This window comes from Mixophyes fleayi, chromosome 5 (assembly GCF_038048845.1).
Source record: "Mixophyes fleayi isolate aMixFle1 chromosome 5, aMixFle1.hap1, whole genome shotgun sequence".
Classification (NCBI taxonomy): domain Eukaryota; kingdom Metazoa; phylum Chordata; class Amphibia; order Anura; family Limnodynastidae; genus Mixophyes; species Mixophyes fleayi.
In genome coordinates this window covers 240,588,420-240,732,598 of record NC_134406.1, presented here as the reverse complement: position 1 = coordinate 240,732,598, position 144,179 = coordinate 240,588,420, and the positions used below count along the sequence as shown (strand labels likewise).

The window sequence follows — 144,179 nt, the reverse complement described above, 5'->3', positions numbered from 1 at the left end:
ATCCTGTTACCTATAAACTCCAATTACCAGCCTCTGTTCAGATACACAACACGTTCCATATTTCTCTATTGAAACCACTTATTCTCAATGAGTTCTCCAATAAAACTCCTCCACCACCTCCGGTTAAGACTATCCAAGGTGAAAAATTTGTGGTGGAACATATTTTAAGGTCCCATACTTGAGGAGGATATTCATGCCCAACGCCTTTTGGCTACATTTCTGATGGGTCCTGGTATTGCACACAAGAGAGAGGGGGATAATACTTTTAAGCGCCGCCTCCGCACCCCCCATAGGTGCCGGAGATGGTCGCCTTGTGGTGCTTTCTCTCGTCCCATTGCCTAGCAATGAGACGTCCTTCCGGGGTGCTGTCAGCGCTGTTTACTGCGTTCCGTTGCTGGGCAAAGGGACGCCAGCTCCTTCTGCCGTCGGCGATCAGCTGCGTCTGATCGCCGGATACCATCCCTCCTATCAGTGTGCACCTGCAGGTATTTAAACCTCACTCTGGCGCCATTAGGATGCCAGAGTATTGGTTCTCACTACTCCGGCGTTCCTGTGTTATTCCTCTGCTTTATGGTTCCTGACTCGGCTTGCCTTTGACTCTTCTTGTAGATTTCTGTTTTGTACTGCACTGCCCATTATGGTTTTGACCCTCGAGCCGTTCCTGACTACCCTACTGTTTTCCTTTGTTGTACCGCACAACTATTTGGCTCTGATCCGGACTGTCTGAGAACTCTTACTCCATCCAACAAAATGGAGACCACCTCTGACATCCTCCATTATTACTACCTCTTACTCAGGAGCGGAACTGTGGCCCCATAGAAAAATATGTGAAAAGTGGATGGGAAAGAGTTTAGGGTGACAAGATTTGTGTCACTATAGGCTCCATTATGTAAATCTAGCCCTGATTATAATACACCTTTATAATATAATACACCTGATTATAATACATAATAATTTTCCCATACTGCACTTGTTTTTTTTTTTATAAAAACCACTTATACTAAGCTCTGTATTTTAAATATTTCAAGTCACTGTAACACCTATATACTAATCACATAGAATTGATCCATAATCCACACATTTTTTGCAGCAAATTTTCTTATTTGTCACCAAGCTTTTGATTTATGTAATATTTCTTTCTTATAATTGCATTTGCTGCTCGCTTAGACGCTAAGGGGCATATTCAATTGTGCCGTTTCCGCGGCACGTTAAAACTACTACCGTTATTACGGTAGTAGTTAGCTGTATTTCAGCTCGCAGCTCCCTGAGCCGTGAGCTGAAATCCAGCGAGAAAACTACCGTAATAACTGTTTTTACGCACACCATTACCGTAGTAGTGGTAATAGTGCAACGAGCGCGAGATTTTCGGTGGCAATTGAATATGCCCCTAAAGCTCACTTTCCCAGGAATCATTTTGTTAAGGTGTAGGATTACGTTCTGTGTCAGCTGCTGATGTCATCACACAAACAAGGACAAAAAAAATAAGTTATATAAGTTACTGGTTGTGTGTTAGTTTTGTTTATTCTTAGGCTTGTGCCTCAGACTTTTTGATAGCAATAACAATTAATGTCTTTGTATAGAAAATGTTTGATTGAGTAATGCAATACAAATAATTATGCGTGCCTCAAATTTTATTCCTTCTGCCTTCTTTTTATAAATTGTTTGTTTTGTTTTTCACTGTATTGTTTCATTTTATGATGTTGTATGATGGTGGGCCTAATTTAGTTGGAACATGGTAAGCTCCTAGCCATCTAAGAACAATTACATTTGTGAGATGGGGTTTCTTGGACAGAGCCATAAGTGGTTTAATAGAATTTGGATTGAAACATAGCTCCCAATAAAAAAAAAACAGACGAAAACGTGACTGCAAATCTTCTACCTGTTAGATTATGCAACATTTTGGCCCATAACTGGTCAAGTGAAACAGAATAACACTAAACATGCTTAAACTTGTTAAAAACACACCCATATTACATCATAACTTAAAGACACTGGCACATTATAACAAATATATATTACAGGATGAATTTAAAAAAAAAGCCATATAGGGTAATAGGACAGTCACTAACTAACAAATGGGGATTGCACTGCTACACATGTTTTTAATATCCCCTGCAATACGTATATGTAATACTCTAACCGCCTGTATATGTGATGCCGTATTGTGGGCGTGTTTTCAATCAATTTAAAAATGTTAATTTTGAGTTTATTGTTGGGACTACACTAAAGTGAAACTAAAGCCAAATATTTAAATAGAAGGGAGCTACTTTATTACACCATATGAAAAAACATTCCATCCTGTACGTGACACGGGGAGCATAATCTAGGAAGAGTAGTATTTATTACATGTAAGCACACCAGTGGGAATTAAACTCTGTGGATAAATCTCAATTGAACTATTTGGTATATTTGGTATGTAGCTGAGATAACTGTGTGTGGAAAGTGTTCTAGGGCCTCATCCAGTATGTAATAAGGGGGTATCTGCTTATCATTTATTAAACCAGTTTGTGATATCTACTAGTCTCCAAGGCTTTACAATATGCCCTAGAAAGTCTTTCTTTTCTTCATTATCCCTCCTTCATTCATCCTACTGCACCCACATACCTACAACTCGTAACTCATCCCTAACAGCTCCCCTCACATACTCACCCACCTATTGTCACCCTCTTTGCGTCTGCCCCTCCCCTTTAGAATGTAACCTATCACAGACGGGGCCCTCTTTCTTTGTGTTTTCTCCTATCCTTGTGTTTATCCTCTCCGCCTTTGAGCCCATGTCAGGCACCTTCTGTCTGGTCTCTTAGGGCATGCGTTATTAAGGAGAGCAAAGCATAAAAAAGGAGTAACTTTGCACCTGGACAAAACCATGTTGCCTTAGAGGGGAGGTACATTTACATTGTGGGGACAGATTTATAGTTGGGGAAGGGCATGTTCTAGATCAACTTTAAATTTCAGTGTAAAAATAAAGCTATCAAGTATTTGCCTGCTACATGAAAAAACAGGCAGCAATTAACTTAATAATAAACTAATTTGCACCCCTTGCATGGTAACATGGTTTGTTCCGTAGAACATTTACTTTTTTTTTGCCTTAGTTTCCTTAATGACTTAGTCTCTTCCTACAGCATATTGTCCTGTTTGTTGTGCCCATGCTCCTAGGCACAGGCTTTCATCATTCTGGTATGCTCCCTGTGTTGTCCGCATTCCCGCTTCTGAATTACCCACTTTACTATACAACTCGTTACTGTTTGTATATTGTGTAAGTTGTAGTTGGTTTGCTTTACTGTGTAACATATTGCTGTTTGTTCACTGTTTAATTTGTAGATTGTCTACCGCCATTGTGGACCCTTTGTGGCACTTTATTAATAAATAATAATAAGTAACTCCTTTTTGGTCATTAGTATAACATAATGGGTTGACTTTTGGGGAACCTGACAAATGCAACTCCACAACAGGCATAAAGTGACCTCAGGGACAAAGTTGGGCTGCATGGCAGGGGTATATTAAAAACATACTTTAAATTATCCTTTAGGAGCTGAAAAAAGACAAGAGATTATGTCCACACCCTTACAAGGAGACAAGTTGTCTCAGTCAGCCCCTCATTTCTCACATAATATGAAAAAGAAATTGGTACTTTCTAGCCCTTTTGATGTTCCCCAGCACCCTCGGGCACTGGGAAGGGGACAATATCTCACTACTTGAGAGTTGAGTTTACCCTAACTCATAAAAGGTGATATATTGTTATTTAATGTGGGGTTTATATGTTACAATGTTGAGATTCCCTGTTAATTATATATTCCACTCTGTATCAAAACAAGATGAACATGAAAGTGTTTCTATGTGAGCCAGTCTGTGAAAAGGTGTTACATTGTGTAAACTTGTGGTATGTTAATGATCTGTATCCATTGCGTTTAAATAGATGTCGTATCTGTAAGTGACGTATTTTGTAAATTTTTATTAGAAAGGGGCAGCACGATGGCTTAGTGGTTAGCACTTCTGCCTCATAGCACTGGGGTCATGAGTTTGATTTCCGACCACGGTCTGTGTGGAGTTTGTATGTTCTCCCCGTGTTTGCATGAGTTTTCTCCGGGCACTCAGGTTTCTTCCCACACCACAAAAACATACCAGTAGGTTAATTGGCCTCTATCACAAAATGACCCCAGTCTCGTTTTCTCTCGGTGTATGTGTAAGTAGATTTAAACTATAAGCTCCAGTGGGGCAGGGACTGATGTGAATGAGTTCTTTGTACAGCGCTGCGGAATTAGTGGTGCTTTATAAATAGCTGATGATGATGAATGCAGGTAGGTCGCTCATGTATAGTCTCAATTTTTTTTAAGCTTAGCAGTGTTTTTAGTTTCCTTCTAACTCAGTGACAACAATAATGTTCTCTCACTAATCTTGGTAGCATATTTTGATATATTTTTATATCCTGTAATATTGCAAGCTGATCTTTCAACAGTATCTGTTACATGTGTTTTTAGTGATGTCCTCTTTATTAGTCTCTCTCCACAGCTAATTGTTGAATAGCTAGAAACCTTTATGGCCTTATACATGCATTTACACTATCTGCACTTCATGTATCTGTGCCAAGTATATATGATGTTACTCATTCGATCCGGCTCCTATCCATATATAGGAGCGGGCGCTCATCTTTTTCCTTTTTTTTGTACATGTGGTCAATCTGGTGCTGGTATTTAAGGAAAACACTGAGCACTTCTAAGTGCTAAAGTATAAGCTTCATCCTTGCTCCAGTATTCTGTTATATTACTATGATTCCATGTGTTTCAGACTTCCGCTGGTTAGATCATCCTTCTTCTGTGCTTCCTGTGTTCTGGCTCCGGCTTGTTTGACTTCTCTCTTTTTTCTTGACCATGCATCTCACCTCCTTACCATCCTGACTGCTATTATCAGGCTGTTACATTAAGCGACAGTTCTTAGGGCCAAACGTTCAAACCTTCTTGTGATGGTCCTTGGTAAATACCAAGAGGTTCTTTAGACCTGCACCTCTATTCTGCCACATTTAGAATCCACCATTCTTTGACGCAAGTTTGTGATACATGACTTCTGTTACTTACACTCCCAATACCTGTTAGGGACCCCCTCTAGCAGGTACAACACAACCCGGAGTCTACTCTGCCAGTCTGCTGTTCACTGGAGCCCCTAGTGGTGGGGACAGACTTGGCCGCAGACTAGCAGAGGGTCGTTAAGTGTGTACCAGCTGGGGAGAACCCAGGAAAGCGGAGTGAAGTCCAGGCAAGAGTCGAGGGCCAGCAGCAGACAGCAAGTCCAATAAACAAGCCGAGGTCAAGGGTCACGAGCAAACAGGAAAGTCGGTAAACACTCCAGAGGTCGGGGTCACAAGAAACACAGGCAGGGTCCAAATCCAGGCAAAGGGTCATACACAGGCAATCCAGCAGAGTATCCACAGTACAAGGACAAAGGGCAGAGCAGGTCAGCAAACTGATACCTGGAAGCTATAACCGGCAGTGAGGCTGCAGACCTCACTGCCTTAAATACATAGTTGGACCAATCAGAGCCTAGCTCTGTAATTACACCCAGGGCCCGGCTCACTAATAAATTAAAGCTTAATAGCCTCCAGGCTATTAAGACCCTCTGCACACGCGCCTGGCTGTCCCCTGTTGCCGGGACGCGGCGCTACAGTGAGAAGCGTCTGGCCGTTGCCTTGGCAATGGTCAGGACCCCGGCGGAAATGAGGTCCCGGTCATCAAGGTGACGGCCGGGACGCCAGGGGGCACCAGAAGAGAGCCGCGGCGGCTGTGAGTACCACCGCGGCTCGTGACAATACCTCCTAAACTGTCTCACAGTCTGATGATAGTTTATCATCAGATTTTGTATTATATTATAATTCTAGAAATTATTTTTATTATTAGTAATCAATATTGCTAGGTATTATTCATGCTAAATGATTAATGGCATCATATTTCTTAAATCAGTATAATATTATAGTGCTTCGTTTCTATAGATTTGAGCTGTGTATGTTGAAATCTTATAATTTTTCTAATACATTTTTTATTTTTTTTTCCCTGTGAACAGAAATATACAGTAACAAATCACCTGTATTATATCCCTCTGAGAGCATAGTGGTGAATAATTTCAGAAAGCAAAATGCACTGCCTACAGTATTTTAATACATACATTTGCATAGCAAAGATAATGAACATCCCAAAAGATTTTCAGAATACTCAAGTGCAATAGAAAGCAACAAAAAAGTTTTCCAGGATACAATTGACTGTGTTTAAAACTCAACGGAGGTCATGATGACAGGATGGTGCAGTACATTTCGCCCCTGTAATGTGTTTGTCTCTGTGTAAGATGGCTAGTAACAGGTGCAACGTGACTTCTTTAACAAAGGAATATTTTTTACTCTAGATAAAAGGCATTAGGACAGATTGGATGTAAGCATAACAATCTAGCAACAAGCACACAGCAGTAAGCAAACTTCAATCACAAAACTAAGATTTGTCTGCAGTTAGCCTAGAATAAATTTAATTCACAGAGAGGGGAGAATACAGCCTTTATGATCAGTGTATAGGTCAGCTGCTCCTTCCAGTGAGGAACCAGTCACTGCCACAGTGAAGATTAGTAATTTAGTAAATTAGTAATTGAAACTACAATAAATTTTCTTGACAAGCACTGATTGGACCTTTTCTTTCTTCATGTTACAGTGATACCATGGATTCATATTTCTATGGTCCGTATTACTGATGATCCACTATCTGGATTATAGTAGATCACTTCTCGAATTTCTCATTTTGTTATTCTCAAGGGTCTACAATTTGCCCCTATTCTCGCAACGTTCTTTGTCTAGGAAATGTTCTGCCTCCATGGTTTGCCACTTCATATAATTTCTGTCATTGGTGTGCAATTTATGGCTATGTTTTTAAAGGATTTCTGCAATCAATTACATTTTAAACTGGACTTAAACTGGAGAGTGTCAATCATATCCATAAACATTACCTTCAACCTTATCTACCTGCACATCAAGACAACTGAGCAGATTCGATACCTTGTGCAGTATTTACACACAATAATCATGTCCTTGCATCTATTAATAAAACTCTATTATTTGCATAGATGATGTATTTATATAGTATCATTATATATATAGAAATCCAGGTTGCAACTGTTTTTGGTAGTATTAATTGTTAATATATGTATTAATAACAGTAAGAGTTTTCTTCACTAAATATAGCTTATATATACATGCAGATATTGGTAAGTCACACTGATATATTGTATAATGTGTGGCTTTGCCATTTGTATATTAGCATATATGCATTTTCCTTTTCTTTTTAAATGTTTTCATTTAGTGTACTTTTAAATGGTTATTGCACTTTAGGTGGTTATCCACCGATCAGTGGGTAAATAGAGGCTGGCTTAATATTTTTGCATTAGAATATTTGTGATTTTTTGCATGTTTACAATTCGGGTTGCCATGGTGACGCTTGTTAGCCATGCCCCTTATGATGATGTTGCTCTGCATTGTTCATTATTGCCAGTTTTGATCTAGTGAGAGTGCTATTCCCTTGCAATGCATGCTTTGATGGAAGAGCTAACATAGCTCATTTCACATTGCAGCAGGTGTTAGGTATATTAATTATGCTGTGCACTATATGTATTGAGTATGTTTGTCAGACTCACATGATGTCCCTGAGGAAAGTACTATACTGAAACGTTGGAATGGATTAAATAGACCCTTTTGGTACAAACTACAATTTGTGTTAAATCCTTGGGTGCCGCCTCACCTGGAATCTATTTGTTGTACAATCCATACAAGTGAAGTACCAAGGAAGGCAACAGGGTAATGTACATATGTTATTTATGAGTGTCAAGCACCTGGATACTATATATATATATATATATATATATATATATATATATATATATATATATAAATATATATAGCGCGCACTAGATGTGACAGCAAAACGCAATGGTTCATATTCTTAGATGGACAATCCAGTGTACATCAAGGAACCCGCTTATTCTCCCCTCTTATAAGATGAGCTCTCTAAACTAGAAGTGTGTCTACATATGCATGGAAGTGGAAACGCCTGAAATACTGCAAAAGTGTACGTGTCACGTTAGGTCCTTTAAGACGACTACCCCTTTCATTAAATTAAACTTTCTCCTGCAATCTCCCTTGGTTTAGCCTTATTTATGGCTTAGATTAATAATGATCGATAAGGGGACATTGGAATTGTTTTCATTAAAAGTGTCACTTTTTTGGGCTATGCAGTTTGCTATACAGCAAAAGCGTCCTTAAAATGCACTAATTTTAACTCATTTACCCCATTTCAAAATCTTTCTCTGCAAAAACAACATCTCATTCTGCAAAAGTAGACACACTGGTGTGGTCTCACTCCTCCCAAACGCTCCGCTCAACCTATGCAAACTTCTGATCCTCTGTAAATGCTATCATCTTGCTCCGTAAACCTTGTGTTTTAGCAGAAATCTAGGATCACTTGTGCAAATGGGATGGCACCAAAGCTGATTCTACACCTTGGCCATTTAGCGCTGTGTAAATGACTTTTAAACATTTTTTGATGGTTGAGGGCAGTAGACAACTTCTACACATGATTCCAATGTCGGTGTCATCCTTGAGGTTTTGAATACTTTTCAATACAAATAATGTCTATCTTTGATACTCACTTTAAACATCTGTTCTTTTCAAGTCACACCCCAGTGGATAGCTGATTAAATGGACTGGAAAGATTTTACTGAACTGTAACTAACATACCATGTATCCATTATGTCGGAAAGGATGTTCATTTAAACGTATTGTTTTGTTTTAAATTTAGAACTGCATTCAATAGAAGTCTGTACATATACCTTATATTTTTTATGTTTTTATCCATATTATATTTGCTATTGTCTCTAGATTATCTCACTGCAATAGGCTTCAGCACTTACTCTTTTGCTTCTTATATAACATATGCAAATACATTTTTTCATGAATTAACACAAGCAATTGAGCAATTCACATTTACTTGTAAATAGCATCATATTGAGAGTGGAGTTCAAAAAGCTGTATGTTTTTAAAATATTAAAAATGCACAGAGAAAAAAATAAATTTGATCACTTCACAACAGCTTTCAATTGAGGTGTAGAGGCTTTGTGAAAAGCTATACACTGGAGTGTAAGCACGTACAATTATTTTTGTTGCATTTATATTCGACAGAATTATTCTCATCTAAACAACAATGCTTAAAATAATTATGAATCATGCTGAGAATAAATTAGCATAGCATGAATAATGTAACTATTTGATCTGCAGAATATGTATCACAATAACCTCTAATAATATCACCCTATTGTACGCATTTTATTGTGTAGTATTTTATGTACTTATTTATTTGCTTGCTTGTATATTTATCACTTTTTAGTTTACTACAGACACTGGGGGCCTCCTGCAGTGTGGGACACGAGTCCATTTTATTTGTGTAAAATACACATATCCCTACTACACATGTGCACAAAAAATGTGTAAATCTAAGTCCCTATGCTTAGAGTGGATGAACAGGGTAGGGAAGGGGCGTTTAAACGTAGGTACGGTAAAAGCATGTTGGTATACTTGCTGCCCAGTTGAGACATTTTCACACGGAGCAGTTCTTCAGCGTCCGAATGTTGTTTTTTCCTTCCAAATGGATTTCAAGCTTGCAGACAGTATAGGCCCACCCAATGGAATTATAAACAGTAAATGGTAAAAAGTGGGTTCATATAAGGGTGTATTTTTTTTAATAAATTACTTTATCGAGGTGTCTGTGTTTTTATTTTAATCATTTATATTTAAAAGGTGAACTGCAGGTCTCAGCGGGCCATGAAAACTTTTATCTAATTTTCAACACTTTTTACATCTGCGTTTTTTATTTTGTTAACTGAGTCCAACTATACATCAGATCCTAGAGGGCAATATATAATCTAGTTACTCAATGTTTATGATTATCTTTGACAGTCTCAAGATTATTTTGAGACTGGAACATAAACAATATATATTGATAGCCAGGAAATCAATCATGGGAAGGCTGGATAGGTTCAATTATTCTCTTGCGTTCTCTTGGTTTGGGATTTCCTTCAGTTCTGCAATTAGTTTCTCAGCACTGTCACTGTACGTAATATATGTTAGGGGCTGTGTGACTTTCCTGGACCTCATATGAGTAATCATATTGATGGAACAGTTTTCATTTAGGTTAACCACAACATCCAGCAGTTGATTAACTTAAACACTTGCTCCATTGCCTACAGCTACCCTAGTGCAGACGATGGGAAATTTTACCTATAACATTTCTACCTATATGTTCTAGAGGGGTGTGGTAGGTTTTTGCATCATTGAAGCTGGAGACATTTGAGAAAGTTGCAATTTACATCGGGCACCAATTAAGCATGTGGGGAATCTGGTATGTCTGCTATAAGGTAAGTCACTATTATCTCCTTGTAGGTCTTATAGTACTCAGAATTTGTACGTCAGCCTAACTGTTTTCAGAAATATAGAAGCCGAAATAATGACTCCCACTGGTTCTAGAGGAGGTGCCGCAAAGAAACAGGGAACCCATTAATAGCAAGGTACCATTTTCGGTGGAGAAGACGTCCGCACAGGCAGAGGGGAGATGTTGGATAGAGTGAAGGTGTTAATTTCAGTGCAGGAACAAGTGCAGAAAATAAGTTTCCTTTCACAGAGTGAGAATATTGAAATTAAATAGGTGACTGTTCATTGATGTGCACAGGGAGGGGTGGACAGCAATTTGGTCTCTGCAAAACAACTTAAAATATACTTGTTTGTCTTCATCAGAGCTAGTGGACTTGCCCTATGCTTTTAGTTAGATTGTATCTATATGTTATTTTTTATATGTTATTTTTTCAGAGAAGCGCAATTCAAGGGACTTGAGGGAGCTTGATGTTTCTGGGATGGTCCTGTTTAAATTAATAGTCTATTTGTCCCACCCTGTGTTGTGTTTGGCCCTTAGGAAATCTCTATAAATAACCTGTGAACAGCTCCCACAGTTAGTGCAAAATGAAGGTCAGTTTGTGCAAGGGCTGTACATAGTTGCAGTCACAGACTATAGGCACAGGAGGATTTCTAGGGAGGAAATGCAGAAAGAGTCTCACTTCCCCTAGAGCAAACTCCTGCCAAATGCTGCTACTACACTGACTATGGTTCAACTGGCAACCTGGAGAGACTTTGGGGCTCATGAAGAGTTGAAAGCATTTGTGCCTCCAAACGTAAGCTGCAAAAGAGGCATGCATGAAAAATATGTTCAGTTGGAGACATTTCAAGATATGCCCATCTGCACATCAGTAGCATATTTGAGTATGTCAGGTTTCTGTCAGGAGTAACAAATGTGTATACTTTTGCCTCGCTATGGTGTAGAAATAGTGTAGGGATAAAGATGAGTGTTGGGAAAATGTAAAAGTTGCATTAACCTATTTGTACAAAATATAGTAATGTAATAAAGTGTCATATACACAAGAAAGAATAGTGTCTGGACAGTGTTATTAATAAATGCAAAAGTTGCTGTCACATACAACACTCACCTCTACCTGCGTAACATGTGCGACAAAGGGTTAATGACAGCACACCCCTGAGGGCTAGATTTATTAAAACTTCTAAAAAGGAAAAGTGTGGGTGTTTTTTTACTTCACAATCAATCAGATTCTGATTATTATTTTCTAGAATATACTAGACAAATGATAGCTAGAATCTGTTTGATTGCTAAATTAATCAGAGTTAACATTAATCAAATAATACCCTGTATTTCACTTATATAGCTTTATAAATGACCATGCTTAACAGGCACATGAATTTGTTAAGAACACAGAGACAGAACGTTATTACGTGGCATTTAACATGGCAAAAAAACACAATGTTTAAGGTATACAAAATAATACAACAAAATGACATACAGTACTATAATGCAAAACAGTTTCTTTAAAAATAGAAAGGAGTAATATAGAAAAAACATATGCAATTTCCTATCTGTGGGTGGGAGGATGCAGAAACATGGACCATTTCCCCAACATGGTTTGCCTCCAGGAATATCATTTTTTTTTGTAACATATAGTGGGGGGATCCTATAACAGCATGGCTGAATTGAATCAGCACCAGTGAATTTATAAACCTGCTTCTTCAGATTAGCTCTCTTATACTGCGGGCGAACTAGAAGAGGTCTGTATATGCTAATGGAGTTTTATGACAGCCTTATATGACTGCCACTGCTAACACAATTTCAGCATGGAAGTCTTAAAAATTAAATACTCCAATTGCCCAGTCACAAATTTACACACAGATACATATTAAATATGACAGTATTAGTTATATTACTGAGGGCAATATGTTATTACCATATCTTCACTAAGGAGATAGTATGAATTATGAACATAATTTCTTTGATGTATCTTTTTTCCTTTATTTAACATACATGACATGCTGGACTTTATAGCTAATTTCCCATTTGGGACTTCAAAAGGACTTTACATCTGTTGAACCCTATGGAGTGGTTGACTATAAGTGACAAGACTGACACCTTTGTATAACATCCAGCTTAAGTGAAGCATGGTAAATACATAGGGAAAAGGTAGACTAAACCCTTGTGTACATAATAAGTTCAAAATGTACATCTGGATGAGAGAGAGAGCAAGTATTAATCTCTATTTTCACTTTTTTAACTCATGGTTGCGCCCTAACCACGGCAGTTGTATTTACAATAAAAAATCTAAGTAAATACAAAAATCCGTTGTTTTCCCGTTTAAGATCTTCTTTCTCGCTGCAGTCCAAATGGAAATATGAATTAAGTAATGCCAGCCAGAAGCAGTTTGCCAGTGCTGTCAAACACATCATCATTGCATATTGCACCAGCTCTCCAGAACCTGCAAGAGATACTTCCTGAAAGGTGTATATACGCCTGCATCCAGGTATATCTCAGTTGCAGTTATATGTACACACCCCGACTGTAATCGGCCTATAATTGCCCATCCCTTACCTCCCACATTCTGCCTCTCCAAGCATAAGGACTCTTAAGTGTAACATGTGACCAAGTCTACATACAAACGTGTACATGCAATTTTGGTACACATATACAGAACAGAAATGTGTATTTTATGCAAAAAAAAATCCAGATGTAACTCTCCATGAGCCCCCTTGTCTGCTCCTAATGCACTCCCCTGTAGTTGTTCCAGTAACTGAGGCCATTTCTTTCACACTCCATCATCTGCCAATACAATTCCAAGAACAATCATAAGAAAGAGCCTTAAGAACAATACTTTAGCCCTTCCAACATCTTTTTAAGGGGGATTTACAACAACTGAAGAGCCTTAGGCCAGTAAGAAGAGGGAGGGGGGCACATTTAATTTCTTTTCAAATGCCAAATTGTCCAAGGGAATTCAGCCCCACACTTAACAGGCTACAGCTGATTGACATTATGACAGAGGGACTCTGTTATTGTGTCCCCAGTACAACCTGTCAGAGAATAGTGCTCATGGGGACTCTATGCTGTTTGTTCCTCCTAATTTGACGATACCAGCCTAGGCTGTGAGTTCTGGTGCTGGGAACACTATCTTTGGGCAGGGAAGACAATCCATTTTTTCATTTGATTGATTTGTAATCTTTACACTAGCAAGATCTGTGCTTTTCATCACTTTTAGCGGCATGGAGCTTGCACCTGTCTTTCAGCAGCTGCAATAGATATAGCTTCAGATAGGCATATATGCGGCTATGTCCAGGTCAGACTCATTTGTATGAATGCGCCTTTACTCTACTTGGCCAATGATTGCTTGCCACTTCCCTCTCTGTTCCTCATTTGTAAACAGGTGCAGGTGCCAGATACATATGGATGTGCTGTGCAAATTTGCATATTTTATGCTGCGCTCACTGGCGTAGTTCCCTCTCTGCATCAGCCTCTATATGTTGAAGTGAGATTGTAAAATTTTAAATAAAAAAGTGAAAAGACAAATCTGTCAGGAAATTAAATAACACTATTTCCACAGTACTAAATGCAGTGTGGCTTACTTATAGTTACACAGGCATCCACTGACATTACAATCCAGGAAAAATGGTTGTCTGAGGGGCTAAGGCTATTGAATAGCTGCCTACCCTCCCGGGAGAGCAGGGCAACCTCCCGATTCCTAACCACCTCAATAGTAAAACGGCGGGGGGTGGGGGGGGGTGAAGCTTAGGACGCAAATCGCACATCATCGTGGCCCCACCTCCTGTTGTAATAGGTCAGAAAATGTGACAAATGTTTCCGGGCTCCTCCCAAACACGCCCACCTCCCCCAGATCTCCCGGAGCACTCCTTGTCAACGTTAGCAGGTGTAACCCCTGGGGATGCTGCAGTTGGACTTGAGCACCCAGGGGCTAATAATCACAATTGCATCAGTAAAAAAAGAGATGGCTATAGCTATTTACCAGCCCAGGAAAAAAAAACTACATTTCCCACAAGGCTATTGTGGAGAGGGGGCTAAACCTAAGAAGACTGAGAAACCAGGGGGTGGAGAGAGAGAGAGAGAGAGGAGCATCCTGGGAGAGACTGAGCTGTGTGAACAGTCCAGATAGGTGGCCCAAGGCAGAGGGGCACTGAATTGGTGGTCTGAGGAGAGAGAGCAGACAGTCTGTAGAGATATCAGAGCTCAGTGCAGTCCTGAACAGAACCTGCTGGAAGTCACAGTTTGAAGCTGTAGGAGGAGGTTTGCATGCACCTCTGAAGAAGGACATTTTACAAGTCAGCCATTTTGTAAATAATCAAGTTCAGACCTGTGACACACACTGGTGCAGATAAGTAACTGGTTATTTTTACCTATCTGTTATTATTCAAGTGGGGTTTGGACTATATCTGGCCACAAGGGCTGAAGAGTTAGGGATAGATGGGTGGGCAGGTAAAATTGCAACAAGTGTTTGTCTAATCAGCATTTGTGGAACTACAAGTCCCAGAATACAAATAAGAAATGATTTTACAGTTGTTGCTACAGGAGGGTTTGCATACTGTGACTGCTGTACCTCACTGCAAGTGATTTAAAGACATCTAAAAGCTGCAATCTGGACACATGATGCTTCCATGCCATGCTGCATCCATACAGAAGGGCTCCAACTTGCAGTGCACTGCTCCATTTGTGTGGCATGTTTGAATACTGTTGATGTGTGTGTTTGGCAGTACATTGTAGAGCTATAAGGAAAATATATATACATTCACCCTGCAAGATATTCCCAGTATCAGGAGCAAGTAAGGTATCTGATATATTTTTGTATAAGGCTGTGACAGTTAATGTTCATATTGTATGCTGTTAATGTTATTGATTTATTGCGAGTTATTGTGTTAACTTGGTGTTCATAGTAAGAAGTGGTGCTCCACTTTTATCCACACTGTCTTATTACTGTATTGTATTGTTTGCACTATTATTTCAAATTATACCAAAGTATATTTTTCTATAAAATTACAAAGCTGCATTTAGGGTTTCCATTTCAATAAATGTGCCTGGCTGGCTTTTGCAGCACACAGTTTGTCACAGAGTCTTAATACTGGGCAGGGGGTTTCCCGAATCTCCCCCTGGTGTATCTTTTCAGCACCCCCCAGAAGAGAAAGCAGCGATTCGGGTGGAGGCACTGAAAATCAAGTACCGAGGTGAGAAGCATCTGCATTGTTCAATATATATATATATATATATATATATATATATATATATATATATATATACCCTCACAATGCATAATACAGAAGGGGGTGTTACACAGGTATGGGCTATTGACATGTGATATTTGCTGATTCTTTGCCTTATTCTCCAGATTCTGATTGGCCAATTTTTGGCCACTGGAAGGATCCAGATATTTATCGGAATTTCAATCACCAATCTGTAACACTGAGAAAGATAGTGAAATGATTCATATCATGTGTTGTATGGCCTGATCCTCAGTAATATTATTCTATCTCTCTGAGTAAAAGAAGCTTCTCCTCCCATGTGCCTCTGGCAGCTGTAAATGTTGAGCCATCTGATGGTGTTATTAGAATTCTTATTCATGTTGCATCTGTACTAAAATGAATTATGCAAATATACCTATGCAGCATTACTACACATAGAGTCCTAGAAAAAGGATAAGGATATCAAAGGTAGAAGGTATCTAACATGAGTGTCACATTGTTTTTTATGCTAGCAAAGTCTGTGAATGCTATCAATGTTTGATCTGAAAAAGAGCCCCGCACATTTTCATATATCATCTTCAATATGTAAAACAAATTAGTTTGAAGCATGGAAGCTGCCTCATGTGTCGAATTGTTGTCTGCAGTTGCACTGAAGGCCCAGAGAGATTGTCACACCAAGCCTGGAGAGGAAGGACTTTCAAACACCATAATTTAATTATAATACAGGATGTAGTTGGTGGCTACAATTTTTTTTAACAGGGTAGTAATCTTTTACAACTAGTCATATACATTAATATTATTATTATTATTATTATTATTATTATTATTATTATTATTATTATCTGTCTACTGTATTTATATTGCACCAACAAATTATGCAGCACTTTACAATCCAGATATGATGTAACGGATTCCTGACAATAATGTAACAACCAGTCGGTAGAGAGGGCATTTTCTAAGCCCATAGTAGCATACTTGCCAACTCTCCCGGAATGTCCAGGAGACTCCCGCATTTTGCGAGAGTCTCCCGGACTCCCGGGCGAGTGTGGCAATATCCCGGATCTCCCCACTTCACTAGGAATTAGCTCCCAAACGACGCGATTCCCAGTGAATCGCTGCGTTTGGCCCCACCCCCCGCTGTCAAATGACCTCTCCCGAAAAGTTGGTAAGTATGCATAGTAGTGGTTGGGACAGTTCTGTGGTGAATGAAAATGTCTGCAATTTTCCACTTGATTATGGTGTCTGTTGGCTGCAACTTGAGGATAAGTACTAGATAGAAGCGGATACACCCTGGGTGCACCCTGTAGTGTTTCAGATACAATCAAAGGGACTATTTTAGCTCCTATATGAAGATTTTACATATTACCAGGGCTGGCTGGCAACTTTTATCACAGGGAGAGAGTATGTTCAAGTGGTCCAGTATGTGCCTCTGCCACAGAGTATATCTAGTATTAGCCCTCAATGCTGTACCTTCCCTCTTCATTCCCCCTGGAAATTCTGTGCACATCTATGTTTGTAGCAGTGGGAAGAGCTGCATGAAGAAAGAGTTGGCTGCCTATCTGTTATGTAGTAAGGCTTCCTCTATTAAACTGTGGATCCATAGAATTTCGAAATCTAGAGTCTGCTGATCCAGCTGCAAACAGTATCTATATATTGCATGTTACATACAGTTATCTTTAAAACATTTATAATAACTTTTAAAAACATGTATACATGGGTGTCACAAGTCATCGGCAGTATCCATTTTCTATTTACCGGTCTCAGCTCTGGGTGTTTTCCATGCAGGTCTGCATCCTCTGCTTCTAGCACTTCTTACTTCTCTGAGTTTGCAGTCATGTGATCTCTTGCATGACTTTCTGGTTCATTAAAACTGTACTCATGTAATCTCTCACATCATTTCCTGGTTTCAGTCATGTGATTCCTGACACATGACAAACCCTCTCAGCAACTTAAACCCTACTCTGTGTAGTAATCACTGCCATCGTGTCAGGTCTTACCTGCTCTAGCTTCCTCTGCTGTTTTCTGCAGTTTAATAATTTATGTGAATTGGCTTTGTTTTGCCTCTAGATTTAAACCTGTGGCTATGACCCAGACTTCGGCTCATCTCGTATTTGAATCTCTTATCTCTTATTTGCATCTGAAAAGATGCTAGGTGGCCTCCTGAAAAGTCCCGGTAGGTTATATGGCTAATCTGCCCCTGGATGCATGTAACTCAAAAATAGCAGCATTTTTGTCAGGGACAAGTCACATGGAACATATGCGTACACTTATGTGATAGAAGAGTGGATAATGGAAGCTGAATGAAAATTAAAGATAGATATCAGGGTAGATAATGGTTAGAACAATATTTTATATTATACTCTTATTCAAATGTATTGTAGGCACCATGAACTTATGACTGAAATTGTCCTTTCTTGGAGTTAAATGCTGTCAGACATAAGCTTCTTCCTGTGTAATGCCTGTATGTGTTGTAATGTAATTCATGCTTGAAGGGAAGAACTCTGACCATGAAGGGCCTAAACAATAAACCACTTAGCTACCTCAAAGATGTCTAAGTATAAGGCATATTAATTTGAATAAGCTAGCCTTATAGGAAGTTCATGGTCATATTCATGTAATGGATAGGACTCTAGATATGATGTCTAGAGTAGCTAACAGTTGTTCTATGTCCGGGGATATGTATTTCTGCATAGGCAATAAAAATCAAACCATTTGTTGTCGTATGATTTCTGAGTTCACGGTCACAAGTTCACAGTCTTGTACTAATGCATGCTTTGTTATAACCAATAAAATTTGGATAAGTGCCAGCCAATGAGATATATAACATGAAGGTACGCTCCCAGTTGCATGTCTATTCCTGTATGAGCTAGACATCCGTGTTTACACGCTATAAAGAAGGATTTGCTTTTCATCTGACTCTGCTTCTAGAGTTATTATTTTCTATAGCACTTATGTCCCACGATAGTGTTGGGATGGCATAGAGAAAGCCTAGAGATAGCTTAAAGATGTGGCATGACCGTGTTAGTAGTAATTGCTAAAGTCACAATACCCTATTTGTAAACAATAGAATAATAAAACAAAGCACCATATATGCAAGAAAGAATATTGTCAATATAATTAATGTAGCCCCTGTCCACTGGGTGCCTCAGTGGACCTGGAGTGAAGAGGTATGGTACACTTCATTGTTAAGGTTGTCATACCTTTTCCTGATTTTCTTCTTAGCCCAATGCCTCAACACAAGTTGATCTCTTTCTAGAGGTTGTGGGTCCTTGCAGGGTCCACCAAGTGTTAATTTGTGAAATCCCTACTTGACTCCCTAAACCACTTGTAGAAACACACACACATACACTCACTGGTAAAGGGAATAACCCATTTTATACATTTATAAGGAAAAATGCATGGTAACCTATATCTGGCAAGTGGTGGTTGGTGTATCTTAAATGGTTTAATCTCTGCACACCAGTGATAGAAAAGGTGCAGAGTAATATAACTGCAAGATGATAAGTGGAAAACAATAGCTAAATATGAAAACAGGTAGAATAATATTAACTGACAAATGTTACTATCAAAGACGATTATAACAAAGTTAGATTAGGCAATATCATACACAATGAAATAAAAGAAAAATGCCAACACACATGCAATATTAGAACAGTGCAAAATCAAGACAACAGCTATGCTGTGTGATTAAGATACTGTAATTAACACTTTTAGCATGGTAGTAAAATCATGTCGCTGTAAGACTCTCTGCAGGAATTTGTAACATGTAGTATAAAAACATAATTTGTACCCTGAATCAAAGAAATTGGATACAAGTGTCATTATCGAGATGAAGAGGAAGACAAAAATGGGCCAATATTCTAGGCCAGAAATGTGCTCCATTCTCAAAGAATGCAAGACAGTAATAATAATATCACAACCAAAATAAGTTGAGTAGCCTTAAGAGAGTCTAGACAATTGTAGATACCTTGAAAACAATGATAATGAATGACTTAGTCCCTATTCCTATTCAGTATGAGGGAATATCTTCTAGTGGCAGGCAGTATGCTTAATGTGTGGTGCAACTGGATATTCAGCACTCAAAATAAATATACTGTTATACTCAACAGATATAGACTTCTCAGTTACACACATTTACAAATGTATGATAAGCCACCCGCCCCGTCAAGGCGCTTCTGCCAATAGGGTGGTCCTAACTTTGGTGGTCCTAAAGAATGAGAGTCCGTTTTTTTGGGTCACACATATATGTGTTTTTAACTGTGAATTCTACATTTTTATGTAAAAGTAGAAATAGCAGCTCTTTTACTGGTTAAAGCAGTGTGCTGAGGGATTTTTCTTTGTAGGTGTTCCTTTCTGGATAACCCCACGTTTTCAAGCACCTTCTGTGAACCTATAAATTGATTGCGCAGCTTCCACTTCTGTATTAAATGTTGCAGCTCTGTCTGTCAATATGGTAGCCTGCTCTACGAGACTGGTGACTCTGTCTCTAGAGTGTAATGTCATTATCATCTACAGTCTCTATGAGTGGTCTCTCTGCTCTCCTGTGTGACTCACACATACACCATATACCGTACCAGACTGACTGTGTGTTCTTCCTTCCCTAACAGCTCGAATTGTTAAGTGTTGTGCAGTTGCTTTGCTCTGCTAACTGGTTTCAAGAGAAGAACACTTTACAGAGGGCTAATGCTCAATGTAGTAACATTGAGTACTATTAGCTAGACAGATCAATATACAATGAGTCAAGCATCTAGCAAGTTTAGCTGATAGTCATCATCATCATTTCATATCATTGCCCTTGCACTCCAGCACCCACAAGAGAAGCACCTTCAAAAATACATATCTGTAAATGCTTCTACGTGACCATGCACTTACTGTACACCACTCCATGCATAAGTAGACACAAGTCAACGATACACATAAGTCTACATACAGACAATTGGCCTCATTCATTAAGGAGTGTAAGGCAAAAAAGAAGTAAGTTTTCTCCTGGACAAACCATGTTACAATACAAGGGGTGCAAATTAGTTTATTACATTGCACTTAAGTTAAATACTGGCTATTTTTTCATGTAGCAAACAAATACTTGATAGCTTTATCTGTACACTGAAATTTAAAGTTGATCTAGGACATGCCCTACCCCAACTATAAATATGTCCCCACATTTTAAATTTACCTCCCCTCCAATGCAACATGGTTTTGCTAAGGTGCAAAGTTAGTCCTTTTTTTTTGCTTTTCTTTCTTTCCTTAATAAGTCAGACCAAATGTGTATGCATTCTTAGTGCACATGAGCAGTTTATAAATGCTAATCCCTCACACAGAGACACACATATCCACAAGATTTCAAACACCCAGACACACAAGACTACAGACACAAAGACGTACAGGATCACATAAACATAGAAGCAGAGGATCAAATACAGAGATGCACAAAAGTATTTGTATGTGACACTTATATAAGGTTATGGGATTTAAAAGTCAATCTCTAAATCATTCCTTTAATTCCAATTTTGAGCAGTTAATTGCTGTTAGAAAAACTGCCTGTGACGTTTATCCAATAAATGTACATTCATTTTGTCAGACGGTGTAAATGGTCCAGCCCCCCTGCTAATGCACGCACTTGAGATCCTTGGTTAAAAGGTCTTTTTGGATATTGAATCCTCTCTTGTTGTTCTGTCCAGGTGTTCTTCCCCTGTTCACTGGTTATGACATCATTTTCTTTACTGACTGTAGATCAATTGTCTCTCTTTATTAATGATGTAAAATGAAATGAGAACAAAAAAGATGAACCAGTGTGGATCTGGTGCATTATCCTTAATTTATGAGATAGAATTGACTAGCAATGTCACTTACACAGTAAAAATGATCATAAATCACATTAAAAAACCTTCTCTCCATCATAAGATATCTATTGTCATGTGTACCAGATGTTCAGCAGAACACAGTCAGTAAAAGCAATGCACATGTCTGCAGCAGCCCGGGAAAAGTTGTGCGGGAAGTTTAGGAGACTTTCCTACTTTTTGGACCTAAGTGCAGGGTGCATAACAATGCGATATGCAACTCCGCACCCTGCTGCACAAAATAGCTGTTCACAGAAGCAGATATATATCTGTAAAAAAAAAAATATATATATATATATATATATATATATATATATATATAACAGCAAACCTGTCAAACAATAAAAATAATGCTATTTGTTTTTCTTTGGCACGTTTTCAGGTTATGTATTTCAAACCTACAACAATTAGAACAATTTTAAATCTCGTTTTTTGCAGAGGAAATGATCAAAGACCACGTATGGGGAAAAAAAGGTTTTATAATTGAAATGTGCAAACATTCAACTATTCATAAACAACAAAACCATGAGAATTTGCTAATCCGGTAGTTTGCATACTTCTAAACACTCCTTTGTGGTATTGATGATGGGGAATGAGAAGTTCAAAAACTCTGTACTTTTATATTAATTATTTCAAAGCGACCTGTCCATCTGGTGAAATATTAGCCTAAAATACAGAACCTGCTCTCTGTCTCCACATCTTAAATAATCATGGATATAATAACTATCTATGATGAGGTGAAATTCATAAAATACTCTAAATAAGCTAAAAACTTTGCAAAAGCAATGATAAACATTTGCATAAACAACATTTTGAACAAATAGATGTCACGGTAAGGATGGAAGACATGTTTGGAGGTGTTTGATAGTTGGAATAGTGTTGATATGATTGTTGTTAACGTGGCATCATTGAGGTTGGGTCATAATGACCGGGGCATTTTAAATTACATGTATAATTTTACTTAGTTATGTGACATTGTCAAATCTCTCAGTGGCTGGAGTTAAGACTCCTCCCCTCTCTGTTTCCCAATACCACTCAGCCATCGTTAGCGCAAGGAACTAGATGGCCGCAAACTCCAAAAAGGATATTATGACCCAACATCAATGTCGGTGTAACAATTTTGTGCCATTTTAGTATGTGATGTTTTGCATAAAAATGAAAGACAAATGCCTCCAGAGTTCACTAAATCCTGTGGAGGAGATGTTTATTCATCTAGATTTGGCTTTCAAAAAGATGTTATGATTCTGTCCCATATTCCTAAGAAGAATAATGTGGTTTTGCTTATGTCAAGTCTACTCCATAATGAACAAATTGACGAGTTAACTGGAGAACAGAAGAAACCGAAAATAAATAAATTTTGTTACCTGACAAAAGGTGGAGTAGATGTTGCAGATGAGCTTTGTACGACATATGATGTGAGCCGCAATTCGAGAAAATGGTCCCTGACTATTTTTTATGCCATGCTAAATATGGCTGGAAACACTGCGATCTCAATATATATCGTTGTAATAATAAAACTGTGTCATAAAACAACGTAAATTCATCAAGACCTTGGGTCTTGCTCTCATAAATGAACACTTGAGCATCGGCAAAGATGTATTTAATTTAGCAAGAGAAATGCACAAAAGAATTTGTGATTTCACTGGAGAATCTTCAGAGGAGCCCCCAGCAAAAGTACCAGGCGGTAAAAGTATCAAAGTCCGGTTTTTTCATCTCGCGGGAGATTGGCGACTTTGCAGCTAAAATTTAAAGCGACGATGGCTTGTAAAGGCAAGTTTGCCTTTACAAGCCATCGCGCTTTAAATTTTAGCTGCAAAGTCGCCGAACTCCCGCGAGATGAAAAAACTGGACTTTGATACATTTACCCCCAGAAGTTTGAAAAAGACGTGTCCTCCTAAAAGGAGACCACAAGACCACTCACACATGTCAAGCGAGTTGCAAGTTTATATGCCTGGAACACCAGATTTTATATTGCAGCAATCAGGGCCGCCATCAGGGGGGGTACGGAGGGTACTGTTGTACCGGCACAGGCTCACCAGGGGGCCCGACAGTGGCGCAACACCTATTTACCAGGGGGCCCGCTGTCTTCTAGTCTCCGCTGGTCTGTGCTGCTGTCCATAGCTGTCTTCAGCCTGGCTGTCAGCGTGACAGCAAGGCAGCAGAATGCAATCGCAGGGGTGGAGGAATCATTCCCCTGCGATCATGTGATCTGCCTGTGACAGCCAGGCAGCTGCCAATCATGATCGCAGGGGAATCATTGCTCTGCCCCTGCGATCATGTGATCCTCCCTTCACACTGATTGTGTGGTGTGACCTGACGTCACACCACTGTTCCCGCCGCCGCAGAAGAAGAGGGAGCAGCTGCAACCTCTCTGTAGTTGTAAGTATATTTTACATTTTTTTTCAGGTTTTTCTGTTGGGGTTGGGGGGGCGCTCATCGGGGGGGGGGGGGCCCGGCCCGCTCCGCTCTGCTCCGCTTCATTTGTACCAGGCCCCATGATATCTGATGGCGGCCCTGGCAGCAATTGTAGTGATAAGCTGGATGAGACTGACTTTGTTTTTGTATTGTTTTAATTTTCATATTAAGTCAATGAAAAAGTTTGATTTAAGGTGAAAAGTTTATGTTTTGGGAAGGTATTAGCAATAACACAGAAGTCGGCAATCTTGCTGATTTTTTTTTTTGAAGACTACTTAGAAATTTTTTAAAAAAGTTAATTCTCTGTTCTCTGTGACTTTATTTTTAATCAAAATACCTTATTCCATAGATCATTATTCCAAATATACTAATAATCTTCTAAAACAATCCTTAAAATTTCAAAATCAGGCATAAAACATACCCTGGTCATAATGACCCACCTCAGTGTCCGTGTAACAACTTTCCACCACAGTGACACCAGGCTAAGGTTTGGAACACTCTTGCGGTATATGGTACGTGTAGCTGGTTCTGGAGGGTGTGAAGATGGTAGTGCACAAACAAAGTGCATGTGTGCACCTTGATTGTAAGAACAATAGATGTTCTGGGGGGTTTGGTTGTGTCCAGGAACATGTAAATATATTGCATCCATGATAGCAATTTGCATTGGTATCATCTGTTTTACTGGGATTAAACTAGCATAAAAAAAAAAACAGCTGGTCTCTTTTCTCCTCATGTGTTTTAACCAGATTTCCTACACCATCCATTAAATCATTAAATCATTGTACTCTCTCTGATATTTAAATTTTTTCAAACTCTTTTGTCTTGAGAAGAAATGGTGTGCAGTCTTCTGAAAGCTGCAACTACTGTAGTACTTGATGCCAGAGATATTTTCAATAATTGGTTATTCGACTTAGACATAGAGATGTCCTCAAGTCGATATCTTAAAAATAATCCTGGACTGTATTTTATGTGGTTAAACATTTGTTTAAGTAAACTGAGAAGAATAAATACTAAACATATGGTATTGTCACATTTTAATATTAAACTAACTATCTCATATCCATAAACTGTTTAAGATAAATAGATCCTTGTAGCAGCCAATTCTGTTGCCTATGCAGATCCACTCTTGTTGTTTTTGATCTTTAACTCTCACCTGAAATCATCTATCATTGTGTACCATCATATCATGCACAAAACTGTACATTTAAATACAAATATTATTAAACCAAAGGTGCCTGGATATGGGAAATTGCTACACTTCCAAACATTTAGAATTTCAGACAGATAAATTTACTAGCAGATTGATCATTTAACAAACATGCGAGGCCATTTGGAAGAAGCTGCCCTATCGATCTTTTCTGGAAATACTGTAATTTACCAAAGTGCTTAGGTGCAATTGATGAAAAGCACATAATAATTGTCATGCAACCATGTATTGGAAATAAATGTTATAATCATAAGAAATATGTCTCACATTTATAGCTAGTGGTTTTGGATGCCACGTAATCTTATTATTTTTATGGCTACTGGTCCATTTTGTAGCAGTGCTGATTCCATGTTGCATCATCTCACATTTTCTCAACAACTGAGAAGTGACTCCCTTGATCCCCCACATAACTGACCTATACCAGGAAGAATCAGCCACCCACTCCCTTCTGTGTTTGTTACAGATAATGTCCTTGAAATGATCAAATACCTTACGAGGCCATGTTTCCAAAGAGGGAAGGTGACACAAGAAAAAGATTAAAAACAAACAGCAGAAGGCAGAACAATACAGAGTCATTTTATACGGTCTCTGTAGTAGGAATGCTGAATTGAGTGAATGAGGCTTCCAACTATATAGTATTGTGTGCTAAAGCTTTTGATAATTAATAAATAAATAAGGCATTTTGAAAAAAAAAAGCCTATCGGTAAATATATGTAAATATAAACATATCTAGTTGTTATATATGTTGATCGCAGTTAGTCATTTTTTCAAGGGTAATTTTCATCATATTCAAACATTTTGCACATTTCACATAATAAAGACACAACTCCAAAAAAGTGTATTTCATTAAGTGTATTATAATAACGACCTTTGCTATGCTTATTATTAGCAGTAATCTTATGCCAGATGTTGGTACTTTTGTCTCTGTCCTTGTACTGCTCACTGCACTAGATGGACCCCTCAACTGTGGGTGCCAAAGTGGCTGCACCCCTGTACCTAGTGGTAGTTATACCCTTAAATAAAGTAATGCAAAACAATATATGTAAAATCTGAAACTTTACACCAATGTAATGTATGAAATAAATGTAGCTACTTGGCCCACCTTATTTGTTGATGTTATATAATAGCTAAGTGATGGTCAAGTGAGAAGTGTGTAACTGGAAGAACATAGCTGTGTTTCAGGCAGGGCTGCCAAGAGGAATTCAGGGCCCAGGTACAACAAATTCATGGGTCCCCCCTCATAGTCGAGTAAGCCCTAAAAAAAATTTGCGCCCACTTACGGTCATACATTCAGGGGCGTAGCTAGCTTAACGCCGGTGCAAAAATGTTTGGGGGTGTGGTCATACATTTGGGGCGTGGCTAGCACATCAAAATCACTAGGTCCTGAATTCACCAGAACATCACACAGTGTAGTATACAAAGAATGCAGTGTGTACACAAACAGTTCACTCTTGGCCTGCACCTTACATTGGGCACAACACTCACCAAAAATTGCCATTGTCCCTACTAGAATCACAACATTTCACACACTGTGCTGCTCTCTCCTACCTGTTCTTCTCACTTTCTCCACCTGTGACTGCTGCTTTCTTTAGTTGTGGCTTGTCCGGATCCTGGAATGTTGGAGGACCTATTTGGGAACAAAAATGCCTACATTTAGAAAATTACAGTCAGCCCCGGCGTTAAATCAATAGCACCCACGATTAATAATTAGGCCTTCCTCCAGCCCCAACAATAATAGTATTTACATTTAATAAAAAAAACTATTTCCCTTCCTGCAAACAGCCTACCAATACCTATTTCCCGCAACCCTCACTGCCATTAATAAATTCATAGTCACATTTAATAAATAGACCTCATTCTCCCTAAACTTACCCCCATATTCAATAGCCCCCAAACCACCCCATCTTAAATTAATAGTCCCCACTATTAAATGTGCCTCTCCCCTTTTTTTTTAACTCTGTGTTTCTCTCCCCTATTTTATTTATTCTGTTTCTCTCCACTTTTTATTTTAACTCTGTGCTTCTCTCCCCTTTTTTATTTATACTGTTTCTCTCCCCTTTTTTATTTATTCTGTGCTTCTCTCTACTTTTTTATTTATTCTATGTTTCTCTCCCCTTTTTTTATTTATTTTATGTTTCGCTCCACTTTTTTATTTATTCTGTTTCTCTCCCCTTTTTATTTTAACTCTGTGTTTCTCTCCCCTTTTTTATTTATTTTATTTTATATTTCGCTCCACTTTTTTATTTATTCTGTTTCTCTCCCCTTTTTATTTATTCTGTGCTTCTCTCCACTGTTCTCTCCACTTTTTTATTTATTCTATGTTTCTCTCCCCTTTTTTATTTATTTTATGTTTCGCTCCACTTTTTTATTTGTTCTGTTTCTCTCCCCCTTTTTTTTTAACTCTGTGCTTCTCTCCCCTTTTTTATTTATACTGTTTCTCTCCCCTTTTTTTATTTATTCTATGTTTCTCTCCCCTTTTTTATTCTATGTTTCTCTCCCCTTTTTTATTTATTGTTTCTCTCCCCTTTTTTATTCTATGTTTCTCTCCCCTTTGTTATTTATTGTTTTTCTCCCCTTTGTTATTTATTCTCAGCCTCTCTCCCCTGTTGTTTTACTCCCCCTTCTTTATAGCACTGTCCCTTTCCTCCCCTTGCCTCTCTGTTTCTTTACTTACCTCCTGTCAGCTTCTTTCTTTTTCTCTTCTGTCTTCTCTTCTTTCTTCTAGCTTTGTCTTGTCCGGCGCTCCTCACTGACTGACGGGCGAAAAAAACCCAAAAAACATTAAAAAAACGCAAGATTGAAAAAAAAAAAAGAAAAGAAAAATTAAAAATTAGAACCGAGGGCCCAGCCCGTGCCCCCTGGCAAGCCCGGGCCCGGGCCTGGGCCTGGGTAAAATGTACCCACTCCCCCCCCCTCTCAGCGGCCCTGGTTTCAGGAGGAATGAAATTATATTGAAAATCGTTCCCTGAAAACCATCTCTTTAGACAGTTTTATCAAATTCCTGAGCAACTTTCTTAACCTTCCTAGGTTATTTCATACTTGCCCACACTTCCGGAATGTCCGGGAGACTCACAAATTCTGTGTAGGTATTCCGGACCCCCATTGAGAGTAGGGCATTCTCCGGCATCTGCCCACTTCATAGTGAAGTGAACTCTCCATGAGGCTATTCTAAGAGAAAAGCATCATCTGGCCCACCTCCAGCAGTAAAATTACATCATTGCGTCGGCTAAAAAGACATGATTCGCCGACCCTATCCCCACACACCCACCTTTCCCCCTTGGATCTCCCGGAGGCCAACTTTCTAAATTTGTCAAGTATAGGCTATTCTAGCCAATCCCTCTAAACAGTTGACTTTCTTTCCATACTCAAAATACCCTATCATCCCAAAACCCAACAATGCTATGTGACTGCCTCACATAGACCCTAAAATCACTTTTCCCGATTGCAATCTAGTTGGACCAATATGCAATATGTGGTACTTAAATATATTAAATTTCCATTTTCCTACATACTGTAATCTTGCCAGCCGGGCCCTCTTTATCTGTTAATACCCATTCTTGTTTATTCTGTTTCTTTCCAATTGTAAAGTACTGTAGAATATGGTGGCACTATATAAATAAATGATAATAAATAAATAAATAAATAAATAGTTGCCCAGGAAGAATAAATAGTTGGTACTACTTTGCTTTGAAAGTAACTCCCAATAAACAGACGTAACCCTCTTGCAAGGTATCACTCTGAAAATGCATAATGGGACTGAACACATAGTTGAATGGATAAAAGCAGAAAATGCATCATTATATTATTATTATTATTATTATTATTATTATTAACTCTGCTGAAAACAGTGCACGCACTTTATGGACCTCACCATATTGTACTTGATTCTTATTGTATCACGCATTTTTATTGTTTGTATTATACTTTGCTGGCATAGATATATTTAATGTCTTAAAGGACTGACCTTGAATGTACACTACACAGCAGTAAAACATAACTGACAAGCACAATGAATCCTAGCTACCAAAATATTATTTATATCCTGCTTATAACAATACTGTGCTGATATTTGTTTTTTGTCACTAGGCCATACTAGACCATAAAACAAACCATTAATTACATAAACAAGTGTTTAACCCATGCCACTTACTTTCTAAGTTCCAATATTTTTACTTTTGACATTCTATTCTAAATATCTTGAGAATCCTACAGTTGTACTTGACTTTTTGCTTTATTATAGATGGTACATGGGGTAAACTGTTGTTTAGGAATAAATTCTTCACTGCATATGAAGCCTCTCTTGCAACTCATTTAAAGTTGTACACAATTTTGGACTCAAACACACATAAAGAGATAAAGAGTATAAAGAGAGTATGGTAGGTGTGCACTGGTCCACATAAAACCTGTATAACCAACAGCTAATTATCTTACAGGTGATCCTCACCTGTCAGTATTATAGGAGATTAGAGAGGTTGATCCTGTGCTAATGTTATATGGAGAGGGTATGGAATATGGGTTATTTTTTATGTTTGTATTTACATGTGTATAATAAGTGAAGAATATGTGTCTAAAATACTAAGGTTTATCTTACCATGTGCCATTTGGCTAAAAAGCAGCTAATTCAATACAATATATTTTAACATCATTCATCAATAATACGATCCTGCTCTTAAAACATATGAATAGGATATTTGGATTTCATGGATAATAAATAAAAACTAAAATTCAGAGTCCATGGATAATGACATCCAATTGTACATAAACAGTTCATCCAATAGGAGTTGGTAAATACCAATTGGGTGTACTATAGGGATCCCTGCAGATCGCTGCCCTCTAGATCAGTCACATGGAGAAACTTGTAGGTGAAAGTAGCGTGGTCAGACAATCCTAGGTCAAGCCGGGCTGAGGTGCTGTGCCGAGTCAGAATACAGAGCATGGTCAGGGACGCCAAAAGTTAGAGCCGGTCAGGATACACAGACAAAATCAAGATCCAGGAGAGAAGTCAGGAGCTGATCCAAGGTCTCAATGGGATAGTCAAGCCAATGGGAACAGGAGCAGGACACGGAAACTGGAACAGAAAGTAGCGCTGGAGCTAGGATGGACCTAATACTCTGTCACCCTAGTGGTGTTAGAGTCATCTTTATGTAAGTTCTTTAATTAGGCACCAGGCGGTCAGTGACGGCTCTGAACACCACCGAGGACTGGAGAATCGCGTCCCATCGCCTTTCATCAGAGCGTGCATGCACAGAAGTCTCCAGGATGGCTGGAGAAGGAAGGCAAATTCCCCGCACAACAGGGAGAGAGCGGCAAAGGCACCTGACAATTGCACTGTGTAATATGTATTTATCCATATAGCTTACTATAAAAAAATTAATGAATGGCTTTTTGTTTATTTTACAGAACAGATTTATTTTAGCATTATGAATTCAAATTTCAAATGTACTATTTTAGGCAGTACAATTCAGCATAGCTCAAATCAGTAAAGCATCCATGCATTCCTGACTTTATTCTATCACTCATATTTCTGGTTTGTTTCTGAAATGTGAGCCAAGAAATACATTAACCGTGCTTTGTAATAATTAGGCAAGATTGAGTGCACCATACATGAATGAGCATTTGAGCCGGCTTGCCTTCATTAGGACATTCAGAATCATAAAGTATAATCTATCCCCCATGTCAAAATGAAATCAACCACCCAATAAGATTATTTTACTAGATTTCTGTGCATAAATTATGCTTCACAGTATTTTACTTATATTCCGAACAAAAGTGTGATTTTCCACTTTGTCTACTATTTCCATGTGTTTGCTATTTAGGCTATTGTACTTAATGGACCTGAGTCATTAAACAGAGCAAAGTGAAAAAAACGTAGTAAATTTGCTCCTGGACAAACCATGTTACAATGCAAGGGTGCAAATTAGTTTATTATTTTGCACATAAGTTAAATACTGGCTGCACACAAATACTTGATAGCTTTATTTTTACACTGAAATTGAAAAATTGTTTTTTTTATCTAGCACACAAATATTTGATAGCTTTATTTTAAATTTAAAATTGATCTAGGACATGCCCTTCCACAATTATAAATTACAAACAGAGTGTGTATTCCATAGGGATTTATTAATTGAGCTCAAGTGGAGTGTGTATCTCAGCACGGTACATTTGCGTGTTTGTATATTGTGCTAATTGTTCAGCTGATAAGAGAAAAAAATAATAATTATTGGTCTTATTCAGGCTCGATGAGCGCCAGGCCAGTGTCATAAACTATGCTTCACTGATCAACAGACCAACACAGGTTATATAGCAATAGATAACAAATTCCTGTTACACACTTTTAAAAAACACAGTTGCATAGATGATAAGTACAATGAGATAAGGTTCAGATAATAGTATTATTACTACTAATAATAATAATAGTAATAGTAGTAATTCCAGAAATGTTTATTTTTGTGTGATTTTGCCCTAAAATTAAAACATTTAAATGTATTTAATTTTCTCAATGAAAGCCATATCTACTAGTTAAATCTTGTAATGAAGGTGTTAAGAAGAACTACCACGAAAGCTAGGTACACACTACAGAAATTTCAACCAACTTTTTATGTCGAGCGATTTTACATGCGATCGATGGTCCGATCGCTCGGTCCATGGGCTGCATACACACTAGCCTTGTTTAGGACGATAAAGTATCGGAGGATTGTCGTGGATCAGTCGGAAGTTTATACACACTACACAACGGAAACGGGATTGGAACAAAAATATTAAACGGTACGAACGACCAAATTAGGCGTCAATCGTCCATTTGGGCAGACTTTCGACCATCGTGTCACTGCACACACTGACCCGACTTTTGAACGAGCGGTCGTATGTCGGCTGATTGAGCCGATTATTGGACGAAAACCGTGTAGTGTGTACCCAGCTTTACAAAGAATAGCATATTGCTGTCTCTCACCACTGAATATATTAGAAGGTACAGTATGTACAAAATTATTTAACATTCTACATCCTTTATATTATGGAATATAGATCTTCTTAAAACATGGTATTTATTTTATTTCTGTACCAGTTTTGTTTTCTAGTTCTCTGTAAACTCTTCACAATATTGAGATAGATATTGTTAAATTGTAGAATGATACTTTAGTATATACATTTTAAATTTACATATTCAAGTGTGTCTGACATTACTTGTATGCTCTTTGGTGCTGTTTTTTTTTATTTCCTATTGTACAACCCACAGTATTTTATAAGAACATTCATTGTACTTTAAATAGTGAATATAATGTATCTTTATTGTATTTATCGGCAAATGCTTAATCCTGGTGTATTAACTGAAAACATAAAATAAGATGATCTTTACTGAAATTATGGTTGATCCAATAATCCCTTTGTTTCAAGGAACTAATCTTAAATGAAGTCATAATACACTGATAATCACTGTATAGCTTTGGTGCAATGCCTTGCAATCTTTTACATATTACAGTCCAGAAAATATATTTGCTTTTTTCAGTGTTAAATAATGATTTATGAGGCTTTATATATCACTTAATTCCCTCATTGTGCTTGCTAGGATTATTGTACAGTGCCCCCTCTATACATTCCCATTGCCAGCTTTCTACCACCCCCTTTGCTTAACCTCAAGTATATACTCTTGCATAGATGTAACAAGTTGTATTATTTGCAATCCTAAAAGCTGTTGTGTTGCTATCCATGCTGTATATTGAAATTGGTGGATTATATTTTATTTTAATGAATACATAATTGCATTAGATTTATTTATTTATTGAACACGTGGGACCATCAGTGTTTCAAAGGGTGACCTCTTTTCGATGAGCTTATTATACTAAGTACAGGCTAATAAGAAGATGCTGTACAATATTTGAATGTTAATTCACTGTGACAGGTTCAGTTTAAATAAGACTCTAAATTTCCTTGTGAGCATGTGTAAAGCGGGGCAAGGAGCACGATTTTATTTTGTTTGTCGAGTGGAAAATAAGCGTCCTGATTTTTTTTTATATTAGCTATTTTTATTATGTGTTTGTTATTATATTAAATATTTAGTTACATCCTTCTTTTCATTAATATGCATGATTGCTTTATTTGCTCTTGGAATGTGATATGTGTTTTATGTTATTTTATTATTTTGTGGTGTGTGCAGTGACTATGCTATGCTCTTTCATTTGATAAAAATAATTTGCTTGAATCTTAACAATTCTTAAAGCGTCGGTATTCTTAACCACATGATACAGGTGGCATATGCTTATTATATTCATCTTATTTTTGCCTGCATATTTTAGTTTTGAAACCTATTGCCTAAGTTTACGCATGTTCATATCACCGCTGGCAGCTAGGCAATAGCTTCCCATTGAGCCAATAGTTCCCACTGTGCTAAATCAGAACATCAGCAGGCAGCCAGACCTCACTCTGCATGAGTGATGGCCGAGTGTGTTACAACATAGTTGAATTAATGAAGTCATGTAAAAGTAGCCTATTGCTTACAAGCTTGACAAGCATTTTATTATATTTATGACAAAAGTTATATTATGATTTAATATAATTTCCATATTGTAACCTGAGAAACATTGTACTAACAGCTTGATCAGCATCCATCTCCTGCACACAGTCAAAGTGCTGGCTTAAAATATGCTTATAATTTGCAATGCTAAATTTCAAGAAAATCACTAAGAAACTGTATAGGAAATCACAGCTAAGATATTCTCTCTGTATTAAATTTATTAATGCCAGACAGAGCGAAAAAATTAGGAATTAATGAATTACAGGTGGAGAAAACCAAATATGTATTTATTTGTCCCATCAGCTACATATTGAATAGATACAGCCAGATATCAAGCCATATATTAAATTTGTAAACAGCTGTTTTGATGTTGTTATAGCTCCTCAGTGCAAGATATGGAATTCTAAATGCTACTGTGTACTGGTTTCCTCCCACACTCCAAAAACATACCAGTAGGTATCAAGCTGCAGATTTGAAAAAGTGGAGATGTTGCCTATAGCAACCAATCAGATTCTAGTTATCAGTTATTTAGTACATTCTACAAAATGACAGTTAGAATCTGATTGGTTGCTGTAGGCAACATCTTCACTTTTTCAAACCTGCAGTTTAGTAAATATACCCTTGTGTTGCTAGGAGACACTGTTTCAATGGAACAGAGCATTACATTGGTGTACCTGTACAGAACGATCAGTAACGAAAAGCAGTGGATGGACTAAAAAAAGAGCCGAAAAGCCCTTTATTGTAAATATAATTTTAACACTTTACCACATTACCCCAATTTTAGTAGATCTGTATAAAGAAAAAGGAGGACATAATTGTCTCTGCCAAATTTATAAATGTTACCTTCTAATATTTTACTTTCCAACTAGCTAACTTGTAAATGGTTATTTTGGAAATGGCATCAAAAACAACTATCCAAACACACTGCCAACCAGATTTTTGTGATATTTTAGGCTGCCTGTAGGGGATCTTGTGTTAGCTGCGTTGCAGTGTTATTTTGTGCATATACAGTATATATGAGTATAGGGCTAGGTGTGAAAAATGAAGAGCCCAGTAGACTTGCAAGCTACTAAAATCTCCCAAATCTATTGTACTAAATATATGTGCTCGGTACAGTAACATTAGTAAGGAGAAGCTGTGACGACAATTTTCGAGTTGTCTATAATTAATGCTAAAATTGCAGCTAATGAGAACCCACCGTATTCTTCTTGCAATTTCGCAATACCTTGGTCATACCAAGAATATTTTTTTTTTCCATTTTTTAATTTGCGTAAGTAAATTCTAGTGTATTATGTGGACAGACTGGACTACTGTTTGATACCAAATTTGACTAAACATACTTTTAATTTATGGTCATTACATGGGGTAAAAAAGAATAACCTAAAAAAATGCCATTTTGGTTATTTTTTTAGCTACATTCACAAAACGTTTTGAATGCATAAAATATACCACTTGTTTTATTATGTAATTTTAACCATTTACAGGGATATCAAATATGTGTACTTCATTCAAAGTTTGGTTTATGTTAAAGGAATGGGGTATAATTAGAAATGACTGGGCCCCATAGCAAAAGTTTGATAAGCTTTGTATCCAAAACATCTATTCTGCTGCTTCCGTAATGCTTCACTTATTCTGCAACCGTCACCTACACCTGATATTTTGCTCCCAGACAGTTTTGAAATCAATGGATGTGTTGAAGTTTGATGTCTGTGTTTAATTTAAATAAAAATTCCATAAAACAATCTTCCTTACTATCCCATAGATTTTATTAATATTAGCTCCCAGAGCAGATCTAATGTCAACCTTCTATTGTTATTTTTTTAAAAAATAACTACTTTTAATTACTTCTTTTTACCTATTTATTTTAGCTTCTCTTCATCGGTTTCACTGTTTTAGTAGTTTTGTGGAGAACCTCTGTGATATGTATAGTGTCTATAACGACTACATTCTGTTGCATATTTGATGCATTGAACAGGTGCACCACCTGGACCGGGTACATTAGTTGCCTTTGCACCTTTCCTTCCTTTTATCACATCAAACTCTACAGTCTCTCCATCTCCCACACTGCGATCTTCCTCTGAAACAACCTCAACCTTCTATCAACTATAGAAACATAACTCACGTAATCAGACTTTTCCTCACCTACAGCCCTTGTACATGGTGGTCTCCATTTCACCCACACCCCAAACCTGGAGGCAAAGGAGGTGGGGTTGGACTACTTCTCTCCCCACAGTGCGAGTTCACAGTTCTACCAAAGTCCCATCACTCATGTACATAGTGTTAGGATTTTTAACTCATTCTCTATGCGTGTCACTGTCATCTATCGCCCCCCTGGACCACACCAACAATTTCTTGAACACTTCTCTGCAAGGCTCCCTCACTTCTTATCCTCTGACATTCCCACCATCATCATTAGTGATTTCAGCATCCCTTTTACTAATCCACATTCCAATGCTGCTTCCAAACTACTCTCTCTAATATCCTCACTTGACCTCTCCCAGTGGATTGAATCCGCTACTCATCAGAATGGCCACTGTCTTGATCTTGCTTACTCTAGACTATGCTCAGTTTCTGATTTCCTTAACACTCCTTTCCCCCTCTCGGATCATCACCTTATTAGCTACTCGCTCACCACCAGTTCTTTACCCTCCTTAGAGTCAAACTCTTCCAAGCCTCCTCACACCCACAGGAATATTAATTCTATTGATTTACATCAGTATTTCACCTCTCAACACCTTCTCTCCCCAAATACTATATTATCCTCCCCTGATAGGGCAGTACCTCATTTTCACCAAACCATAGAAAGGGCCCTTGATCAAGTGGCTCCAGCAACTATACATACTCCACATAGACTTTGTTGCCAACCGTTGCACACTAAAGTAAACACTACAAAAACTTTCTCGTAAAGCAAAACGTCACTGGCGTAAATCTTGTACCTCTAATGATTTCATCATATATACTGATATCTACCACTCCTACAGAAATGCTCTGGACACCGCAAAATAAACATACTTCCACTCTCATCTATGCTCAGGCTTCCCAAACACCTTTTTAACACGTTTAAATCTCTTCTCAATCCTCCCACCCCAAACCCTTCGACTACCATCAGTACCCAGGATCTTGCTTCCTATTTCAAGGACAAAATAGAAAAGATCAGACTTGAAATGGTATCATCTCCCTCGACAAGCAATCAGCTCAATTCCTTTGTAGCACCATCTGACACTCTCTCTTCATTTGATCCCACAAATGAAGAGGAAATTTCTACTCGCTTTTCATCTTCCTACTCTACCTCCTGTCCTCTTGATCCCATACCTTCACAAATTGGTAGGTCCATGTCTCTTGTGCTCATTCAACCTCTAAGTAAAATCTGTAATCTATCTCTCTCTACTAGTATTTCTCCATCAATATTCAAGCATGCAGTGATTACTCCTATTTTGAAAAAACAAAATTCTGACCCAAACTCTCTCTCAAATTACTGCCCCATCTATGAGCTCCCATGCCCCTCCAAGCTTCTCGAGAGAATTGCCTACACTGGCCTCACACACTTTCTTACAGCAAACAACTTATTGGATCCTCTTCAGTCAGGCTTTCGCTCTCAACACTCCACAGAGACTGCGCTGACCAAGGTTGTCAATGATTTGATCACAGCAAAAACTGAAGGCCATTACTCTCTTCTAATTCTCCTGGATCTCTCTGGTGCATTTGACACTGTTAAGCTCTCTCCTCATACAAATGCTATAACCCTTAAGTCTTGAATGCATTGTCCTATCCTGGTTCACATCCTACCTATGTAATCGCTCTTTCAGTGTTCATTTCTCTGGATCCACCTCTACTCCACTTCCTTTATCAGTTGGAGTACCACAAGGCTCAGTCCTAGGTCCTCTGCAATTCTCTATCTACACCACTTCTCTTGGAAAACTAATAAGCTCCTTTGGATTTCAGTATCATCTCTATGCGGATGATACACAAATTTATCTATCCTCTCCTGATCTCTCACCATCTGTGTTGTCTCGGGCTACTGACTGTCTTTCTGCCATTTTATCTTGGATGTCTTCTCGTCAACTCAAACTTAATCTTTCAAAAACTGAATTAATAATATTACCACACAAAAACAGAAGCTTTCTGTCTGACATTTCTATTTCTGTTGATAACATGACCTTAAATCCCACCCCGCAAGCCCGCCCCTTGACTCACAACTATCCTTTATTCACCAAATCAACTTTATATCTAAATCATGTTACATACATCTTAAGAACATTTCCAGAATACGCACATATCTCACACAAGACACGTCAAAAAACTTTAATTCATTCACGCATCATCTCCCGCATTGACTATTGCAATTCCCTCCTTACTTAAATCAGACCTCAACCCCTGCAATCTATTTTGCATGCAGCAGCTAGATTGATTCTCCTTGCAAACCATTCTTGCTCTGCTGAGCCATTCTGTCATTCTCTACATTGGTTGCCTGTTGTTCAACAATCCAATATAAAATTCTTCTACTAACATTCAAGGCCATCAGCAAAATTGCACCGACATACATCTCCTCACTTGTCTCAAAATATCTCCCAACTCGACATCTCCGTTCTGCACAAGATCTGCGTCTCTCTTCCACTCTCATTACATTCTCCCATTCCAGGTTACAGGACTTTTTTCGGGCTGCACCCACTTTGTCTAATTCCCTCTCTCGCACAGTAAGACTTTCCTCTAGTCTTCAAACATTCAAGCGTTCTCTGAAATCCCACCTCTTCAGACAAGCTTATGATATTTCTCAACCAGCATCTTAATCTCCCTTGGTTACCCTATTACCACCCTCTACACAGCTAACACAAGACAACAACCCTCTGACCAACATTGCTGTTTGTCTGATCACACAGCCCACTCAATATTTTTTACATTTGCATTCTAGCTGGTCCAATGCACAATATGATGTAGCATGTGCCCTTGTGTTTCAAACTCCCATTGTCCCATAGATTGTAAGCTTGCAGTGCAGTGTTGCAGAGGACTGTAGTACCTTACAAATCATTGATAATAATAATAATGGAACTTTTCTATGTACTGTAGCGGTCATGAAGCTGGTACACTGGTCACAGGTCGGTGTCAGATCTCAAGGGGCGGATTCTGCCATACCCCAAATGGATGAACCAAGACACTCCCGTATTAAAGTCTATGCATTACTGGGCTTATAGAAGACTGCTACCACTGTCCCTTATTTACCACGCTATGGCATATAATTTCTAAAAATAACCAAAACATTATTTAAACCTGTGCAACATAACAGAACACAGATGCATCACCATTATTATTGGGCTATTATTTACAATCCTACTGTTCCAATAGTATACTAAACTGTAATAACAGAGTCCCTGATTGAAGCCTGCTAGATAGGATGGAGAGCCATAGTAGAGCCTCAGAAGCACCCAGAATGCATCTGCCATTTCTCAGTGTAGTGGTAGTTGCAACCGTGTTTGCATTGGTTTCGGCTGCAAATTATACAATGCTCATCCATTGCAAGGTGGTGGCCTCACCTGTGTTTCCACTTTTGGGGAGCACACACCATGCGACAGGCACAGGTACATCACTCTGGCGGTGCTGCTGATGAATGCGTTGGGTTCTTCCTTTCTGCAGACAAGAAGGAGTAAACTCGGTCCCGTCAGAGCTAACACTCTGACTCTCTCCACTTCTAGCACCTTGGTCGAGGAGAAAGAAGACCATGAGGTATCTTCTATCTTGGGACCCTGAGGCAGTAGTCATTAAGCATCAGTCACTGACGTCAATGTTAAAGTAGCATGCAAACGGTAGTTAGAGATGACTGCAGATTAATACATTAATGCACAAATATACTGGAAACACAGTTACTTCTAGCTGGCAGGAAAATGCAAAAGTGGCCATGCAGCACAAAAGTGAGAGGTTTCTTTGCAACCAGAATAGGAAGGAGGTTCATTTAATGTAAATGGGAAAGTGAAAGTAAGATTTCTACAAAGACTTCATCTTTAGGTCTCAATTTTCCAATGTTTCTCCTCATCTTGCTTCTGGCATGCAAATGCCACATAGACTTTCCCCACCAGCTACAACTGTTTTTTTCACTAACTGATGTATAATTTTTCCCCCACAACTCTTAGCTTGTAAGTTGGTAAAGGCTGGGCCATCTTTACATTCTGTTTCTTTTTGTATTGTGATATCCTCAATAAACAGCTCATTATGTAGAATAATAATAATAATAATAATAATAATAATAATAATAATAATCTTCAGCTATCCTGTCCCATACCAGCAGCCTTTATATGGGTTCCCATGATCATTGCAGACAGTTAAAGTATTCTTACAACAACTAGTTCAGGAAGGGTTTGCTACTGTTAAAAATCTCATACATCATTTGGACACATATTGCACAGAAATGTTCAATCCTTTGTCCCACACCTTACATGTTATTATGAGACCACAATATTGAACTATTTTAATGTGGAACATCTATATACCTGGAACACACTTAAGTCACCTAGTGGGGACAGCAGACAAGTCCATTCAATGGTCTAATTGGATGGGGGAGGCAGAGTGAGAATAGGCATTAATTAGGCCATACTTTGTAATAATAAATAGGTTTTATGGACATTTGGGGCTTTAGAACAATTCCCTAAATTTGTATGAGGGAGTCCCAGGCATGCTTAGCCCTTAATAGAGATGCCCTGTACCTCATGCGATGGCCATAAAGCTGTTAGTGTGCCTAGGGTTTTGTAAGGTGGCTATAAGTCTATATATGTGGTGGGTATGAGGCAATTAATCTGGACACAGGGACTTAATGATGGACATAGAACTGCCTTGTGCATTAGGGTGAGTTCAGTGCTGTATATGGGATGCATGAGGCTCTATAATACAGTATAAACACTAGGCTGTTATGCTCCCAGTGGGCTTTATGTGTTCATCATCATCATCATCAACATTTATTTTTATAGCGCCAGCAAATTCCGTAGCGCTTTACAATTGGGAACAAACACTGATAAGAAATGCTGGGTAATACATACAGACAGAGAGGTAAGAGAAGCCTGCTCGCAAGCTTACAATCTATAGGACAATGGGAGTTAGAAACACAAGGGCATGTGCTACATCATATGGCACAATGGACCAGCTAGAACGCAAAGGTAAAAGTATTGAGTGGGCTGTGTGTGTTGCAATGTTGGTCAGAGGGTTGTTGTCTTGCGTTAGCAGTGTAGAGGATGGTAATAGGGTAATTTAGGGAAATTAAGATGGTGGTTGAGGAATATCATAACCTTGTCTGAAGAGGTGGGTTTTCAGTGAACGCTTGAAGGTTTGAAGACTAGAGGAAAGTCTTATTGTGCGTGGGAGAGAATTCCACAAATTGGGTGCAGCCCGGAAAAAATCCTGTAACCGAGAATGGGAGGATGTGATGAGAATGAAGGAGAGACATAGATCTTTATCAGAACTGAGGTGTCGAGTAGGGAGATATTTTGAGGTAAGTGAGGAGATGTATGTCGGTGCAATTTTGTTGATGGCCTTGTATGTTAGTAGAAGAATTTTATATTGGATTCGTTGATATACAGGCAGCCAATGTAGAGACTGACAGAGTGGCTCAGCAGAGGAATAACGGTTTGTAAGAAAAATCAATCTAGCCGCTGCATGCAAAATAGATTGTAGGGGTTCAAGTCTGACTTTGGGAAGACCAGTTAGGAGGGAATTGCAATAGTCGATGCGGGAGATGATGAGTGCATGAATTAATGTTTTTGCAGTGTCTTGTGTCAGATATGTGCGTATTCTGGAAATGTTCTTTAGGTGTATGTAACATGATTTAGATATAGAGTTGATGTGGGGAATAAATGACAGTTGTGATTTAAGGATTACACCTAGGCAACGAGCTTGCGGGGTGGGATTTATAGTTTTTGAAAAATTGAGTTTGAGTTGGCGAGAAGACATCCAAGATGAAATGGCAGAAAGACAGTCAGTAACGCGAGACAACACAGATGGTGAAAGATCAGGAGAGGATAGATAAATTTGTGTATCATCCGCATAGAGATGATACTGAAATCCAAAGGAGCTTATTAGTTTTCCAAGAGAAGTGGTGTAGATAGAGAATTGCAGAGGACCTAGGAATGAGCCTTGTGGTACTCCCACTAATGAAGGAAGCGGAGCAGAGGTGGATCCAGAGAAATTAACACTGAAAGAGTGATTAGATAGGTAGGATAAGAACCAGGATAGGACAGTGCCTTCAAGACCTAGGGATTGTAGTGTTTGTATGAGGAGAGAGTGGTCAACAGTGTCAAATGCAGCCGAGAGATCCAGGAGAATTAGAAGAGAGTAATGGTTGTTATTTTTTTGCTGTGATCAAATCATTGACAACCTTGGTCAGCGCAGACTCTGTGGAGTGTTGAGAGCGAAAGCCTGACTGAAGAGGATCCAATAGTTGTTTGCTGTAAGAAAGTGTGTGAGGCGATTGTAGGCAATTCTCTCAAGAAGCTTGGAGGGGCATGGGAGAGATGGGGGATGGGGCGGTAATTTACGAGAGAGTAAGGGTCAGAATTTTCTTTTTTTAAAATGGGAGTAATCACTGCATGCTTGAATAGTGATGGAGAAATACCAGTAGAAAGAGATAGATTACAGATTTTAGTTAGAGGGGGAATGAGAACAGGAGACAGGGACATACCAATTTGTGAGGGAATGGTATCAAGAGGACAGGAGGTAGAGTAGGAAGATGAGAAAAGAGTAGAAACTTACACTTCATTTGTGGGATCAAATGAAGAGAGAGTGTCAGAGGGAATGTGTTGGGGATGTGTTTGTATGTCATCCATACCAACTCCTGTTCATAAACACCAGTGACCACACTAGAATTGGCTTAACCTATACTATTCTCCTTTCCCTTAAAGCAAGTTGTGCAGATTATTATTGGCAAGTGCCAGGCCTAAGAGAGCACATGGATAAACCAGAATCCAACTTCAGAGACACAGACCACATGGTCCATGCAAGGTCAGCTTCAGCAACAGTAAGACAGATGCAGCGCCAACTATCTGTAAGAATAGTCAAAATCCAAAGCCAGTGTAAGCATATAGCAGACAAGAACAAAATATGGAGTGAAACAGGACCAAAACCCTGGGCAACCACAAATAACATAGCACTCAGGAACAGAATAGCATGTGCCCTAGACGTATAAAGGTGCATAGTGTCTACCTATCACTTACAGCCACTATCACATTGGTGTGTCCATGTACAAGAGGATGAACTAACATGAGCACACCTGCCCATCACTCACAGATGTCCATGCAGGCGCAGCAGCAGACAGTCTGCTATGAACAATAATTACCTTTTTGTTATACCATTCACACTTTTTATTTTTTTGCCATGCTATAAGAAGCATATTAAGTATACATATTTTTCTTTTTCTCACTGTACCTGGCTCACTTTCTATTTTGATTTTGAAAATACGAGAAATTCTGTTTATTTTTTGTTATGTACTATGCTGTTTAGTTGTTCACTCTCTAGGGGCTAGATTTACTAAACTACGGGTTTGAAAAAGTGGAGATGTTGCCTGTAGCAACCAATCAGATTCTAGTTATCATTTATTTAGTGCATTCTACAAAATGAAAGCTATAATCTGATTGGTTGCTATAGGCACCATCTCCACTTTTTCAAACCCACAGTTTAGTAAATATACCCCTAGGTCCCAACAAATGTGGCCATCCATACTCAAGAAGTTATCACTGTAGTAGTTAACTTTTTAAAGCAATGATCTTAATAGAGCAGTAATGGACTTGTTCATATATGTAAATTGAACTATTGAGTTATTAGTGAAAAATAAAATCATTTACACAATCACAATTTTGCAGCCACTCACTGAGAAACAGAAGTTGTCTCCAAATGCTGTGCAACAAGATTCAGGAGAAGAGTATAGCTAGGATAGAGATGAGTGAATTTTCAGGCAAATTTTGTGTTGATTGAATATCACAGTGAAACAATCCATTTCTTATAGTAAAGTTTCGTTAATCTAATGTTTGAGTTCTTGTTTGCTTTGCCTTTCCGTGGTATGGCCATTATGTGCTGTATTTCTAAATTCTGCACTTTCCAAAATTTATCATCTATAAATAGAGATGGGACAACAGAGTCAATTTATTTTTCTTTGCAGTATGGTTGGGGGGATTCTGCACAGAACACTTAAAGCCAAATTCTACAGGAGAAATGTATACAATTCAATGCCAAATTGTGCAATGAGGCGCATATTCCACACAATATTTCCGAAAATGTCATTCATGTGTAAACTAGGGCCTCCAATTAAACTGAGCAATGTAAAATAGGAGTAAAAAATTTAAGTCAGTTTTAAAAAGGAAACATACAGTATTTCGCTTATCGAAGACCTTAACATGCTTTAAATACATAATGATTACTATACATTCATATTATTTTTTTAAAATTCTCTGCTTAAAATTTAGCTCATAGAGGTAATAAAATAATAATTGAAATTGACATTAAATTGTGATCATTAAAATGACATATTTTTAGGATCTTGTTGGCCATTAGTTTTTATAAGACCTACGAGGAGTTATTAACATTAAAGAAAAAATGTGCAGGGTGGAAGTAATATTTTATGCTTTTAATGCACTGTAAAAGTAATGAACTTTATAAAACAGGGAGTGTCATTAGGATTTATTAGTAAAAAAATTATATATTTTAAAGGGCAGATCTCAATAAAACTGTAATTTGCATGAAGGCTGAATGATAGAATATGATAAATATAGAAAAGCTGTAATATACAGACTTTGGGTGATATTCTATGCTGAATAGTTTTTTTGTGAATAATTTACAATTGTATTATCTTGACTGATTATAAACCCTAAGAAGTTTGTGTCAATGTCTGCCATTAGAGGTAATCAATCAAGATGTAAAAAAGAACATCATCGCACGGTATACAGCGTTTGTCACTTCGAACGTTCAAGCCTCATCAGTGAGAACAAATATCTAAGAGCTCTATCAAGTTTGCATAAACTACTGAAATTTTTAGGGAAGTTTGAAAAAAGTTACTGTACATCAATACTGAGATGTAGTCATTACACTTCATTTTAACTTATTCCATGTGGTTACATATTGATGATAACATGCATTTGGAATGAGTATGGCCATAAAATCTGTACCGATTACTCTTTTTTTATTTATTTTTAATATATACCAGTATGTTCCTTATTTAGCATTCTGGTCGTCAACAGGAAAAAGTGATGCAGTAAAGTGTAATTGACACTTAATAAAACACATAAATCCAATGAATAGTTATGTACAAAAGTCCAATCAAGAATGACGTAAAACACCAGAACATTTTTGTGTTCTATATAAACGTGGAAAAAGAAAAAAAATGGGGGGGGGGGGGGGAGAGGGGAGGAGAGCCAAGGGTGAAAAACAAAGAACACCAAATTCAAAAAATGAGAAGAAACTCCATAAGATAATATCATCCTTCGACATGTAAAATTCTATCGATGGAACCGTTCAGTAATTGGCGGAGGAGATGAAGAGTGCCAGCGCACTGGGATAACGGGTCTAGCTACATTATTTAAATGCTTATCAAAGTCTTTTTATACTTGGAAATAGGGACACTAGTGTGAAAGAGCAGCCAAAAGCCGGTACTTCATATCCAACTATCTTTCTCGACAACTGGAATACCTCCCTCCAAAATGGTATAATATCTATGCATTTCCATCAAATATGGTAAAGTGATCCAGGAGCTCTGTTACATCTTCAGCAGGTCGAGGAAACTGTGTTGCTCAATTTATGTAAAGAGGATGGGCTTCTTTACCACCTGGATTATAGTTTATATTATGTTTTCACAACCGATATATTGAGAGAGCACTAAGGTGTAGTTTGAAATATCTTGGGTCAAATCACTTGGACTGTGAATGAAGTTAAGTCTCTATCCCAGGACATCGCAAATGGAGCTGTAGGGACAAGAGTTAGTCAAAGAGAATTTTATAAATATGGGAAATGGTATGTGGGAGAGGTCCCTATGAAAAGTCTTAACACCTCCCTCAGACAAAAAGAAATGCTGTAATTGCAATTAACCCCAGAGCACTTTATTCTTAAGAGAATCTTTAGCCTGCAATTCTGTGAAAGAGCAGAGGTGGCCAATCCTGATAACACCCGCGGAAGCCTACATTCTGAATGTCCCCTGGAGTATACCAGAAGAAAAATCTGGATTAAATAGTATAGGATACAATGGAACACAAGTATGTGTTTAAAATGTTTTCCAAATGACAAGTGTGAGACCCACTGTGGGATGGGACAGTCTAGGTAATTTGGAGAGCCAGGGTAAAATATGTGGGAGTCCATAGTGGCATTCTCCACCTCCACATACTGTTTTTTCACATCTCCCCTAGTCCACTCCATAACTCTACTAAGGACTATTGCGTGATGGTAACTCGTGAACATAGGCAGCTGTACACTACCCTGGTATTTATGTCTAAAGAGAATAGCATGTTTAAACCATGGCACCCCCCCTGCACAAAATCCTGAACAGCCTTCTGGAGATTGTTGAGAAGGAGAATGTTTATCGTAACAAAATATATATTTTTTTAGGCAGTATATTCATTTTTATGAAATTGATTCTTCCGAATTTGTTCAATTCTTCGCAAATTTTAGCCAGAATTGGAGTGTAATTAAAATTAAATAGATTAGCATTGTCCTAGGCAATGGTGACACCAAGATAGCAGATGTGGGTGAACTAATATTTTAAGGCCGGCTATCACATGACCTGGGGCTGAAATGTTAAGAATTGGGGAACATTGTTAATTTGAAGTTTGATAAGTGAGCAGATTTCCAAAATGCCGCCATTAAGTTGGGCAAGGGCATGGTCGGGTTGATGACTATGGCTAGTAAATCATCTGCAAGCAAAGCTAGATGGTAGTCCTTAACCCGTAAACGGAGGCTGAAGACATTAGGATTTTAATTGATAGCCCTAGTCACACAATTATCTTAGATGCCTTTCCATTTTAGTCATCAAGTACAACCCCTAATTGTGATTTGCAATAAGAATCTTGTAAGAACTGTTCATTAACTCCATTGTCTAGGACGGGAGTCAGCCAAGGCCAGAGACAGGTAAATGGGTGCATGATCAGATTCACTGATCAGGCCTATCCAGGAGTCAACCACTAAATCCATGGCTAAGAAATAAGTAATCAATTCATGAGTAGCTGGAGTGAAGATGGGAATAAAAGGTGAGAGCACACACATTTCCATGGGGGGGACCTTTTCTGTAATACTTCTAGTTCTAAGATTGTTTCAGTATCTTTTTACGGACCTCTGACAGCTTTTTTGCTGGACAATGATATCTTGATGTTTGTCCAAACAGGAGTTGGCAGTATCCTTGTGGTCCTCCAGGGTGTGAATTCGGTCAGAAACCTAAGTCAGGTCTGAATGGATCATTGAGCTTAAGATTCAAGAGACCCCACAATCGCATGTGACAAAGACTTGGGAGTCCTATTTAGTTGTGAATGTTTTAAAGTAGCTTAGGATTTCCCCAAATCAATGCAATCTTGCTGAATAGACTCAGAGGTATGAGCCATGGCGGAGGCTCCCTCGTTCAGTCCTTGTGAGGGCGTAAAAGGTGAGCTTGAGTAAGGATTTAGTGCAGGTAGCAAACAACTGTTGGAATACCAGTTGTGTGGTTGACTCTCTCGGGTTTCCAATGTCCCTCTTGGATGCTCCCTTCTTATCTTTCCCCATTTAAAACCACTAGACAGTAGGTGTGAACAGTGAACTAGTATACAGCATCACTAGCATAGCCAGCTTCGGGTTACTCCAAACATTATTCCCCTACGAGAACATTAGAAGGGTGCCATTACAGAGTCAGAAGGTGCTAGACATAGCGACTATTGCAAGCCATAAGTCATGTAATGGAAAAAAATCTCTGAGGCAGACAACAGCTTGCAGCCTCAAGTATGACCACTATATGGCAGTATAACGCCCCTTGAGCCTGGTGTCAGTGGAATTATATCAGTGTAGCTCAATCAGGTATTCATGTAGGGGGTGATTTAAACACCATCTAGTTTTAAAGGCAGAAGAGACACTGGAGACCAGTCATAGTATGAAAGCATTATCCTTAGTGATATTTCTAGGGATATTCTTAGTTTGATTGAAATGCACATTAGGCACTTCCTCAACCACAATTGGTGCAGTCTCCATGGGACTATTGGTTAAACTATCACTTCCTTAAATTAGGAGGAAGGATCCCCTGCTCTGATCATTTCAGAATTGGGGGAATTGGTGAATTTCTGAATCCACCCAGTTCAAGGTAGTAAAACATATTTTGTTTTAGGTCATCTAATTCCAACCAAAACTACAAATTTAATTTTGGGCGGAATCAACATAAGGTTACAAGAAATGATAATTGCTGCAATTAAGATGTGAAACACAGGCATAATAATTAGTATACAATAATACCCCCTTCTTACATTACATTTTAAATGTACTTAAATATATTTCATTCTTGTAATATTTTATTTTATATTTAAACAGAGCACAATTATAGTGCAATTATCAATTATCCCTAGTATTTTCTTTTGTATGCACTCTTTTATGTACTCTAGAATAAGACGCAATGTTGATATTTTAAACTTGACTTAATTGTGTGACTGTATGTCACATACAGTATATTGTGCATTTCTCTGCTCTGTCAGCAGTGGTGAGGCAAATTTTATTCCTGAAAAGGATAGCCTATGTATACAAGTGTAACTGCATGCCAAGGAATGCATACATATGTAATTTTACTTTCCAGTGCTAGCCCAACTAAACTGACATTCTCTGAACATGCTCACTGCAACTTTAATATGGACTTAATAGATTGGTCTTCTATTGTAGCAATTGAAATCATTTACTCAATACCGGAGCTTAATATCTATGAAGGGTTTCCATCCATTCCATTACACTTCATTTGTGTATGTAAAAAGAACACATACTCCAAATAGGCATTTATTCATGTATGTGAGTTATATAATTTCAGCTTTTCCTGAAAGGTATCATAAAGATATACTGAAGACCAAAGAAAATGATATAGTGATTAACTCATGCATCCACTCCATATTTAATCCAGTGATTTGGAATGAAGCTTTCTTCCTTTGTTCTTTCTTCTAACCTACTACTTGCTCTTTCAATCCTATTCCCTTTTTCATTCTCCCTCTGCTTCCCCATTTAACTGAAATTTGAAACCTCTTTCTCATCTGGAATTTGCCCATCTTCTTTTAAACAACCATTGGTTACTCTCATTGTAAAGAAACCATCTATTGATCCATCCCCTCTCTTAAAGTTTCACATTGTCTTTAACCTTCCTCTTGTGTTTTAACTCCTTGTATGCTTGGTATATACCGCTTGAAGTATATTGCCTGATTTAATAGCATACAAAATTAAAAAAATGATTTTTAATTCTGATATTCAAAATGGATTAAATTAGTTTTAAAATTCTGTATTTGTAGAAATTTGAAATATATTTACTCACAAAACAACATTGGCTGATATTCGTGTCTATTAATGTATAATGTCAGACAAAGAAAGTTTTAATCTAAGATATTTTTTAAGAATATATATGTGACAAAGGAGTTGTTCATTTCCGTAAAGTATACACTACACCCAATAGGGATTTAGTACCAGTCCTCCTCCAGAAGTCCACACCTAGATGAATAATTCAAACCCGAGCAGACTGGAGGTGTATAATGAATACAGCGCCTGATTGGACCGAAATTTCAGCCAATTTAATAAATTGCACACAACACTTTTGGTCCATATCAGAGCATGCTGTGCATGGTCTTGGTCCTCCACTACTGGTAGCGCTCTGTGCCTCTTGAGATTAGTGACTCTGAATAGGTAATGGTGTGGCACCCAGTGAGGTACAGGAGCCCCCCAAATTGGAGTGACATTATATTGAGTGACAATGTTCTACAAAATAGACAACCCCTTTAAATATGTTAACCTGCTTGTTAGAAGTAAAAATAGGTGAAGACTGATTTGGAAATGTGTAATTTTCTACCTTTGCACCATTTATAATTTTTTTTAACATTGTTTTTAGTTTGTGCTCCATTCCAAAATCCTTACTTTGTTAACATAGAGAACAAAAAAACATATCTAACTATATTTAACTAGGTCATTGTTGTACTCATTTAATAGTGTTTAAAGGAATTTGTTTATTTAAGGAGTTCTGTAAACTGCATGCCATGTTAGACAAAGGAAGACAATGTGAATTATAGATGCATGAAACCTATTCTTAATCTGTATAGTAAATGTAGTAAAAAAAGACAGATATCATAAGAAAGATGGAATGTTGTAAGCCTTGTGACACGGATGACTGGGATTACATTAACCTTTATTACCAGAGCCATCTGCAGTAATTATGATTCTTTGTGATTTTTGTCTGAACCCAGGAAGGTGGCATTGTTCTCCAGAAAGTTCAAAAGCTGCAATATTTTCCATCAGTCATTTCTTCTTTTTTTTTAACCTGACTTATCTACAAAACATTGACAATGTTATTATGAGGTTATTCAGTTAACCTTTCATTTTATGAAGTATAGTCATACTCCTCTAAGCAAAATTTTTCCCCTGCATAAATAACATTTGCATAACACTGAATGTGTGCTTACCATTTTAAAATTCCATATTTCTGGTTTATTTAATTTAAAAAGAAACAGTTTCCAGATAATACATCACCCAAGTTGAGACAGTTGATTTCTGACTTGCATTATTATCTTTTATTCATAGAACATCAACATATTCCACAGAAGTAAAAGTGAATGAGCCTGACATTTGCGACAGTTTTGGAACCATTACCATATGATAGAATAATAAGAACTATCATTTCTTGTTGTGACTAATCTATTTCACCCTTTGCTATGATTGTCTGATTTAAGAGATATAAGGAAGTGGCAATGATGAACATGCAGTACATTTGGGAAGTGACATGGTAAACTCAGGTTAAGTTGCAACAGGGAGATAATGGAACTTAAAGGTATTATGGGATCCTTGTATTTTGAGACATAATTAAATTGCAGCTCAGACCACTCGTTGACAAAGTGTGAGCAAGCAGGTAATCTTGTACTGCCATGCCATGCCATTGGACATCTATGTATACCAATCAGAATGTAAGTGTTCTGAAGCATGGTGTCATATTGGGGAAGCATTGCTTGTTGTGATGGTAAGAGATCAAGGGGCATATTTACTAAACTGCTGGTTTGAAAAAGTAGAGATATTGCCTAGCAACCAATCAGATTCTAGCAGTCATATTGTAGAATGTACTAAATAAATGATAACTAGGGGCCTGATTCATGAAGGATCTTAACTTAAGAAACTTCTTATTTCAGTCTCCTGGACAAAACCATGTTATAATGCAAGGGGTGCAAATTAGTATTCTGTTTTGCACATAAGTTAAATACTGACTGTTTTTTTCATGTAGCACACAACTACTGGATAGCTTATTTGTACACTGAAATGTAACGTTGATATCTGTGTGCTACATGAAAAAAACAGTCAGTATTTAACTTATGTGCAAAACAGAATACTAATTTGCACCCCTTGCATTGTAACATGGTTTTGTCCAGGAGACTGAAACAAGAAGTTTCTTAAGTTAAGATCCTTAATGAATCAGGCCCCAGAATCTTATTGGTTGTTATAGGCAACATCTCCACTTTTTCAAACCCGTAGTTTAGTAAATCTAGCCCCAAGTCTGTTTACTTCCTACAGTTTCTTTGCATTAGGCAACTCAACATCCTAATAATGTAAACAATACCCCTTAAATAATATCTGAGCTAATGCCCAAAAAATTATAGCCATTTCTAGTCTTCACCTGAGACAGGGTTGGATATTCCAAGTAAACACATTGATGGAATAAGTTCAGCAGTTGGCCTACTTGGTTAAGAAGTATGATCCTTAGTCAGTCGATTTTGTCAATAGATGAACCAGGCATTTTGGCTATTCCAAACACCAATAACTTTTCTTCCCTCTCCTGGGCAGAACATTCATAAGTAGAGAAAAATGGAATATATAATAAGCACTAGAAGGGACCCCATATAAGTAATTTTCTAAAGCCTTGGAGGGGCTTTTAATACATCACTGGAATCATGATGATGATAGAAGTATAGGAAACCACCCCAAGATTCCTCAAGATCCCCTTTATTTAATTTACCGCTAAATGTTGCATATAATTAAATCTAAAGAGCTGAAATTTATTATCAAAGATTGTATAGTATATTTAATTTTCCACTTCTGCCTTCTTATGTAATTATCTTCCATGCCTTTCATTTGCAAGAGAAAATATTATTTTTATTCATTAATGCGTGATTAATAAATGAATGGAACCTTAACATTAAGTTTAAATGATATAATAATAGGGTTGGATTTATATTTAACTGATGTTTAAATTCCACTTCCATGTATGAGTGTGCAAATTTGAATGTTTATAAGCATAATACAATTTTATAATAGTAAGCTGGTTGATTAAAACGGATATTCTGTGTACATATTTTTGTTATTACATTAAAATGTTCACAAATATTCATATTTCCTATACTGAAAGAAGACTTAAAAAATACCCCCTTTAGGTAGCCCTATACATCATCATCATCATCAACAACTTTTTATAAAGCGCCACTGATTCCGCAGCGCTGTAGAGAGAACTCATTCACATCAGTCCCTGCCCCATTGGAGCTTACAGTCTAAATTCTCTAACATACACACACACAGACAGACAGAGAGAGACTAGAGTCAATTTTGATAGCAGCCAATTAACCTACCAGTATGGTTTTTTTGGAGTGTGGGAGGAAACCGGAGCACCCGGAGGAAACCCACGCAAACACAGGGAGAACATACAAACTCCACACAGATAAGGCCATGGTTGGGAATTGAACTCATGACCCCAGCGCTGTGAGGCAGAAGTGCTAACCACTAGTCCACTGTGCTGCCCACACATCATATATTCATTCCATTATAGAAGCCAATGCAGTATTATAGTGAAAGATTTTTCATTTAAAAACAATCTCATATGTCTATATGTCATAGACATATGTCTATGTCTATAATCAAATGTTATTGCTTAGTAAAAACAAACAACTGTTTTTCTATTAGCTAATATAAATTGTCAATCGTGGCAAAATTCCATTTGAAACAATATATCAAGGGTGGAATTCAATTGTTTTCAAGATTTTTACAGAAAATCCCCTCCTATAATTTAGATTTCCTCAAATGATCAATTATCATGACAATTGCTTATTATATATTAATAAAATTATACCCGATGTTCTTTGTAAAGATTTAATTATATCTGTATATTTTCTAAAGAATAATAAAGAAATATAGGGTAAATGCAATTTATTAAAATGGGGCATAGCTTCCTTTTGTAATCACCCATTACTTTTTTGTAAATTGTATAATCCATCTATTTTTTGTGTGATTGCTGCCATTGATTTCACATTAAGGTAACATATTTTAATATCCACCATTCTGATTAGAAACATGTAGCGACTAATGGTCTAAACCTAGTGTAATTACATTGAAAAGAAAATGTCATTCACAAGTATTTGAATCACTTTACTTTTAACTCATTCTACATGAGTAGAGGATTGACCAAAGAAGCCCCTTATGATTGTGCTTCTACGCCTATCTATATTGGCAGAGATAAATAGTTGCAATAAATAAGAATAATTGCTTCTTTCATATTCTGTACTTGTTAAAATTAGCCTGGTACTTTGAGTATCTATACTTCAGTGCTGGAATTAAATTAAAACGACCATTTAGAATGTTATAATTCTCTTTTGCTTAGTGTTAAATAGTTCATTTCTTTGTACAAGACAGTGCCAGTATTCATAAAACTACATTTTAATCAAGAGCTTCATCTATGTTCTTAAATATCTACTTATCATTGCCGACCTTCTGTTGTACTTTACAGAGAGGTGACACAAAAGTGACCGGTCTTCTTTCACTTATTAGAGGTTATTCAAAGCTTGGGCCACGGAAAAAAAAATCCAGTGCTTTCCCCAGGCCCGTGCCCTTCAGCCTGTGCTGGTGATTATCAGTTAGGCTGAAGTCAGTGGTGGTGGGTGGTGGGAGTTTGCAGGCTATCACTCTGTCCAAAGCCTGTACTTTAACTAACTGTGAAATTACAATTATGTTTCCAGGCCATTAAAACTTAATTGACACATTTGAATATTTGTAAACTTCTAAATATTTTTGCCTTATATTATGTTGGTTGCTGGATATTTATTTGGGAGTGAGGGAATGCTGTATGTTTTTATTTGTTTATTGTCAATGGGGAACTGGCTTTTATGAATGAATGACTGTTGTAATGTGACTTGAAAACGGTACCACATCTAAAGTCTCTATTTATTAATTGAAATCTCTGCAACACAATGCAGTGTGTTTCCATACAGCTCCTTGGGGCATTGCAGCAATGGTCATGTGACACACGTGTTAATGCTTGCTACATCTTAAGTTTAAGCTGATCACTTAGCAGCAAGGTATCACAGCGGAAATATTCACTCTTTGCGCCTATAGCTCATTACGGGAGTTATTCTTTTGAATCCTCAAAGAAATTGTTTCTGCACACCTTAGATCTCATGTAGATTTGAACATATGTGTTTTATTTGCGTAAAATGCACATTTTCGCATGCCTGAAAAAATAGTATACACACGTCCGAATGCAGTTTTTTTTTATCTTACACTTATGACTGAGGCGTTGGAGAGGTGGACTGGGAGAAGGAAGGGGCTGACAAGTGTAGACTGAGTACAGCAATGATGTGTTCACATAACTGGCACTCAAACAGACCTGGAAGCAGATGCAGATACACCTGGAATCTCTCTTGTGGGTGTTTGAGGGCCGGTGCAGACATACGCAAAGATGATGATGATGACGTTCTGAAGCACCTGCCAGACGCTTCTATTGGTCATTTACGGATTCACCTCTTCAGCTGATAGTACTATTTGCATTACTTGATTGATACTTCCATTTGGACTGGAGTAGTAGTGAAGATTCCCAATTAAATTTCAAAGGGGAAAGCAACAATTCTTTGTATTTCATTTTATATGGTAAATGTGACTTTTGCATTCATTAATAACTTTCAAGACACTATTCTTTCTCGAATATATTATACGTCATTATTATATTGTGTACAACTGGCTAATGCAAAGTCACATTTACTACTAACACTGTCAAGCATCATCTCTACAATATCATGGGGCGCAAGCACACACACTCGTTAATCCTGATGTACATCTGGTGCTAATGCTAGTGATATACATCTGGGTGCATCTTGCGATGTGTCCACCTAATCATTTGACTATAAATGAGGTTTTTTATACATTTGTCTATTTTTGCATGCAGGTCTCAAATATATCCAACTCTACATCAGGGGCGGGCGTAGAATTTTTTAGAGCGATCAATTTTGCATAGCCACGCCCCTTCTTCACTCTGATTGGTTGGCCCCAGCTGGCCTCATCCCCTTTCTTCCTGATGATTGGACCTCTCCCCAGAAATTTTAAGGTAAGAAGATTGCTGCTGGGGGGGATTTCCCCGATCGGCCCCCTCTGGTTCCGACAAGACTCTACATGAGCCTCCTAATGTACAACTAGAGTGGGTCTTAGTTAATTACATGTTGCAAAAAGGAATAGTGTATCAATAGCAACCAACCACACACCAGCTTTTAGCAGTTTAATGAAATAAATATCGCATTGGTTTCTATGTGTTATAACACGTCTTCTGCTACCACTATTTTATTAAATAAGCCCTAATATTGCAGATACCTGGAAGGTAAGCAAACCTTCTTATTATAATACCTTATATTCCATCTCCAGCAAACTCACAGGTATTGACTATTTATTCATTTAAGCTTATTATTGAACATCTAGTTTTCTTGTATTCTAAAACATAACCCTGTCTTTAGATATTCTTTAATCAGCTGTTTTTTCAGCAAGCTCAAAATGGTAAACCAAATTTGTACAAATCTAAAGCAGTGCTTCCTATACCAACTGTTGAAAGTCCTAATGCTGTTATTAGGGGGCACTTGAATAATCATCATCAGCTATTTATATAGCGACACTAATTCCGCAGCGCTGTACACTAATTTCACAGCGCTGTACTCACATCAGTCCCTGCCCCATTAGAGCTTACAGTCTAGACTTCCTATCATACTCAAACTAGGGTCAATTTTGCTAGCAGCCAATTAACCTACCAGTATGTTTTTGGAATGTGGGAGGAAACCGGCGTGCCTGTAGGAAACCCACGCAAACATGGGGAGAACATACAAACTCCACACAGATAAGGACACGGTCAGGAACTGAACTCATGACCCCAGTGCTGTGAGGCAGAAGTGCTAACCACTAAGCCACAGTACTGCCCACAATATCATTTTAAATCTAAAGAATATCAGATACATTTTGATATCTTAACTGTCAAACACACTGTGAGCCCTGGAGCTCCGGCACAAACAAGATGCTTCTTTAGATATTGACTTCAAATCTGAGGCATGAATATTGACAGAGCTGTGTTTCCACCAAACTACTCATATTGAAACAAATTGCGGAATAAAGATAACTTTATCTGTGTATGGATACTAATTACTCAGAAACTTGAGATATACCTGTGATATAAAATTAACTTGTACTGAATAATCAAATATTGTCTTTTTTTATTTGATTTTTATAGCAAGTTTGTATTTCTTTAACATGATGCAATACTATCATTGATGTAATGCCACCATCTGATGCAATAGAGAGCAATTTATAAACAGCGTCAATATTACATGGTACAAAAAAAGACCATTTACAGAATTAAGCCAGCCTATCTATATGTTTTCTATGCTTTTATAAAGCATTAGTAGTTTAAGTAACTAGACTTCTACATAGCCACTAAAGGATTAATGCTCTTATAGAAATGAAAGGACTCTACTTCAATCAAATTATTACTGCCAGTTATTGTGAATTCATCTTAAATCATATTTAAGTTGCTATGGAAATTGATGAGCACTGGAGAGATTTTGTCGTACTCTTAGGCAAAAAAAAGCTATAATGAATATAATTGCATAATGTACAAAGGTTAAATAAATATTTCTGGCAATAATAATAGGTGTATAACTATTTCACAAGATCCTCACACTGTAGACATGTGCTTGTCCTGTAACTTCATTAATAAGCATTGTTTGTCTATTTTCAATCACTTTTGTTCATTTTGACTACGTACACACTCATCAATTTATATTTTTATGATGGTCGGCAGGAAGAAGAGGTAGAAATTCATTATATGCATTGCTCTTACATGAGTTACTATGGCTACGTGATTTTATCAGCACAAATCCAATCCATTTGTCTCCAAGGCATAGTCTTTTCAAGTAATGTAAAAAAGTTTAATGAAAAAATTTCATAAAGCCTGGTTGCAATGTGCATAACTTAGTCTGTTTATGTTGCATAATGCTTGTGTCCGTGTACAAGCTGTTCACCAATATTGTTAGAGCTGTCAACAAATGAAACTGTTGCTGTAATGCTATTTTTTAAAAATGCTAATAAAACGGTATTAACACATATTCAGTTTACTACAAGAATATTTTACTACAAGAATATTTTGCATCTAATTGAACAACAGCCCTCAGATACTTACGAGAACTATAAACACACAGGGAGGGGAATGTGAATTACTTCCCGCTGCTTTGCAAACATGCGCTCAAAGAAGTATACTGTATATAACCATTGATGAAATATTTAACATGGCTGTATGTATGCCTCCAGATACAATAAAATTACATTGGAACATGGGCTTCATGAATAACACATTTTTCAGTAGCGCCTGCATATTCTGCAGCGCATCACAACTGGGAATAAAGTAGTGGAAATGACTTTAATCTCATTATATTCTCATATCAGATTGCATGCTGTATCTCTTGGTATTTGAATTATGATAGACTGATACCAAAATTATCTTAAAAAACAGCACAAAAGGAAACATTAGCGGAAGCTAGAAAGGGCAATACTAGCCAAAAAGGAAATACTAAAGGCAGTATTAAGGGCAAATATCAGCCGTGCTTATATCTGTCTTAGACAACAAATACAGTGGACCTGAGTCATTAAGGAGAGCAAAGCATAAAAAAGGAGTAACTTTGCACCTGTGCAAAACCATGTTGCATTGGAGGGGGAGGTAAATTTAAAATGTGGGGCTAGATTTATATTTGGGATAGGGCATGTCCTAGATCAACTTTCAAATTACAGTGTAAAAATAAAGTTATCAAGTATTTGTGTGCTACATGAAAAAACAGCCAGTGTTTAACTAATGTGAAAAATAATAACCTAATTTGCACCCCTTGCATTGTGACATGGTTTGTCCCGGAGAACATTTACTCCTTTTTTTTGCCTTGCTCTCCTTAATGACTCAGGCCCAGCAGTATCTATAACAAATCTGCCAGGAAAATATGGAAGGTAGGGGGGATAGTAGTGGTGGCATATAAGGGCAATAATAGCCGTGGATACACACAATACAGTTTGTCCCAGATGAGAACAATGATACCTGTGACAAATACATTAGGCAAACAGAAGTGTGCAATATATGATATCAGTGACAAGTGCCAGGTAAACAGAAGTTCGTGATCTACAGAGTGAATGATGCTTTTCTAATAATACAACGATATAGAGAATATGAGCAATTATCTGTAAGGAGTCACCATCATGGTACACTAACAAACAACTAATGTATGGAACAAGTGAATCAGTTTTTCCCTTTGTGCTAACATATTGGACCTGAGTCATTAAGGAGAGCAAAGCATAAAAAAGGAGTATCATTTACACCTGGGCAAAACAATGTTGCATTGGAGGGGGAGGTAAATTTAAAATGTGGGGACAGATTTATAGTTGGGGTAAGGCATGTCCTAGATCAACATTAAATTTCAGTGTAATAATAAAGGTATTAAGTCTTTGTGTGTTAGATGAAAAAACAACCAGTATTTAACTTATTTGCAAAATATTAAATAATTTGCCCCCTTTGCATTGAAACATGGTTTGTCCCAGAGAACATTTACTCCTTTTTTGCCTTAATGACTCAGGCCCATTATGTTTAAATGTTATACAGTATACAATTCATGTCAATATTGGGGAACCACCTAAAAGTAGAATAGGTGGTGATCCTGGCAACGTAAAATATTCTCGTGGTGGGGGAGCTGATCCGACTATCAAATATATAAAGTCTTGTCCTGAAAAAATATACTGTGAGATATAACATCAGGTACAGCAAAAATACACAACACATTTTGGGAAAAACTGTCTAATTATTTACTTTTCAAATAAAATACGATAGTACCCACTTGAAATTGAATATGATATAATTTTATGTCTGTAGCATATATGAATAGGCCTCTAAGTAATATGAGGTGAAATCCTAGGTACATGCAAAAGATAAATGAGGAATAATATTATGTAGCAATATGAATTATAAAGTGACATGAATTTACAATTGCCTTTAAATAAAGTACCTTCTATTTGAAATTGAAATGGAAATGATGAGAATATAACTGAATGATTATATACAGCCAACTAAAGGATGTGACACATGGTAGAGGAACTATATGAGAAATAAAGATATACTCTAACTGTAATATCATTCAATGTATAAGAAGGGGTAAATGGAAACTCATCATATTCCCTATACAATTTCAAATCATATCTAGCTCCCACCTAATGGTTTTATAATTTTAAATTACATATATTCTTAGCTTTTCCCTTTAGTGTAACTGTCTTTTAAAATTTTTGCCAAGATATACCTGAAATATTAAAAAAAATATTTTAAAATTGAAAAACTATAAAGACATTTTTTTCTATATAAAAATATTAGTGGCCTCTTTATGTTTCTTCACAATTCTGGTCTTGGAGTAATGTCAACTGGGAATAAACACAGCAATAAAGCAAGACTTCGTAGTAACAAAGAAACAGGTACAAGGGCTCTGTTCACAAGTGTCAAATCCAACGTATGCTATCTGTGGATTGATGCCGAGCTTATACACAATCAAAGGAAATCTTCCTGCATGCATGCATTGCGATCGATTGGAGAACAGAATATACACAACACCATCTCTTCTGTATAGAATCTGCTCTCTTTAATGCAAACCAGGTTCACATTTTTATAGTACTTCTGAAGAACTTGTTGATGTGCAAAAACAGTTGAAGAATCACAATATCAGCTTCCTGACAACCCTGCGGGTGTACTTATGGTGCAATTTGCCAAGTAGTTTGAAGGTAGCACGTTATTTGTAATAAGCTGCTTCTATAAATGCCGTCTTTAATTCTGCTTCTAACATCCTCTGCAAAACTTCTTACAAATTCTAAAATATATACATATATCCCTGAGCATATTAAAATGTAAAGCATCCTTAAAGTATACTACATTTCATATAAAATACATTATCACAAGCTTTTAACATAAAGAAAAAAGAGAAGTTTGATAAATAAGGTTAAGTTATATGATCCAGTCCCACAGCAATATTGGTCTGTGAGTCAGAGGGTTGTTTGACTATAGAAGGAGAATAAACATATACGTTCTACCATGTTTGCGCGGGTGCTCGGGTATCAATTCCATACTCCAAAGCATACTGGTAGGTACTGTCCTAGTAAGTGAACAAGTTGGAAAATATTTTGAGACAAGGAAAGAAAGTTGTTGCAGTTCTGGTAATAGCTTTGTATGTTAGAAGAAGTATTTTCAAATAAAGGCAACCAATGTAATGAATAGGCAGTCAAAAATGGTCTGCAAGGAATATTAGTCTAGCTGCTGCATTCAAAATCACTTGTAGGTGTGAAAGTCTGGGGTTATTATAATTTAGTACTATTTATAACAACTGATGACACCTGGTATATCAACACTACAGCAGTCCATAAAATACATTAACAATCTTCCACAAAATGCATCATGTATTTATTCCTTATCAGTTGTAGAATTATGATAATTCTATAATTTTTTTGTTGATATTTCCATTCTTTTAGCAATGTTTAATAAGATTGCTACCTGTCTCTTTTGACACAATAGTGAGTTATAATTCACTGACCTAGTTAGGGTGTTACCTACAGTAGTTGACACAAGGGACCCAGACCCTGATGTTCAAATACGTGTCCCTTAATTCTGGCAACAAAAAAGTGGGGTGCTGATGTTATGGAGTATAGTGTATAGATTTACAAATGGATAATCATCAACAGATTAGGTGACCCACCTAAGTAGAGATTGATTTAAGACATAACCTTTGTTTCATATTCATTAAAAATATATACGTTTTAAAAAAGCAAAATATTACTAAGCTAAAAACAATGGGTAGACTGTGGGTGTGCATGCTTATATTAGTCAGTAGAAATGTAAATTATATGGGACTGGACCGAAGACAACTTATGATAAAATATAAATAAATACATAGTATACAATCAAATCATATGATTTCAGTAATTCTCCCTTATTCTCACCACATACAGTACATACCACCTTTGAGAATTACTATCTTCAAGATAATTCTCTGAGCTGACAAAAATTCTACCAATTTGTCCTGGTCTGTTACTGCTTACTGTTAAATGGGGATAACCACGGGCACCCTTAGATGGGTTTTCTGCTACTCAGAAACATCCCTTGGGTGCTGAGAACAATGAAGAGCTCCTTTGTGAAAGAGAAGCTCTAAAGAAGCTCCATGCAAGGCACTGTTCTATGTGCAGAAGGGGAGAGTGGGAGATTCAGGATGCAGCATAGAGAGTCTCTTCAAAATGATGGTTTCTGAGTATGTGACACCAACTGTCAAACACAGAGGAGGATGCGTAATGGTCTCGGGGGCTCTTTTGCTTGATCCACAGTGTGGGACTTCCGCAGAGTGATTGGCAACTTGAACCTAAAGGGCTGACACAGCATTTTGCAGTTCCATGCAATACCCACTGTTCTATGCCTAGTTGGTTAGAGGATCATCCTTCAGCAAGATAATAACCCAGAACATACCAGGCTATGGCAGAACTACCTTCGAGGAAAAGAACAAGATGGTAGGCTGCAAATCAGAGAATGGCCAGTACAGTCTCCGGACTTAAACCCCATGGAGCCATGTGGGATGAACTGGACAGAAGGGAGAAAGCAACGTAACCTACAAGTGTAACACATTTGTGGGAATTTCTGCAACATGGTGGAAAGAACTTCATGAACAATGTCTGATGTCCGTTGTAGAAAATATAACACATGTGTGTTTGGCTGTTATATCTGCACAAGGTGACTACTTTGAAGAGTGAAAAAGTTAGATTAAATTTTGTTTAAAAAAATGATTCTGTGATATTAAACTGTACAAATTTCAATAGAAAGTTCTAAAACCTTTGACTGGTAGTGTATGGTGAGCAGAGAATATAGCTATAATTAGTTAACAGTGAATAGTGATAAATCATTAGAAATCCAATTTGATTGTTCAATTTAATCCACCTGGATGCAATCTTGTTATGCATCCAGAAAGCTTATTGGGCACAAAGTGTTTGGTAACGGTCTCTGCCTTTAAGTTTTGGTGGCACAAAATCAATTACCTATAGGAGTACCTGAGTGGACCTCATAAAATGACAGGCAACACTATAATATAAACCTTTTTTAATACATATCTTCTGTGCTCCTGAAACCATGTCTTCAGAGTACATGCGTCGTTCGCCCAAATATTAGTAGCCATTGGACACTGGAGCAAATATATAATGGAACTTGTGTTCAATTTAATCAGAAAGCTTATTGGAACATTCCCTCCAGTCATATTAGATGTAAAAGTTGTCACCCAATGTTGGATAAATGTGCAAATAATAAAATGGGTGCTATTACACATATAGCAGCCCCATATTTTTAGTAACCAACTCTGTTTACACGGGTCCCAAAAACTCCTGTCATTCTCAGAATGTTTTAAAAAAAACCTGGGGGTCAAACTATTATGCAAGTTATTAACTTTTCTGAAAGTAATGGGGGGTTCCAAATATAGACTAGCTTTCAGAATGGGATCACGCCTTCTTAATTATCCTACTCATTTTCAACGAGGAATTATTATATTTAGATACAAAAGTAAAAGACATATTTGCTTTTTCTCTTCAAAGACTGCTTCTTATTATGTATAGAATCAACAAGTAATGTCATTTTAACAAAGGCAATAGTTTCAGAAAATGCATCTTCCAATATTTTCTCAGCATATTTTTTTTATCTTTAAAAGCATCAATCAGCTCTTTAGCTCCTACCATAAAGTGCTCTGTGGTGCTACAGTGTTTTCTAATGCATCTCAGTTGCTCTTTAGCTATGAAGCCAGCTTTTATAATGATTGTTTGTGTAATCCAAATAATTAATTGTATCAATTTGTTTATGGTATGTAAAAGTATAGATAAGATTATCAGTAACTTGAAGGGTTATATCCTGCCAGTGATGTCTGTCTGTCTGTCATGTCCTGTCAACACTTTTGGTTCCCAACCGATCCTGTAATTTATGTAAAACAATTTAACTACAAATAAGTTTCTGTTTCAAGCTTATTGTCGCAGTGTGCCAAAATCATTTGGAAACTCCTGTACAAATCATGCTTTTGCCCCTCACCACTTATAACCTTTCTACTTGATTTCTACTGGATTTCCATATTCTCTACTTAGTACATGAGGAAAAGTCTGTGGCAAATAGCTGCGGAAGACAATCCTGACTCCGAAAACATACTAGTAGGTTAATTGACTGCTATCAAATTGACCCCAGTCTCTCTCTCTATCTGTGTGTGTGTATGTTAGAGAATTTAGACTGTAAGCTCCAATCAGGCAGGGACTCATGTGAGTTCTGTGTACAGCACTGCGGAATTAGTTGTGCCTTATAAATGGCTGATGATGATGATGATGATGACAGACTTAGAAATGTTACTAACCTGCACAGCATGACCATTTTCTCTTTAGAGTTTCTTTAAGATGAACAAGGGCTGGAAAGTAGAAGGATTATCATCATCTTATCATCATCTATTTATTTATATTAGCACCACTAATTCCGCAGCGCTGTACAGAGAACTAAGTCACATCAGTCCCTGCCCCAAGGGAGCTTACAATCTAAATCCCCTAATTTACACACACACACACACACACACACACACACACACACACACACACACACACACACACACACACACACACACACAGTCTGAGAGAGACTAAGGGTAATTTAATAGCAGCCAATTAACCTACCAGTATGTTTTTGGAGTGTGGAGGAAACCAGAGCACCCGGAGGAAACCCACACAAACACAGGGAGAACATACAAATGCCTCACAAATAAGGGCATGGTTGGGAATTGATCTCTTGACCCCAGTGCTATGAGGCAGAAGTGCTAACCACTGAGCCACCGATTAGACTAGATACAGGAACAGATTTGGATGTTCTTCACTCATTCAGCGTTTGCGTGTAGGGTGGGGGAGCAGCAGAAGATGACTTCTTATCTTATTCTTATCTGTGAAGCTGCGGGTTGCTAAACCTCCATGTTGGTAATGGCTTGAGAGTGCAATGTAGGGTTATGATGTCACAGCCACACTCCCAAGAGGAGAAAATGTTACCCCATCCCTGCTCCACACAAAGTAATAATAACACGGAGGGGGCAGGGCAGCGTCTATTTATGAGGGACCCAGAGCGCACACGCCCGGCTCAAGGGACAGGTGTAACTTAAATTTGTCATTTTCTCTTCCTGCTGACAACTTCTCTGCGTAATGTCTATGGCATCCCTGTGAATACGACTGGGAAGACAGATGCAGTAGCTTCTACTAATATAAAAAGAGTAAAGGCGGATGTCCATGCAGCGTGTGGAAAGGATAGAAGAGGTCTAGTACAATTACATAAAATACTATTATATATTTTTTTTTTCTCTAAAGCTGCAGGAGAAAAAAAACAATATATCTGTATTCGATCTGTTTGGTGTCTAGAGAGAAAAATACAGTACTCACGTGGTACTTATACTGGAAGAGATGCACTATTTCTTCATTTCAAGATATACTGCAGTGAAGAAGGAATTTCTCTGGCTGCAGTTCTATTGAAGTTTTCCATTAAGGGAAAATTGCAATTCAATTATTTCCTAATAGAGAATTATATGTATACTAGGTCTTATTATCTTAGAAAAATTGACCTTGGACTACATCTCTCAAATAGACTTTCTATTGAAGAAGATTACTGTAGTAATTAGTTTTATGCAATGTGAAAACATCCGACGTTACTCACCATCTTGAGTTTTGAAATAAATGCCTAATAATTATAGCAAGATGACATTTTTTCAAATAAAATATTTGAGTTACATTATTTAAATTAATAGTGACATCCTGTTGGACCTTTAACTGTATGCATGTTCTTGGGATGGCAGGAGCATAATCTTTCATGCAGCAGGTCTCCCCATATGCCATGTATGAAACAAGAGTGATATTCGCAGTGTGGAATTGTAATTAAACAAATACAAAATGTAAAAACACCTAGTAGAAGCGCGCTCCAGAGAAATCATGTAGTTCAAAGGCAAATAAAGGCACTCATTTAGAGTCGGATGCAAAGTCCATTTCAGGCGCATCCTTCACATTTCCACTGATGGGACATGCGCAGTAAGCAACAGTTACCCGCAGTTCCGTCTGCTTTTCAGACGCAGTGTACACTGCGACAGCTTGCGTCTCAGTACAAGGAAAGAGTGGAACACAGAGTTATGTAGGCGTGACCTTGAATAATTCAGATACTATGGGCGTCTACCTGCAAAAACTACCCTAGTCGGATCAAGACGCAGGCGGAACACACGTCAAAACAAGACTGGTTGCAGCTTGGTAAGGTATTATAAGTGGGACACAACTGGGGTTGCATGTTACTCATAATACCCTACCAAGCTGCGGCACACTTCCACTTCTACTCTTTCATGTAAGTCTTAGACGCACATTGCGTCCGACTCTAAATGAAGCCCAAAGTGTACAATATAGTTTACAATTGTGTATGGTATGGGGGTCATTTACTAAATGCCCACCCCCCACCCCAGAGCATTAGGCCTGCAAATGGTAATGTAACATCCTCAATTAACACTGTTTAGATAATGGCTGATAATGGGACACAAAGCTATTTACGTAAACAGGTGACTGCAGGGCCGTAACTAGGGCTGTGCGAGAGGGGCGAGCGCCCAGGGGGGCAATGCTGAAGAGGGGGGCAGTTTATCAATATTTTAATTTCATTTGGTTAAAATTGAAAGCTAGGTGGGCGGCAGTTTTCCTTCACGCCCCAGGTGCTAAAATTTTAAGCTATGGGTCTGGGTGGCTGCAATCGCTGAATATGTAAATCCTGCTATTGATCTGTTGATTCATTATTAGTAAGGATTAAGGCAAGTGTAGTAGGTAAGTTTGATCATATGCTACTCTGCTATACCCTTCTGTCATGAGCAGATCACATTTTAAAAATTCCTGCAGAGCAATAATATAATACTCATGGATGACCCAACTTCACTTTTTAAACATTTCAGCAACAATTTTTCTACATATCAGAGAAGCACATTTGTATAGATGAGTCCATAGTACATTTCAAAGGAAAGCTTACATTTTGCCAATACAATCAAAAGTACCTGGTATGGTGTGAAAATGTACAACTGTGCAACAATTAAACTAGATACACACATATATTTAAAGTCTATGGGAGGGAAGTATATTAAATTATAAACTCCAGGCTGTCTCTGCTTCCAAGGAAAAAATGCAAGTTGTGTGGGACCTTGTACGCTTAATTCCCAACCAAGGTTATCATCCTTACTGGATCATTTTTATGCAAGTGTTTCTCTTCTAAAATGCATATATGTTCTAAAACATCAGCATTTGAGTAACAGAAAATCCTTTTTAGAGTTGTGCAGACCTGATGGGGAATGTGGCAGGAAAACAAAAACATGTTATAAAAGTGGATATTTATTTAGTACAAATGGGCTTATATAATCCTTATGTTCAGTACAGAAATTACATTTACCATTAAAAAAGATATAATTTAGAAGAACAAAGATTTTTCAATTGTCATCTAAAGCTGGGTACACACTGATGATAGTGTGTACCCAGTTTGGTCAGCTATTGCAAGACAGTGTACACTCCTACGATCATGTTTTATCTTATCAAAACACATTGCATCTGTTGATTTGGTTTTATAAACTTCCCAAAAATCACAATCGACAATGGAGCAATGTCGGGCAAATGTGGAAGTGTTCATGCACTCACGACCAGCGCAGGAAGATATTTGTAAAGTACGTACACAATCTCCTCAACAGATGTTTACGAGAGATGAAGAGCACAGATCTGAAAGTAAGTTGTGTACAGATAGATCTGCATGATCATCGAACCTTTCAGTCATTGGTAAAATCATTACAGAAATCACATCTGATGTATAATACAATAGTGTATACCCAGCTTAAGTCAGACCTGTGCTTAAAAAAGTGATTTTGCTTATGTCTATATAATTAGGTGACCTTTTCTAAAGTATATGCAAACATAAGTTTTAATAAATGTCAATGATTTTATTTTCACTTAAAATTTTCATTCTGTTTTTTTATTACCTTAAAATATGTCAAAGGTTTCTGTTACAAATAAAGGAAAAAATAATGCTAATCTTAAAATACTCCTAATTAATGACTTTGAGGGTACGTGCATATCAAAGAACATATATTAGCTGCATAAATTTTACCTTTGCAGGTGTTATGGAAAAGCAAAAAAGTCATATTCAGGTCCCTGATCCAATACTGTAATTTTCTGTTCTGCTCTGACCTTGTCGTTGCTTATCCTCTTGTGAGTTAAAATCACCAAAACAACAGCTTTCCAATAATAAGGAGAACTTGCTAAAAATATTTTGCCCTGATTTATCCATTTGCGATGGCTCATTTGGGAGTAACATAGCAGAGGACTAAACAATAATGAAAAATTCTCAATTGTAATTCAAATAAGTGACAAAATCGTACAACGTTTTAGAGTATCTTGAATGAATATATTGTGGTGCCTGATTTTCAAGATGGACTTGTGAAATTTCTGCTATACAGTTAAAATAATATGTAAAACAATGATTTCACAAAGAATTTTTTATAACATTCACATTGTCCCCTATAACATGGGCGACCAGCCAGAACAGCATTATTATTATTATTATTACCATTTATTTATATAGCGCCACTAATTCCGCAGCACTGTACAAAGAACTCACTCACATCAGTCCCTGCCTCATTGGGGCTTACAGTCTAAATTCCCTAACACACACACACACACACTAAGGTAAATTTGTTAGCAGCCAATTAACCTACCAGTATGTTTTTGGAGTGTGGGAGGAAACCGGAGCACCTGGAGGAAACCCAGGTGAACACAGGGAGAACATACACACTCCACACAGATGGTCGGGAATTGAACTCATGACCCCAGTGCTGTAAGGCAGAAGTGCTAACCACTTAGCCACCGTGCTGCATAAACATGTTATTTCTTCATACACGAGAGAAGAATCTGAAAATCTGTTGGGGTATCCTAATCTAATTGTCCATGCTTGGTGCTTAAAATACATAGCTAAAATGAACCATAGTGAAACATTATGCAATTTTCTTTTGTTGCCATCTAATTTCAAGGATAGCTAGAGGCTTAACCTTTTCAATATACCATTAAATAAACACCATAGCGGTCTAGTTTTGTAGACTGAAATATTTTGGAGTGTTTTTAAGGTTCTGGCACTTCAGAGCCTCTTTGATGACAACCTGGGGCCAGACAACTAGCTATGAAAATGCTACCAAAGTTCGAAAGAAAAAAAAAGAAAGAAAAATAGTAAGGATGCCAATGATTCCAATCCAGTACACTAAAAAAATAAGAATTAGTGGGAGTCTAATTGGTTCTGCCCTGAAACTAATGGCTACTTGTTGCCTGCTTCAGATGATGTAATGAGAACTGCCTGCAAGCAGGAAAGGTAGCAGTTCTGATAACAGCGAAGTGGTGGTACAATGGTGGGCAAAGTTTGGCCAGGAGTACTAGTCAGCTTGTGCCACTCTACTAAGGAACCAATTGACATATCATAAGCTAGTGGACAGCTACATAATATATTTAAATGAGCAGCTCACCTCTACAACTTGTCTCTCCACTGGCACATTCTCAACCCCCACCAATACACGCTTATCTCACCAATCCTAAACAAATAGTCTGCCTTCCAATTAGTAATCAATCTCTGAAAACTCACCTCTTTACTAGAGCCTACCCTACTCTGACCTCTACTACGCACGCTGGCACACATCATTACTACCCCAATCTCCACTCTGAGTAACACTCACTTATATTGACTCTTACTTTTCCAACTAGATTGTACTCTATCTCATAAGCTGGGCACTTCCAACATTTGTTTTCACATCTGCATTATCCTGTCTACTTTGTATATCCCTGTGGTTTTTTTTCTAACAAAATCTTTTTTATTAGGTTTTATGGCTATCGGAAAAAAGTAAACAGTCACCACTGAAATATCAAAAAAGACGAAAATAGACATCAATAAATTGTTTTAAGGGAGGGAACGGATGGGAAAGGTTTGAGGGAGAGGGTGAGGATAAGGGAAGTATGTCTCTGAGCTTTTTTCCCCCACTGTCTCTCACTCTGGCACCTTGCAAATCAATGACAATTATAATAGTAATAACGTGACAGTGTGCGAGAAGTAGTTAAGAGCTCAGTGACTGACAGTAATTGCCCACTCTGCTGCATGTTTTCTAATTGCATTTTTTTTAAACATTGTATTAAAAGAGTTTTAGCATAAACAAATGTGTTCACAGACTGATAAATGATTTTCAGTCTGGCCCAAATCCAACCCAGTGCCAAATCTATCTTCATCCCTAGTCTGTAGCATGCATGTGTTACATGTAAGATATAGTACTGTACATACTATGAACATTATGCTCTTATTACAGGGCACTGGCTGCAGCATATGTTTTCCTCCTGAGTTTTAAAAAGTGAAATAATGTAAATTGTTAGTAATTTAGGCTTAAAATCATCAGACTCCCTTGGATAAAAAAAAAACTAAAACCATCTGGCCACTGTGACACTGTTCTATTTATTGCATACAACTGCCTGGATACTGCCGAAGCATAAACAGTAATTAAGTACACAATTCAGCCATGCATGCCAAATTTGCTAGAACTATCCTTTGAGTATCTTAGACTTTCCAAGCCAGTGACTTTATTGAAGCTTTGGCTGGTAATTAAACATTAATGATTTATGGTATGAGTAGGGTTCATTTACTGCTCACTGAAATATGTTTGACAATGTCTTTGGGATTTTTCTCAAACTGCTGCTTTTACATGTGCTATATTATAAAAGCAAAGAAGGTAAATTAGCAAAGCGATATATAATGAGCACTCTGTAAATGTAGATTTTAGCACTGTAATGTTGTCTATTTTTTTTTTTTTTCATGGGGTTGGCCATAAATATTTTATAATTACATTTTTGTGCAATGTCCCGCTACAAAATAAATGATATCTTAATCTAAGTTATTTTGGGTATTGCCATAAAGGCTGGTAGCCGAAAAAAAAGTGTGGAGGTGTCTATATTCTTCCATAGAACTATCAGTCTGATGCAAGATTAATATTACTTGTAACGGAATTGTAATTATAACTGTAAAAGTGTAAATCCTAAAACTGCAGCACAAAGGAGCTTTAGTGATGTCACACATCTACTTCTGTGCAACTGAACTTGGTTGCATGGGAAAGCGCATGGATTTGCGCACCAAGATGTTGGCTTCTGCAGTGGGGAAAATATTGCAATGACCCATAGGACTAGTTAGGTGGCATTGTGGCGTTCATGGCTATGGATGCATTGACACTGCATGAGAAAAAAGAGAATTCGTTTTTCTGGACAGTATTATCTAAATGAGATAAAAGGGTGGACAGGGGTCTTCTCTGATTTGCGGTAGGAGAACAGCGAAAGGACTTGAATCCTTTATTAATTAGGGCAGTGGTCCTAAAATTGTAGCAAGCTGGACTTTAATGTGACTTTTTGAACCTTTTCATAAGTTTCAGTTTGTTAAGCAGTCACCAACCTGCAAAATTAGGCTACACTGATTTTACGGGTGGTTTTCATAAACTGGGAAGTGGGCGTGCGCTTTGAAATATGCTTGGTGGACATGTAGGAACACTAATGCACATAGCAGCTTGTGGTTTCCCAACCTAGATGAAATACAATTTAAATAAGGTTATATGTAGCACATTTACCACTGTGATTACTTTCTAAGTGGGTGGTCAGTACCAGAGCCAGATTAAAGATCTCTTGTGAGTCTAGACAAGGTACAGGTTGCCCCCCTCTCCAATCCATTCCTGCCAAAATGTACCTTTCTACCATACCATTCTATTGACAGTATTTACCCTAATCGTGCTTCCAACACTTTTTTCCATTTTCTTCTTCATATTCAAATTAAGAGACATTTACTACCAAATTTCATATTCCCCATAATAGCTAGACACAGTGTCACTAACAGATAGAAACAAAATGAATTCCTGGCTGCCCATTGCCTCACTCAGACCTCATCATATTCCAAAAGAACCCCCCCCCCCCTCCCCCTTGTAATGTGCCAGACATTCTAGGACTTGTAGTTTACAACAACTGGAGGTCAACAGGTTACATAGCACCTTACTGCTTAATCTGACTACATTAAATTGCTCCCCCCATTATTAAAAACTCTCTGTTGATCCTACAGGGCTGGTGACTGATTGTAGTCAGATACTGAACATCATCATCACCATTTATTATATATGCCCACTTGGTGAGCTTACTGTAAGTGACTCACTTGAGGCTAAGAATGACCACTGATAGAAAAGCGCTCAGGAGCACCAGAGTTATTAACCAATCAACTCTATATAATATTTAAAAACATGTAGACTTCACTTGTATAGGAATTGGTTACACCAAAATAGTTTTTTTCATGAAAGAATAGTTTTTATTGCATAATCAAACATAAATAAATAGATATTTCTAAGAGATTAAGGGGGTATACTTACTAAACTGCAGGTTTGAAAAAGTGGAGATGTTGCCTATAGCAACCAATCAGGTTCTAGCTGTCATTTTGTAGAATGTACTAAATAAATGGTAACTAGAATTTGATTGGTTGCTATAGTCAACAGCTCCACTTTTTCAAACCTGCAGTTTAGTAAATATACACCTAGGTGTCAGACACAGGTTATTTACAGTGCTATTTATGGTTCCAATAAATATATTCTTATATTCTCTATTGTGGCTCAATCCTTTTCTTCCACCTCAGACCATTTTTAATTTAGTCCCACAGAACGAATTAAGATCTGTAATGCAGGAGATTAATCACACACACTGGGGATTTTTAGAATGTCCTCTCCTTAATGCTGTCTTAAATCCTTCTGCCATTCAGGTATAAACAGAGAAAGAAAGAACCTAGTTATTCTTGGTAGCCACCAACTTCAAAATCCATACACATGAATACAAAAACACTTTTCCAAGCTCGAACCTTAAGCAGAGTGGTTCCCTGTACTTATAGATGTTTCAGGCGGCTTATTGCTCCTGTTGAAAAATATTTGTTTTTTCCGATAGGTTACCAATAACGTAGCCATTGGTGTCAATCTACCTGGAAAACTGATATTTTTCAGCATAAGCAGTAGGCAGTGTGCTTTAAAAATGAATGAGCAAAGAAAGGCCATCAATGAATATGTAATGCAAAATCCAAAATTGTTGGAATTGTTTTTTTTCACACAAGGTAATGGCAAATGATGAAGGACTTATGTAAACTCCTGAGACACTTCAATGAAGCAGCCATGTTTGTTAGCAGGGATGACTGTGACATTAACAAAATTATACCAATTATATGCAGCAATATTTACGCTATATAAAGCGATAAAATGTGGGTGAAGATAGGCTTTCAAACTCCCTGAAACACCACTTTCACTTCCTCTTTAAACAGTATATATTAGCTTTTGGTGAACAAAACAGTGATGATAATGATATACAGATATTTATTGATGATAGCCAAAAATTACGCAATTCTGGCTTTGATGATGAAATCCAGATTAAGGGTAATGTTTCAGGTGGTGACCAACCATTCTATAAAGTGTGTGTAAAAAATAAAATACAAGCTGTAAATGGAAAAAGCAAAACTGTGTCTTGTGAAATGAATGAAATTCCAAGCTGCTATTCCAAATTTAAGAATTGTTATTGGATTTATTGCCTGTTGATATGTTATGCTGCATTTGGTGTTTGCCCGGTATAAATCTATATGATTGGTAGCCATTGAAAAAGCACCTATGTGCCAAACCTGTCTGGGCTGAGATCTTTGTGAAACACGAGTGAAGTGTAAAGATCATCAAAGTTCACTGCCAAATTCACAGTGGTTCCCGACAGCCAGTGCCAGCTGTGTATAATATGGTTATAGGTAAGTCAGATATTGCCTGTGGATGGTAATCAACTGTAACCTTTGAAAAAAATTGTATCCTTTTTGCTTTGCTGAGGCATAAATTAAAATTGAAAAAGACATTGAAACTGGTAGAGGCCGATGGTGGCCAATGGGGTCTCATCCTCCCCCCATTCAATCTCCAATGGGACAAGGCAAAGTTGCCCCCTCTGACCTTTAATCTTTGCCCTTCTAATTGAACCATTAGCTGCAAAGATTCGATCTAATGAGGCTATTCATGGAATTAAAGCAGGGAAATCTGAACACAAAATATCATTGTATGCCGATGATGTTCTCCTGACTCTTGGACCCTGCAGTCTGTCTACCCCCCCCCCCCCCCCCTCCTTGCAGATATCAACACTTACAGCACCATCCCAGGATACAAAATAAACAGAAATTCTTGATTTCTTTCTAAGAGATAAAACTAGATCTTCCCTCTCTCAGCAATTCCCCTTCAAATGGCATAAAAAAAAGATTTAATATTTAGGTATTCACATCACTAAACAATACAATCATCTTTTTCAAGCTAATTACCCAAAATTACTCTCCCAGATTAAATCTGATCTTGAAGCTTGGAACCAACATTTTATTGTATGGATAGGCCGCTTTAATTCAATAAAAATGAACATCTTGCCTAGATTACTATATCTTTATCAAGCCTTACCCATACGCACTCCTCCATATCTTTTCAAATTTTTACAGCACTACACATCACAATTTATATGGGGCAGAAAACGCCCAAGAGTCCGCCTTCTCGTCCTGCAGAGGTCGGCGCGGGGTGGTGGCTTAGGGGTACCCAATTTTAGGCATTATTACTTAGCAGCGCAACTTGCCCAATGTGTGTTATAGAACTCTCCTACTTCCTCCAGAGTTTGGGTCTCATTCGAAGCAGAAAGCATGGGAATCTCTTCTGCATCCTCTCTCCTGTGGCTCCCTCGCACCATTCGTCTACAATCCGTTTCTCATCACCCAGTTGTATCCCACTCGTTATCTCTTTGGGATCGAGCAAACGTGAAATTTAACCTTGCTCCTACTCCCACCCCGATCCTTCCACTCTTTGAAACTGGTAGAGGCATATACGACATGTCCTCTTGTACTCGCAGCAAATGGGATCAGGCCCGGCGCTTCCATTAGGCAAGGTTAGGCAGTTGCCTAAGGCGCCGGGCTCTGGTGGGTGCCACAGAAGTAAAATGCAGATTATTGTACTTTAATACTGTGCGGCGACCCCTGAGCATACCTTCCGCGGCCGCCGCACAGCTTCAGATAGATCCAGAGGGAGGGGCGAGGGGCCATGGATCGCGACCGCCTCCCTCCCCTCCAACAGCTGATGGGGTGGACCGTCCCTCTGACTCCTCTCCTCCACTCCCCCTCCCCTCACTGACTATCGGGAGTGACATCATCATCGCGGCCTGACAGTGTCATTGAGGGACGGGACGCAGCAGCGAGGAGCATCTTTATGGAGTCGCCTTTAAGGTAAGGAAAGAGAGGGGAGGGGAACATTTAGACCCAGGGGGGGGGGCGCATTGAGACCCAGGGGACGGGGCAGTGTGCTGGGGGGGATTTTGAAATTGTGCCTAGGGCGCCGAGGACCCTAGCACCGGCCCTGAATGGGATACAGTGGAATTTGACAGAAGAATCTTGACCAGTGACCAAATTTAGACATTGAAACAATTCCTCACAGTGGCCAAACTGGAAATTTAGAATTGGCTGTATGAAAAATGTATTGGGAATGTAAGTGAAGTGAAGGGAATTTAATCGTTTTACAATGAAGGCAGTGATAGAATGGCATACCGCTATATGAACTCCCACTTCCACCACTGATTTCATGCTTATCTACAAGTCTACTGCTAGAAAACCATTATTATGAGAGAGGTAGTTTGTAAAATGGCCCTGATAATGATATGCATGTTTCCTTCCAGCATAATATTCTTAGAGATCGTGTTTGAGAAGCTGTTTCTTAATATCGCTCAATAAAAATGTTCTTGGAGCATGATGCTTTATTATAACTGGATTAACATTCATTGATTACGAAAAAACAACAACCTCGACAAAATTGCAAATGAAATTTAGAAGGCCTACAACACAAAGAGTTATTACATAGTTGCTTACTTTAAAGGTCTCAACACCGCTTTTGCTAGTAAGGTTTATTTTAGTTGCTCTTGATGATTTATTAACAAAATTAATCATCTAAAAATGCAACTAGCCTTCATTCACAAGTTACAGAAAACTAATCAGCCCTACCATAACAAAACTAAGAACGCAGCAATTTAATAAAACTAGTTTTATTTCCTCCTCAATTTGTCATGTTGTAGATGACTTTAGAATTAAATAGATCTTTAATTAAACCAACATATGCAGCCACCAAGAGTTTAAGCTACAACTGTGGCAACAAGTTTTATTTGTAAAACCCATAACTTTAAAGTATTTTTTTTTTACAAAAGTCTTGGGGCCTGAGTCATTAAGGAAGGTAAGGCAAAAAAAGGAGTAAATGTTTTCTGGCACAAACCATGTTAATCAATGCAAGGGGTGCAAATTATTTTTTTCACATCAGTTAAATACTGGCTGTTTTCTCATCCAGCACACAAATACGTAATAGCTTTATTTGTACACTGAAATTTAAACTTGATCTAGGACATGCTCTACCTCAACTATAAATCTGTCCCCGCATTTTACATTTACCTCCCCCTCCAATGCAACGTGGTTTTGCCCAGATACAAAGTTACTCTTTTTTTATGCTTTACTCTCCTTAATGACTCAGGCCCTTTATATTTTTCTCTACACAATAGCTATCAACACTGTGCAGTGTTTAATACCTTGTAGACAAGTAAAACATTTAAGTTTATGCTCTTTTAAAAAATATATTTTTTCTTAACTCTTGCTACTTTATAGAAAATTATCAGTGAGCAAAAAAGTGACAAGTCTTCTGACATTCAATCATACATTGGATGCTTGCTTGTTTTGAACCCAGACTTTGCTGTTTTGCTGCCCAGGTGACTCATGATGCTGCCAAATGGAGAATGGATGCAGCACTGGCAAAAGTAGCTGTGATAGGCTACATGCACCATCTCTTCTGTTATGGCTCCACTGCTACTGGGGCCAATATGGTTCCCCAGAAAATGCAGGAACCTTCGCAGGTGCAGCAGAGCCCCTGTCACACTTGTCCAGGTTCATCTGGTCCACCCTTAGCAGGTGTTGGTGGAGGTGCCCAAGCCCTTTCTTCTATTTAAAATGATATTGCATAGCTTGTAATTTACCAATATAATGTAATGATTGTCTCAGGAAGAGAGCCCTGGGGTGATGGATACACATGTTAGCCTGGTTTAGCACTGGCCAAACAGAGGTGCAGAATCTAACGGGTCCCCCGGTCTTCACAAAGAACCACTGCAAGGAAGGATGGACATTTGCAGCAGGGAACACGAAGGTCGCAGCCCTCTGATCAGCCACTAAGCGTTACACAGCAGTGAGAAAGGGAAATACGAAAGCAGGTCAGCTAGCCGAGGACTGGTACACTGGCAGTGAGGTATAAAATAAGTATGCAGAAGGGAAGTGATAGGGCAGTACAAAATCAGGATCCAAGAGATAGTGGTCAAAACAAGCAAGGTCTGGTTCACGAGGGGTTAACAGACAGAAGCACTATCCAAGAAAGAATCACAAGGGAAGCCAAGGTCAGCAGCAATACAGCATAAAAGGGAGTCAGTCTGGGTATTGATAGCTGTTGCTCTGACACAGCTGCAGTGTCAGAGTGAGCTTTATGTACGCTGCAGGTTTGAATATGCTGCCTCCCAGCCACGATCATGTGACCACCCAAACCAGGAAGTGCTGACCTCTATGCAGAGGCAGAGGAATCAGCAGCACAAGAGTGTGGAGCAGGTTAGTTTTGTGACACATAAACTCTATTGTGGAGAATGCTAGTGTCATTTTGAAATACAAGGACAACCAAAGGGTGGACTCTGAGCTCCCTATAGCTAGAGCAGGCACCCCCGCAATAAGGCTGACACTGCCAGAATCACTTCATTAGGACATCACCCTATGGGAGAGATCTGCTTCTCTTGATGCCTCCTCTATTGTCACAGACACACTTTATAATGAGATTTCAAGCGATTCCACTCTATCAATGGCAGAAAAGTCTCCAAACTGTCCAAGGCCTCAAAGAAGGTTTCAGTGCTTGCGAATAAACTGTCTTTGTCAGGCTAAACACAACCACTAGAAACCAAAGAATGCTCTCAGGAACCTGAGTCAATTCGCTAATGGGAAACTGGCCGTACATAGCAAATTCAAGTAACCAAAGACAGGTGTTGTGCTAACACTGCTGCAGCTGTGTGCTTCAGTACAACTGGCTAAAATTTCTGCTGTCTCACCTGCTAGCTCAATTTTCTTTCCAACGGACTATGGATGAATTAGTATGGAGAAAAATATGACTCCCACCCTGTCTCTTCCTCAGACATGTTCAGACTTTGTTTAAAAAAATATTTATTAAACCAAGCAAGCTAAACAAATTAAGCTTAACTAATTTAACTTTATCAACTATGACTTAAATAATCATATTTTGCTTTTAAGCTAGATGTATAATAAAACAATTGAGCTATAAGATGTGTGAAGTCTGAAAACAAGAGTTACAACTTTGAGCGGGTGGGGTACGATTTAACGGAGCTGATAACAACGACAATGGATATAATGACATAAAATTAATAAAACTGACTTGCCCAACAGTTGATAAATGCAGACTGACCTTAATAATGACAAAAGAAGTCCAAGACAGTCTGCTGACAAATCCCGACCACCAGTAATGACGGCTGGGTGTTTTGATGCCATTTAAAAAGGTGACCGCTATATCAGTATTTTAAAATCTGCAATGCCAGGTCCCTAACCCTAACCCTAACACTTACGTTCAATGACAACCAGCATTGCCGCTTTAAAAGTGGTGATATCTCAACCGCCTATTTAAATGACGTCAAAACACCCTGCCGTCATTACTGCTGGTCGTGATTTGCCAGCAGACTGTCGGGGACTTTTTTTGTCATTATCAAGGTCAGTCTGCAATTATTAACTGTCGGGCAAGTCAGTTTCGTTAATTTTTTGTCACTGTCGGTGTTATCATCATATATATATATATATATATATATATATATATTTGTACTGTATATACATAATATATATTTGTCTACAGTATAAGATCCATCTGGAACCTAGTCAATAGCCTAGGATAAAGTGTATCCTTCTACTAATACAGGATCCTTGTCTACACTCATTATTAATTGTTGCTGCCATTATCATTTGTTTGTATGCTAGCCAGGGAACAAAAAGCAAAAAGATGATTGTCATGTGTGCTGTGCCCGCATAGATATAACTAGTAGAACGGTTAAACATAGTGTACAGTAGGTCATTTATAATAAAAACAAGACTCTGTATTATTACGTATTATGTACACTTCTGTACTCTGCAGGGCCCTATCTAGGGCAATGCGAGATGTGCCACTCTCCAGGGTGCAAGGTTGGGATGGCATGCCAGCTTCAGTGTGGGAGTCATGTGTGTTGTTTTTCACCCAGGGCACTAAAATGTGTAATTATGGGTTTGGCTATGGGCAACACCTCTACTTTTCCTTTTTAGAAGGTCCTCCGAGGGTCCAGTTGCTACCTCCTTTTCTGATGGTCCACTCTGAGAATTCTGTCCACCCTGTCCAAGGCAATTGAGAATACTGCCCTCTCTGACTTTGAGACGGCTACTTTGGCTGCGTTGTCCAAGGTCCTTGTCGGTGTTCATCTAAGTGTAAGATTGGTCCTGCTGCCCTGGCCATTGGGTCTGAGACAAACCTACTACCCTAGCTTCTGTACATGATAAGCCTGTTGTCTTTCCACTGATCCTTGCTACAGCTTCTGTACCTCTTTCTTGTTCTACATCACAGATGATATCAAGTGTTTCTGCTCCTGCCGTTGTTATCTCGATCCTTGCAGAGCCATCTACTGACTGATGGCTGTAGAAAATTCCTTTTCACCTCTTGGTTCTCTTGACCATCTTATTCATGATGATGTACTACAATGGGCACTCCAGGATCAGCCATGAAATTATCAGATGTGCAAACCTTAATATTATCTCCTGAGGAGGTGATATCAGATACTGTTCTGTCGCTAAATGTAACTGTTGACTCTTTGAACTAGAGATGCTCACTGACTCCCGTGTTTTGGTTTTGGTTTTGGATCTGGATTACCGTCGTGATTTGGTTTTGGTTTTGCCAAACCGCCATTGCGTGTTTTGGTTTTGGTTTTGTTTGGTTTGGTTTTGCTATTTTGTTTAAAAATCAATGTTTTTGGGCATAAAATAACCAAATTTAGTGCTCCACCTGTTTCTTGGATAAGTAATGTAATTGTAAAGCTAATAAATTATCAAAAAAACAGTTTAATTCCTGATAGGCCTTCATTAATTCTACACACAAACCAGATTGTCTTCCTCTCCATCTATGCATATTGGCAATGCAGCCATCGTCTTTGGATGTATATTACACCCTACACTTATAGTTAAATATGTAAAGAAATGGACAAAGGCAGTTTGGTTTCTGTCTCTCTAGGCCCCCCTCCAATTGTAGAAAATACTCAAAAAATCAGCCGTTATAGACTGTACAATATAAATTGAAATGGACAAAGGCAGTTTGGTTTCTGTCTCTCTAGGCCCCCCTCCAATTGTAGAAAATACTCAAAAATTCAGCCGTTATAGACTGTATAATATAAATTGAAATGGACAAAGGCAGTTTGGTTTCTGTCTCTATAGGCCCCCCTCCACTTGTTGAAAATACTAAAAAATTCAGCTGTTATAGAGTGTACAATATAAATTGAAATGGACAAAGGCAGTTTGGTTTCTGTCTCTATAGGCCCCCCTCCAATTGTAGAAAATACTCAAAAAATCTGCCGTTATAGACTGTACAATATAAATTGAAATGGACAAAGGCAGTTTGGTTTCTGTCTCTCTAGGCCCCCCTCCACTTGTAGAAAATAGTAAAAAATTCAGCCGCTATAGACTGTACAATATAAATTGAAATGGACAAAGGCAGATTGGAATCTGTCTGCATCAGACCCCCTCTCAACTAGGAGTAAAATAGAAAACTATTCAGCCGTTGTAGACTCTAGAATATAAATAGAAATTGAGAAAGGCAATTTGGTATCTGTCTGCATCATCCTCATCAACATCATCATTAGCGCCCTCGTCGCCTACACAAATCTCCCCCTCATCCTCTTCTAATTCCAAAGCGGCATCCTCAATTTGTGTATCACCGGCTACACTCGGGCTGTTCAGGCACGCATCAACAGAACTGCTGAAAGGGCCCTTCCTTATGGGTACACAAACAGAATGCTCACGATTAGACATACCACTGGGGGATGGACTCTCCACAGGGATTGGTGTCATTTCTGATTCAGAGCATACATTATCCTCTAATGCCTTACTGTTTTCTTGCAGCTCGGCTTTCCCGCGTAACAATAGTTGTGCACCACTTTTAGACTCCAAATTACTTGGTCTTGCTTGGTCACGAGTGACCATACAAGAAGAAGGCTCGGTAACATTTTTTGATCTGCCACTAATAGAGAAAGTCGAAGGTCTCATTCTTTCTTTGCCACTGCGTGTGTAGAATGGCATGTTGGCAATTTTTTTTTTATCCTCACTTAACTTTTCCTCAGTTACACTTCTTTTTTGCTTCAGCACGGTAATTTTTTTTTTTGGTGTGTGTTTTTTCCCCTGATTCAATAGACTATGTACTTTTACATTGGCTTTACCAGATGACGTACTGGGAACACTACCATCAGGACTGGTGCCAGCACCTGCTTGCTGATTTTGCTCATATGTGGACTGCTTTGAATCCATTTTAATGAGCCCAAAGCACTTGTTGTGCAAAATATTGTATTAGATAGATACTGCTAACAAATATGACTTTTGACAGCCAGAAAAATTAATGTTTCACACTGGGGAATATGGGACACCCCAAAAGCACTTGTAGTGCAAAATATTGTTTCAGATACTGCTGACAAATATGACTTTTGACAGCCAGAAAAATGACTGTATAACACTGGGGAATATGGGACACCCCAAAAGCACTTGGAGTGCAAAATATTGTTTTAGATACTGCTGACAAATATGACTTTTGACAGCGAGAAAAATTACTGTAAAACACTGGGGAATGTGGGACACCCCAAAAGCACTTGGAGTGCAAAATATTGTTTTAGATACTGCTGACAAATATGACTTTTGACAGCCAGAAAAATTACTGTAAAACACTGGGGAATATGGGACACCCCAAAAGCACTTGGAGGGCCAAAAATTGAAGAAAAGGCCTTCTCTATCCTCCTCTCTTACTGCTCTAACAATTGATAATACAATTGGTATTAATATTACAATTGTATAGAATAAATTGAAACAATAATGTGTACAATTATTGCTCTGTCCCTGCGCTAATATAGCCTGTGACCTAACCCTGCTCTCTCCCTCTGTCTAATGGCGATGGATTGCTGTGAAGGCGGGTATTTTTGCTTTTCAAATCTCGCGAGAACCGAGCTCAGAAATATGAATACGTCACAATGACATTTTGCCTCGAATTCGATACCGAATGGGCGGGAGAGTACCGAGCCTGCTCAGCTCGGTACTCGGATAGGCGAAATTCGGATGGATTTGGATCTCGGGGAACCGATCCCACCCATCTATACTTTGAACTGTCAGTCTTCAGTCACATGAAAGAATTACATTTCAGTCTTGTCTCACTATTCAGCATCTGTATACTAAGGGAGACTCCAGTCTCCTTTGATCTATAAAATTATGCTTTATTGAATATATGGCTCCTGATGTTACCTGTTCCTGGACTATGACATTATTTTTAGCCTCAGTTCCAGTGCATAATCACCAAGAGCTTGCTGCTTCCCTGTGACAGCAAGGGTTTCACAATTCTCCATTCCCCCATCTGTTAATCGAAAATTGCTGTGAACTATGAAGTTCCTGTTATCTGCCTTGATGAGTTAAGTTTATTTATAGATTAATAATACTTTACTAATTGTTCATTCATCTCTGAACTACATCAACTCAAAGGCATAGTTCTTAAATATAGTCAGGTGGATTACATGTATCTCAGTTGCTTGTAAATGGTTCCTCACCAATTTCCTGCCATGTACTCACTTCCATCAGACCAAAACAGGAAGTCAGAAGCCCTGAAATTCCCTTCTACATCATAAAAGTTTGGATGGGGTTAAAATGAGGAGTTTCTCTTCATTGATTCTGAGTGAGACTATCAATAATCAGTGTATGTCCTTATTGTTCTTTTCTGGACTTTACTAGATACTGGGATATTTATGTTCCTGGGGTACCAAACTTAAATGCCAATGCGTGTCGTATTTTGTGTTAAACTGCACTGCCCATGTCCAGGTAACAATTTCACGTGGGGCAGTCCTGTTCCCTGCTCATCTCCAACATCTAGACACATCCCAGCCAATCTTAAGACATGGGACCCTAGGATAACCCTGCAAGGTGGGACTATCCTTGTGGGAAATTTAACCTTTTTAAAAGATCCTGCAAGGTAAATACTTGGTGTTCGGGATTTATCTGAGCCTGGTGTTGGGGTTCTGTCTCCTGCTGGCTCTGAAGAATGACCAGATAGCAAATCTTATTCGCACTATGGATGGAATGTGTTACCTTGGAGAAACTCGTGGCTCTGTTGACCTGTTGGAGCAGCGTGACTGGGGTGCAGGTCCCTACCTTGTCAGTAGAGAGCTTTGGCTAAGTGGCTAGGAACAGCAAGACAGTAGAAATCAAAGTTTGCAACTAGGATTGCACATATTGCAAGTATATGCAAGTAACAGGTCGGAAGGGGAATCTAACTTTGGAAGGATCCGGACAATGGATCAGGGCGTCCATTGTCGAGATATTTGTACCAGGACAGCTCCCTTCTGAGAAACAGCTAGGCCCATCTGAGTTGCAGCCAGAGCCGGATTTAGACCTCATGGGGCCCTAGGCAAGATACCGGTTTGGGGCCCTCCTACCTAAAACAATCCATAGCACTATAATTTTGTAGCATACCATATAGCCCTATAATTGAGTAGAAGGGAAGCTATGTGCCGCAAAAGGAGGGGTGGCCATACCATTGGGGGCGTACCTAACATGTGAAAAGAGCTAGGCCACCCTCCTACAGAAAAAGGCAACACTAAATAATTACAGAGCAGTCTCGTTTTTTAAGTAGTTGGGTCAAAACAACCTAATAAGTATTTAAATCAGGACAGAAATACTTATTAAGTTGTTTGCAAGAATAATATGCATAAATACAATCATGTGCCCCTTGTAACTTTTGTCCCTCCATCATAACACTATGCCCCTTCATCGTCATCTTTGCCCCTTCATAATATCACCTCTGTGCCCCTTCACATCACCTCTGTGCCCCTTCACATCACCTCTGTGCCCTTCACATCACCATGGTGCCCCTTCATAACTGTGTTTGAAACAACTAGTTTACCCTTTATCATAGTGTGCCATTGTGCCTCCGTTAGTTTCCATACCTTTCTATTGCTTTCTGCTCTTCTGTTTTCTTCTGTTTTCTCATCTTCTGTTCTGTTTTGTCTTCTTTCTTGCCCTGCCGCACGCGCTGCTCCTCTCCGCTCCACAATGAGTCATCTCTGAATATGATGTCGGGCGTGACTCACCCCGACATCCAGTGGAATGCAACGGAGCAGGGAGGAGCAGGGAGGTGGGGAGGAGGCTGCCGGGGGCCGCTGTAATTATGTGATTTTTTGTTTGTTTGTTTTTTTCTCCCTTGGACACAATGTTTTTTTATTGGCTGGCATACCCCACCACCCGCTTTGCTGCCGGGCCCCCTTGGGGACCACTGGCCCTAGGCAAGTGCCTAGGTTGCCTAGTGGTAAATCCGGCCCTGGTTGCAGCCACAAGCATAAATGATTCTGGTGCCTGATTACGGCATAGATCCAACAGCTTGACACACAGTGGTGTTCGGAGATATCCGGAAAACCTGAGACTTCATTACTATGGTTATTGCCTCAGGACCACCGTCTTGGATAACAGCTTGAGGAGGGGATTTATAATAGCTTGGCCGGAGATATGAACTCATGCACAGTATAGGTATAACAGTTTTGGTACTCTTAGTGGATTGTTGTATCTTCTTTGCGGTTGCCCCAGTAACTGCATCAAGTGCTAAAAGTGACTTCGGGATGCTGTGGGGTATTTACTGAAAGTTGGTGATATTCTGGATGTTGTTCATCTTTATTGCTATTAGTTACAGTTGTTTCTTGTCTACTGTATTAAAGATATTGTTATATCAGCTCTCTCTCTTTGCCTGTGTGATCCAGAACCCCTGGATACCAGGGTTATCTAGTGGTCTCCTCCCCTAACATCCTTGTATCCTGACAATCCCAGTGTCCAACTTTTGTATGGCCTTGTGCTGAGATCTCCACAAGTTCTAATACTTATTTCATCATAGGATTTACTCTTCCCAAGTCCACAATAGTGATTCCATTGAGTGCTGCATTCCTTAGCTTGCAAGTACCTCAGAGCTTCACAAATTTTGGGCTGCCCGTTCTCATAATCTTCATAACTTCTTACCTACAGAAAATTATGTGCCTCCGCTCTGTTGACTTGCTTATGTCTAATTCCACTGTTCCTTTGCCAGATCTGTCTTCAGACTGTGGCTCCTGAACTCTATTTATCCATTGTTCCAGTGCCTCAAAAACAATTGCTATCCTCTCCAGACTCACAGGATTATACATTGCGGTGCCTGAAAGTCGCCATTAAACTCTCAGGGGTTCAATGCCGGATAAAAGTATTGTGGTTCAGTGGACTGTTAATAGTTACATACAGAGGGCCTCATGTAGAGGTGGACACATTTATGTATAACAGTGGGACCCTGTGCTGTAGGTTTGCATCTTATAGTGTGACGCCACCGGGTGGGCAGCACGGTGGCGTAGTGGTTAGCACTTCTGCCTCACAGCACTGGGGTCATGAGTTCAATTCCCGACCATGGCCTTATCTGTGTGGAGTTGGTATGTTCTCCCTGGGCTTGCGTGGGTTTCCTCCAGGTGCTCCGGTTTCCTCCCACACTCCAAAAACCATACTGGTAGGTTAATTGGCTGCTATCAAAATTGACCCTAGTCTGTGTGTGTGTGTGTGTGTGTGTGTGTGTGTGTATTGTGTATTTTAGGGAATTTAGACTGTAAGCTCCAATGGGGCAGGGACTGATGTGAGTGAGTTCTCTGTACAGCGCTGCGGAATCAGTGGTGCTATATAAATAAATGGTGATGCTGATGACAAGCCCAGACTGTTTGATGACGATAATGACTGGGATCTCTAGTACGTTGCTGCACCAAGATGAGCTTAATGAGTTTTTATGTTCTCCCAGTGTTTTCTTGAGTTTCCTTTCACGGTCCATAAACATACTGATAGGTTAGTGCGTGTGGTAGAGAACATAAACTGCAAGCTCAACCAGCTCATGGACTGCTGTGGATGATTGTAAAGCACTACGTATATATGTTGGCACTATATAAATATGTTGGCACTATATAAATAAATGTTTAGAAATAAATATAAGAAAATCAATGTTTCAAAATAATAGTAAGACTGAGTTAAAGTTTAACTTAAAATTAAAAATACCCTATATGTTACATTTAAAGGATATTTGTTTTGTACATTATTATACTATTGATAACATATTTTAATGTTCTTTTGGACTTGATAAATTTGTTATTTGATAGTTTATATGTTACATTAATTAGTATTCATACTCTACAGTTCTTAATATTGAACTTGACTTATTGAATAACGATTCACTGAACTTAATCCTTTTATTTGGTAGTTCACTATTCTTTTAATTATATTCTTGTTTAAGTTTTCATTCCATCTCCTAAATAATCTACTGGAATCTAATTTTAGCACTGTTTTGTGTTCCTGGGAAAGGGTTAGTTTATATTGGCTTTTTTGACCATCCATAGGTGGCAGGAAGCACCCTCTCTGTAATTATTTCTCCGGTTTCTCCCTTTGGGAACTAAAGGGCAGTCTTTATAGGCTGAGCACCTTCTAGTTGCCCTATCACTGGCCCTGGCAACTTCACCCTAAGGATTCCTTGAATAATTTATGGCAAAGTTGCTGTACATTATTGTAATGTACTGTCAGTTGCATCTTCTTTACTCCAGTGACAAAGGTTTTTGTAAATTTGTCATGTAAAATCTATTTTCAGCCATACACGTACAGTAGATTTATTTTGTACTGAGCAGTTACTGTACAACCCAGGACCTCATCATTCATCTTTACAGAGTGTTCCCATTTACTAAGAAATTTCATACTATTAGTTCACTAACCTCCTCTCAGGAGATCTATAGCAATTTCCCCTTGACAGCCATGTAAACATGTTCCATTCATGTCCTTTCTCAACAAATGCTATTTCTTGTTTAACAATTTCTGCAAGGAGCTTCTGTTTTAAAGAGAAACAGATCATCTTCTCTTAAACAACACTTACAGTATGTTAGATCACTGAGATCTAGGGGATGATGTAGTGTTGGTCTCAATTGTGTACAAAATCGCAGGGGTCATTTGTGTTCATTAAAAAAGTTGCAATTGCGACCGTATGCAAAGCGGCAACTTAAGGCGCGTGTCGCTCTGCAACAGTCGAATATGTGCCTTGTTTATATACTTATGGCCTACTCAAGTCCATGTTTTTAACCATTTAAACTTCTCTATTACAGCAGAAACAACTCTCCATCTCTTGTACAAGAAAAAAAAAATGGCACATAAAACATGCCCAAACAGCAAAGGAATCACCAATCAGCTTAAGCGTATCATCCGCAGACAGCAAATCTCAAGCGGTACGCTAGTGCTGGGGATCACCATCATCATCCACTATTTGCACATGTCCCTGACCAAGTAATACGGCTTTCTCAGGTGCATATTGCATCTGTTTGCAATTGTGCGAACATGCAATTACTGTATTCAGCCTACTTTGGAATACCTGCATCCCCCCAGTCCCTCCAATCCAGGCAAAAGCGGATGTGTGGCAGAGTCATGAAAATCTCCATGGGCGCATATGCGTGTGCCCAGTTTTCTGACCAAGCGCAGAGAGTTTTTCCGCATAAGATACGCTTATTACTGGCATATTACTCACTCAGAACAAGCCCCCTAGTCACCCAATGACACCAATAAATGGACACTGTTTGCATATAAAATATTGCATTTTTCCCAGCTTTGACTATTTCTGAAATAGTGCTATTGACCTTTTTCAATGGTGTTTCAAATGGTTCTTTTATTTCATTGGTTTTACATGAAAACTCAATAGCAGAAGTACATTTTGTTTAGTTGCAGTAATAGCCTTCAGCTTCACAGTTGTTAGACAGACAAAGGAGAACTTGGCCAATTTAGCAAAGCAAAAGAACATGTGAAACAGACAAGGAACATTTGGTGAGAATTACACTTGATATGCCCCAAGGTGTTATAGACTTAGATTGCAGTATATCTGGAGTCCAATCGTCATTCTTCTAACTTCTGAACACAGCAAAAATCCGTAAATCTCCCGATCTAGAAAATAAAATTGCAGATTTAATGTATAGCGGACACATTTTCACTCTGAAGTTATGTAGGAAAAGACACACGTAAAAAAAGTATATTTACGTGCATGTACCCCTGGGTCAATTCAAGTTCAAAGACAGTAGCATTTGTGCCAGACTCATGTCAGCCATACAAGTGTGTAATACTTACTCACCATACGTAGAAATAGCATTGAGATGTGGTTTAACGGGTAGTAGTAAGTAGTAAGCCTCATTACCCTGTTTGTAATCAATATTACTAATGTAATTAAGTGTCACATACACAAGAGAAAATATTGTCTTGCGTTATTAATAAATATGAAGGTTGCCTTTTCAATCTAAAATATAATTAAACACAAATATAAAATGCAAATGAAATTACATAAAACATTTGGGGCTAGATTTACTAAACTGCGGGTTTGGAAAAGTGGAGATGTTGCCGATAGCAACCAATCAGATTCTAGCTTTCATTTATTTAGTGCATTCTACAAAATGACAGCTAGAATCTGATTGGTTGCTATAGGCAACATCTCCACTTTTTCAAATCCGCAGTTTAGTAAATATACACCTTGGTGTTCTCCTGTTTAAAAATCAAATGGGGAACTTCTTTTGTGCAGTATTACACATGGAAGTGTCACTTATGTCATTTAGACAGACGGCTGCAAACTTATTTAATACAATTGCAATGCTAATAATTTAATTACTATCATTATCATAATCATATATTTTTGTAGTGTCCCACATTCCATATGATGACAAAATCCTACATACATGCAGAAATAAATGCATAGAAGTAATTAGCAGAACAAATCGGTGTGACAAGGGGTATACATTACAGCAGAAAGAATGCATGGCTGCATGGCATAAAGAAATATTTGGGTTGGGTAACATTTTCCAACTGTGGAAAACCCGACAGTGCTTACCCCGGTACATTACTATGCCATGTACCTTGTGCAGGCGTTGTCTCCTTAAATTATTACCTGAACAAGTCGGATCACATTGATTTTCAATGTGACGTCAGCCACCACAATTCAGGGCCCGCAATTGACAAAAGTCATTCATTTCAGGCAGTCGGCGAGCAGCTCTTCGGCTTCCTCCAGCCGGTTTAAGCACCGCCGGGTTTTCCATGGCCGGAAAACTAACTACCCCCGGAAATATTCATCACCAGGACTATCATGTGTAGAGGTCAATCTGCTATCAGCCAATCAAAAGCGGCTATACTGTATAGTGCTTCTGATAGTCTTCATCATTACGTACTGTTATACCATTGCACCAGTTCTCCAGCACTGGCAAGAGATACACCTGCCCTTGCCCCCCCCGTAATTCAACAATACACACAAAGCCATGTGCAGACACATTTTGGTTCACAGTTCAAGTACAGATATGCCTATTTTATACCAAAAAAATTACATATGTCATAATATTAATGAGCCCCATAGTGTTGAAATGGTTCTATCTTCTGATGAATGCAAAGAGGTAAATTAAATTTGGACCCCTCACATAAAGCAGATAGTGAAAGGTATTTTCTTACAAAATATTTGAATTTTTCAAATGTGATGTCTTCTTTCTATACCATAATGCAGTTGACCACAACTATATGGCAGCAAAACCTATTCATCCTGAATGATACTTCCTTTTTCTTCTTTTCTCTCTTGACTCTGACGTCATACCTGTGTCTGTGTGCTTTTCATTATCATCTTGATTTATTTAATTTTTTCAGTTGTGTTCCTTTTTTATGGATACTGTTAGTTTCATTTCAGTACATCTTTATGGTAGCACATTGTGTACATACCTATTATAGGCTAACAAAAGCAGTTACACCAGCGTTGTAGAGTACTTTTCCAATGCATATTAATGGCCCATACATTCCAATTGCCTATTCATTTCAATGTGATTCCTACATGTCAAAAAACCCATTGAAATTACTGGGCTATTGCGATGATTGGAAAAAGTTCTGTATGATTTACAATTTGGATACATTCGCAAATGCATGAGAACACATCCAGCACATATCAGCTGCATGCTAACCGTATATCAAACTCATGCACAAACACATAGTATTCTATGCATTTTCACATGCAATTTGCTATTTTTTTAAGGCAAACTCAAAATTAGTGACAAAGGGCCCTAAGAAATGCAGATATAGCCCTTGATAGAGGACCATATACTGCAAACGCCTATATCATTCAACAGTTTGATAACAACAATGTGTAATTGAATATAAAGAGTCAATGAAGACTGTAGGCTAGTTTATATTGTTATTCAGCATAAAATCATACAGTTCTTTATTAACCAAAGGTTTTGAAAATGTCCAAATCCTGAAAATGAAAACGAAAATGATATCTGCATGAACGGTTACATGAATATCATTGTATTAATTATTATAGCAATCAATTAAGAAATGTGTCATATTCTTTTTATTAAGCAGCTTTCCACCTAGATTTTATGTGTCATAATTTAATGTAATAGGTTTGAATGAACTTTTAATTCCACCTTTCTGCACCTGTTTCCATTTGCTGAAGAAGAACAGAGCTTTAGGCTGATATTTTATGCAGAACGTTTTATTAGTAACATTAATTTTCCTGTTTTGGAATTCACTTCAAACATCTGCTTTTTGGCCTTCAGACAACCAACGTCCGAGGAGAAGAGAGGGAAAAAAAACTAGAAAACAAACAAGAACAAATGTCAATATAATTGCAACAAACATTAGTCTATGTTTAGTGTGAGTTTGTAAATGTATATCATTGTATAGTAAAAGTGCTCTCTATCTTATCTATTGATTTGCCTGCGTTTAATAAAAGATTAGCAATTAGTGACCCTTAGTTCATTTGTATATTAAAGGATAAAGGAAATTAAAAATAGGAAAGAGGAAATGAATAAGCGTAAACTGTATTACCCTGAGAATCTCTTTTTTGCATTTAACCCATTCAGCGCTAGAGGTTTTAGTTGATGTTCTCACTCAGGGTCACAGGCTTATTTTCACTATTTAGCACTTTGTCAGTTTTGCCAGAAGTACACTTTTTACTTTTCCTCCATTCAGGTGAATTTTATGTTGTTTATGTTGTGTTATATTGTTTTATTGTGACAGATAGGGCTTTCTTTTGAAACTATAGTTGAGTTATCATTCTCTTAATTTGCAGGCATTATATAGGGAAAAGCAAGCAACTAATTAATTCAAAGTACATGTGTCCTTGATTCTTCCATTCTTCTTATTAATACATTTAACCACCAAATTGATTTTGGCTATTTAAACACAAGTGCATTATAAGGTTTAATATGTTTATGTATACCAGTTGTTTAGCGTTATTGGAGTTTGTGCTTTTGTGTTACGTACAGCATAGTGTCCTACTAAATTGTACCAATATCTGCTATTTCTACTGTTTTGTTGCTGATCGCTAAGGCGGTTTGTTAGAACAGTGGAGCCCAAGTATTCATTAACAATCAATTGCCAAAGTGTCCAGTAAGATCTGGGTTTTGCCAAGTTAAAAGTCTTGTAATGTCCTTCCTACTAATCTGAAATATGTGCTGTCTAGCAGCTGAAGCTGGATAGCATGCTAAGAAATAGAACTGAATGAAAGTAAAAGAGTATATAAGCCCCTCTCCTGAGCACTGGATCTGGTTAAAAAAACAAACCACAACGGTTAATAAAAATTAGAGATGTTCACTGATCCCCGTGTTTTGGTTATGGTTTTAGTTTTGGATCTGAAATAACTTTTGGTTTTGGCAAAACCACCCTCATATGTTTTGGTTTTGGATCCCTATTTTTTTCTAAAATCCCTATTTTTTTCTAAAATTGCATAATTTGGCTCCTTTTTTGTTCCTACATTATTATTATTAACCTCAGTAACATTCATTTCCAGTAATTTCCAGTCAATTTTGTCAAGTGACAAGAACACTGCTACCTTTCCTGTTTCTGTATGAACAATGTCACTGGAGACTGGAGAGTGACAAGAATACTGCTATCCATGTTTCTGTGTGAGCAATGGCACTGAGCAATGTTACTGGAGAGGGACAGAACACTGCTATCCCTGTTTCTGTGTGAGTAATGGCACTGAGCAATGTTACTGGAGACTGGAGAGTGACAAGAACACTGCTATCCCTGTTTCTGTATGAGTAATGGCACTGAGCAATGTCACTGGAGAGTGACAAGAACACTGCTACCCCTGTTTCTGTGTGAGCAATGGCACTGAGCAATGTCACTGGAGACTGGAGAGTGACAAGAACACTGCTACCCCTGTTTCTGTATGAGTAATGGCACTGAGCAATGTCACTGGAGACTGGAGAGTGACAAGAACACTGCTACCCATGTTTCTGTGTGAGCAATGTCACTGAGTGAGATCCGACAACGCGACAATGATGTTTTGCCTTGATTCAGACCTGAGGACGTGCGAAAGTCCCAAGCCGGCTCGTGAGCCTACTCGGATCCCCTAAGTTCGGGTGGGTTCGGTTTTCAGAAAACAGAGCCTGAGCACTTCTATTAAAAATCAGTGAATGCATAACCTTTTACAAAGAGATCATGCTCTTCACAGATTAAACAACCAGCTCCAGCCATAGCTAGTGATGTCTGAATATTATTATAATGGGGAAATAGTGGGGTGTTCCAATATGATTATAACCACTTCCAAGGTTGGTCAGTGCAAGGCTGGATGCCGCTAGTGGGGGCAATTGTGTCACACTCTTCCAGAGGTGTCCTTTGTTGAAAAGTGCTGGAATACTTGCAGGCCTTGAACTAAGTGTGTCTGGGGCTTGGGGAGGGAGAATTATAGGCAATAGATATGTGAAACCCCAGAAGAGTCAACAAAATAAAATAAAAAACTAAACTAATGTGCAATTTTTTTTTTTCTAAAATGACCTAATCCACTCACTGGTGCAGTGTGCTGCTAATGGACGAAGCAGAACCAGCTGTGGCCAATGAGTGGGGGAATAATTTTACTTTTAATTATTGATTTTTAATTTAAAGTGCTATCAAACCAGGAACAACACCAGTAGAAAATAATTAAATCCTCTATTTAAAAGATTACATATTTCTCACTGCAAGTTTAAGTTGAGTCAGTTATTGGTATTGCTGACTCTTTTCCAGAGTGAAAACTGTTGCAATGTTAACAAGGGAGGAAATATATAAATATAAGTGTATTTAGCAAACATAGAGGTTTAGATTGTAGTATACATATTTACTATTGTAATCGAGCTTGTTCACACAGTAGCTAGTGGGGGTTGTAACAGTGGTTATAAAGCTTCAGAGGACAGGTGACCAGGTTTAAAAGCGTTTTTTGAGTTAAATCTTGTGTTTTATGATATCATATCATATTCAGCACTGCTTTGCTAATCAAAAGCTCTCACTAAGGTCTTTGTTCCAGCACCAGTTGCAAGACTTATATTTGGAAAGGTCACTAAGGGGTATATTTACTAAATTGTGGGTTTGATAAAGTGGAGATGTTGCCTATAGCAAACAATCAGATTCTAGCTATCGTTTATTTAGTACATTCTACAAAATGACAACTAGTATCTGATTGGTTGCCATAGGCAACATTTCCACTTTTTCAAACCCGCAGCTTAGTAAATCTAGCCCTAAGTGTGATCATGAGAATCTGAAAAAAAATATTTTAATAAGTTGTAGGGGAAGATTAGCTCTATTCTGTAACTGTAGTTTGCCTTGAACTCCAGAAAACCTCAGTTTGTCCTGAAAGTCTAAGAGTCAGTAACTGCTCATGTTTGTTGAATATTCTTCCCTAGCAAGTGGCATTGGAAATTAGTTCAAAGGAAAAATCTAAAATGGTGTAGGCCATGTGTTATGAGCTGATGCAAATACATTTTTACATAAGGAGAATTGATAGGCTCACACCCCATAGAGCATTTTCTAAAACCTTCTGTGAATTGTGCAAGCATTGCATATCTTTTCTTTGGAAAACCAACTCTATTGCTATTCAAATATGTATATTTCATTTTAATATTCCATCCATAAAACAAAAATATCAACCTGTCGTTTTAGTGATTCCAGTGCTTAATGAGGTACACCATTGTGACTAGGTTTTCTTCTCAAAAGGCAAAAATCTATATGCACTGATATAATAGCAATAAACAGAAGTCAATTACTACCAGAACTCAGTTGATATAAAGGGACAACAAGGAATTTAAAATCTGCATTTAAGAAAAGCAGAATTTCATAGTTGTATAGTTGAAAAAGAATACAAACAATTCACCAATTTCAAGATGCCTTTTGCTAAGATGCCCTTTATTCTAAAACATTTTATAAACCACATTGATTTGTGTACATTTTCTTGGGTTAATAAACCATTTTATGAGGAGTTTATAGGCTTCTGTGTAATGCTTCCTATTATATGACAACTCTTGTGGTTATATATACTAAACTGTGGGTTTGAAAAAGTAGAGATATTGCCTATAGGGACCAATCAGATTCTGGTTATCATTTGTTTAGTACATTCTACAAAATGACAGCTAGAATCTGATTGGTTGTTATAGGCAACAGTTCCACTTTTATAAACCCGCAGTTTAGTAAATATACCTGCTGGAGTCAATACAAACCCACTAGGTTTTTACAGCATGACAAGAGGAATGTTCCAGGTCAGCACAAACCCATGAAATGCAGTGGGTGAGGCATTGACTCAAACGACAGCCTTAATAGTTTGACAGTATCCAGATGTCTATTTTACTTTTGTGGTGTCATTTTTGCTAATTGTCCTACTTAGGGAGTGTAGCTTGAAAATATTCTTATTGTTTATCTTTGGTGAAAAATTACAGAGCGACTCTGGACCATCCACTGACAACATGCAAAGGATGCTAACCAGAATATCACTTGAAACTAGAAAAGTTGATTTCATGAGTTAATGTATCCATTTTTACTGTAAAGTACTTATTAACATAAGTGATTAAGTGATGCTGAGTGATATTTGTACAAGACATACTGTTATTCCCTACGTGATACATTGCTGTAAAGTGCTTTATTCATAAATATGCAATTAATGCATTTTACATGTTCTCTTCTCCCATGCCTTTTGTTCTGATGAATGTTCACAGTAAGTAGACAGATATTGTTATGTTTACATATACTGGTTTATTTTTCCTGCATAAATTAATTTTCATTGGAAATGCATATTCGGTGTTTTGTTTACTGCTACAAATGATCTTTTGTGTAGTATTTAACATATATTGCTTTCTCTGTTAAAGAATATACAAATATACAATATAATTATATTTATTTAAAATACAGTCATCATTATATTAATGTTTTGATGAAGATCATTGAATTGTATGTAACATTTTCTTATCAGTCACATTTCAGTGTTACTGCAATCAAGAAAAATATTATTGTTGGTGGGATTTCAAACAAGAGATTATTGTAAGTTAATTATGGTCAGACCCCAATAACCGTAAACTGCCTCTCCTGTTATGACTTGAAATTTCTGGATATGAAGAAAATTACATCAGAGTCCACTAGAAATCAGGGCTTTGGCACCAGAATCTCATGAAGAGAAGGAGATACACAGGAGTATGGAAGAGGAGGAGGCAAGTGCAGTCATAGTGGTATCCGCAGTTATGCCCAGAGGAGCCAGACTCAGAGCTGGCTCCTCTGAGTTATACCCAGAGGAGCCAGACTCAGCCAAAGGCAGGCTCAGCATGACTGCTGAGACTGCACAATGGAGAGAAACAGCAAGGGAGCAAGACAGTGGTGTGGTAATCCCCACAACACTTGTTTCTGCTAAGAAATGCAGAAAATACAGTCTTAGTGATACTGTGGATGTGAGAGTCTTGTCAAAAGTGAAGAGAGTGAGAATGACAAAGTCACCAGTCTAACAGGCAGAGTCTCTACACAAACAGACAAGGCTGACAGTTTGGAAAAGAAGGCTACCAATCAGGCAAGGCAACAAGACTATTAGCTAGATGAAAAACAAGTAGATGGAAGTGACAATTCCATTGGGTAGTCTGCCATGGCCAGAGAATCATCATCATGCTGCGAGGCAGAAGTGCTAACAACTAAGCCACTGTGCTTCCGAGAATCGCTTGTCAAGGTGCCAGAGAAGTATAGGTGTTATGCCATAAGATGCCCAGCTTTTATTCTAATAAACATGTCATGTAGCTTATCCGTTTTACCTGTGAGCTTGCGTGTGTTCCTACAAGTGGTTTTTAGGGAGTCAGGTAGGTATTTCCTGAGTCAATCCCTGGAAGGACCAACAACAGGAAGAAAGAAACTGACTCAAGCGCTGTATCAAGAATAAAACCCGGAAACTGTGAGGTGAGTCTTACTGCGAGGTTTAACACCCCTCTACCATCCAGATGCAGGGCTGCGCTCGGAGGCTTCATTAGTTGGCTCTTCTCCCCTCACTGCCTTACACCAGGGTTATAGCAAAAATTGCCTCCATACTTCGGTTCACTTGCTTTCATATTGTACACAAATATAGTAAGTGAAAAACCCTTATGGAGGGTTACATAATTATGGTCTTCATTATTACACTGATTAAAATAATATACTTTTGCTTTAAAGGTCATTGGTCAATTATAATTCAGGCCTAAAGATACAGAGGGTGATGCAATAGTAGAAGTAGAACACGAGGAAAAAGGGCCCTGCTTACATCCTAAGGGGAAGGGAAAGACACAAATAGGGTGGGGTGAGTGGAGGTCATAGCAATGGCAATGGAGTCAGGAGAAGGGCTGATAGGCTTTGATAAAGAAATAAGCCTTGGAAAGTAAAGGTAAAACTGATGAGGAGAGAGAGATTCAAGCTATGGATATCTCAAAGGTATGTGTTTGTCTGTCTTATCACTTACACCAGCTACAGGTCTGGTGTAAGATCCGATTCCTAGTGATGACAATCAGATATGTATGTTAGAACATGTGTGTATAATCAGGAGCAATGGTTAATATGCATTTAATGTACAGTAGAAATGCATAACATCCTCATAAATGTATTTTATGGTAAATATATATATATATATATATATATATATATATATATATATATATATATATATATATATCTCGTTAATGACTATATTATTAACAGGTGACATTAATTATATAAGTTTTTTCTGTATGTTCTTTTGTAACTTTATATTCCTAATATGTGCTGCAGTGTATTGTCTGTTAAAGCAGAGAGTACCCAAACCCACATTCATGAACAAATGTATCTTTACATCCATTCCTTGTTGAATACAGACGTGCATATGCCCAATTTATGTGCATTTTTTAAAAAAAACGCACACTACGTTCGTTTTGCATTCCTTGATGAATCGACCGATAGTGTTTCACATTTTTCTCCGTAACCATATAAAAGGGACATTATTTTTTCTTTTATTATTAACCGCATAGGTGACGATTACAGCAACTCTGATCAAACTGAACCAGGACGTAACCTGGTGGTCCAAGGTGTAGTGTATCAGGGGCCTTCAGATACAAACTCTTGTGCAAAGAGATGTGAAGCTATTTACTGTGTTTCATTCTCAGGCTTGTCGAGTCAACAAGGCCCAGATCTCGTCTCTGAGCAAATGTTGTTTTCTCTTTTCCTAGACGAATAGGGATGCAGACTAATAAATACATAAAAGTCTATCTAGAACCTTTAAACAAATGGACACGTTTGATGACAGTGGAAGGTCTACAAATCTCTGTATACTATTTAAAGCAACTTTCTGCCTATTCCTTGATCAACTAATAAAAAAAAGATCCAAAATTCCATGTATATATAAACATTTGTACTTACTTCACTCATTTAAATTCTTTGCACAGAAGCAAATTGCTTTTCCTTCTTTCGTTGCCCATAGAGATTACATAATCACATTAAAGTTATATTCTATTGTACCAAATATTTTTTTCCTAATTCCCTTATTTCACAATTTAATTTCTGCTACAGCACTTTGGGCTGTGTTAAGAAAGCCTACATAAATTGTTTTGCTTCAACTGAATACTGAATTGCACATATTGTGCAGTATACAGTAACTCCTTAGAGTACCTGAAAAATACAAAGCCTTCACAACTAAAATATGGAATATTTTATTAAAGCGAGGTTGTTAAAGCTTTGAAGTTGAAATGTGCTTTCATTTGAATACACATATCACCGCTCTCAATAATAGATGCCCCATTAACTTGATTTAGTATTTGTGAACAGTGGCAGTCAACAATTTCTGAACAGTATGACAGCTGTGAATCTCTGCTGTAACTTGCCGACATCTAGAAGAACAAAAAGCAGTGTTAACATCACTACAGCACCTCTTGTACTTTTGCAACTGAATAAATTTTGTCAAGGAGACACAATAATTCAGACTATTTTCAGATAAGATAGAGGGCTATAAATGCATGGCTAAAAGTGTTGTTATCGAAAAAGATATGACTGAAGAGACAAATAGTTAAGATGAAATGGAATGATATCATTAGTCCTATAGTTATGGATGTTTAGCTTCAGCAAAATAAACTTTTATACAGCACTGTGACTATGAAGAATATTTTTTTTAAAAAAAGCAAAATAATATGCACAAAGGGCCTCATGTAGAGTCCGACTTGTAACAGCAAAGAGCTTTTACTGGGCATGCACAATAGCCAAGGATCCGTCTCAGTCTGTTCTTGGACCGAGACGTATCTCCCACTTCTGCCTCTTCATGTACAGAGAGGTGTAACAGGGAAGGTAGAGGGCAAGCCAAGCAAAGTAAGGACATGTTTATTGGGGAAGTAGCCGCACCCCCTACATTATTTAAATAAATGTATAAATCCATTTTGTCTGTGGTCCCAGCATGCATGGCCTGCCCATTGTTTGGGCATGCTGGCACTTGTAGTATTACAAGCACCAGCCTACCATTTCTGCCAGGGCATGCTGTCACTTAGTGCCAGCATGTCCTGGCACCCAGAACCCGCTCGGGACTTGTGGTGTACCAGGTAAAAATGTAAATAAAACACAGACACAAGTTTAAAAATCATTTTATTTCAAATAAAAACACCCTAACACATCCTCACATAGTTTATTGCTCACCAAGATCCAGGGCCTTCATCTGTAATAAATCCAGGGATTCTTAGCTTGGCAAAAAAAACCAAAACTCTTATATGGGAAACAAAAGTAGCTGCTAAGAGCTCCCATCGAAAATGAGCTGATAGCGTCAGTACAGCAATAAGAGATATATAAGATGGGGATCTCCCACGGCTTGAACTCAGGGCTTGAGTTCAGATTAACGATGGATTTGGTGGTGTTTATATGGAAAAATATGACTTTTTCATTTATTTTTACAATTTTTGTGCTTCGGTAACAAATCTTCACCTGACGCAATACAGTATTACATTTAAATAACCCATTTTCAGATCACTTTTATTTATACATTTTATAAATGTAAATAGCTCTGTTAATGGGCCTCTGTTAACTCATATTTATAGTGATATTAGGTTAGATATAAGGCGACTATTATTAGAGTCGATTGGTCTTACGAATTTATGGAACCAGAGGGTACATGATATAATTGAAAGGTGTCAAAAGATGTCTAATAATGTTATTTATAATAATATTAATAATAATCATCATAATAATAATAATAAATAAACTAAATATTTTGACAAATTTCAAGTCCCTGCAAATGATTATGTTTACATTCTGGGGAGTCATTTTATAAAAGCAGAGCTGAAAAAATGTTTGAATTGGGTTCTATAAAAAAAGTAAAACAAATAAACACTTAAGTGACAATTTATAACAATAAAATGCATGTGTAATGATTTCTTTTATACAGTATGGATTTTTGTTTAAACAAATACTAAAAGACTGGTGAATAACTGGCTAAAAAATATGACAACAAGTCCATGAAATCTTTCCATAAACAGGACCACTCGAGACCCAAGTAGGTTATTCCCTTTACATTATTTTTTCAAACATACCGGAGGTCATTTATGAAGAGCAAGCATTGTACATACTCGTTTTTTCTCTGAAGCGCCTTGATGGTCAGCCCAGCACACATCAAGGTGTACGACTTTCTTCCACTCTCGGGAGATGTTTCCACAAACTAAAAATGTGCCTATAAAATCTCCAAAAGTACATGGTGCAAAAGTGTAAACAGTACTAATGAATGTTCTACTAATTTTAATAAAGTAAACATTTCAGTTGTTCACCTAATATACTGCACTGTTTATCCTTCATTTTCATAATTAATTCTGCGCGTGAGGGGACATTAGGACAATTGTGTGCATCTGTTTACTACATAGCTTACAGTGCATATAGAAATGTACCTTTTTATTTGACCAAACTACCACTTCATCGTCATCATCAGCATTTTTATATAGCGCCATTAAGTCTGCAGCGCTGTACAGAGAACTCACTCTCATCAGTCCCTGCCCCATTGGAGCTTACAGTTTAAATTCCCTAACACACACCCACACTGACAGAGAGAGAGAGAGAGAGAGACTAAAGTAACTTTTTGGTAGCAGCCAATTAGCCTACCACTATGTTTTTGGAGTGTGGGAGGAAACCTGAGTGCCTGGAGAAAACCCACCCAAACACGGGAAGAACATACAAACTCCACACAGATAAGGCCATGGTCAAGAATCAAACTCATGACCCCAGTTTTGTGAGCCAGAAGTACTAACCACTAAGTCACTGTGTGCCCCATTTTAATAAAAATTAACAAAACACGTCCATTACAGATACATCTATTTAAACGCAATGGATACAGATCATTAACCTACCACATGACATAAAGGGGCCCAATAAAAAGTATAGGATGAACCGACATCGTTAGCTTATTTCCGTAATCTCACCACACAAAAGATAAGCTCATTTCTGCGCTGCTCTACAAAGCTAAGCGCACCGGTGCACATTCTCTGTATTTTGCAAGGGATGCCCTCATTAACCAAATGTAACATCACCTTGAATGCTTCATGAATCCACGTGCTTCAGCGGAAATCTAGGCTTAATTGTGGCAAACTCAGATACGTGGTATCCAAGCTGGTTTTCCACTGCTGTGGTGAAAGGTGAGTATTGGGCACCAATAACAAAGGTCAAGCCCACCTGGGACTTGCTTTAGTCCTTTCATCAGTAATAAAATGATTTTTGCTTATGTGCTAAAGTACAATGTTTTTTAGTCTGTAAATGAAGCATACTGTTCAGTGTACAAATGTGTTGTTATGTTCTGTGTGCAATTACTATGTATGTAGGTTAAATATAGTCCCAAATGAGACCTTCTGGTGGCCAGCTATGGATGAGACACCAAACCACCACATCATCATTAAAGCAGTAGACAAGAGTTTATACATGTCCAGCTTCTTTCCAACAATTAACTGTCCAAATGTCCCATTGTTTACCCCTCTGTGTCCTAAACATCCCACTACTAGACATCTTCTGTACCCACACATAGATAACCCATACTTGTTAACTTTGGGATATTGTTCTGCAGGAGACTGGGGGGGAGGTGGGTGTTTGGGGATGGGGCCCAGCGATCACGTAATTTGGCCCCACCCCCTAAACACATCACAAGTTCTGGCCTATTACAGCAAGGGGCAGGGCTACTATCACTCCATAAGCCCCACCCCTACCACTTATCTAAGGAAGGCCCAGGAACCGGGAGATTGCCCTTCTCTCCCGGGAGTCCGGGTGGATGCCCATAAATTTGAGAGTCTCTTGGACATTCCGGGAGAGTAGCAACGATGAGAAAACCCAGTCCTCTATTTTCCTAGGCTCCCGTGAGGGGTCTAGCTGGACTGGATGGCCGTTCAGTAATATATATAGGAGAAATCTGCTTAGTAAAGACCTGGGACCATCCTCTCACCCAGGGTATTGTCACAATTGTGCAGTGGACATTTTGCAATTTGTAAGTAACCTCCTCTCAATTTCTTTCTTCTTCTGTATCTAAAAATCTTTTAAAACCTTCTAAAACAATGTTAATTATTAAATATATTACACCGCATGGAAATAAATGAATTACGCTTTGTAATTCTACTTTAAGCGTTAGGTGACAACAGCTAAATTTTCTTAAAAACATTTTGCATTTTTTAGATATATTTTCTTCTTAAAATATATACGTAAGATCTTTCCGGACTCATCCAGCTCATGTTGGAGAGGATGCTCGTCAGAAGGGTCCTTCCTCCATATTTGGTGGCAGTGCCCCAAGATTGCCCCATTCTGGTCGGAACTACGGAAATTCGCATCTCAGATTCTGCAGATTGACATCCCGGTCTCTCCCAGATTTTTCCTTCTCCCACTTGGAATTCCATCCGCAACTAAACACCAAACAAAAATGTTCCACCACATAGTTTCTGCAGCACTATGTCAAATTGCCACTAATTGGAAACAACCCTCCGCGCCTACTATGCAGACAATTATTAATAGAGTTTGGCACTCATACAAAATGGAGTTTATGACATGCATATTGCGCAACACCTCTAAATCATTTAATAAAGTCTGGGAACCTTGGATGTCATTTTTTCAAATTCAAATTCCTTTTGCCCTATGACTCCTCTAAAACACTCCACTTGATATCCCTCCTCAACCCGCTACCTTTCCACCCCCCTCCCCCCACTTCTCTATTTCTTGCTCTGTTTTCTTTCTCTTCTCTTCTATTGGCGGTCTGCCACACCGCCTCCTAATCTATTATGCCCACTTTTCTCTGACTGGCCTCCTTTCTGTTTCTTTCTTCTTCTATCCCTATAGCTAAAATTTGGTCAATCTCAATATTCTCATTATGATACACTATGTTTGTATTAGTCCCTGAATGTGTATAACCTGATTGTAACAGATTTTGTCTTGGACTGATGCTCATTATTGACCTTCTCAAAAATAAAACTTTAAAAAAAAAAAAAAAAATATATATATATATATATATATATATATATATATATATATATATATATATATACGTAAGAAGAGAAATGTGGACTAGCACCAAATTTTCATGGCAGGAAATATAAGGGAAAATAAGGTGAAAAATCTGAAGACAAGAAATAATGTATAGTAAACTGGTTCATTCTTATTTTTCAGGATAAAATGTGTCAGTTTAACCATTTTGAGCTTGTTATTTCTACCAGGGAACAGTTTAGTTGGAAGAAAAAATGTTTATATAAGAAGATTTTGTCCCTGATCTCTAATCATATTTTATATTAGCCTAGAGACATAGATAACTGGTGATCTCTGCGATTATTCAATTACTTTGAGCGTAGTTGTATTTCATATTATGATAATTTTCTATCTACCATGTCAGTTTTAATTTGTTAGAAATAGGTAAAATGAGATGATTGTGCTGCCATGTTAGCTCAATTAGGTGATGGAGGCTGTGTAGAGATGTCCTAGGTTTCCATTAACACCGTATAACATGATCCAAGGTAACAGGTGTTTGTTCTAACATTGCTCTAAATCTAACTTAGGTTTATTTAACACTATATTGGTGAATACATTTATAATAGAATTACATCATGGCTAAATTGTTTAAGAAAAAAGCATGTTTTTGCTTGTATTTTATTAACTTTACAGCCTTGAGGGGAAAACAGACAAAAAATAAATACAATCCATTTTAGATTTTGGCATAATGGAATTTTACCCCTTAGACTGGAATTTATAATTATTGATAGAAGCTAAAATGTATTAAACAGCCTCAGTGGTTTTTTTTTAAAAATGTAAGAAAGCAAATAATATTGAATTGATATCTTATATACAAATCTATGGGGTGCTTTACTGAAGCCATGCATTTTAACCCTCATTGATGGAGGTGTGTTTGCTTTCAAAACCCAATAAGATTAGTGGAAAATAATAATAAAAAAACTTTTGAAAATGTCCATCTAACCTGATTTAACATGACATTGAGGGTAAACACAGATCCGACATGTAGGAAATAATACCCTTTGGAATAGATTTATCAAACCTTCTGAAATGTGGAGGTGTTGCCAATAGCAACCAATCCGATCCTAGCTCGCATTTTCTGGAATCCACTAGATAAATGATAGCTACCTCCACTTTTCATTTTTGCTAAATCTACCATTTTGAGTGTGACTAAAAATAAGTCACCAAATATTATTTGTATGTGTATTACTATTATTATTATTATTATTATTATTATATATTATTTTACCTTGATGTAAAAAGACTCACTGATAATTCATAAGTAATAGCCAGTCATGGATGATTTACATACACAGATCTGATTGTTAATAAGTATGCAGATAGAGTAAGTAATAAAATGCCAACTTTTTAAGCTTAGTAAGTAAAGTTTTCCTGCTACTGCTTTACATTACACATCTAGTAAAATTTGTGGGTTTAAAACTATGACCCTCATTTAGAGTTATGTGTAAATCCATGTTAAGCTGCAGAGGGGAAGTGGGAAATTTAAAATGTGTAGACAGATTTAAAGATGTGAGGGGATTACCTTCTAGCTCAATTCTAAATCAAAGTGTAAGAATAAACCTGGCTAGTATTTCTTTGCTAAAATGAACAAGTATTGAAAAATAGAAAAGATTAGAATATATAGTGTTTAATTGGCGTATGCAGCTGCGTGCTGACCCTCATACAGAAAACCCCTTTTTTAATATGGATATCACTGAATAAGCCTTTTAAAACTGAGAAGTATTGATAAATAGAAAATATTACAATATAGTAGCATGTAGCATTTATTGGGGGGGGGGGTGCAGATGATGAACTTCACCTGCAAGCAGTCTTTTCAAAATTATTTCAGTACTCACTACCCCACACAAGACTACTTTCACTTGAAAAGCTTTACATTTTAAAATAAATAAATGTATTTGTTTTTTGCATTCTGCTGCTAATAGACAGCAAAAGCACACTGTTTTTCTCCAATAAATAAATATACTACTTATTTGAGAATGATATCTATCTAACTCAGTCTGTATACTGTATACTGTCTAGTACTATTAAATATTTGCAATGCATTAACAACAACCAGTAGCCACTACTCCGTGTAAAGTGTATTAAAGATTGAAATTAAAAGCAATTGATCAGCAAACTATTCTAGCTGACTAATCTCTACAGAACTGCTTTAAAATAATGACTTGATTCTTTTGCTTTCCTATGTCCCTTGTTCATCCTTAATGCTATTTTCTGAGCAGAGCACCGCAGCTAACCCCCTCCCTACACTCTGTCTGTTCTAAAATGGCACTTGAGAAAATGAGGGAGGACTATATATACAGAGGATGGCGATCCAAATTTTTTTTTCCCGAAAATGATGTTTTGCCTCATTTTGAGACCTGAATATGGCGTGCGAAACGATCCCCAATGTCAAAATTCTGCCCAACGAACAGCAATGGGAGGTCCAACCGGGACCCTAAGCCCCCTAAAAACTAAACCACCTTGCGCTGGTTTCATCCCAATCAGTGTAGGGGTGTCCAAATGCATAACCGGATAAACAAATAAGCAAACAGACCAATTAATTTTATATATAAGATTCAAGCAGGGATGTTGTTGCGCAGCTCCGGTTTGTAATGTGTAGCAGTTTTTATATATTAGCAAATCATTTGGTAAACAGACCAAAAATGCTCTTTAGAAAATAAGAATTGTTGCTTTGTTGCATTGTCTTAAAGTTGTGTTGTGGCGAGGTGTCCTTCCAGCAGTCACACAATTGCTTACAACCAAAAAATTATGTTTTTAATATTTGTCGCTCTGTTAATTTGTCGCGTTATTGCTTTGTGGTTTAATAGGTTACTTTTTCAATACTAAATAACTATGTAAGATATGGCAGCTTTACCTTGAGGGCTGTGGAAGATATTCACCAACAAATAAACAACAAACAATCTTCCTTTATATATATAGATGTATCATAAATATTGTATGTTGTGTTCACTCTCCGCCAAACGCATTGCATTTCAGAATCGTGTTGGGTAAGGTATTCCATCACACAACCACCTATATACAGGGCTGACGAGCGGAATTTCTGGCCTCGGTACATCAACTTCTCGGGGCCCCTTCCATAGCTGCCAAAGGGAGTGTAACCACACCAGGTTAGTGCAGGTTAGTGGTTCCGCCCACTACACAGGCATGTTAGGGGCCCCAGGCAGGCCCCTCTCAGCGCCCCTGCATATATATATATATATATATATATATATATATATTTACATACATATGTCCTCTCATAGCACTTCATCATGACATACTTCGATTCCCGCTTCTCTCCACAACATCACAAGGTAGCTCAGGTTTCCCAAGCCAGAAGTGAGCACAATCTTATCTTTGGCATAAAAGGGTCACTGATAGTTTATTAATACAGTCTGTTCTCATGTATTTTAGTCAAACCTTTATCCATTCCACTAACTTTAATTCAAATCCTTGTTGTGAGCTTTGCACTTCCAGCATTAATTTAATGTGAGAAATAGTATAATTCAGTTTGCCAATGTAAGTGAAGGACATGCTGTATTTATATGAATACTGCCGTTCCATATAAGCATTTGTTTTTAACCCCATTTCTTAATTATTGCAAATGTATTTTTATCATTGGGTGTATCTTGCATCCTCCAATCTCAAGATATACAATGTAGCTTTTTAATAAAAGACTTATGTGGAATGCCTCAACTCTCAACTACCTCAATAAAATATCAAAGCTGATCCCAAAGGTGAAAGGTCGGTAGTTCTTCCTCTTTGAGAAATATTAAAGAACAGATTATATTTGCTGCAAATCTACAGCAAGATGTGAAATCTACAGCATGTTTTCAGTATCACATTGCAAAACCTGTAAATTAAACTGTAAATACAGATGTATTATTTGCTTCTCTTTACAAACTTAAGACAAATCTTTTGGGTCTACTACTCCAAGAGACTGGTTTTAGTCTATTTTTGATTAATCTAAGTATAAATTACATATTTTAAGCATTATTATTAATAATGGTGCTATAAAAAGCGTTCTTCGCTAAAAAGATTGTTTGTCTACATAAGCCCCTTGCTGCCTTTCTCTGAAGCATATTTTGAATACAATGTGCTATAGCGTGATAGCACATGATAATATGAAACATGATTATACTTTATTTATAAAGAGCTGATATATTACACAGCGGTATACACTGAGGGGTTCAGGCACAACCAATATACATCCAACTGACATACCTCCCCACATTTAGAATCAAGAAATGTGGGTAAAAATCTACCCAAAATGAGATTATGATCTAAGAGATGTGAGGAGCACTTGATAAAGTAGCAGAATAACAATTGTAGCTGCTCAGGGGAGGGCCTGGAGGGGGAAGAGGAGTGGTTCAAGTCTCGACTCAGCAGCCTATTAGGAACTGTTTAAAGGAAAAAAAATGCAGGTGACCCAGCCCAAGATAGCCCACTATGGGACTAGCCCATGGGGCAAATGCCTTCCTGTCTCCCAGCCCAGCCTGTCCCTGTAGCTGCTCCTGGGAAAATGTGGGAACTCCATCATAGCCTCAGCAAGCAGCCAGGTGATTTTAAACTGTTTCAAGGTGGCTGATTGGGTTTTCTATACTACTATCAGCCTACAATGTGTCATTTAATCCCCTGCTCAGTCTCTTCCCCATCCTCCATAAGGGGTTTTGTGTACCTATGTACTAGCCTAGAGGCTGCAATGATTGCTGATCTGTACATATAAATCAATAACAATGAAATAAATAAATATTAATTAAAAATTAAATAATTAAGTACAGAGAAATTGCAAAGATACCCTATCACCACAAACAATAAAATACTTTATTAAATCTGTTGAAGCATTTGGAAATTATTTCCTTATTATGTTTGGTGCATTAAAGGGGGGTACACATTTACGGTCATATTGCCCCCTTGTGCTATGATCCTTCCTGTCACTTTGATATAACCAGAAATCCTGTATTGCTATTCTCCAGGCACCTTCTTCAAGATAACTTGCAAGAAAGGACAGAACTATGCTGAGCGTCAACTGTGCTCATTTGGATGAACAATTGGACATCCATTCAATCAAGTGACACAATCCCTTTGATAACTTTATAACCTGTTACTAGCCTTTAGAATTTATCCAAGGATAAAGAATAATATATGATGATACTTCCCTTTACATTCAGCATGTATCTCCAGACTATGCTGAAGCATTAATTTACTGAATGGTTCAGACAAACTAAATGTCTAGATATACTCTGGCACATATATCTGGGTTGTCTAAAGCACAACATATTTGTATGAACATAAAAATATCACTAGGAAATCTTTATCACAAAATGTAACTTTGTCACTCTAGACAGTATTCTTGGAATATCCTACAATAGGCATGGGCGAATATGAATGCATGGAAGTAGAATACTAGAATAATATGCCATTGTGCCACTGGAAATATGTTATCCTCTCTATAAACTACATTTTTAGGCATTAGCTGGAGGTGGAGACTCAAAAATGTATTGTTATCATTCTATATCAATTTGCATATATGTATATATATATTGATTGGTCTTATGCTTATCATGATTAAATAATTTTTGGATTTTTACTGGCAGCCTTGATCTATTGTGAATATATGCTCTAAAGTTATCTATATATGGTACACATATTTGTAAATGTTGTTTGATGGGAAGTTATAATAAATCCGTATTTCACTATATTGTTTTCTTTGTAGTTTTTAGTCTCTAATCTCTCCCCCTCTCCAATTTCGACTTCATTATTCATCCATCTAAATATGTCAGATATATGTCCATAGATTGTAAGCTTGCGAGCAGGGCCTTCTCACGTCTTTGTCTGTTTTACCCACTTTGTTTATTAGTTTACTATGTTTGTCCCCAATTGTAAAGCGCTACGGAATATGTTGGCGCTATAAATGATGATGATGATTAATTGTCCTTTTGGTATGCGGCTACATATTTCACTTTAGGGTTTATCACTGATATTAAATCTCTTAAGTGGCACTTCTATATTTTGTTTCATATCCTAGGTACTGCACCCTCAAACAGGTGCTCAAGAATGAAGGGCGGCCTACTGTATGTTTAATTATTTTTATTGGGTTTATATTGCACAAATCACTTTAAATTGTTAGTGCATTCTGCTTACTATATATATATATATATATATATATATACTGTATATATTGATGAAAATATTTAACATACTGGAAATAGTCGCTATTGATGATAAATTAAGAATAATTTTTCTGTCTACCTTATTGATTAGGAATGTCTGTGTTTGCAAATCCACTACGTTTTTACAATTGCATCACATAGTGTTAGCATGAGCTTGCCTTATTCTATCTACTTATTTTAATAGCTTTTTGAAAAGTCAAAAGCTACCGAGACAAAGAGAAAAGTAGCAGTAAAATATAACAAAAAAAAAATGTTATTTTTACATTATTTTTTTATTTGATTATTCAAAAGAAAAGAACAGAGCTGTACAATGGTTCATTCTTATTCCTATCACTTGACCTCTCTTGACTGTAAACAAACAGCTTTATAGTACAACTCTTTTAATACAATAACAAAAAAAACAGAAAAAGAAGGAAAACAAAAAGGACAAAAAACAAATAAACAAAAAAAACATGTAGAAACGTATTAACCAAATAAATAATATGTTATATACAATTATAGGTGTTATGTTTACCTGTTTCAACATTTTAAAATATTTCCATAACTCCCACATTTTCTATCACCCTTCTACCCTACCATTCAATCAGAAATGTTTTTCAGTTATTACTTCCACCTATGCACCTGCGAGATTCTTGCATCCAATGCTTTTGTACATTAGATGAATGGGAATAGGACAACCAGTAACCGTGGAACTAGCATCCATGACCTTGAAGAATTTAGAGCATTCATATGAGAAATACAATGAAATATATTCAATGAATTGTTGTGTGCTGTTGTTGGCCAAATTTCTAAATTTAAACAAATATGATAAACAATGATTTATTTCCCTGCTATATTTTCTGCTGTCTTTTTATGCCAGGATGTATTCATATAATAGGGACAAGGTCAAGATGCTTTTGTTTTGTAGAAATTAATATCAATTTACTACTGCAAATGTTATATGGCTGCAGAGCTTCTGCCAAAACTGTAATCTCTACTAATTGTAGGTAAATTGAATTTACTTGTTTTATAATCCTATAAATTTAATTGACATGGTGAATGTAAAAGGATGTGTCATAAATTTAGGGAAGGCAATTTACATTTGTTACCGTGGTTAGGGATAAAACTAAAACATTTTCAGTTTTCTGAAGTATAATATTCTTCTTTAACGAATTAAGAAAATGTTATTTGTTATATGAATGAAATGCTTAAAAATTGAATAAAAGAAATAAACCAAAATTAAAACTAATTTTTTAAAAGTTCTTTAGGGAAAGTCATTAATGTGTTGTTGTTGTTTTTTTAAAAAAAACATCATTTAAATCATAAAATGTATTGTAACAAATGTATTATTTAGAGCCCCGACGGATGACAGTTTGTCCCAGACAACACCACAGTGAGGGGGAAAGAATAATCTTCCCCACTTTTTCTTCTCTCCGACAGGAGGTTCTGGATGGGAGGTGAAGAGCTAGTCCAGAGGTGCCGCAAATTGGATCATTTTGTCCCTGCAGGGGTGGGGCCATAGTTGCTCGATTCATGGCGAATGGAGGCTCCATTCAACCCACTTCACTAGCAAGTGGGCAAGGATGCAGGAGACTGCCCTGCTCACCTGGGAGTCTGGGAGACCTCTCTGGAATTCAGGAGTCTTCCAGACATACCGGGAGAGTGGGCAAGTATGCGGTAGAGAGGAGTGTTAACCACATCTTAGGGCCCACATCCTCATCTCCCTAAGTTCTTTATTTATTGGCTGGTTTTAAATAATTGACTGCTGAAGGAGCAAAGGTAAAGAAATTTCTGCTCTCCTTCCTGTAGTGCGCTAACTGACAGCATGAGGGAAATAGGGACAACAAAGGGAGAGAAAGTATTATCCCTCTAATATCCCAGTCCTCTCACCGTGTCAGTTATCACGCTTGTTCCTGCAATGAGGGCTGGTGACTAAGGTGATGGGGGAACTGGCAGCTCTATACAGTGACTTCTCAGGTGGCAGAAGAAGGCAGAAAGCCTCTTTCATCCCTCTTCCCTGACAATGGTTGTCTATTGCCTTATACTTTTATTGCTGGTAGATCTCATTTTAAGAACAGTGATATAAGTAAAGAATTCATAAACCTGTACATAAGCGTGCAATTGAATTAAAATGCATAAAAATATATAAAGAGAAATCAATAGTTGTAAGAAGACTTAGGGCCTCATTTAGAGTCGGATGCAAAGTCCGTTTCAGGTGCATCCTGCACATTTCCACTGACGCGCATGCGCAGTAAGCACCAGGTCCCTGCTTTTCAGACGCAGTGTACACTGCAATAGCTTGCGTCTCAGTACAAGGGAAAGGATGGAACACGGAGTTATGTAGGGGTGACTGTGAATAATTAGATACTATGGGCGTCTATCCGCAAAAAAGCGACCCTAGTCGGATCAAGACGCAGGCGGAACACACGTTAAAAAAAAGACAGAAAAAGTGCGGCATGAATTAAGTGGCGCAAGTAGTTAGTTAGCTGTGGGAACTGGTTGTAGCTTGGCAGGGTTTTACGAGTGGGACGCAACTGGGACTGCATGCCACTCTTAATACCCTACCAAGTTGCGGCACACTCACACTCTTCTCTTTCATGTGCGTCTTAGACGCACATTGCGTCCGACTGTAAATGAGGCCCTTAGTAGTGATATGCACCTAGGCAACAAAAAAGAAAATATATAAAAAGATATGTGTTTTTAGGAAAGAAAATAGCTGCATTTCACAGCAAAAGCAAATTGTAACAATAATACTGCAAACACACTAAACAATAAAGACACAGCCATATTGTAAATGCAATAACTATCATGGATGTAAGGTTAACATAGTAATATTAAATGTTGTAATAATATGAAGTGCTTGGTGAAAAACATAACATTATTTCTTCCAATAAAATTAAATACAACTTATTCTACATGTGAGACTCCTTTTCAGGGTTACCAGACTTAAAAAAATGTAATTGACTACTTTTTAACATAAAATAAAAAGTAATGACTGGAGTCACATGAGTTCTCCTGGAAGATTACTGAACAAACCCCAGAACTAAGAACGTCAACAAAATCCCCAGGGATAATTACACAAACAAGTCACTTTGCGGACTTGTTCCTTGAAATCTACATAATTCTAATTTTTACCTAGATCTTTACATACTGTGCATTAGACACTGGGTTTAAGTGTACTTATGGTAGTTTAATATCTAGGTAATGTAAACTCTTTAAGAATTACCTGACACACTATGGTTAAATCGTGTTATAATAAGTGTGTGGCATGATAAATGTAGCGACTTTACAACCTATGTCTTTTTGCTGTGCTCCCCACCCTACACTCCTTAAGTTATAGAATGAGAAAAGGGTGTGAGAAATGTATAGGAAAGTGAAACGTTGAACAGAGAGAATGAGAAATGATTATTAAGAGTATACAGTAAAATATAGTGGAATGGTGCATAAGGATAAAGCAAAGCAAATAAATAGAAAGTTAATGTGAATAAAGAATGGCAGATTATACGGTATTGGAAAGAAGGGATAGGAATGTGTAATAAGATGGTATAATGCGAAAAAATAGAAATGTATTGATAAATGAAAACACCTTGACTAATTTTTGTTGGTAAAGTATGAGCTGATTTAAAAAAAAAATACTAAGTAAATAGAAAAATATCCTCCATCTTTATTGCAATAATTTACTCATCTTAATGATTATGATTCATCATCATCATCACCATTTATTTATATAGCACCACTGATTCCGCAGCAATATACATAGAACTCATTCACATCAGTCCCTGCCTCATTGGTGCTTACAGTCTAAATTGCCTAACATATACAGACACCCACACACACACACCCACACACAGAGAGACTAGGGTCAATTTTGATAGCAGCCAATTAAGCTACTAGTATGTTTTTGGAGTGTGGGAGGAAACCGTAGCACCCGGAGGAAACTCACACAAGCACGGGGAGAACATACAAATTCCACAAAGATAAGGCCATGGTCGGGAATTGAACTTATTACCCAGCGCTGTGAGGCAGAAGTGCTAACCACTTAGCCACTGATTGCATGTTTCTTGATGAACCTACAAAAAACCTCATAACAATATGTTCGACTACCCCATCCGCTTAAAGCAGGTGAACATTTCAGTCACATACTCTGAGAAGTTTAGAGCTCCTGTTTCTAAATTGTTCCAGTAACTATGAAAGTAAAACTACTAAGGCCAAAGTCATGTTAAAGGTTATTCAATTGTGACACACCTGTCCAAACGACAAGCACATGACGGGTTACCATCGGGGTCGAATGTAGTGTTGGATGCAATGTATGTCAAAAACTAAAAATAAAGATACACTTAAAGCTTATAAGATGCTTTAAGTGCATCAAGCAATAGAGAGATGCCCGTGCTAACCTAAGTGGTTAGCACTTCTGCCTCACAGCGCTGGGGTCATGAGTTCAATTCCTGTCCATGGCCTTATCTGTGTGGAGCTTGTATGTTCTCCGTGTGTTTGCGTGGGTTTCCTCCGGGTGTTCCGGTTTCCTCCCACACTCCCAAAAAAAAACATACTGGTAGGTTAATTGGCTGCTATAAACATTGACCATAGTCTGTCTGTCTGTCTGTCTCTCTCCCAGTATGTGTGTATATTAGGGAATTTAGACTGTAAGCTCAATGGGGCAGGGACTGATGTGAATGAGTTCTCTGTACAGCGCTGCGGAATCAGTAGCGCTATATAAATAAATAGTGATGATGATGATCATCAACTTTATGTGTTAAAGTGTTTTATTTCTTAAATAAATAATTTTAAGAATGTGTTTTTGGGGGGGGGGGGGGTGGCAATGTATGGTAGCTCCCCTGATTGAGGTAATCAGGCATATGTTGGAGTCTACCTCAGAGGCAAGAAAGAGATGAGGTGGCCTTATTAGGTAAATGTGGTAATTAACATATTGTTTGCCTACTCTAGTAATCTACATCGCTTACATTAAATTTAGTTTGCAAACTAATAATCTGGAAAATTAAAATGGGACTCACTTGATAAATTGTCGACTGGTGATGTTAGAATAAGTACATAATCAAACATGTCTTGCGGGAGCTACTGTACTATATGGACCTCATTTAGAGTCAGACGCAAAGTCCGTTTAAGAAGTGTAGGAGTGGGAGTGTGCCGCAGCTTGGTAGGGTATTACGAGTGGCAAGCAACCCCAGTTGCACCCCACTCTTAATACTCTATCGAGCTGTGAGCAGTTCCTGCAGCTAGCTAACGCTTGCGCCACCTAATTCCTGCCGCACAGCTTTAGCCCTGTTTTGACGTGTGTTGCGTCTGCGCCTCACCGAGACTAGGATGTATTTACATGGTCACGCCTACACAATTCCGCGTTCCTCCCATTCTCTCATAGTGAGTCGCAAGCTATCGCAAGTGTTAATTGCATCCAAGATGCAGGCGGATTTTGTGCTTTCTGCACATGCGTGGTAGTGTTTTTTTTGTTAGATGCGCCTAAAGCGGACTTTGCGTCCGACTCTAAATGAGGTCCTATGTGTTTTGTAGCATAGTTCAGTTAAATAAGTTTAAAAACTCCAAGTGGAAGAAGAGAGAAAGCTTACAGAGGAATAAGATGTGGGTTTCTGCAGTGTAAGAAGAAACAGCTTTAACTTCAACAATTTTCTGCTGCTAACATACTGTGTATACCGTTTGCTACTGAATGTATATTGTAAGGAATGTAAATAAGTAGCAATCAGACAAAGGAATACTGCACAGCATTATTATGAAGTAATAAATCACCACCGGATTTTTGAGTGAGAATGTGAATATGTTTAGAAATGTGTTTACTTGGGTAGAATGGAGTTACACAATCATTCTGTAAAGGCTGTAACAAACGAGAAGGAAAAAATGTTAATATGTAGTAGGAGTTGCATTAAGTTATGTCTCCTCAAGGACAAAACACTGATTTTATCTTTAAGTATTCTAGGAAAAGAATACAATTTGTTAAGAAATTGGTGAGGAAAAACAAGAATGAACCATATACAGTGTGAACACATAGATATACTGGTTTATTTTTTATTTTTTTTAAATTGACATTTGTTGAATAATGCTGCAAATTGCTTTTATATCAATTTCTATAGGGATCAAAACAATGCAATACAAATAAGCTGTAAACATTATAGTTTACTTTTCAGGATACTATATTGCTTTGGACAAAAAATGGAGGTGTGAACTAGTTTTAAAGTAGAAACAGAAAGAAAATCACGCTTTGTTGTATGAGCAAATATTGCCAAAGAAAGCAAAAAAATACATAGACTATTTTGACGCACTGGAGAATCAGAAGAGTCATATAGCTGTACAGCGCTGCTGAATCGGTGGAATCTTATAAATAAACATTGATGATGTTGAGAGATAGTTATGTTACTTTCTAGGTGGTGTCAGGCAGTGCCAGAATCACCACTATCCAAACCTATGATGCTTATATAAAAGGCCCAGTGATAAAGGAGGTATGCTAATACTGGTTCATGCACTACAGAGGTGTCAACAACACTCTGCTCTTCTGAACGTGTATAGGGGTCAGCATATAAGAAATAAAACCCTGCCTGGGCTTTCAGAAGAGTAGAGTGCGGGTGCACACTTAGGGAGGTTTCCAGTTACCCGGAAAACCCCCCTCCATCCATAACTCCTTAACAGACAGGTCCCTCCCTTCGCACCAGAGACTTTAGTGTCGCAGATCTAAAGATCCGTTCCACCTTTCCTTCTACAGTGTACATCCCGCACCCCTCTTTCATGGGGTGGGTAGTATCATGCAGTGTGCAGGAAATAAGGACATAGACAGGACATGGACATGTCCAGGAAATAAGAGAGACAGATAGAAGAATCTGCCTCTGAAATCTACAGAGTCAAAAGTTAGAAGGTAAATTTGTGAGATGAGCTCTTACTGTAATAGGACTGAAGGCTGGATATTAATTTTATGGTTAGAGTGGGAGATAATTATTTATTGGTGGGGGCAAGTTATTTGAAGTTGGAGATGATTTAATGTAATAGGGAGGTCGTAGTAATGACTATAAATCTAAGGTGATGTGATGGTATTATTTCAATAAATGCTGGGATGGTTTTGGGATTATTTAATGTTGTGCTGATTTTATGAAGGAGTTATATTTATTAATTGTGAATGCCAATGATTTAGTATTGGGGCACTTTTGAGAAAAATAGGTTTAATTATTAACTGGGAATACTAATTATTTAATATTGGGGCTGGGAGGAAAGAAATACTTTTATTTATTAAATGAGAATGCTATTAATTTAATGCCGAGGCTGGATTCAGGTAGGGAGGCCTAATAAATAAATGTAGGTGCTATTGATTTAGCATCAGAGCTGGTGGGAGTGAGGGGGACTTAAATGGTTCACTCACTGCTAGACTTTTCATATTTTATGTAACTATCCCTTTTTTCCAAACAGGGTCCCAACATTCCAGGATCCAGACAAGCAGCAACTGTGCTTAAGAGACCAGCTGCCACAATTACTGAAAGCTGTAAGAACAGGTAGGAGAGTGTAGCACAGTCGGCAAACTGTACTTAAGCTAGTAAGGCGTCCCTTTTTTGTGACTTTGTCCTGCCCCACACTGTGCTACTTGTTTAGAGCAAGCTGCATGAACTACAGTTAGATGCTTCCAGCTCTCCCTTAATAAGCAGTACAGTTTGACGCAGGACATGCATCCTAACTATCCTTGCTGTCTGGACAAATTCCTGACTTAGCGGGACAGTCGCACAAAATTGGAGCTGCCCTAACAGAATCAGAACAGTAGACTACCCATGCCCATGTATTTGAAGGGGATAGGAAGATTCATAAAGCAGCCTAGCACTGTCACAAATGAGAGCCACACCCCTTGCATACACACTGGCGGTGTGGCATGAAAACCCCACTCTAGAAATCCTGAATTTACCCCTGGAATGGATTACTGCACCCCTAAATATATTTTGGCCTGGCTATGGAGATTTACCCCCTATCTCTAGGGATAACATGCAAATAAGCCACTCAGATTAAGGAGATGGAATATATATGCCATTTGTGGCAGTTTTACCCAATATATGTGTTCATGCTGTGACAGAATTTCCAAATGCAGACAGTCAGATTCATCCTTTTTAGGGCTTGCACTAGATGGAAGTTTTATTGGCGGATTATTGAAATGAGTTAAAGGGGTGGAGCTTATATAATTACAGGGTGTTTCTTGCTGTTCCATTTGATTACGTAAAAAGACTGTACAAGCTCAGCGCTGACAGAGACCACGTTTCATTCTATCATTTTCATTTGTATGCCTCCGGTACTATTTAAACACCAATCAGTGGCATTAGAGTAGAGGTGCTCAGTATATATCTGAAACACAGCAGTGGAAGAGGATATGTACATATATGTTTTTAACATTGCAGCCATAGAAGGGAATATATTCTATGCCTTCATTTAATTACCATGGATTCATTCAAATAAATACCTATTTTGCCCACTAAACTTCATTGTTTTTGTATAGGCGCCTGGGGACTACCCCAAGTTTACTTGTGATATACATACAGACAGACAGAGACTAGGGTCAATTTTTGATAGCAGCCAATTAACCTATCAGTATGTTTTTGGAGTGTGGGAGGAAACCGGAGCACCTGGAGGAAACCCACGCAAACACAGGGAGGACATACAAACTCCACACAGATAAGGCCATGGTCGGGAATCAAACTCATGACCCCAGTGCTGCGAAGCACAAGTGCTAACCACTAGGCCACTGTGCTGCCCTTAGGATGCCATAAAGATAGAGTACTCTGAAAATTAATGGAGAAAGTATAACTGAAGTTCTGGAGTAGGACTCAGAAGACCCAATATTCTGGTACCACATGGGTGTTAGAACCTGCCTTACATAAGGATAGAAGTTACTTGATACCAGTGGTCAGTATTGTCACTGATCGGCGTCAGGAGAGCAGAGAATCTGGCCCACCCGGCAGCAGGAAAACTACTGTACCTGCGCCACTGAGGAGAAGCAGGAACAGAGGCTGATGAACATACACCTATTATGCCAATGAAGAAGATGTAAGCTTGAACACTTCCAGTAAAAATTCCATGCGGCATCCTATGGATACTGCTAGGAATCCACTTTAAAGAAATAAAGCTATCTGAGGGCTTGTAATTAGCCTGAAGGCGCATAGGCATCCAGGTTGTTGTAGACCCTGCATTGATGACATACGAGAGTTCAATAGATGGCCTGTGTGTATACACTAGTTGATGGCAAATCAAAAGGGGTTTAGGGGGATGGCCCGGATCAAGGGGAGGTTATATAAGCTTAAGCATAGGAGGTGTTCTTCTTCTCGTCACTAGAAATTTTCCTTTTCACCCAGTCCATAATAATAGTTTGTAGTTTTTGAATTTTAAGACTAATCAGAGTTTTTTATTTCATAAGCATCTCAGTATGGCAGGAAAGCATGTCAATCAGCAGCCATAAATGACTCATTTGTGTGGCAGTGGAGTACTCTCCCTCAACAGGGAGGCTCATTGTTAGTAGCACTTCCCCTGTTGGGTGGTCATGGGGCACTTTCTGTGCGGGAGGGTCCCAGCTACTGAGCCAAAAGAGGGAGAGTGGGGCTTCACGGCCTGGAAGTGTCAGGGGATATTTGGTCACCATATATATTGGTATTAGGAATGGTTGGTAGCTGATTGGCCATGCTTTGTTCTTCCCCACCACTTAAATTGATTTATTTCAATACATTTTGTAACCTTTCTCCACCCAAGCACGCCTCCCATGTCTTTTTTTTTATTTAAGGGGCGGATTAATATAAGTTTAGTAGCTATACAGATTTTATAAATGTATCCAGATTACTTAGAGAAATAAATGTCATGGCATTGCAGGGCTGTTATAAATCACCTGGATAAGTGTATAGTTTTTGCAACGTGTTCTTTTCTGTCATTCATGTGTCACAAACACATCTGTGTGTGAAGCCATGATTACTGATGGGTTTACATTGTGTTTTTGTAAATAATCCCAATAGCATGAATGATGACAGTGTGCTACTTCCCCCTAATTGTTTCACTCATATCTCATTACAGGCCACTGACCAATAATAATTGCAAAATGCGTGGAAACAATTCCATGGATATTTGTCTGTATTATCGTGTGCATACCTTTCTTGTTGATATATAATGCTTCTAAAATAACATACGTCAGTAAGAACCACAAAATCAATACTGTCTAATAGAAAATTGGCATATTTATTAGTCATCAAATAGAATAGAAAATGGCTTGTCTAAGTCAAAGTAATTTATTTCTTCTTTAATTAACAAGGGGGTTGGGGGGGATATAATTTGTACATCAAATACTCAATATGTTGTACTGAATGTCAAGTAATCTATACAAAGATGGTGTTTTCTGCCTCTTGATAAGCACCATACGACCATTAGGCAAATGAAGAAGATGTAGATTTGAACATCTTTTTTAAATAATAATAGAAATAAAGCTAACTGCAAAAAGAATGTCCAGCGTCTTCTATCCCGTCATAAATGTGTCACAAACACCTCCAGCATCATTAGATAATTTCTCCCATGGTTATTACACCACATTAATTAACATTGTTTTACTGTAGTACCTGTTAATTAACTCTGTCCTGTGCACATATTATAGTCTCTGCAGTTAGCAGCACCAATTAACTGTAAATTTATACATGTGATAATGTACCCCTTACTGCAAATGATGTCATTATGGAGATTATTGACCTAAATCCTCTTGTTTCTATACAGGTCATGGGATTCTGAAGTGATATCAACTATCTATAATAATTTGCAGTAAAGAGTATTTCCCTGCTCATGAGTTTTACTTTAACTACTAACAAGCAAAAGAAGAAAAAATTTGATTGGCATACCACACTGAAACATACACAGACAGCGAAATACCATACTTGCCAACATCGTGAAGCTATAAGTCCAGGTGACAGGTTCCATGGGGCGTGATGCTGAGAGTCTTCTAATCACAGTCTCTGTCACCACTGCACAATGCCACGATTCATGTCATCATGCAGCAGAGCCATGATGATGTCATTCGCTGTGAAGCATGCCATCAAGTCCTGCCTATGCCCACTTCACTAATCCATTCATATACTTCCATATAAATCATCACAATCATACTTTCAGCTGTAATGGTTGGCAACAATAGCCATGGCTTGTGTGGGATTTTCCTGTGCAATTCTTGCAAGCATTAAGTGATATTTACTGAGAACTTACAATGTGTATGTTACATTTGTCATCAGGTGCAGCTAGAGTCCCACAAAAATCAACATGTACATTATTATCTCCGTCATCACCATCAGTAAGGACAACAATGCTATAGATATAATTAATATGTCATTTTTTTATTTTTGGGACTGCCATCTGGTTTGTCAGGTCTTGTATGTTTCACTCAAAGGAGACTAGAATGCCTTTCCATATGCAGGCTCAGGACATTCCAAACTTTGTTCCCTGTGGACCTTGTTTGACCATATGTGCACATCCTATGCACTTGACCATTGCTATATTCCCTTTCAGCTGCATCTATTTGCATGTCCCCATCATCATCACCACATGACACAGTAGTGTATGAAAATAGGTTGTCTAACGTTATTTCATTTTGTGACACTAAGGGGTAGCTTAATCAAACCTTCTAAAAAGTAAAGGTAGAGGAGTTGCCCATTGCAACCAATCAGATTATAGCTATCTTTTTCTAATGTACTAGATAAATGATAGCTAGAATCTGATTGGATGCTATGTGCATAACCACCATTTTTACTTTTTAGAAGTTTTGATAAATGTACCAATAATTCACCAATATATGCAAACGCATTGAGCACAACTGATAAATGTTTGCCACTAGAGATGCTTGAAAATTTCAAACTGGTTCAGAATTCAATTGAATTTCACTGGTTCAATGGCCATGAATATGTTCACAGTACACTCATCAATAAACTGTCATTCAAATTTGTAGTTCAAAATCTGCAGCTCATGCTCGCTGTTTGCAGTTCATATCGAGGATCGCCACTCACAGTCAACTTTGCATGAAATTAGTGCTTTTAATTGCTGTTAAGCACTATTTAAATAAGATTTTTAATTAATAAAAAAGTATTTAACTTTTATTAATCGTTCCTTGCTGTTCGAGATTCGTAGTTCGAAAATTAAAATCCACCAAAATTATCAATTTTAGCTCAAAGGCGTTCAAACCAGCTCAATTATATGTGCATTGGCTCAAACATGGCAGAACAGGCTCCAATGTATCATTTTTCTTTTTTAAAATAAATTTTAAATATTGGGGCAAAATTTTGAATCTTAGAACTGATTTGTCAAACTGGTTTGAGAATCGATATTTGTTTGGTTTGAGATTACTATTGGGCGGCCATCACATTATTTTAAAATCCTAAATAAGTTGAATTAGGAAGCAGCAGCACTAGTTTTCCTTGTTTGAATATCATTGTCACTAGTATCGACTAATACCATTGACACTAGTATACTAGCTGCTTTTCTTGTACAGTGTACTTAGGGACATTGGGATGTCTGCACATATCAGATTTAGGCATTTCACATGATGGTATCACTGGGTGGTAAATTTTCAGCCATATCTGGCCATCTTTGAGCATGACTTGAAAGTTAATATTAATCCCCAGCATCCATGGGAGGAAAACTATAACACTGCAGTAACCATCTCATCTTGTCCATCGTGAAAACTGTGGTGAATAATTCATGGCATATAATTTCAGAAGTCATTTATTTTCACCAATGCTAGGACCTGACATATTATTCTCAAAGTCTCAGAAGGTGTGACTAAATAAATGCAGCATTGTGCTATGATTTTATAAACGTCAATAAATGATTGAGATTAGCAAGTTTCATTATCATCTGAACAGCAAACATGGGCTAACCAGTGTATAATATCATGTGTTTGATTCTTATCCACAAAACCAATGATTTGGCTTCATGGAATTTTCTCACATTTTTTGGAGAATACTTTCCTTCACACAAATAATAATTCTCTATAAAGAAACTGATGAAAGGGCTTAAAATACAATAAGGACTTAAATTACATGGGATGAAGTAACTCATTAAGTATAGGGACGTAGAGAAAAAAGTAGGTATTTTATGTGCTAGTCAGTGCACGGTAAAAAGTACACCAGTTGAGTTGCAATGTATTGTCTTGGCCTTTGTAGGCTTATAGAGCTAATAATGCTAATACCAAGTGGAGAAACATATGCTACACCAGACAATAAGCAAAGTATTGCCTGGTTATTTGAAAATCTATATGGGTAATGACAAGTACTCCAATATATTGTATTGTGAGTCACTTTAGAGTGGACTAAATAGAATGTCAGTGTGTCCGATGTGCATGGAACAGAAGTGAAGAGTAAATTTAGAATCAAGTTACAATCACAAATAGTGCCATTCACAGACTATTTACACTAAACATAGAGAGATCAACTTCTCCTATTTTTTTAATTATTGACATTATTATTGATCCTTATTAAGTTCAGGTTTTTCTTTTTCTGTTAGAAGATGTCTAAGGGTTACAAACATGTTTGAAGGCTTTTGTTACAACAGCTGCAACATTCTTAGTGTAATTAGTTATCTCGTACTGAGAAAAGCTCATATACCATGAACGTTACTTTATAATTAATCATTTATTTCTCAGCATTCTGTTTGATTAGTTAGATATGATATAATGTTGTTCATTTTGGTTACTGTTTATGACTGTTTTAGCAAGAAATATTTAGTAATTGGATCGACTCATTGATTGGTCGGAGTAGATATTGAAGCCTCGGTCTTAGCAGACGTCTTTTAATTATTATTATCTTCTGAAACCACTATAAAATGTTGGGAAAATGCATCAGAATGATTAAGGAATCAGATAAGAATTTTTTTTTATCTCTTTTTTTTTTTATTTTTACATATGTTGAAGTATAATATGAATATTTAGGCTTTAACTATAAAGCGACAATATAAATAATTATATTCTGCTTGTCCACGTGGCTCCATACAGCATGTACTCCATTGTTACAATGTTCATATAAAAATTACACCAAAGCAGAAAATATTTTCAGCTCTTGTTTACACATTTTAAATTATCCTGTGAACATCATATCGACAGATGAATCTGTTGCTTTGTATGCCCGATTGGTATTCTGCAGCTTGCTTTCCTATTAGAGTATCGTTGCCGAACAGCACATAACTTGGATTTGGATTAGCAGGCAGACTGCATTTAGCTATATTGTATGCAATATTATTGGGTAAAAGAGTTAAAGAATCTTTTTGCATCTTGCTTATTGGAAGTTCCGAATGTAATAAACAGGACTTTGCTAACTACTAAGGAATATGAATGGATTTATGAACACCTTGTCGCTAATTTACCATCATTATATTGATGGTGGATTTTCTGTTCTGGCCTAATAAGCATTTAAAAAAGAGGGATTCTGTTAGGTTCCTGATTTTGGACATTATGACATTAATCCACTGTTCCACATCAGATTGTGTAGATCAGTGATGAGCAAACTTTTTCAGGAGCGGGCCAAATAAAAAAGAAAAACTTTAGGCGGGCCAATATAATTTATTAAAAAACTCAAATATCGAAATATATAATACATATTTTTTTTATGGGACGGGAGGGTGTTATATAGCAGTGTTACCTCTATAAGTGCAGCGATCGTACAGACACAGCACTTATTTCAGCAGGTTGTTGCAGATCCGTCTTTCTGGTGAGCCACTAACTAACAACACAGCAGCCAATCGAAATCCGCCTTAGTATATGGCCCAGCCCATCTCTTCTCGCATGACTTTCAGCCATTAGGGGGCGGGCAGGTGTTTGAGTGATTGACATATGAAGTGTCCTTTTAGGAAGGAGGTTGAAGGGTAATGGAGAAAATAGCTGGGAAGGCATAAAAATGAAGGTTCTGACACACAGGGTCGGCCCTAATAATTTTATGCATATTGTAATGAAATTTTTTTAAATATTGGTGGGCCGGATAGACCCTCTAAGTGGGCTGGATCTGGCCCGCGGGCCGTGGTTTGCCCATCACTGGTGTAGATAGTCTATATCATTAAGACGTCCCTATGTTAATCTCCACTGGTGTAATTGTAAAGGCAAATTCTATGAGTTTATTGCTACATTACAAGATATATAACTAATTATTTTGTTACTTGTTTTCATTTTTATATATAGAGGCAAAAAAAGGGAAGATGAAGATCATATCACATTTTATGACCAATTTATGCAGTAATCCAAGTAATTCCAAAGGGTCAACATGCTTTTTCTTGTCACTTTATATTAGTTAATATCTATACAGGCTGAGGCTTTTTATATCACTTTTAGTAATGTACTATTTATATTCAGAAAGTGGTCAGCACTTGTGAATTAATGAACATGTCTTTAGTTAGGCGAGGGGTGCTTATAATTTACTATAAATTAAAAATCTTTACACTTTTAATTTATAAATGATATGTTTATTGAACAGTTGTTATTATTACAAAGTGAATTAAGGCAGCAAAACAAAGAGAGTGGAAATTCTGCAAATTAAGAAGAAAATTGGAAAACAATTCCACTGTAAAATGTCAAGCGTTATTAGCACACATAACAATTTAATTGTATTGATTTGATAATACGCACTTCTATAATTTGAAATGAAATACTTGTATTGCAAGCAGCTGTCTTTATAACAGGTTACTGCTCAACAAATGAATTCTGAGTCACTCGCAGAAGCAAAATATCTGTTCTACTATTTAAACTGAAGAAATAGTATTATATGTTATTAAGAATGCCTGTGAACAACTACTGCTTCCATGACATTTTAAAAATAAAATTCAGTTTGAAGGTGGAACAGGCCATCTTACAGAGGTGTACCATCAATACGACCTTCAAATTCCACCTTGCTTTACCACTCTGCATAGCGTCTTTCTGGACGGTATTTGCAGGCTGTAAAGTCTAAAACAGACCTGGGATGACAATGGTCAATTCATTCTGCTCTGTGGTGTTGTTAGGGTAGAACTGAGATGCTATGTAGACTAACACAAACAAGCATTGTCGTTGTAAGAGTAATACATCCAGTATTGGTATTTTGAGCAGTCGTTGCAGAACTACATCTAGTCTGAGATGAGTTAAATGAGGAGAATAATAATCATGCTGAAATGACCCACAAAAGGGGCATGGGACAAGCTGACTTAAGCATTAGAGATATGGAAGATGGAAGTACAACTCTCCTACTCTCTTCGTTGAAACAGCACCTGAAAATCATTGGTCATAATGCCCTCAAATATAGTCCATGTTGATGTTGACACAAACTAAGAGGCACCAACAATATCAGCGCTTGATCAAACAGCAAGATATTTATTTACTGTTATAAGTAGAGTAGACTTTTAAATGATTAAAATAATGTTAGCTCTGGAAAAGGAAGCTGGAAGTATACAATTGCCCAATTCTCAAGAGCTAATGCAAATTTATGAGTGTGATAATTTCAATGAAGATGATGAGAAACTTACATTTGGATAAGGATCAAAATACAGGTGCAGATATTGGGGGAAACCAGGATAATAATGGATCAGTAAGTTTGCATTATTCTAAACAGTAGTTATCCTTAAGGCTGTTCGTCCACCATACAGTTCTTCTGCAGCTCCCCAGTACTGCCTGCTTGGTGTGATGATGATGACATTATTAGTGACGTTGCATTACCTGCCATCGGTGATAATGATAATGAGTAATCAGCTAGCTTTAAAATTGGCCCTTGTATTTCAGAGTCAAGTAATAGTGATATTGAAGGCATCGCAATTGCTAGGTATATTGATGATGCGATCAGCAGACAAATTGTTGTAGCTGCAAGGACTGAAGCAACATATGCAATCTTTGGAAAAGCAGAAAAAAACAAGAATGTGTTTTAAAAGTCAAGTAAAATGGACAACAAAAGTGCCTGTTCACCAACGCATGCTAAAAAAAAGTCCCCTCTTGTGTCTGTCACGTTGGATTCAGAAATATCTTTTGAATTATCTGGCTTCATCTTTCCAATAGGGGCAAATTTACTGCAAATATACATATATATATATATATACGTGTGTATATAATAAAAAAATCAGAAAAATTATAGTTTTGTGGTCCTCACTGTTCGTCTGTCTGGGGTGTTCTCAGTTCCTTACAGTGTTAGAAAGTTCATGGATCACAAGTAACAATTACACTGTCTAGTATTTTACCTAAAAATGCAATTCAGTAGGTGCAAAATAGATATGTACCAGAAAAAAAAGGAGTGTTTTTAAAAATCAGATGGAAATTGCATATGCCCATATTGAAGTACAAGCGGATCTCAAGAATCGTTTACATTTGAATATGGATATATGTACGCTCTGGCACAACATTGCTGGCCATATGCAGGCAGACACACACACTGCAGGATATGCACAATACATATGTGCAGTATAACAATCCATCCACATGTTCTGGAATTGTATGCATGACACTATGAATCGGCACTTACACCTTACCTGTAGTTACTGCAAGGGATAGAGCTACCTCAGAGGTGCCTAGAGCGTGAATCTGACAAATGTGCGTGCGCCCTTACTGTACATTGCCCACAGGTATGTGCCCCTTTCCTCCCCTGTTCCATACTTCAAGACATAGGCTGTTGGAAGTGTAATTTGCGTTCACAAATGATTTGCATGCATTTGCGTTCACTGGAGTAAAAACCGTTGAGCATGCGCAGAGCAATTGACTTACCCTCCTTAATGAATCAGGCCCAATATGTGCAAGGCATATCTGAAAATATACTCTAAGGATCCTTTGTGTCCTTCCTTCTAAGGTAGTCTTGAGCCAATATAATTTCTGAGAAGACAAAGAAAACAGAGACAAGGAGCAGTAGTGTACTATATTGCAATGCTTACTCATAATCCACAATAAAATACACATACAATAAATAATTTTCTTGATGTTTCAAACAGTCCCAAACTGCAGTGACTCAATAAGTTTGGGTCCCTTTAAATACTGGAATAGGCTTGCAAGGGAAAACATCCAGTTAAGTGAGTGTTATGCTTCAGAAGTGTAGATCACTGTCAACCAGAAAATTGCTCCTTTGAATTTCCTCCCCATGTTTGGACTTCCTGGATAGAATACTTGTCTAGCTCAATGGTATTTGTTGCTATGAATAGCAACAATATCTCTAAAATGTTCATGTGCTCACTGAAGTGATCCCTTCGGTGCACATGTACTTCAGAGGTTTGTCCTTAATAGTAGATTATTGGCAGTTTCTCATGTGTGATCTTAACATCGTGCATGCATAGGCCACAGCCAAAAGTCAATGCAAACAGATGAATTTCTGATTGCACATGCATGGAAATGTGTTGTGTCCATGTGAAGAGGTTTTGTTGGCCATTTGTATTAGTGGAATTCAGAAGGGCAATGATTCAGTCTTTCAAAAACAGTGTTAATAATATTCCTACCCACCAACAGAAGTTACCTACCTGATTTCTATTTCTGCTGACAACATGACAATTAATCCCACCCTGCAAGCTCGCAGCCTAGGTGTTATCTTGACTCAAAACTATCCCTTGTTCCCATATCAGCTCTATATCTAAATCATGTTACGTACATCTAAAAAAACATTTCCAGAGTAAATTAATATCTCGCCCAAGACACTATAAAAACTTTAATTCATGCACTCATCATCTTCCGCATTCACTATTGCAATTCATTCCTTACTGGTTTTCCCCGAATCAGAATTTCACTCCTACATTCTATTTTGTGCGCACTTGTTAGATTGATTTTTTTCGCAAACCGTTCTTCCTCTGCTGAGCTGCTCTGTCAGTCTATACATTAGTTACCTATTTTTTAGCGAATCTAGTATAAAATACTGCTACTAACATACAAGGTTATTAGCAAAACAGCAGCATCATACATCTCCTCACTTGTCTCAAAATATCTCTCATCTTGACACCTGGGAATGGTTCTGTGCAAGATTTTCCGCTCCCATCACATGCTCCCATTTCTGGTTACAGGACTTTTTTCGGGCTGCATCCACTTTGTGGAATTTCCTTCCCTTGCACAATAAGTTTTCCCTCTAGTCTTTAAACCTTCATGAGCTCTCTATAAACCCACCTTCAGGCAAGCTTATAAAATTCCTCAACCACCCTCTTAACCTTTCAATATAGAATGAGTATTATCAGCGCTCCTAAGATCTGCTTCCCAATATGTACACACTTGATGATGGTTCCCTCTCTTCTAAATATACTAAAATACAAAAACACATCAATGGTGTACATACATTAGGCGCCAATCTTTGATCACAGCAGGATTGAGGCACTTTTTTTCAATATTACGACAATCAGCAGTCCTATTCCTTTTTGCTAAAACTCAAAAAAACACAACATAGTGTAGTATGTCTTATTCAAACAATGTCCCAAGTGATGAACCACAAAAGTGGAGTCTTTGTGGTTCATCATTTGGGACGTCCCACTTTCTTCTGAAGTACGGAGCTTTGATTACATGATTTGGTGCAAATGACATTATCATCATGGCTCTGCCACTTCCTGAATGATCGTGAATCACGTTGTTGTGCTTAGGAGAGAGGGCCATAATGGTGCAAATTTCTTAGTCACACTACCCACACCTATATATATAAAGAGAGCAGGGTCGGACTGGGACTAAAAATCAGCCCTGGCATTTATAGTCCACAGGCCCACCTTAGTTCCAGCAGGAAAGAAACCGAGGTGGGCCTGCATGGCAGCACCGAAAAAGGCGTGACCACATTGTGTTGTGGGTGTGGCCACATGGGGCAATGATACATACATTAAAATAAAACATTACATTTATCACGCTATCCCCCGAGGCACATTATGACACCTCCAGCCCACTGTACTTATCTATGCTTCTGGTGCTGCTGACATCCATCAGGGTGGGAACTTCCTGTAGAGTGAGCAGGGAAGCTCTTAGTCTCACAAGATTACCAAATCTTGTGAGACCTACAACTCCTCGGCTTGCTCTGCAAGCTGTGTCCTATCCAGAGACTTGGAGCAGCTATCCGCTCCCTCCTGCTAACCAGAGCTGGATTAACACTTGGGGGGTCTGGGGTGTTTAAGACAGGGAGCACCTATTATGTAACATGGCTATCATTTTAGACAAATGTTAGACAAATACACAGGCCATACTGTGTGCAATACTGTTAGTTGCACACAGCTCTGCCTTCACAAGCAGTACAGTGTGAAGTGGGACATACCTCCCAACTGTCCTTATAGTCGGATCAAATCTCACTAAATGAGACAGTCACCAAAATTCGGGAATTCCCCACCAGATTCAGGACAGTTGGCAGACTCTCCTACCTGTCTTGTTACTTTCACCACCTATGGCTCCTGGTGTCTTTAGTTCAGTTGCTGCTTGTCTGGATACTGGAATGTTGGAGGCCCTATTTGGAAAAAAAATGGGTACATGTAATTTAGAAAACTCCAACCAGCCCTGGTGTTTAATCAATACAACCCATGTTTTATAATTAGGCCTCCATCCAGTCCCAACATTAAAATACTAGTATTTACATTTAATATAAATAGCTGCTGCTGCTGATAAATAAACCTATTTCCCTCCCTCCAAACAATTCCAGCCATAAATGAAATATGTATATTTATTAAACGTAAATGCTATTTCATTTATGGCTGGGATTGTTTGGAGTGAGGGAAATAGGTTTATTTATTAAATGTAAATGCTATTTCCCGCAACCATCACTGCCATTAAATTCATATTTTTTTCCCAAACAGCCCCACTTTAATTTAATGCTGGGGTGGTTTGGGGACTATTAATTGAAAGGTCCAATCGCCCTATCTTAAATTGCTAGCCCCTAATATAAAATTAACCCACATCACCCCAAAAATAAAATAGCACAAATTAAATAATTAGCCTTCACCTAAACTCCACCATTAAATTAATAGCCTGTCTCCCACATTATATTAACATTCTCCTCCTTCCCTTATGCCTGCATACATGCCCCAATTGATATTATGCCACACAGTAGTGCCCCAAAATCATATTTTACCACACAGTAGTGCCCCAAAATCATATTTTACCACATAGTATTGCCCCAAAATCATATTTTACCACACAGTAGTGCCCCAAAATCATATTTTACCACACAGTAGTGCCCCAAAATCATATTTTACGACATAGTATTGCCCCAAAATCATATTTTACCACACAGTAGTGCCCCAAAATCATATTTTACCACACAGTAGTGCCCCAAAATCATATTTTACCACACAGTAGTGCCCCAAAATCATATTTTACCACATAGTATTGCCCCAAAATCATATTTTACCACACAGTAGTGCCCCAAAATCATATTTTACCACACAGTAGTGCCCCAAAATCATATTTTCCCACACAGTAGTGCCCCCAGTTGATATTATACCACAAAAGTGCCCCCAGTTGATATAATGCCCCAATAGTGCCCCCAGTTGAAATTATGCTACACAGTAGTGGGCAATATTATTCCCCCCCCTCCGTTTCCTGTGTGGCAATCTTTCTCTTCTCCCCTGTTTTCTGTCTGTCTGGCACCTCATGGTTTAATAATGTAGAGTTCATTGACAGCACTGTTGGGCTTAAGGCAGCTAAGCTATTGGTAGCTTGCTTTGTGGGGGCCCAAACAAACCAAGCACTTCAGCCCAAAAGTGGCACTCCTTGTTGCTGGAGTGCTTGCATTGATAAAATGTACATGCCCCAGGGACGGGGGGGCATCGGTCCCCCGGGCCGCTTGGTTTCAGCTCTGTTAGGGCCGCCCGGATGGAAAAATATCAGAATTTTGACTCCCGGCCGCATCTCATGACATGGGATGCGGCCGCGTCAGCGCACAGGCGGCCACATCGCGTGTCATGTAATGCGTCCGCCTGTGTGCCCCCCGGGCTGTACTATGCCAGCCCGCGCCTGACATGCCCTTTTCAATATCTTACATAAGGACAATTCCATCTTGCACCACTTTTCTTTTGTGCCACTGCTGTGTGGCAATGTTTCCTAGATGTGCTATGAACTGCCGGGTGTTTGTGTCGTTGCTCTGTCGCTTAGCATCCAGTCACAGGTCGCTGCAGTCTTTATCTAAAAGTGAATAAAAATAATATTGTGACCTGTGAGGTGGTAAAAATTTACTGGAAATGACTGGAAATTAGTGTTATTGAGATTAATAATAATATAAGAACAAAAAAGGAAAATGATGTGATTTTAGCATATTTTAGCTATTTTTCTAAAAAATACAGATCCAAAACCAAAACCAAAATACGCGAGGGCGGTTTTACCAAAACCAAAACACGAACTTAATCCAGATCCAAAACCAAAACATGGGGGTCAGTGAACATCTCTACTTTGAAGTATAACATTATTTGAAGAACAAATAAGAAAAAATATGTACTTCAAAGCAATTGAAAATGTCAAAATTGGTGAAGTTAGCATCTGCTACATTTTGTGAACCTACAATTGCTCATAAATGGATCTTCAGTTCCAATATCACACCACTAGACCCAATCTGCCCTGGAGTTACACTAGTAAATAGGTGAATATATTTAAGGAGTTATATTTGGAGTTTCCCTAACTGAGCCACATAATGATGGGTAGCATCATAGCAAGTGTACTATGTGATTAGTCACAATAAAAGAATTATATTTAAGTGCTACTAAATATAGGCACCAAATCCTTATATGCAAATACTAAAATGTAAAACTATGGAAAACTGATCTGATCGCTGGGCATTAAGGAAAAATGTGTTTCAATATCATTAGTACTGTTGTATGAAGCCCCAAATCTGAAAAACAAATACCTCAGATTAGAATTCTTTTTAAAAAAAGCAAAATCATTAAACTCCAATTTCACAGGGCCAGCCCTAGACAGGTTGGACTGGATTCCGGTATAACAATGAAACCACATGTGTGGGGTTCCCCTACTATAGTGACAACCTGCCCCAGACTGGTCAGCACAATACTTGTGCCTCTAAAAGCGGGCACAAAACCAGCATGCCAGAGGCTGCCAATCCCAAACTAAAAACGATGACCTTGGCTGTAGGGGCTGGAAAATTATAAAGACTAAGAACTTTGGAGCGCCAAATTTGTCACCTCACTGGTGCCAGTATAGAAAACAGTGGTCCCTACCATTATGATAAAATAGTAAAAAGCACACACAATATTAAAATAAACTTTTATTGAATTAATTTATCCCCTAAACCCTACAGGTATACAGTATAGCAATTCTTGTTTTGTAAATGACTTTAGGTGCAGTGATAGTTTTAAGGCCAAGTAAAGTGAATCTAAAACAGCATGATAGGTATTGATAATCACAAGAGACTGCTCCTGAAATGGAGATGCATATATGTATATTTTCCATTGGGTTAAGCTTTACTGCATCATAAACATATTTCCCTGCTATTTTTAAAAAAATATTATTGCCTATGAAAACAGACAACCTATAACTTTGCACAATTCCATTATGTTCACACTTGGTAGTCACTTGTCAGTTTATGGGGGTGGGTGGTCATCTGTCTCTGAAGTTAATAAGACAAAATAAATTCCGCCTTTGAGCCCATTGTTAAATGCCCTATTGGTACAGACGAAAACCTTTTATTGTTTATACTTCTCTATCAAGTAAGTGTTAATAATAAACTAAAACAAATGTGAAATAAATTATATCAGATTAAAGTAAGCTTTTGTCAAAATACACCTGAAACATTTATTGTACTCAATAATAATGCTATTGTTGTCCTTCATAATGTCTTTGTGATGTTTTATTTACTTTAATTCCTGTTGATATAACCAGCAATAAATACATCTATTGAGAATAAGAAATTGCAAATATACAATTTTCACAGTTTAAATTTGGAAAACCTGCCATGCATAGTTTACTGTTTACCTTTGTTCTTTGTATTATAATAGTGTCTACTTGCTGTGGCAGGCAGCCAGAAACATTATTGTTTCAAGTATTTGTAGAAACATGAAGTAATTCTAAACCACTGAGGTGGTACTTCACATTATTGTTCTGTACTCAGTGAGTTTTCATTGGGAATAGGTTTGCTTTACTTTTAGATCAACACACTGGTTTTCTTACAATGTGACAAGGCGAGTTTATGTGTTCCATTATTTATGCTACATTTTCAATATTAGATTTATAGTTAGAAAAATATTTCAAGTGGTCATAAAAGAAGGGAATCAATTAACCGCAAATAGCGATATTTTCGCTTTTACAGTGGAAAAGCAGACAACTTTTTTCCGCTCCCAATTTTGCCTAAGAATACAGCCATGAATAAAGAATGGTACCAAAACATCCTCCAAGAGCAACTTATCCCAACCATTCAAGAACAGTTTGGTGACAAACAATACCTTTTCCAGCATGTTGGAGCACCTTTCCATAAGGCAAGGTTTGATAACTAAGGCAAAAGTGATAACTAAGTGACTCGAGGATCAAAACATCGAAATTTTGGGTCCATGGTCAGGAAACTCCCCAGACCTTAATCCCATTGAGAAGCTATGGTCAATCCTCAAGAGGCAGTGGCGCACGCAGGGGGGGGTTTCTGGTCTCGCGAACCAACGGTACTGTACAGCAGCCGCGGCGCTGTCAAAGAAGCGTCTGCGGCAGTGCTGTATTGTAGTATAATACAGCACTGCCGCGGATGCTGCTTGACAGCGCCGCGGCTGCTGTAGAATTCAGACTCACCGAAATGGGGCTGCTGCGCATGCGCAGCAGCTCCCTCTCGCAATATTTTTATTTATTTTTTCCGGGGGGGGCGGAAACCCCCCCTTCTAAATCCTGCGTTCGCCCCTGAGAGGCGGGTGGATAATAAAAAAACCCACAAATTCTGACAAACTCCAAGCATTAGGCAAGAATGGGCGGCCATCAGTCAGTATGTGGCCCAGAAGTTAATTGACAGCATGTCAGGGAGAATTGCAGAGGTCTTCAAAAAGAAGGGTCAACGCTGCAAATATTGACTCTGCATAAACTTAATGTAATTGTCAATAAAAACCATGGACACTTATGAAATGCTTGCAATTTTACTTCAGGATAAATTAGCAACATCTGGCAAAAAGGTCTAAACACACTGAAGCAGGAAACTTTGTGAAAACCACTACTTGTGTCATTCTCAAAACTTTTGGCCATGACCGTATTTGATTTAATGCTTTGCTTGCACATATTGGGCCTGAGTCATTAAGGAGAGCAATGCAAAAAAGGGAGCAAATTTGATCCTAGGCAAACCATGTTACAGTGCAAGGGGTGCAATTAGTTTATTATTTTGCATGTAAGGAAAATACTGGCTGAGTTTTTATATAGCACAAAAATACTTAATAGCTTTATTTTTACACTGAAATGTAAAGTTTTTTCTAGGACATGCCCTACTCCAACTATAAATCTGTCCCCACATTTTAAATTTACCTCATCCTCGAATGCAACATGGTTTTCCTAAGGTGCTAAATTACTCCTTTTTTGGGTGGGGTACGGAATGATGATGATCATTATTCCGAAAAGACTTACCCCGACGTATTGACTGTGAACGGCTCTTTCCCGACCAGGCTCCAGAACGACTGATGTGACCAACGACTGCAAGGCATCACGACGAATGAAGACGCCGGCAAGCGTTGATGACATCACCGGGGACCGCAACGCTGTTATCGGTGATGTTAATGTAAGTATGCGGGCATGAACAATATACTTTGCAAAGCATTGTACATTGTCCATGCCCGCGTACTTACATTACCCCTTTAGCAGCACCGATAAAAGCGTTGCGGTTGCCACTGACGTCATCAATGCTCGCCGCCGTCTTCATTCGTCGCGATGCCTTGCAGTCGATGGTCACATCAGTCGTCCTGGAGCCTGGTCGGGAAAGTGCCGTTCGCAGTCAACACGTCAGGGTAAGTCTTGTCGGGGTAGTCAGCATCGATATACCACCGAACATACTCACAAGAAGAACTTCTCAATGACATGGAAACAGACCAGGTACCAGCAGCAATTGTTTCAGTTGTCAAATAAGATAGATCCAGATCCTGACTAATGCCAGGATCCACCTCAACTTCTAATGATTTTTAATAAAAATGTTGTGCAAAATAGAGAGAGATTATTTTTGCTTCGGCTATACATCATAGGGGTTACTTTCCCTAACTCATCTTATATATGTAACACCCACTTTGGTGTTGTTCACACCTCCTAGTGACTGAATGTGTGGCCCAGCAATAGGGCCCAGAGGAGACACAGCAGGAATGTTGCTTAACAACATCAGGCTGCTATAAGGGGATGATAACCTGTGTGGAGAGGAACAGCCAGGAACCCAGGACAGAGGGGAGGAGGTCCTGGGACCCCCCCTATTTATCTGAGGAGCTGGTCCATCGCCTGCTACCACTAGGGGCCATAGTACAACATCACTGACAGAATACCAGTGACATGGGGGAGATTTTCATGGATAAATTACCTCAGGAAGTGACAGGATGATAGAAAGGAGAGGTAGCAACCATTGAAGGAGTGAGAGATATTACCCCGCAGAGGAGGGGAGAGAGATATTACCCCGCAGAGGAGGGGAGAGAGATATTACCCCGCAGAGGAGGGGTGAGAGATATTACCCCGCAGAGGAGGGGAGAGAGATATTACCCCGCAGAGGAGGGGTGAGAGATATTACCCCGCAGAGGAGGGGTGAGAGATATTACCCCGCAGAGGAGGGGAGAGAGATATTACCCCCACAGAGGAGGGGTGAGGGATATTACCCCGCAGAGGAGGGGAGAGAGATATTACCCCGCAGAGGAGGGGTGAGAGATATTACCCCGCAGAGGAGGGGTGAGAGATATTACCCTGCAGAGGAGGGGAGAGAGATATCACCCCGCAGAGGAGGGGAGAGAGATATTACCCCCGCAGAGGAGAGGAGAGAGATATTACCCCGCAGAGGAGGGGAGAGAGATATTACCCCCGCAGAGGAGGGGAGAGAGATATTACCCCCGCAGAGGAGGGGAGAGAAATATTACCCTGCAGAGGAGAGGAGAGAGATATTACCCCGCAGAGGAGGGGAGAGAGATATTACCCCGCAGAGGAGGGGAGAGAGATATTACCCCGCAGAGGAGGGGTGAGAGATATTACCCCGCAGAGGAGGGGAGAGAGATATTACCCCCACAGAGGAGGGGAGAGAGATATTACCCCGCAGAGGAGGGGTGAGAGATATTACCCCGCAGAGGAGGGGAGAGAGATATTACCCCCGCAGATGAGGGATGAGAGATATTACCCCGCAGAGGAGAGGTGAGAGATATTACCCCACAGAGGAGGGGAGGGAGATATTACCCCCGCAGAGGAGGGGTGAGAGATATTACCCCACAGAGGAGGGGAGAGAGATATTACCCCGCAGATGAGGGGAGAGAGATATTACCCCGCAGAGGAGGGGAGAGAGATATTACACCGCAGAGGAGGGGAGAGAAATATTACCCCCACAGAGGAGGGGTGAGAGATATTACCCCCACAGGGGAGGGGTGGGAGATATTACCTCCACAGAGTAGGGGTGAGAGATATTACCCCGCAGAGGAGGGGAGAGAGATATTACCCCGCAGAGGAGGGGAGAGAGAGATATTACCCCCACAGAAGAGGGGTGAGGGATATTACCCCCACAGAGGAGGGGTGAGGGATATTACCCCGCAGAGGAGGGGTGAGAGATATTACCCTGCAGAGGAGGGGAGAGAGATATTACCCCGCAGAGGAGGGGTGAGAGATATTACCCCTCAGAGGACGGGTGAGAGATATTACCCCACAGAGGAGGGGAGAGAGATATTACCCCTGCAGAGGAGAGGAGGGGTGAAAGATATTACCCCACAAAGGAGGGGAGAGAGATATTACCCCGCAGAGGAGGGGTGAGAGATATTACCCCGCAGAGGAGGGGAGAGAGATATTACCCCCGCAGATGAGGGATGAGAGATATTACCCCGCAGAGGAGGGGTGAGAGATATTACCCCACAGAGTAGGGGAGGGAGATATTACCCCCGCAGAGGAGGGGTGAGAGATATTACCCCGCAGAGGAGGGGTGAGAGATATTACTCTGCAGAGGAGGGGAGAGAGATATTACCCCGCAGAGGAGGGGTGAGAGATATTACCCCGCAGAGGAGGGGTGAGAGATATTACCCCACAGAGGAGGGGAGAGAGATATTACCCCTGCAGAGGAGAGGAGGGGTGAGAGATATTACCCCACAAAGGAGGGGAAAGAGATATTACCCCACAAAGGAGGGGAGAGAGATATTACCCCGCAGAGGAGGGGTGAGGGATATTACCCCCGCAGAAGAGGGGAGAGAGATATTACCCCGCAGATGAGGGGTGAGAGATATTACCCCGCAGAGGAGGGGTGAGAGATATTACCCCGCAGACGAGGGGTGAGAGATATTACCCCCACAGAGGAGGGGTGAGAGATATTATCCCCACAGGGGAGGGGTAGGAGATATTACCTCCACAAAGGAGGGGTGAGAGATATTACCCCGCAGAGGAGGGGAGAGAGTTATTACCCCGCAGAGGAGGGAGAGAGATATTACCCCCACAGAGGAGGGGTGAGGGATATTACCCCCACAGAGGAGGGGAGAGAGATATTACCCCACAGAGGAGGGGTAAGAGATATTACCCCGCAGATGAGGGGTGAGAGATATTACCCCGCAGAGGAGGGGTGAGAGATATTACCCCTGCAGAGGAGAGGTGAGTGAACACTGCCATTAGAGAGCATTAAGGGTGAGCTACAAAAGCCACCATTTTAAATGTATCTGCCCCATTAATATTCTGTGCATGTATCCGTTAAGAACTGTGCAGAGGAACAAAGGAGATGTATATATAGGAACTGTATATATATATATATATATTTAATAACTGCAACCATTTAAGAATGAGCAGGGACAGAGCGTCATCTACATCCACGCCAGGAACTAGTCAGGGCTGAGAAGGAGGTGCACTGCCTAAACACTGCACCTCAACACTACACACAGTGGGTTACATATGACTATAATTTCTTATTTTAGCTTGAAGGGTTGCTACATCCCTGGTGCTTTCTATTTTAATCTGCATTTCTCTTGTCAGTTTTCTGTTTCTTTCTAATCTCTTTTATACTCTCACTACCTTTGTCACTATATGATGATCCCCCCTCTTCGTGTCTCCTGTTAGCTTGCAACTGTCCCATTCTTTCACATTTCCCACTTTACTTTTATGTTTTGCACTTATTCAATATTTTTCTGTCCTCATCATTTTATGTTCTCAATACGTTCCACTCGCTTCTCTATACTTACTCTTCCCTCTTAATCCACACTTGAATTCTCTTCTCTGTCCCTAATTTTCTCTCCTCCTTAGACATTTTTGTTGCTTCATCTCCTGACTGAGTTCATTTGTTGCAGTCTGTGTCATAGTGTGCTCGAGCCCTCCATGTCCGTTTCATTGCAGGCAGCCTCACATCAGAGTCACAGACTCAGACAGGAACCAAAATCCAAATACAAACTATGTATTAAATATTTATGTTTTAACAATCTCTCTGCCATATAAATGCTTAATGTGGGTCAAAATGTACATTCAGTATTATTGCTAATGGCATTTATAGGTTACACCATGCAGAACATTACATATACACTGGTAGGTTTGACACAGGAAGTGGTGGGGGCCCAGATTTCGGTTACAGTTGAGGGCCATGATAATCTTATTTCACCACTGATTGGATGCACATTAAACAAATAGAAATACCAGCCTCAGATCGATAGTAGAATTACATTTTAATAAAAGATACTTGTTGGCAAAGCTCAGCATTTCTTAATATCATAGTACAAGAAGATGGCTTTGGGTGCACATTAAACAAATATAAATAGCAGCCTCAGATATATGATAGGATACAAGCTTAATGAAAGATACAGGTGGGCAAAGTCTAGTATTTCTTAATGTAATAGTACAAGAGAATGTAAGTAGAAGCAAATGAAACAGATGAAAGAAGCAGACTTAGATAAATAGCAGGATGGCAGTTTGATAACAGATACAGATGGGCAAAGCCCAGAATTGATTAATAATAGTACAGTAAGATAGCATTGTCCTTGGATCATCCCGCTCACCTGCATTTTGTAGGTTAAATAGGACATGCATAGTTTAACAAACCAGGGACTTCAATCAGGGCCATCTTAACAACATTATGGGCCCCCGGGCAAAGCAGTGCACTGGGGCCCCTAGATATAGCTATATAGATGTATACAGATACAGATATAGATATAGATATATAGATGTATACAGATACAGATATAGATATAGATATATAGAGATAGAGATAGATAGTTGTACTTGCTCAGTGACCCTTGTAGGTTTTTTTTGCAGGTTTTTTTCTTTTGCAGTGGGGCCCCCGGGCAACTGCCCATCGTGCCCAGTGGAAAAGATGGCCCTTACTTCAATAACAGGATATGTCATTTAAGTGGCTGATGCTGTTTGATTTGCTTGGGCCCCCACAAAATAAAGCAACAACACTTTCACTCTCCTCAAGATTACATGGAGGTCCTATTGATTCATCTTCAACTCCGTGATGTGTTGATTCTTGTATGTGCCTGTTTTGGAGGTGCCAGAACCTATACTTAGAGCAAGAAGGTGATGAATGGGAAGTTACAGAAGATAAATGACTTAGTGGGCTATCGCTTTTGCACTGGGCATGCTAGTATGAGCTGTAGCAGGACCAATATTAGTATAATAAGTGGTCATGGTCTGAGCCTTTCCTTGCCACTATGGGTGATGTATGTGATGTTGGCTATTTTCTTTGTTCTTTTTATGAATTTCCTCACAATCATTATAATGATCATTATGTTTTCCTTTAATGCTTGAAAGTTGAATGCACAATGAGTAGGGAAAGGAAGGTTAATAATTGTATTACCTTGCAAATCAACCATTGTCACACAATATGGTTTAATAGCTTTTTTTTTTGCTCTCTAATTACTTTTCTAAACAAAAATATAAACAACATTATATTTAATACTTAACCATGATTTTTTTTACATAAATATTTTATTTATTTCAATAATTAAATCACTATTTTTTAAGAATAAAGCATTTTTAATGCTATTGTTCTGGTAACATCATCCTGACATGGCATTAGCCTAACAGGTATAGTGGTGGTACAAGTACTGTTACGATATATGATAAATAGGTTCCCCCAGTGGGGTTATTGCAAGAGGTAACCCCTTTGATGTATAGGAGGATGCGATAATGAGCCCTCTTGTTTAGAACACCACCCATTTTCACTGGCAATAGTGCTCTTCACCCTTTAATAAATGTTGTTCTACAATCCCCTTTTTTTGAGTATCATAAATTTATAGTGCTTGCCTAACCAATGTTTTGCTGCTGCTGCATTAACCGTGCTTCATTAACTATTAAACTCAACATTTACAAGCTGTCACCCCTTTTCATTATGCAGTAGGAGACACTCGTTTCTGAACACAGAATGATGACCATCACAAGGAGGGAGTGGTATATGGCCATCACAAGGAGGGAGTGGTATATGACCATCACAAGGAGGGATTGGTATATGACCATCACAAGGAGGGATTGGTATACGGCCATCACAGGAGGAAGTGGTATATGACCATCACAAGGAGGGAGTGGTATATGAATATCACAAGGAGAGAGTGGAATATGGCCATCACAAGGAGGGAGTGGTATATGAATATCACAAGGAGGGAGTGGTATATGGCCATCACAAGGAGGGGTAGTATATGACCATCACAAGGAGGGAGTGGTATATGACCATTACAAGGAGGGATTGGTATACGACCACCACAGGAGGAAGTGGTATATGGCCATCACAAGGAGGGAGTGGCATATGGCCATCACAAGGAGGGAGTGGTATATGACCATCACAAAGAGGGAGTGGTATATGACCATTACAAGGAGGGAGTGCTATATGACCATCACAAGGAGGGGGTAGTATATGACCATCACAAGGAGGGAGTGGTATATGACCATCACAAGGAGGGAGTGGTATATGACCATCACAGGAGGAAGTGGTATATGACCATCACAAGGAGGGATTGATATACGACCATCACAAGGAGGGAGTGGTATATGGCCATCACAAGGAGGGGGTAGTATATGACCATCAAAAGGAGGGAGTGGTATATGACCATCACAAGGAGGGGGTAGTATATGACCATCACAAGGAGGGAGTGGTATATGACCATTCAGAGGAGGAAGTGGTATATGACCATCACAAGGAGGGAGTGGTATATGGCCATCAGAAGGAGGGAGTGGTATATGACCATCACAAGGAGGGGGTAGTATATGGCCATCACAAGGAGGGAGTGGTATTTGGCCATCACAAGGAGGGAGTGGTATATGACCATCACAAGGAGGGAGTGGTATATAACCATCACAAGGAGGGGGTAGTATACGGCCATCACAAGGAGAGAGTGGTATATGACCATCACAAGGAGGGATTGATATATGACCATCACAAGGAGGGAGGGAGTGGTATATGACCATCACAAGGAGGGAGTGGTATATGACCATCACAAGGAGGGAGTGTTATATGGCCATCACAAGGAGGGAGTGGTATACAACCATCACAAGGAGGGATTGGTATATGACCATCACAAGGAGGGAGTGGTATATGGCCATCACAAGGAGGGAGTGGTATATGGCCATCACAAGGAGGGGGTTGTATATGACCATCACAAGGAGGGAGTGTTATATATGCACCGCAGAGTCCAAGAATTGCACAACCGATGTCAAAGACATCATGTGATGTTTTGCCTCGTTTTCAGATCCAGAAAGTCGGAAATTCCGAGTGAATGCGAGTTCTGACTGTGGCTTGTGATACTATCCATTATTGGATTTAATAGACCTGAACCACTCATCTAATCTCAACATATGTAAAACATTTTTTTCTCTCCATTTGTTATTAGTACTATTAGCTATTTAAGTAAACCCAGGCATCTCAACTAGTTTATTTTTTACAATGCACTGATTGGTATAAACATTTCTATTACCTTCTGCCCTTGCCATTAGTTCACTTTGCTATCTAGTTATACAAACACTCAGGAAATACATTGCAATCTAAGAAAACACATTCCAGTTATTACAGTCTGTCCAATCCTTCCAATGGAATCAATATTGTATTTATTGTAGTGGGAAACCCCAATAAAAAGATCAATTGTATTGACTGTCAGTTCCTTAATATAAAATGGTGACTTAAAAAAAGAAAGTACCTTAGAAGAGATTTCCCTTAAACCAAAGGGTGACTTTGTAGTTATTGGTCAAACAAACGAAATTATGGACTGGCTTGCTCATTTGGGCAGTTCAGAGGATAATGAATGTTGTTAATCTCTATTATTCCCTTTATCTAAACTTTATTTAGTCACACTTGAGGACAACATTTCAGCAATGACTATTTGCAGCTGTTTGAAGATGAACATGATGATACAGTATTACTGGTATGGAATAGAGGTCCTCATAAGGATAGAACATTTACTCTCGCCCCATGCTCAATGGTGAAGATGAAAATTTCTCACCAAGCAATATTTGCTCTGCCTAAATCCATCAAAAAGGGGCAAATACATAGAAACATAGTAATAGTAGTTGAGATTGAAAAAAGACACCAAATCTCAAGTTCAACCTACGTTCGATCTCCTGTGATCCCTCTATTTTATTTGAAATAGATCCAGATAAAGCATCTGCCAATCTGTTTCAATCAGGAAAAATCTCACCTGACCTAATAGTTCTGTCCTATTTCTCCCTGGATCCACTAGTGTGCTTCATTTTAATGAACGGTCATTAAATAACCAAATTTCACCAATTATATTGCACAAGCAAAAAAGCTAGTGACAATGGTATTACAACAATCAAGAGTTATGATGTTCATCCAACTTATTTATGAAAAATAGAAATGAATGACTGGAAAAGAATTGTTCGCAATGCAAAGCAATCGTTTTGCAGATTCTGGTGACCTACTCTAACAAAATGAAATGACGAATTAAAAGATATGTTTTTCAGAAACTGCTTACAACGCTGTTTTAAATAATGACGATGAAGAGGGTCACACAAACCTCAGGTAATTAGATGTGGCTGCCATTTAGCAGGCACATGATGAGCATAGCAAAGTTCTCTGCCCCACCAAAAATTGGACCAAAGATGTCAGGGGTAAACATTAAGAACATCAACCCTAATGCAACATATAAAAAAACACCATGGTGTCCTTTGAGAGGAATACACAGGATCTGACAAGCCAGATGACAGTTCCAAATGAAACATGAATATGTTAGTTGAACATCTAACATTATTGTCCTTGCTGATGGTAATGAGTATGGTAATGATGTAAATTGATCATTGTGAGACTAGAGCTGCACATGGTGACAACTGTTTGTTAATGTTTGTAATAATTCCACAGGAAAATTAGAAACAGCCTTGTCAATGGTTGAAAATCATAATTGCTGAAAGTATTAGACAAAAGGAAGTACGGCAAGACAGTCCTCTCCCTAAATCGCAATCAGCAAAATTGATGGCTTTAAAAATTATGCCTTTCATTTCATGTTTGTTCAACTGATGGCTTGTGTAGAACGTCGGACTAGGCTATTGATGGAAAGCAGGGGCTTATGGAATAACATGGCTCTAGTACCCTTTGCAAGAGAGAATCAGATTGCTGATATTTCTTCTTTATGTAAATATTAAAACTGTGGTAAGGGTTAGTTAATAAGCACTAAGTGCTATTATTATTATTATTATTATTATTATTATTATTATTATTATTACTATTATTATTTATCAATTACAATTTATACCCTACAGTTTATGTAAAAAATACTAGTAATGGTAATGCCTTATCTATTTTTATGTTTTAAAACCAACTTCAGTAACACTTATTAAAATGTATTAAACTCTAAATGTACACTAAACTCTATTTAAAACAGTGACCCCAATCTATTTTATTATTTAAAATGAACATCTGAAATCAAACTATTTTTAATTACTAACCTTTAGTTAAATGGTGCCAACAAATTAGACATCATTTTACAGAAAATGACAGAGGAATCAGTCCTTGCCCCAGAGGAGCTTACAGAATACATTTTCCACCACACATATACACACAGTAACATTAAGTTACCATCGTGTATTTGAATTTTGGTAGGAAGCTGAGACACCTAGAGAAACCCCAAACAAAACCTCCACACTGAAAGTGCCTTGGTCAGAATGGAGCTGATGGCCCCAGGTCTGTGAGGCAGCTGTGCTAACCACTGTGTCAACGTGCTTCACAGCAAACACTACGAACTTTATAAAACAATTTTTTTAATAATCCTTAAAAAATAGACTACAAAATACATAAACTTTCTGTCAGGCACCGCCCGCACTTCTTTTAGGTGCTGGGATGGATGTCTGTCTGTTCTCGCTGATGGCATCCCGTTGCGCCCCGTTACGATTCCAGGGGTGAGTTGAAGTTTGCACCCCATTACATTGTTCTTTTTTCTATTTCTCATGTTATTAATGATGTCGCGTACAAACTTAGGTTTCCCCCCTTCCTTCGGGTACACAATTATTTTCACATCTTCCTGTTGAAGCCACTTATCCTCAATAAATTCTCTAATAGTTCTTCTCCTCTTCCGCAAGTTAAGACAGCCATAGGCGAGGAATTTGATTGAGGTGTAGCGGATCTTAAAGACACTTATTCTACGGAACAAGACTCAATTACTCGTGCACTTGAAGAGTTACGGCCCTGAGAACAGATCATGGGTCAACAAGGATGATCTTCATGCCCTTCGCCTTTTGGCTAAGTTCGTTAAAGATCTATATACCCGTTC

General features: G+C 38.3%; 1 long non-coding RNA gene across 1 annotated transcript; it reads left to right on the top strand.

The window, feature by feature from the left end:
• Positions 1-23,752: 23,752 nt before the first annotated feature.
• Positions 23,753-90,328, top strand: LOC142157863 (uncharacterized). The gene is made up of 2 exons (XR_012692662.1): positions 23,753-23,856; positions 86,679-90,328. It is a non-coding gene; the product is annotated as an uncharacterized LOC142157863 (long non-coding RNA).
• The last annotated feature ends 53,851 nt before the right edge of the window (positions 90,329-144,179 follow it).